The 127,155-nt window shown below is 45.0% G+C and overlaps 3 protein-coding genes and 2 long non-coding RNA genes across 10 annotated transcripts; 2 read left to right on the top strand and 3 right to left on the bottom strand.

The window, feature by feature from the left end:
* Positions 1-12,349: 12,349 nt before the first annotated feature.
* On the bottom strand, positions 12,350-30,238 carry CWC15 (CWC15 spliceosome associated protein). Of its 3 annotated transcripts, none has more exons than XM_031616131.2 (7): positions 29,947-30,238; positions 27,945-28,083; positions 25,814-25,926; positions 24,242-24,330; positions 23,296-23,406; positions 15,996-16,114; positions 12,350-15,393 (listed from the first exon to the last, which is right to left on the bottom strand). In XM_031616131.2, the coding sequence occupies exons 2-7, from the start codon at positions 28,073-28,075 to the stop codon at positions 15,264-15,266; spliced, it is 693 nt and encodes a 230-aa protein (XP_031471991.1). In that variant the 5' UTR covers positions 28,076-28,083; positions 29,947-30,238; the 3' UTR covers positions 12,350-15,263. The 3 variants fall into 3 exon arrangements, with proteins under 3 accessions (XP_031471991.1, XP_031471989.1, XP_031471992.1); XM_031616129.2 differs by lacking the exon at positions 29,947-30,238 and adding an exon at positions 29,833-29,937; XM_031616132.2 differs by lacking the exon at positions 29,947-30,238 and adding an exon at positions 29,554-29,776.
* A 13,066-nt stretch (positions 30,239-43,304) lies between these two features.
* On the top strand, positions 43,305-52,187 carry ENDOD1 (endonuclease domain containing 1). The gene is made up of 2 exons (XM_031616135.2): positions 43,305-44,098; positions 49,101-52,187. Exons 1-2 carry the CDS (start codon positions 43,778-43,780, stop codon positions 50,232-50,234), a joined length of 1,455 nt encoding a protein of 484 aa, XP_031471995.2. The 5' UTR covers positions 43,305-43,777; the 3' UTR covers positions 50,235-52,187.
* A 4,081-nt stretch (positions 52,188-56,268) lies between these two features.
* On the bottom strand, positions 56,269-100,387 carry SESN3 (sestrin 3). 4 transcript variants are annotated; one of them, XM_090134015.1, is made up of 11 exons: positions 100,147-100,387; positions 76,945-77,010; positions 73,179-73,376; positions 72,687-72,869; positions 72,053-72,289; positions 70,385-70,532; positions 68,211-68,326; positions 65,666-65,856; positions 65,097-65,241; positions 64,120-64,243; positions 56,269-63,859 (listed from the first exon to the last, which is right to left on the bottom strand). In XM_090134015.1, the coding sequence occupies exons 1-10, from the start codon at positions 100,249-100,251 to the stop codon at positions 64,157-64,159; spliced, it is 1,476 nt and encodes a 491-aa protein (XP_089990141.1). In that variant the 5' UTR covers positions 100,252-100,387; the 3' UTR covers positions 56,269-63,859; positions 64,120-64,156. The 4 variants fall into 4 exon arrangements, with proteins under 4 accessions (XP_089990141.1, XP_089990142.1, XP_031471996.2 ...); XM_090134016.1 differs by having other exon boundaries at positions 56,269-63,793; XM_031616136.2 differs by having other exon boundaries at positions 56,269-64,243.
* Positions 100,388-100,680: 293 nt separating this feature from the next.
* On the top strand, positions 100,681-106,694 carry LOC149920317 (uncharacterized). The gene is made up of 3 exons (XR_016463431.1): positions 100,681-101,848; positions 105,433-105,548; positions 106,162-106,694. It is a non-coding gene; the product is annotated as an uncharacterized LOC149920317 (long non-coding RNA).
* Positions 106,321-112,391, bottom strand: LOC149920316 (uncharacterized). The gene is made up of 3 exons (XR_016463430.1): positions 109,417-112,391; positions 106,693-107,355; positions 106,321-106,408 (listed from the first exon to the last, which is right to left on the bottom strand). It is a non-coding gene; the product is annotated as an uncharacterized LOC149920316 (long non-coding RNA).
* Positions 112,392-127,155: the final 14,764 nt, after the last annotated feature.

Here is a 127,155-nt window from a genome sequence, read left to right as displayed (position 1 = left end):
GTACTCATGGTGGCCGTTTACTACCAAGAATAGAAATCTGCGGTTGCTAAGATTTTGGCTTTTCATCTTTCTTTGAGTCAGGATTGAGCAGTAAGACTGGGGAGTTAGCTTGTTTTGTTCAGAGTTTCTTTTCTTTGTTTTCTCATTGAAGAAAAAAGAAAAACAATGGAGGCAACAGCAGAATTGGGGTAGGAAAACCTCAACACCAGCTGCACTCAGGTACGTAGCTGTCATGGTTCATCCCATTTTTGCATTGTGCCTTCACCTCTGTAACCCTGGCTGCAGGTCAAGTACATTTTGTGTATTACCCTCTGGAAAAAAAAAGTGCAACAAAGCAAACTTCCAGAGGTGATCTGTTGAGATGTTAAAGTCACTAATTGGCTGAGGCTTCCCAGAAGTAAGCGAGGGGCAGCATCCTCTTAGCACAGACAGGGAGAGAGCTCGGAAGAACTAAAGCCATCAACAAAGTCACCATTTAGAAGCATTCAAAAATCAAGAGCAATCCAGCCCCAGATGAGGAGACCTTTTCATGATCCACTTGGATTCAGCGTGCTGCACAGCTGCAACGTCTCTCCTCTTCTTGCTGGTTACTGGGATAGAGGCATTCTCCTCCCCATGCTGTAATGGAACAAATGTCCAACCACCGGTGAGCTGCATTCTTGAGGAATCAGAGGAGAAGCTCTGATTCCTCATGTTTTTAAATAGCTCTGAGCTGGACTTGACAGAGCACATCACCCACCGAGGCTTGTGCTAGCACCACCAGTGCTGTCAGCACCATGGTAGAAACACTCCAAGCATAAACATCCCTTGCTGGGAGGATGGTCATTGCCAGGTGTCCCAAATCTGGGAGCTGGATGCAGCCCAACCTGTGAAGCTGGGCTCTGAGCATCCTGCTGGGGGCTCTCAGCACCCTCTGACAGGAGTACTCTGATGGATTGCATACCCAGAAAGCACACAGCACTGCTGTGGGATAGCAGAGCCCTGTGGGGAGCTGGGACCCTTTACCCACAGACTCTGAAGCCCATCTCCTTGTAGCTCTGTTGCTCTTAGGACAGAGATCTCAGTTGGCTGGGAAGCACTCATCCTTGCCCACATCTGAAAGCTCAGCAGAAGGTGCACAGCTGTCACTGTGCTGCTGTGATTAATGGTTATCCAGTCTGTAAGCTGCGCCTTCACAGCCCTGGAACACCAACTGAGCTCGCCGGCATTCCTGAGCTATAAAAGGAGCAGGAATCCATTGACTCGAGGCATGAAGCCCCACGGGGTGTTTTCTTTCATACCAACCACTTCAGCTCCAGATGAATAAAATAGCAGAGCACATATTTTCCGGGGTAACCCTGCGTGGCCCTTCTTGGTCCTCGGCCAGCGCTGGTTTGAAGCAGGGCAGCACATCCACGCTGCTGCAGGGCAGAGGAATATCCATGCAGAACTGAAAGTCTGTGCCTTCATGCTGGGGGGTGCACAAGGAGCATCTCTGCCTTTGCTGAAGAAGTGGAGTGAAAAGTTGCAGCTGAGTCTGAGAACCTGGCAACCTGGCACGGGAATCTGCTGCTGCCCATTAAAGCAAATGAGAGTTGCCAGGAGCTGAAATATGAATAAAACTAAAAAAAAAAAAAAAAAAAAAGGCATTTTTCAGCACTGGTCCCCCTACACAGGAACAGAAAGTGTAGGGGCTGTGAATGTCAGAGGGAGAGCTCCTTCAGTGAGGAGCATGGAGAGCAGCACATCAATGCACAAACCTGCTTTGCTGCAAGCTTATTTTAATGTACTTCTTTATTTTGCACTGGCTACCCCAGCCCGCCTCAGTCCCCATCTAGGTTTGAACCTGTGACCCTGCAGGAATGCCAGACTTCCTGTGGGACAGCTGGGCACAGCGCCTGAGTGGGGTCTGTGCTTGGGATTTAACACATGAAAGCAGGCAAAATCCCTCTGGGATGAAGTGGTGGGAGAGAGAGGGGTGAGTGAAGTTGGGGGGCGCTCCCTTGGCCTGTTGATTCTGAAAGCACCTTCATCATTAGGTGCTGCACAGTGCTCCTCCATGCCATAACAGGGCTTTTTGTCACTGGGTGAGCCTCTGCTTTTGGAGGCTCCTTATTATGTTACCCAGATGTACCCAGATGTCACTGGCACTGCTACGTGGGACCCCCAGCCTAACCCACCCCCCTGGCCTCTCTAATCCACGTCCTTAATAACTACAATGGTAACTTTAGAGAAATGATAAAAATAAGGAAGAAGAGAGAAAGGGAGAGAGGAGAGGAGAGGAGAGGAGAGGAGAGGAGAGGAGAGGAGAGGAGAGGAGAGGAGAGGAGAGGAGAGGAGAGGAGAGGAGAGGAGAGGAGAGGAGAGGAGAGGAGAGGAGAGGAGAGGAGAGGAGAGGAGAGGAGAGGAGAGGAGAGGAGAGGAGAGGAGAGGAGAGGAGAGGAGAGGAGAGGAGAGGAGAGGAGAGGAGAGGAGAGGAGAGGAGAGGAGAGGAGAGGAGAGGAGAGGAGAGGAGAGGGGAAGGGAAGGGAAGGGAAGGGAAGGGAAGGGAAGGGAAGGGAAGGGAAGGGAAGGGAAGGGAAGGGAAGGGAAGGGAAGGGAAGGGAAGGGAAGGGAAGGGAAGGGAAGGGAAGGGAAGGGAAGGGAAGGGAAGGGAAGGGAAGGGAAGGGAAGGGAAGGGAAGGGAAGGGAAGGGAAGGGAAGGGAAGGGAAGGGAAGGGAAGGGAAGAAGAAGACCATAAGAGAAAGAATAAGAAACTCAGTTCATCACAAATGGAAAAGAAACATTTGAAGGTGAAGAGTTTGATTTTGGCATGGCTTGTCACCCCTGTGTGACCACGGGCTGTGGCCATGTTAGCACCACGTGGGCCTATCTAGGTAGAACATTGGGCTTGAGTTCTGCATGCAGGGGACACAACAGTGTGCTCTCAGGAATTGGCTGGTAATTTAAAGCTTTTTGTTTAACTACACAGTCTTAGAAGTCCTCTTTGCCTCCTCGTCCACTCAACTGGTTAAAATTCAAGAGAGCTCCTGAAGACCAGGTTCCCTTTGGTTTTGGAAAGGAATGTCACACACCTCCTTAAAGCAAACATTTGCTCGGAGTTGGCAGTGTTGACCCAAAGCACGTCAGCTTTCCCTTTGGACACTGCACTACAAGATTTTTTCCCATGTGAAAAATGCACTTGAAGCCCTAAGCAGAGGAGATGTTTGGGATGCACAGCTCCACCCCAGCTTGCTGGCAGGGGCCCAGGGGGCAGGGGAGGGAGCACTGTCCCATCAACAGCAGCAATTGCTTTTCTTAAAGAGCCCAAATCTGGTATTTTTTCATTATTTTTTCTTACCATCTTTTTTGAAAGCAGCTCATCAGAGGATAAGGAGCAGTGAGTTTGGTTGCACAACAAATGCAGTTACGTGGACTGTCCCTTTGGGGGAATCTCTGCATTCAAGTTTTCTCTTGGCAGTTCTTTGTGGAAAAGAGGATGAACTGAGTGGGCAATGGGGCTGTGTGTTGTGTGGTGGGCAGCATGGGGCACGGTGGTGAGCAATCACTTCTATCAGAATATCCCTATCAGATCCTCCCATCTCTTCCAAGCTGCTCCTTCCAGACCTGTGTCTGGGCCCCACACTAGCAGTGGTCATGCAGCTGTGAAAAGAACCATAACAGTGGGAAGAAGGGGGCAGTCAGCCCACGTGTCAAGTCCCTGGAGGTTTCAGGCCACAGGACTGAGCTGGTCTCAGGTTGGCAATGCACAGAGTTCCTTCCAGCTTACCAGCAGAGACTGGCTTGTGGCAGCACTGGGGCAGATTTTTGGCAGCACCTTGGTACCTAGCCCCAAGAAGAAAGGATTCAGCCTTCCCTTAAACCTCAAAGCCCCTTAAACTCTCTGATCGCTGCAGTCTGAGGGAGCTCTGAAGCTTAACAACACAGGAGAGGCAAGGAGGAGGCCAGAAGACAGGAGTGGAGGTGGAAGCTGGACTGGAACCATCTGTAGCCTTGAGCTTGGAGATGGGACCCAGACTTCAACCAATTACCTACTTAGGTACCTGTATAATTAATGTGCACCTTAATTAAAGGCAAAGCATGATTTATGGAGCTTAGATTGATGAAGATTCCTGGTGGAGGAAAGGCAAAGCCAACAGAACCATTTTGAAAGGGGTGGGTTTTATCAAGCAAAGCAGGTACTTGTCATGGCAGCCTGCAGATCAGGCAAATAGCAGGAGTCAGGTTGGGCAAGTGTGTGGGAAATGATGGCTGGGACACAGCCTCAGCTGCAGAGGTAGAGAAGATTAAGTGGACCTTATGGCTACTCAGAAACATGCACTAATGAAGGCATTAGTCTGTGTGAGAGGAACAACACCCTGCAAGCCTTGTCTAGGAGGTATCTAGGTGGTGTCAGCAGTGACAGGAAGGAAATGGGAGCACAAAAAGACGGCATGAGGGTAGTGGTGGCACTTTCCTCTTGATCATTAGATGCAAGTAAGGACAGAGAGTGCTGTGCTGTTGTCATACAGCTGATGCTACCAAGCACAGAAGCCTCTAACGAAGATGTGAATGAATCGTCATGTTGCTGGTCATCGTGAGATGCAGCAACTCCTGGACACAGCAGTCTGGTTTCTTCCCTTAAGTATCTGATGAGAGAAATGATTTTCTTGCTTGGGTTTATCATAGAATCACAGAGTCACAGAATGGTTTGGGTTGGAAGGGACCTCACAGCCCACCCAGCCCCAACCCCTGCCATGGGCTGGTTGCCCCCCAGCAGCTCAGGCTGCCCAGGGCCCATCCAACCTGGCCTTGAGCACCTCCAGGGATGGGTACCACAGCTCTCTGGGCAGCTGTGCCAGGGCCTCATCACCTTCTGAGTAAAGAATTTATTTTTAACATCTACCCTACATCTCCTCTCTTTCAGTTTAAAGTGATTCCTTGTTCTGTCTCTATCAAACTGTGTAAAAAGTTGGTCTCCCTCCTGTTTAGAGTCCCTTTATGTACTGGAAGGCTGCTATCAGGTCTCCTCACAGCCTTCTCTTCTCCAAGCTGATCAAGCCTAACCTTTCTTCATAGGAGAGGTCCACCAGCCCTCTGAACATCATGGCACTCCTCTGGACTCACTGCAGCAGCTCTATGTCTTGTGACTTGGGCACAGTACTCCAGATGGGGCCTCACGAGGGCAGAGCAGAGGGGAACAACCCTCTCCCTCTCCTTGCTGCCACTCCTGTGTTGATGCAGCCCAAATTGCTGTTGGCCCTCCAGGCTGCAAGTGCACACTGCTGGCTCATGTCCATCTTCTTGTCCATCAGGATCCCCAAGTCCTAGTCTGCAGGGCTGCTGCTCTCAATGAGCTCTTCTCCCTTTTTGTACTTGTATCTGGGATTGCCTCGACTCAAGTGCAACACCTTGTACTTGCTTTGCTAGGAGATAAAGACTTCACAGAACAATTTGTCATAGAAAATATCCTGGATCAAGTGCCCTCAAGGCTTCTCCCTTTAAATCAGAAAGAAGTTAGCTTGACGTTATCATTTCAGAGGGGGAATTTAGAGAAATCAAGGGAATTACTCAGAGAAATCAACCGAACTTACAACAATATGGATCGTATATCAGGCAAGAGAGGAAAGCTCTCAGGGGAAAGGTTAATGCCTTAATTGGATGAGGAATTACCACAAAAACAAAATTAGGAATAACCACAAGCCTGCAGTGGATGGAAAAAAGGATTAACCAGCAAAGAGAATTTTATGTTAAAGGTCAGGAAGTGTAGGGGTAACATGAGAATTGCCAAAGTCAAGCTGCGTTCGATCTTGCAAAGGAAATTAAAACAACTAGTAAAATGTTCATGAGTCACAAATGAGAAGAGAACAAAGAAATGTGGTTTCTGTGTGCCCAGGATGTGGTGAAGCTTAAAGATACTGAACACCATCCCTCAAATGAGGTGGCTGTTTTGTGTCAGCCTTTGGGAAGAAAAAGGATCCTGAATCCCAGGACACAGTGAAGATGAATGAGCGACATCAGGATATGGAAATGACCACATCTGAAGGGAATGAAAATCTGAAAGAGCTAAGTGCATACAAACTGAAAGAACTGGACCAGCTCCACCCCAGAGACAGGGAAGAGTCAGGCCATCAAGTTTTAAGTCCAACAGCAAGTATTTGAAATCAATCTATGATGTTTCAGAAGAGGTATTGGAAAACAGTAATTTAAGAAAGCAAGGAAGATGCCTTGGGCAACTACTTCTCCATTTGTCTATGCTGTCTGCCAAATGAAATTCTTGCCCAAGAACTCTGGGAGCTTTCCTGAATAACTGATTTTCTAGACAAAGGAGAGGCAGTCAGTCAACTCTCTCTGGGCTTGACCAAATTTTTGTTTCGCTGTCCCATGAGAAATTGTTAGTTAAAATGAAGAAGGAATACCTAGTGGGAGGAAACTGAGACGGGTAGCACAGGGACTAAGAGGGATATCAGTGTTCAGTTTCAGAAAGCTTTTCCCAGCCTGAAGGGAGATACCTACTGGAGATCCTCGAAGATGAATTTTGGGTTATATTTAATATTTCTGGCAATGCTGCTGGTGCAATAAATAACATGCTAATGGAATTTGTGGTAACATAAATATGTAATAGTTTAAGAAAAAAACAAAACAAAAAAGAAAAAGCAACCAAACAACCAGCAAGTGTTTCATTTTGGAGGAACTGAACAATCCCGTGAAGTGGAATAATAGAAACAGGATGAATTTAGCAGGACAAAAAACCTGAATTCATAGATACTGGCAATGTCCATTAGAAGATTGGCTAATATATATACCAGTTTCAAATGCTGAAGAGAGAAAACACCAAATTAACACATTCCTCTTCTGCAGTTTCTCCGTTCGTAAGTACCTCAGTTCCTGTCTGGGACCCCCCAGACCAAGTGCAAGATGACAGAGCTCAAACCCACAACAGGGAGCCAACGTGATGAGTAACTCCAACAGGATGGGAACAACCAAAGGGACATTTGAGTGGAATTGCTGCATGGGGACAGGTGGTGGCCACCTCCATCCTCCTCCAGGTGGACACCATTGTGGTCCTCTCTCCTGCACACCAGGTGGTTGGTGCGTGCCAGGGTAGTGGAGCAGGAGATGGTGCCACAGAGATTTGGTGCTGTTCTGTGTCCCTCTAGAAGGATCTTCAGGTGATTTGGGAAAAATGTGTTGGAAAATATAAATGCTAAGAAAGCTGTGGATTGGTGTGATGTCTTCTGACAGCCTATGTCTGCTAAGTGTCCTGGAGGGGAGAGGAAGAGCCACAAGTGAGCATGAGCATCTTCATTTAAGGATGAGTAACCTCAGCTTCACAGACTAAATTGCTTAAAGGTGAACAGTCTGAAGGTAAATGATCACAACTGAAAGCTGGTGAGGCCAAAGTCTGTCCCCTCCTCTGAGTATATTCCCTCAAAATATGATTCGTTCTGAAACAAACTATCATTTGTTAATTAGAATTTGTCAGCTCATCATTGTCAACAGTAACTTGTTTTTTCACTGCGTGCTGTCTGAGAAACAGAAGTATAGGGGCACCCCAAGCTCTCAAGAAGGCTGAAGCCAATTTTTGCTGTGCTTCTCCCCTGACTGGACAACTCTGAGCAAATGAGTTAAACTGGGAATCCAGGCACCTGGACCCAGCCTGCTTGTGAAGCACTTGTGCATCTGTGCCCATTTATCTGGCTGCAATCACAGAATCACAGAATGGCCTGAGTTGGAAGGAACCTCAAAGCCCACCCAACCCCTGCCATGGGCTGGTTGCTCCCACCAACTCAGGCTGCCCAGGGCTCATCCAACCTGGCCTTGAGCACCTCCAGGGATGGGGCTCCACAGCTCTCTGGGCAGCTGTGCCAGGGCCTCACCTCCCTCTGAGTATGGATTGATGGATGCCACAACCCAATGTAATTTTTGAAAAGGGACTAAAAGTGATCTGTAAATGTGCCCAGTGACTTGAAGCTGTGGGGCTGGAGAAGGCAGGTTATCTGCACAGAGCAGTCTTCAACGGCTCAACCAGGGTCACCCAGAAACCAAGATGTCCAAAACCGTGAATCAGCCCATCTGAAGGCATTTCTGCTGAAAACCCCCAACTTGTGCACCAAGCAGTATTGTCACTTTTGAGTCACAGCCTGAGCCCTGATGATGTGCCACTCTGGCTCTCCTGGACACACTGATGTGTATATGTTTCTTTTTTCCACGAAAAAAAGGATTCCCTATTGACACTGCAGGCTTCTTCCCACCAGCTTCCTGCCAAGAAAAGCAGTTGTTGAGGCAGTAGGAGAGAAATCAGCCCCGCCGTGATCGCTGAGCCTTTGCCCCAGGCTGCTGCTCTGCTCGCAGAGATGCCATCTGGGTGACCCTGCTTTGAGTCACACACTGCCACATCCCCAGCAAAAATAGCTGCTGCATGGCCCCGACAGCTATAAATAACAGTGCTAGTAGTAACAGCTATAATTAATAATGTCAACCATTCTCACATGGCCACCAGCAAACCCATCCGTTTGTCACAGCTCTTATTTTCAAGCAGATGTTGCTATGGGCAACAAGGCAAGGCCGTCCAGCAGAGCAGAATTGAAAAGGGAGTTGAGAATTCATCATGGTATGTCATACAGCCACAGCAGAGGCAGCCTAAGAACCGCTCAGCACTTCCCAAGGCAGAGGGACACCAAGCGCCTGCAATGAGGGCAGGGAGATGCTCAGAGCCAGACTCCTAAATCCACGCTGTCCACAGAGGTGCAGAATCAGCTCTGACTCCTGGCAGCACACCTTGGAGCAGCCAGCAATGCCTTGAGGCTGGAAGCAGGCCCACGACTCCATGGGTTTAATTGCTCTCCTGGAGGGGCTTGAAGCACTGGTGCAGCTCCTAAGCTGGCTCCCCGCTGCAGATAAAGCAAAACCATTTCTTTAATCCACAGAGCTATCAAAGTAATGCTTGGGGAGGAGGCAGAGGACCTGGAGCAGTGCTGGCTTTGAAATCCTCTTTGCTTTGTGAGCCTGCACTGCACATCAGAGGTGTGCCAGAACAGCCCCCCCTGTGATATTCCCACCTCCAAACAGGAGAGGACTGTGGTGAGCTCAGATTTGCCCACAGCACAAAATTATTTGTGTGTTTGCCCTCTCCATCAAAGGAAGTGCAGTTCTGGATTTCCTTCCATTGCTTTTGAGATGTTTTGTAAGGAAAACACACGCCAATGATGTTTAAACTGATGTTTAAACAGAATAATCCAGTGCTGCTCTTTGTTGCTACTGAGTTGTCCTGCAAGACAAACACTGTTGGTCAGAGATAAAAGTCAGAAAGGCAGCGTGCAAATGAAGCAAGGACAGGAAACAGAGAGTTTTGGTTGAGTGAGCCCACTGGGGGAGAAATGGGCCAAAGAAAGTGACAAAGCTGCACCACACCACAAAAAGCCAAAGAGGAGCCAGCCAAGCCCACAGCAGAACAAAAAGGAAAGGTGTCATCCGTACCCACTCCCATCTGCAGTCGGCAGTTGTTAATCATTTTCTGTAAGAAGGAAGAGCACAATTTAAAATACGTTCCCAGGACAGATTGCTGCTAATGGAGCAAAACTGTTTGCTTTTGACAGCGTGGGATTTGAACATAACCTTGTGCCACAGGCAGTAGCAGTTCTTGTTTGCTAGGCCCTGTCACACACCCAGGCTCTGTTGCTAAAGCTGAGCTCATGGGGCAGCTCAGCAGCAAATGGATGCCTGCAAAAGGGCAAGAAACCAAAGAGACCTGAGGTGAGGCTTCTTCATACTCGCCCTTCACAGTAGCTCTCCGCCCAGCTCACTTCTCACCTAACACCTGAGCAGTTTCAGATGGGCAATGCCACATGGGCTTTGGTCTCTCCAATGCCATTCATGGTGACTCCTCTGCTCAGCAGCATTATACGCTGCAGGCATTATGTCTGTGTGAATCAAGTAGTCCCATCCCTGCCCTGATCAACGCCTCCCATCCCCTTGCACTGAACATGGGACCCTCCCAAGCTCTGCCCTCTGCTGGGAACCAGACTTGGAAAGCAGGGGCCAGGAAGGAGAAGGCCACCCCACACCTGCAGCAGCACTTGGGGTGCCAGCAGTCCCCACGGTGAGGCCCCAGGGGTGCATCAACCCCTCACACAAGGGACTGGAGCCGAGTGCTTCCACCCTCTGCAGGGTTAGCTCAGACCTCCTGCACCCCCATGTCTCATAGGGGATGCCACTGGGGCACAATGCACAGTGCAGCAGTGTGCCATGACACCCAGCACCCCACACAGGGCAGGATTCATCTCCCTTTGTAGCTCAGCAGAGGCCCAGAAGGAGGGAAGATCCCCAGCTCCACAAATAACGCAGCTCTGCAGTGTGAGTCAGACCAGGGGAATGAAAACCAGGCCACCATCCTGGGCTGGTGGCTGAAAATAGATGGCAGGAGTCCTGATCACCATCTGCTGCTCTGACGCCTCCATCTAGCACCAGCTAGCTCTTATTTGTTATTGGAGCAAATGACAGAAAGGGTATTACATAAAGAAGGACTTTAATCTGCTTTGTTTATTTATTTATTGGTCCTTGATTCCCTAAAACTCTCCTTTCTCCCACTGCCTGCATTGAAAATAGATGTTTTTAAAAAGCTTACATTTGAAAGGCAAACATAAAGGATCTGCACATAAAAGAGCTACGTCTTCAACATGAAATACTTGCTAAAGCTCTCAGAGAACTGATCTGTTGTCATCACCATCAGCTCACATGTGTCTTTATCTGACACAAACCCAGCCCTGGAAGTCAGACCAAAAAGATGCTCTAATGCATCACCATCCTGCAGGACAAACCCCAGTGTTAATCACCTGCACTGTGCAGCCCAAAACAAGCCTTGTAGTTAAACATGTGATGGACCAGCTAGAAGGTTTTGCTGCGGAAAGTCTACTTAACAGCCTCTTGAAGAGCTGTTGCAGCACCCAAATGCTTTAACAAACCCAACTGCTCATGTGCCCCTAAGTCCAAGTGGACACTCCAGGGGATACAGATGAACCCCACACACAGTAAGCAGGCTGGCAAGCCAATCCATCCTCCTCCAGCTCTAACCTACTGTTTGTTCTTCCAGTACAGTAAAAATAAACCTTTGTCACTGCTTGAAATCCCATCCCCTGGGAATAACTTGGTGTAAAAGGAACAGCAGCTTCCTAGCAAGAGGATTTCTAAGAGAAGAGCTGGGAGGAGGAGAAGCCTTGCAGGGACAGAAGCAGCTACACTCTGAAGGTGGCAGAGCTCACACTCAGCCTCTAGACATGATTTTGGTGCCACTGAGCAGCATCCCCAGCCTGCCCTCCACCCTGACTTCTGAAGCTCCTCAGAATACAGCCTACTTCACAGCCTCTGTTTGCATACAATCTATCCTGTCTGATGTCAGCTATAAAGTTTTATGACAGCACAATTTAGAAATCATCTTTTGCTATTCAAACTACTGATTGCTACAGATTCCAACAGAGGGCAATTAGACGTCCCTGTGTTTTTCTGCTTCTTTTCTCCACCTTCTGCACACTGCCAGCTTCCCTCCGTTTTGGAAGGTTTGATGCAAAGCTGAGATTTGGGTTATGAAATTTAATCCATTTAGATTTAGCTCAGTCTCCCTTCCAGTGAAGAGTTGCATTAGACATAAGAGAATTGCAGGCAGTTTTACTTTAAATCTCCAAACCCCAATCTGAGCAGCCTGTGCCAGGGCCTCACTGCCCTCCAAGTGAAGAATTTCTCCCTAACACCTAACCTAATTCTCCCCTCTTTTAGTTTAAAACGATTCCTTGTCCTATCACTGTCATAGAATCGTATCATAGAATCATAGAATGGCCTGGGTTGAGAAGGAGCACAATGATCATCAAGTTTCAACCCCCTGTTATGTGATGTTAAGTATGGGTGATGTTAAGAACAGCAGCGAGGCCGTGTTGGCTGAAGAAAGAACAGTTTACAAACACCAGTTTGCCTAGAGAAACAGCAGCTGACCTACAACAAAGGATAGGCTTTATCTCTTAAGGAAAAGCATCTCAATTTCTTTTTCCCATATGAGCAAGACAAAACTCATCAGGAAGGTTTGCATTTGAGCAGCAGCGAGCTCAGTCTCATTCTGAAGGTCGCAGCGGTGGTATGGAGAACCTCACAAAGAACATTTCTGTGGGCATTTTCTTATCAACCTCAGAGCCTGCAGTGCAGAGCACTTAATGCTGAGCAAGAAAGAAAATGCCAGCAGCCCCTCTGACACACAACTCTGACCTTCCTCGGAGGCTTCAGGTCCAGCAGCCACAGCCACAGATAGGAACATTTGTGGTGTCAGTGTGTAGGATGCTTCTGCTTCAGTGGTGCCACTGATGAGGTGATGTTGTGACAAATGCACATCATGACGCTGCTGGGTGCAGTACAGAGCCTTTAATATTCACTCATCTGCTCAAGGAATAAAAATAGATGCTAAACATCTTAAAATTCTGTCTATACACAGCACAGCTGATCCCACTGCAGGACTATCATTACATTCTACTCCTCGTGCTAACAACCCCTTAACATCTTTCAAGACAAAGTTTCAAACACAATGAATCAAAAAATAACAACAAAATACCACATACTTAGAAGTCTTCCTGTTGTGTCTCTGCAGAAAAAGGGTTCTGTTTTTCAGTTCCAGTTCTACATTTATTGTTTATAGTTCAGTTCTGTGAAGATAACTGTACTGCTGGAGATAAGTACAACCAAGAGGGGAACAGCTGATAAAGCACGTGGCTTTGTTTTGAGCCACCAGTTAAAGTACTTTGAGGTGGTGCTTGCAAACATGCATGATTAAGCAGTCCTGACCGTTTAGAAGTGTAGAAACTTTACTCCTTCAAATGCAGAACATTAACTGTCTCCCACGGCTGTTGCTGTAACAACAAACTTCCTTTGTTGGAAGTTCTCTGTCACACCAAACACAAGTCCCTGGCAGAGCTGTAGAACCTCAAGGACTGATTTGTTTTTATTTTTAAAGATCTCACAGTCTCACAGCTGCTTGTCAACAACCTATCTGTGTGACTTCTCTCAGATGAGCATTAGAAGCACAGTAGAAAACGAAGCATCAGTAACAGCACAAATCTGGAAAGCACAGTGCTCTTCCCAGTGCTTTACAACTTCCCAGCTCTAATGGAAGAAAACTCAGTGGTCAACCATGCAAAACCCTGGAAGGGTCAAGGCTTGGGACTCCTCAGCTGCCTACTTGCGTGCTGCAAAAGCTCCGGGAGAGGAGGTGAGAGACAAAATCTGCAAATTCAAATGGTGCTGCTGAACAGCAGTGCTAACACAAAAGCTCACACAGAGGTACAGGATCTGTGGGGCTCTTTCTCCAGAGCAAAGGAGGGAGAGAGCTACTGGAAAACACAGCCAAGCACACCTCTGTGTTATGTAGAAGGAACGGGTGCTCTTCCACCTGCAGGGAACAGCTGCATACAGAGCCAGGAGCTCAGCCAGCAGGGCCCAGCCCACTTCCCAGAAGCAGTTTTCTCTACAAAAAGAGTTGCAGCATCTCAGGAAAAGAAATGACAGCTTATGCACTTACAGTTTCTATGAATGCATTGAACTGTGGTGTTTCAGCTCTGCACCCCTCCAGTGAAGCTGTATGTTTACTCACTGACTTTGGCACAGTGATTACATCTCGTAATACAGCTGCAGCAATTATTTTTTGTTGTTGCCATGACAGCAATGCTGTTAGGTCAGACCTAGAGCAGCAGCTGCTCCCCCAATGCCAGACTCGGACAAGTGCAGCTCTCAACTTTCTTCCCCCCCTCCCTCTAATCACATTGCCTGTATTACCAACATTTCAGTGGCTGTAATGGAAAGAGAGAATTATGAAGTATTATGAATGTGTTTTCTGACTCTCAAGAAGTGTTGCTGTCACGAGGCAGGTAGCACATGTAACACAAGCACATATTCCTCCAGTAGCTGCAGGAGCTCACATGACCCTAAGCATGTTGAAAATCTCTCTTCCAAGTAAACATGGGTATAAGCTGTTGGCATGAGTATGCTATGCATTGCTTCATGGGGTTGGAAATACAGCCAGAACGAGCAAAACCTTTTACAGGATACAAGTCACACCCAACAAAAAAGTATATATATATTTTTTACCTTTACTCACTTGAAAATAAAATCAGGTATATTTTCAAACTAAAAGCTTGGAAAGAATGCTATTACTATAAAAGATGGTAAGAATAAGCTATACTGAGTGCTACACCACCTTTTGTAAAGGCTGTGTTCGTATCCAGCGCATCACTTGGCCAAGATTTGAAACACAACCAAAGTGACTTGAGAGGAAAATACATAAATCCCTTAACAACTGAGATTTTTCCATCAATCATATATTATGTTGTCATCTTTAAATGTCCACTTCAATATTTCACTGAAGTGTACTATGACATCTCCATGAGATCACTCACTTAAGGTTCCAACAACGCCATCACGACTGAACCACACGCACACAGACTGAGCTTTGCGACCACTTGGCTGTGCCTGAAGGACTGGAATCAGTCAGTAAAGAGGAAAAGCCTCCGAGGCCCCCGGGAGTATTCTGCCCCAATCACTATGTTGTTTTGCCCCAGAAACACTGAGCCAAGACAGCCCAGAAACTGCAGGGTTGGGAGCTTGGAGCTATCCCACACAACTGGTTTGGTTGCTAATATAAAGAAACTAAAAGTGAAGATTAACTATGTTTGTAAGTAGGTATTAAGAGAGCTCTCTACCATTTACATATTTATTATAAGAAAAACTGTACACAGATTAAAAGACTTTCCTTATCCTCATGGGAAAAGAAGACACATTATACAATATTCAGTAGGTGGAAGGAGCCTTCCAGCAATGTGAAGAGAAAGCAAGGCCACTTTGCTACAAAAAGGGTGGGTTTCTCAGCTCACGCTGCTCATCACATTCAGCAATTCCTTGACTCTGTTAATAGCAGCACTCACACAATTACAAACCAGCACTGTTACAAATGCAGGCTGTTGTGGAAAGCACTTCACACAGCTGCAATATGTACTGCAAGACAGTTTTTCCCACTATTTACAAGAAGGACAGTAAAAGTAAATTCTCGCAAACAGAAAAATACTCATGAAACACAAACTGGTTTAATTAAAACCAAAAAGGAAAACATACTGAAGGAATAAAACTCCATACATAGCAGTTATTATTTATGAAGCTGTTAACAATTTCGATACAGCATTTTGGAATTTATGACCAAATATTCAGCCTTGAATTCAGAGGGAGAGTGGGGGAACAACCTGCCGAATCCTTCAGCACCACAGCACATAAAACTGTACTACTTGATATATTTCTCCATGAATTTTTTGTGAAATTCTGATCTCAGAGTGTCATTCACAAATCTCTTGTCCTTCTTCGTTTCGTCTATCCCCTTGGCACAATTCTTGAAGACAACATCATCATCCCATCTGAAAGAAAGACGTTTTTAACTTTGGTAAATCAATGCGATGCTATTTATAAAAAACATTTAAATACAGTTTGGCTTTCCTATTTCAATGTATTACAAGCAATTAGTCGTTGGGAGAGAATTTTAGACTTCAAAAAGAAAAGATCTGTTCTTCTAAACCAAGTCATCTTCTAAACAGCCTTGAGTTAGAAGCAATAATATCAGTGCACTGAAGGTTACAGTTTGCAGAAAATAACAGGCACCTGAACAGAGCAGAGAAAACCTTCAATGCTCCTGAATTCTAAACACAAAAGTAACTTAATGCGTAAACAAGAATTCTATTTAGGAAAAGACCATTATCTACTAATTCTAGTGATTCTAAAAACAAAAGTAATACTCTAAAATGAAAGCATGACATCAAATTGAGGAAAACTGGTCCTCCTACTTTTCATACTAATTTGAACAATGTCTGAGAAATGAGTAAGACAAACCACTATATGCAGGGCTCTCATTTTACATCACATGGTTGCAAGATTCGAGCAAGGAAATGATGACATTTAATAGACTCTCAGAGCAACAAGGGAGAACTCAGGGATGGATACTGCAGCATAGACTGCACTGTACCTCCTTTTCACTTTGAAGTTTGCTTGGGGCTGTGCTGGGCCGGTGAGGTTCAGCAGTGGGTTCCCACTCAGGATGTTCTCCATCCGAATCCTTTCTTCTTCAGCCTTTTGCTCTTGCTCCTGAGAACCAGAAATTGATATATATTACATTTCAGGGCCATTTTTTAAATTTAGTTGATAGAGAAAGATAAACATAATTTAGCTGCAAATACATTCATAGCTTTAATTCCCAGCTCAGCCTTCTCAGACCATCTGACACTTGTATATGAGCAGAATAAGGACAGAAGATACACTACACTACAGAGCTTAACATTGCTAATAAACTGTTGATCTAGCAGTACTCAATTCTGCTCTACTTATTTCGAATGTTCCATCAAGTATTCAGTCAAATCCTAGATTTACCATTTACATATTTATTATAAGAAAAACTGTACACAGATTAAAAGACTTTCCTTATCCTCATGAGAAAAGAAGATACATTATACAATATTCAGTAGGTGGAAAGAACCTTCCAGCAATGTGAAACTCCGCTGTCATCTTGAGCACTCTGCTTGGCTTTGACAAGTACCAGTTCCACAGGGACCAATTAAAAAGAGTACTAAGAAATTTAAGGTGAAAACTAAGTGGATAAATAAAAATTATTGAAGAGTTCCAACATTAAGGATCAGAAAGATCTACTGTTAGAAGTGTATCTCAGGCATAAGCCAAGCACTACTGGCAACACAAATTGGAATTCACTGCCCACACTTTCAAAATGGATCACTGCATTTGGTGACTTACATGCTCACAGACTTCAAAATGATTGTGTCACATTTTACATCAATACATTTTTCAGTGCCCTTTCAAATGCATCACAAGGGCTGCTCTTTGGATTACAAGAAGGAAAGCAGAATTTTCTCATTGGGATGACTGTGTTTCCCTTCTCTGCATCCAGTTAAAAAAAATATATCCTCAAGTCTCATTAGTGCAGCAGGAAGCTCAATGCATTGCTTTTATCTATTACAGAAATGAAAAGATGGAGATGATAAATTAAGGTGATTTTCAAAGTGCAGAAAATTCATGGCTGGATTTAAAATATATTAAAAAATAAAATAAATCAATACTGATTTACAGGAATCTCCTGAGAGGTGATCAGATTCTTTATTAAGGCCATTAGAGAAACCTACAGCAGGATGTTAACGTGCAAACACCCCCTGTGCTGTCCAGTATCATACTGGATAGTACTCATGAGAAACTAGCTGCAGCAAGAGCAAGAGTCCAGAGGAGGGCCACTAAGATGATCAGAGGGGCTGGAGCACCTCTCTTGTGGTCTTAAACTGAGACATGGGAGGTTTAGGTTAAATATTAGGAGGAAGTTTTTCACCCAGAGGGTGGTGACACTGCAACAGGTTGCCCAAGGAGGCTGTGGATGCCCCAACCCTGGAGGCACTCAAGGCCAGGCTGGATGTGGCTCTGGGCAGCCTGGTCTGGTGGTTGTTGACCCTGCACATAGCAGGGGGGTTGAAACTGGATGATCTTTGTGGTCCTTTTCACCCAGGCCATTCTATGATTCTATGATATCATTCAATATAAGAACTCAGTATTTCTCAGTTGACAAATGCTTCTACAGAAAGAACTTCTCTCAAGCTGCCACAGCAGCTGCCTTAGAGCTGAACTGTAGGGAAACTCTTCTCAAGGCAGCACACATCAGGTTTCTGAGACATGAACATTGGCAGTGACCCAGAGTTACTGACCCTGAGCACACAGCTGCACGTCTCATTTTTCCATAATCAGACTTTAAAACAGCATGCTAGGCATCATCATAACTTTTATCTGTTTTGTGTAACCCACATCATATCCTTCAATCTCCATCAATCACGTAATTTGCTTTCTGATAATGAAAAAAAGTATTGTCAGACTGAAGAGTAAAAATGTGGTGACAAAAAAAACTGAAATTGAAGAATGCCATAGCACCTGTAAGTGTTATACTGCAAGCAGTGGTCAAAAGGCAGGATGCAGCTCCAGAGGAAGACATCAACATCCAGCTATCTGCCTGCAGGCACTCAAGCTAACAGCTCAGCAGAGAGGTGTACAATACGAGGTTCTAAGGGAGCTGTGCTGCTCTCCATGAGTTTCACACACAAGGAGCTCACTGTGTTCTGGGCTCTGCCGCTGCACTGACTGCATCTCCATCACAGTGGAATGGAAGCTTGCAGAAATAATCTGTAGGTGCATCCCAATTTGGCACTTCTATAGTGATGGCAGTGACTGAAAACATCTACAGATCTTATTTTCATAGATCCATTTCCATATATCCATATCAGCGATGCTGCAGAGCCCCATGGCACCTTGTGCCACCACTGGCTGCCTTCCAGCTCTGCTCACACACAGAACCCAGCTTCCTTTTAGACCTGCAGAGACAGCACAACCAGCAGCAGTAACATACCACATTGACTTATCTTTGTGATTAAAGGCCAACAGATTGGAGTCTGGAAGCACACAGGGAACAGAGGTGTTGAGTAAGACATCGCCAGGTTCGGTCACTTAACAAAGACATCCCAGCACTGCTGGTAGCTCACTCATCACAGGGCAGTCTAGGCTGGATGACATCTCAACAGAGCTGCTGCAACAGCCTTAGACAGCAGGCTAATTCTGAAGATTAGTCTTCAGGAGTTCTCTATTATTTAGCTTCACCAAAACCTCCTGAAGAAGGTATGCAAGAATTAAGAAATGGGTTATTTATTAAAGCTTGTATCCTAGAGACATGACACAGAGGAAATACAAGTTATAACTCACAGTGGTGTAAAGTTGACATTTGCACTTAAGCTGATTTATGCACTCTGGCCAGAGCTGTAGAATTCCTCACCTCCAGCCAAAAAAGGTTTTCATTACATTTCAGAATTTTCCACATAAATCATGCACTGCCCACTCCTCTACTGAAAGCTGGGATGCTCCCAGTGGTACAGCATGGGCTGTATCAAATGGAAAAGACCAGACAGAACCTTCCAGCTGTCTGAGCTTCACACCTCTGGGGCAGATAAAGCACAGCTGCTGGTAAAACAAGCTCAGGGTGCTCCAAAACCAGCACTGTTCTTTTGTGTGGTGGAACAAAGGCATATTAAGCTAAAACACTATGGATGCAGCAAGCCTACAACAGAAGAAAAGCCTAAGGGAGCAAACAGTGCATCCCTATTCATATCATCCTTTTTTAAAATAACATCTTTGTCTGTGTTTCCATTACGTTGTGCTTTGCAACAGCAGTGTGCTGTACCAACCACGTGCAGGGATGAACCAGAAATCAGCCCTGTTATTGGGAAATAACTCCTTCTGTTGCCACTGTGCAGGTGGTAAAGGCAACAGAACAGGAACGTCACAGTGTGAGGAATCAGCAGGCAGAGGGAATCCCACAAGCCAAGGAAGCAGATGGAGATGATGCCACATGAATGGGATGTCACAGTGAGCATCCATTGTGCAGCTGAACTTCTTATGCAACATCACAGTTAGGGAGAAAGCAGACAGAACTACATTAACCTTAACTGAACAATTATTCATAGAATGATAGAACAGTTTGGGTTGGAAAAGACCTCAAGGATCATGAAGCTTCAACCTCCCTGCCACATGCAGGGCCACCAACCTCCACATTCAGTACCAGACCAGGCTGCCCAGGGCCCCATCCAACCTGGCTTTGAACACCTGCAGGGATGGGGCATCCACAGCCTTTCTGGGCAGCCTGTTCCAGCAGGCAAGAATAACAGTCCCATGGCATACTTGTTTCTGACTACAAAATAAAGAAAAACAGTATTGTTACCACAATTATTTTTTTTTAGTATAGTTCCTATCCTAAGTGCAGAGCAAAGGAAAGTGCTGAAATGATTCCAGTGTATTACAATGAGTTACCTTGCTCAGTTTTTGCAGACATAGAATTGCTGCAAAAAAAACCAAAATATCTGTACTGCACTGAAGGCTAAAACTCACACAACATTATTTCAATGCCAGTTTTTGACCAACAAACAACAACAGCACTGCCTTTAGCAACAGGGAATAAGATTTAATAATACCCAATAAAAGACTTAATCCATCCCAGTAATATAATCTATATAAATCACTAACTCTACTCAAATAATGGACTAAAATTCCACAAAATAAACATACAAGGCACTTGTAACCGTGGTGTCTCTATGCAGAGTTGATGCCATCCTTCCCACAAAAGATGGGCCATTACCACTATTTCTTGACAAGGATGAGAATTGCTAGCTCATCTCACAAACACTTAAGGAAGAAATACACCTGATCAGCTCCTTGGCCTCTTCACTGAAATCCTTCTTAATCATTACCTTACACTTTAGTTTTAATTATACGCTTATAATTTAAGTGAAAGAGTTCATGCATAGGGATTCATTTCATGTTTTAGCTGGAAGAAGTCGAGGACATGGCTAAAACACAGAACAGAGCAAAGGCCTGTTTCAGCCATCAGTAAAGTGGGACATTTACTTATAGAGTAGCACTTTGTGAAATAAAGTTGCAAGAAAACAAACCCAAAACTTTCAGTCTGTTCTCAGATCAGCATAGAAGGATTGGAAGCTAAAACAGCTCTGCTGGAACAGTGCACATCTGTTCAGCTGCTCAATGGTTTGAGGTTTGTTTCTAATTATTTCAATTTACCTTTTATGGAAATGCTTGAGAACTGAAAATTAAGACTGCTGTAATGCTGAATTTGGAATATTCCCACAAGACCCTACCATGGATGGTCAGCACAGACAGCAGTCCTCATGCTGTTTCAGACAATCCAGAACTATTCCACAAAAACAGCTTCCAGAACTGAAATGTTCTGGTCAGCTCCATCTCCATTGGGAACAACCAGAGGGTTTGAAGTGACAGGGCAGGAAGAAAGTCAGAACAAATGCCTTTTGGCTTTTTAATTTATGCTGATTACTTTGTATCTAAAGAATACAAAGGAATTTGAGAAATTAGCAGGTTTTGAGTAGTCTCTTACTTGGTTGACAAACAACTTCCTTCACACTGGTATTTCTGTTTAAACCATAAGAAAGTTAGAATCTCTTAATACTAGCCTTTACCAAAACTAGGTTTAGAGGTTTTCAAAGAAAACTGGTACTACCACAGGAGAGAATTTACCAGAGAACACAGCTAAGTAAAAGACAGCATGCTTCTGGCTTCCAGTTTTAGCTGCCTGAGCAGAAATGTGTTTTAGAATAAACAGTCCTCCTTCCACGGCACCTTAAATAGCAGACACCAAAGCAATGAGTGAAAAGAGTTCACTAAAATAAACCATTCCCCCTAAATGAAGTCTCAGAAATAACTGCACTAGCATTTTAGGGTAATTATCAGAAAAAAATAACAACATACAGCACAAATTTGGGATACAGAACTATTTTCAGCCCGTTCTATCCTGTTCAAGAACACTCACAGGCAAACTGATCTGCCCATAGAACAACACAGATTGAAGAACAAGGTGCAGAAAGTGAAGAACTCCTCACTCTGCTCTTTCCCTTTGGCCTTGCCACTGCTTTACTCAAGCTACCTGTTAAGGACTACACTGCTTCAGTAGAGAAACCATTTTTTTTCCAAGTGGATTAGGATTAACAGCAGCTACAAAAAAGAGTTTAATGAGATGTTACCCTAAAGTCAACCAGATAACAAACATAAAGTTACCTACTAAATTAGGTTTAAATCACAGTTTGCAAGACATGGTAATGTGAAATCCACATACATCATGGGAAAAAAGATTTACATAAATTGGTTGCAAAACTTTTTGTCAGTAATGCCTTATGCTAAGGATGGGGAGGTAAAAGCATTATCTAGAGATCTCACCCTTAAAGACAGCATAAATATGAGACCTTCTCTCAGGAGAGCCTTATTACTGAAGATTCCAATGCTGCACTCTGCTTTGGTCTTCACTTTTCATCACTGTTCTCTACACTCCAAAGAACAGCAGGAAAATACAACTCCAACTACACCACAGTGCCCACTATTTAACGAAGATGTCAACACTCATTAGGTAATTTTTAAGGTTAATTTGAATTAACCTTCACTCAATGAAAAAATGACCAGAGCAATAATATGCACTACTACAAATAGCTGATGGTCATTTTGCAGATGAAATAGGGGATTCATTGTGTGTATAGAGTTTGCATGCAGCACTGGGCACTGTAACAAGCCCTACCTCTGGTGTGTGGGGAGCAGCCAGGAAAGCAAAGAGCACCACCAGTTAAACCACAGCAAAACAGAACGAGTGCCATACTAAAGAATTCAGAGCTTTTAGCACCCTCTATTGACAAGCTGAGAGTTCTGTAGGTGTAACACCTGATTTTTACATGCCAACAGAGAAATGTGCTTGTTTCTGCACAGTGTGATTTACTTTCAAGAATCAACAGACTTCTACAGGAAAGCTTCTATACTGAAGCAGCACGGCATACATTTTAACCTTCTGAAGTATTTTACCACTGTAGACTTCATCAGTTCTTATAGGCTCTGTTGACTTGAAGAATTAAACTCTCTAGGTTCAAGAGTGGTCACTGGTGCCTACAGCAGTTAAAACACCATTCTTTCCTACCTGCTCCTACTGCCTGCTGTACACCATGCCCTGTTTCCTGCCAGTTGTTTCTAGTGGAGAGCATTCCTGAAAATCCACATCACCAGTTAAACTATAAGGCTGTATATTATGCTATGGAAATGAATTCATTTCATTTTTGTGGATGTATTTTCAAAATATGGTCACCTGTGCATAATCATATCAAAACAGTTCCAGTTTTATAGTTTCAATTGGCATTCCTTGCCAAGGCAACACAGTACTAATGTAAAAGATCAAAAGCATCAAAGAATATGCTGATATTTTTAATTCTTTTATAAAAATCTCATTTCTTGCTTCAAGAAAGCTGATTAACAAAGGAAATATTCCACTGGATGATGCCATGGGTAGATCACCAGCACCATTAGAGTCTGATATGACACCTGTCTTCAGAGAAAGACTTGCACATCAAGAGCAAGATTAACTTAGCTCAAATGGCTCTACAAAGCATCTGCAAAGTAAATAAAACATTTTAGCAAAACACTCACCCATAAACACGTCTTCTAAAGAAAGAATTTCTGATATGTCATTAGACATAAGAACAAAGCCATCAGATTGACCTGAGAAGCTTGTTTTGATGTGTTGTGCCAGCTCTGAGCTTGGCATTCGCTTTGTTTACCAGTTCCCACCTGTCCTAAGAATTTAAGGCACAACAGTTTTACTAAGCATGTTTGAAAAAAACAAAACAAAACAAAAAAAAACAGATGCTCCTTAGTGGGAATGAGTGAGATTCTACCTTCCGAGCCTGTTCCTCAGCTCGCTCCTTCTTTATTTTTTCCAGTTCAGCCAGAAGGGCTGCAGTGTCATCATCATCACTGTCTTCCAGGTCATCATCCTCATCATCCTCCTAACAGCAACAGAAGTAGAAAAGAAACAGTTTATGAATTTCGTGTAATAGACACTGCTTTTCATTCTGAACATTGACTGCAGAGATGTCTCTCTTGTTTGAAAAAAAGTTATGAGAAGTCCCCCACACAGTTCAGGTGCATTTAGCTAAGGCTGACTTCTGAAGCATACCAGTGCTCGTAGGAGCAGCAAATATAATATAGATGGTTCATTTGCTCCTATACCATAAAGACAAAAATGTGTTTGCATTTTCAGATGACTGCAATTCTTATTTTTTAATAATTCAAATGCCATGTTCCTGACAGATCCCAGAGAGCTGGCACTCTTAATCATTGTAACACAAGTCATTATAATTGTATGCCTAAATACCTCATCCAGTATTGCTGGGACCAAATATAGCACTATTAGAAACAAAACAAACATCAGCACGTTGTCAGTACCTGAACAACTCCAATACATCAACACAAGGAAAGGAGCCAAGAACTCTTTATTCATGCAGACAATCAGCATATCTCAATTGCTTTACCTTTGAGGAATTCTGACTGAGTCAGTACTTAGACTGAGGCTAAAAAAACCACCAATCATTTAAGCAGTTCTTGTATGCTAGTAGTCACAGCATCCTTGCCCCCTTCTAGAAACACTACTGATTGCAGTGTAAAACTACTATGGACTTCCATCAGAATAGAGGAACTGGATGTAGAGTATCCCCAAACCAGTTCTGAGTTACAAGTCTTAGTTTATATATATATTCTTAAATATCTAGAAGTTCACATTCCAGATATTGGCAAAACCCCAAGACAGGACAATGAAAGAAAAGAAGACAGAAGAATGCATACATCAGTTAGAGGGTCATCAGCATCGAGGTTTGCTGCAGGAATCTGGTCCAGCCGAGGCTTCTTAGACACAGAAGATGATGTTGTATGTTCTATGAGATAAGATTAAAATAAATTAATTAATTTAAAACAGCACAAAGCCAATTTCACTTAACTGCATCTAAGTCAGAAATTGATAAAAAAAAACCATTAATAAGTTGTCTTGCATTAGAGTAAGAAATATGAGCTTAAGCTTAGTTTCTCCTCACTCCTCAGTCTTGACACCTATGCCTATTCCTCCCATGCAAGCATCTCCAAACAAAGCACTAATATCCCCAACCTTATCTTTTAGCCTCCAAGTGTTTCTAAAGTCATTATTTCACAAAGAACAGCAGAAGCTGTGGAGAAATATCCTTATTATATATATATTCAGTTGAGTGTTTCCATTGCAGACCACCCAACCAAGCATTACTATTATCTACTTGGGTACAATAACATCTTTAAGTTGTGAATTAGGAAGTCCCATAATACTCTCTACTTGGCTCTGGTGAGGCCCCGTCTGCAGCACTGCATCCAGGCCTGGGGCCCCCAGTACAGGAAGGACGTGGAGCTCTTACAGCAGGTCCAGAGAAGAGCCACTAAGATGATCAGAGGGCTGGAGCACCTCTCCTACGAGGAAACGTTGAGGGAACTGGGATTGTTTAGCTTGGAGAAGAGAAGGGAGACCTCATTGTGGCCTTCCAGTACTTGAAGGGAGTGTATAAACAGCAGGGGGAACGGCTGTTTACAGGGTGGATAGTGATAGAACAAGGGGGAATGGTTTTAAACTGAGACAGGGGAGGTTTAGGTTAGATATTGGGAGAAATTTTTTCACACAGAAGGTGGTGACACACTGGAACAGGTTGCCCAAGGAGGCTGTGGATGCCCCATCCCTGGAGGCACTCAAGGCCAGGCTGGATGTGGCTCTGGGCAGCCTTGGTGACCCTGCACAAGCAAGGGGGTTGAAATTAGGTGATCATTGTGGTCCTTTTCAACCCAGGCCATTCTATCATTCTACGATTCTGTACACTTCACAATTTAGGTACTAAAGTTGGTCAAGCTTCATATTAAAAAAAATGTTTGTTATTTGTTTGAGAAATATTCAACTTTGATTTTTGTTTTAATTCTCACTTCACAGTACCTGAACTTAATCAGATACTTTAAAAAGTGATTTATTACTTCACTGATGACTGTAATAGTTGAAGATGAGTCATTCCCTTTTTCCTTCCTGTTTTGTTTGTCCGAGCACCAAAAAAAAAAAAAAAAAAAAGCTCTTTGTTAACTGTACATACTTGCTGCCAATTCATTACAGCCATTCTGTATCAGCTGTCCTGCTTGATGCTTCCCTACTGGCTGGGCTAGATTTTTTTGCTAGCATGAAGCCAGCATGAAAGCCAGTGACACTTGCAGGTCCACAGCTCGGAACCATCAGGCCAATATCCCACATTGTGCTCTCCTAACACAATGTCTAACTCATGAACTTATAATGTGGAATTTTGTGTGAGAACAGTGTCATGTAAAGGTACTAAGATCTGGTTGTTAAAGGTTGGATTTTACCTCTGGTTGGTCTGTCTCTGTTCTTTTCCCTCGCAGCAACCCGCTCTCTCTCCTCTAGCTCCCTTCTGAAGTCACGGTTACGCACCTCTTCAGGAGCATCCTGAGTGGCCTGTCTGAAACAGCAACGAGGGGAAAAGGCTGAAGCTGACAGTCAGGAACTAATAGCAGTTTATCAAACGAGGCCAACAGATCCAGTGGTGAACATTTCTACTCTTTATACGTAGCTGGGTACCATGTGGACACGCTTCTTCCTCTGTCTGTGTTACACACACAAGAGCATTAAAGACACACACTCCTTCAGTGGCTCTCAAATGAATTTTAAAGATCTAGATACATTTTTTGCAAAATCATGCTGACTAGATCTGTATTTTGCAGGTAGTTCTAAATCTGTTCTCTGCAGCACAAACTCAGTGTCCAAACTGACATCTACCAACACTCTGGTTAACTCTTCACCATTTTATCATCTCACATTGCTGTTGCAAACAAATCTCCCAGGCTTGCAAGACCAAAACTAGAGCATGCTTTTCTCCAATCTTTTCTCCCCATAAAACAGAAGAGACAAAGTACCATTGCAGGGGGAAAAAAAAGAAAAAAAGAAATATGGAGGGAATGAGCACAACACTAGCTTTAGTGAAATACATTTCAACTGCATCTTTTCCCCTCTTTTATATAATACACATAGGCAAAAATCAACAGACTATTTATATTCAAGTCATGCTAAGTTCCACCTAGAACACGCTGAACTTCTCTGGAAGACTTGAGAAGAACTGATGAATAAAAACAAGCAGAAATTCCTTTCACCTTACTGTGAACTCAGGTTTGGAAATAAGAGTGCCTGGAAGAAACCCAGGCTCCAGTCATTATAAATACACAACAAGCACAGGCTGTCTTTATGCTGAAGCATTTCATTTGCTTTTATAATTAAAAACTTGAATTCAGAATCCCTGACATGGCTGAAAAAATCCCCCCCAGGCCCTGTGTCAATGAGGCATGGGAGAGTGGGACTGAAATACCAAATCTTTCCTGCAATTATGCAGTCCTGGCAAATTAGCAAAGACAATTTTGTATCACATATTTGGGAGAATGAACTTAAGACACTTAATGCCCCCTCACACACACATGCACACACTTAAAGGGATCTGTTACCACACACATTGTATATTCCTGTATGTATTTCTCCCCACACACTCCTTTCAGAACAGACTGGTGTTCCACGCTCCTGCTCTATTTAAAGAGACAAACCACCAGCCATTTTTCCCATAAGAGCACATTTTGTGCTGTTGCTTTTGGTATTCTCCAAACATTCCAGCTCCCATATCCACGTTACCTTCAAACGTTATTCAAATGGGCAGGAGGGAAGCAGTGAAAGGGTAAACATCTGCATTAAGAAAGTAAAACCCAAGCAGTAGTTTAAGCTAGAAAAAAAACAAGCTATTTTTAGGCTGACACAATTCAGTTAAATCCAAGTGGCACACTGACTACAGATTTTGTGCTATCTTAAAAGAGTATAAACAAATTATTAAGCATTCCAAACACAGGATAATATTCATATAAAATCCCGTTATCTTTCACACCAATTGAAGCAAATGACTCATCTAAAACCTCAGTGTTTAACATCAGCTCTTCCAACACCTACTAATGTCCAAGTGCTGTTTCACATTGCTCTGTCCCTTCTTAGTGCTCTTTCCCAGTGGTTCTTTGCCAATACATGTCTTAAAAGATGGAAAATCAAGTCATTTTCAACTTAATACCTCTTATCCCATCCTGTTCTGCAAGTAACAGCACCTTATAGCACAGCTGTCTCTGTATGCTCCCACCTCTTTTCTCCAACTCCACTACATGAAATGCTTTATCTCTAAATATTACCTTCTCATGATTCACTTCCACAGGCAGTTATCCATAGCACTAAAACTAAACCTCCCAAATCAGTTGCAACCCATTCAGTTTCCTAAGTCTGCTTTTGAGATGCGCAGTTGCAGCACTGCTGCACAATATCTGTGTCTGCTTAATGTCAAGCAAACAAATATCTAATGTGAAAAAAAATTCAGAGCATTGGTCACATCAAAAAGAAAGAAAACAATGAAACATCCCCAGCCTGCTTTGCTGTAAGCCAGACAATAACAATACTTACCTGTATTTGATTTTAGTATGAGAGGGAAGGTCTCTGCTGGAATACTGCTTGGATAGCTGACTTAAGTCTCCTTCACCTTTTCCTCTTCCTCCTCTTGCAGGCTCAAACGTTGGCCTTGCTGCTGTCGTCATTTTAGTTACTACAGAGTCAAGGGCAAAAAACAGTCATTACTATAACTTAAAGTGAAAGACATTCCCCAGAAGCTACATTGTTCCTGGAACAGTTGCAGCAACAGCAAATTCCACTACACAATACAAACTATCATTTGGCACATGAGCCTTAAAGCTTAAGGAGTTTTTTTTATTGGCAGCTTTTATTCAGATGTTCTAAAAACGAAGACTTTTCCAACATTTCTGAAAGATGGTAGAGACTCAAACAAGATTGTGAGGTCCTGTTTATAAAAGTGGATGAAACGCCAGGAGCCAGACTCCTATCCTTAAGTCTTGGTAGAAGTGTAAATCAACTCTTTTCCCTCTGGAAAAAACACAGCCAAATATGACAGCCTATTGGAAACGATCTCTCAATTATGCCTCAAAGCTTATCTTAGCATTATCACCACAAATGCCAGCCAAGGTGGACTGCATCATGCTGGTGCTGATAACTGAACTGTGACGATGGTCACACATTCCAAACACTCCAGTCCTCACCCTGGTCTGGTTCATTTCTCCAGTACAGGCACAGCATCAACACTGGTAATGCAGGAGAGCTCCAGCTGGCCAGCAAACCTTCTGAAGTGCTTATGTGAATTAAGTGCAATTAACAAAACACCTTGCTCAGACAAACACAGAAGTTCACCAACTCTCTTACAGAAACTACAGAAACCCATACAGCACCAACAGGATCTAATAATGAAATAACTGATGCCAAGAAGTGCAGGGATGGCAAAGGACTGAAAGGGGCTCAGCTCAGTCTCAGCTACAGAACAGCTGTCAACACACACTGTGCTCAGCACCGCAGACAGCAGCTGGAGACCCTGCAGGCCCCAAACCATAGAGCCAAAAGTTTAGGGCAGTCCACCAAGGCAAAAACAATCCACTAAAAAACCAATGAAACAAAACAATAAAACCAACCAGACAAACAAAAATCCTGGATGATCCATCAGTGCCATCTTCAGTCTGTTAAATGAAACTACACACATTTCTGCCTCACCAGCACATGGCACATCCATAAGCACAGCCTAAGAACTTAAAAGAAAGAGACACTCAGAATGTGATGAGGCCCTGGCACTGCTTCCCAGAGAGCTGTGGTGCCCCATCCTTGGAGGTGCTCAAGGCCAGGTTGGATGGGCCCTGGGCAGCCTGAGCTGGTGGAAGGCAACCAGCCCATGGCAGGGGTTGGATATGGGTGGGCTCTGAGGTCCCTTCCAACGCATTCTATGATTCCATGAAGAGAGGCAGCCAGCACAAGCCCTCACTCACTGCTCCCAACTGCAGACACTTGTAGTGACTCTGTGCAGGTGAACCAGAGTTCGGCAGGCCTTGTTGGCTTTGTGCAGAGCCACGACCAGAGAAAGACGTGACCCCAGGACTTATGTCTGTTATTTATAGGTAACGGAAGGGATCTCCGAGTTCAAGCCCCGACCCGACTGCGTACACCCATGGAGCATTACCAAATCCCACGGAAACCGCGCCTGCAGCATCTTTCTGGGCTCATCCATTCATCTGGGCCGTAAGGGACCCGAATTCCGCCTGCAGCCACTCAGGCCCGTTCGTTCCGACCAGGTTCCGGCAGCGCAGCACTGGAGCAGCCCCTGCAGTGCCGCACAAAGCCGGGCCAGCCCAGCCAGGCCGCCCCGCTGCCTCAGCCTCCCTTCCAGTCCCACCGGGTCGCCAACCACCTCCCCACGCTCAGAACCCCCGATTCAGTCCCCTCAACCCCCGCCTCTGACCTCAGATCTCCTCCCGCTGAGCAGCCAGGCCCTACACCACCGCCATCATCCCGCCCACTACCCACAAGGCGCGGCGCGGCGGCCACAGAGCAGAGCAGCGGAAGGAGAACCTACCATAGAGATGGAGACCGGAAGGACTTCTTACGTCTCTGCGGAAGCATGTCCGCCATGTTTGCTACCGAGGCGGAAGTTGGTGCCCGAGTAGCGATGGCGGCTTTCTTCCACCTCCTCTGTAGCGCGGCCTGGACTTGCGGTGCGAGCTGCTCCTTGCCCTGCTGTCCTCAAGCTTTGTCCGTCCAGGCTGTGCCTGGCCGATCCCCTCGCGCCTTCCTCACTCTCCTGTGAGCTTCAGCCACCTCCCCCGCATGGACAAGCCGCTGTCGGGGCCTCTGTCACAAATGGGTCTGAGAACAGAGGGGTAGGAACGAGTCCAGGCCACGAGCTGGAGGGAGGAGCAGGGCCCTCCAGTCCTTGTGTCAACAGCGTCACCTCCGCCTGTCTCCCAGCTAGCAGCTCTGCACAGCTGATGCCCTTAACGTGGGGTATATTCATTGCTGTCTGTAAACAAGCCATCGCGTGAGAGTGCATCGCCCAGAGTTGAAATGCAGCCTCTCTCTTGTGTTTCCAGCTTTTCAGACTTTGGTGATTCATGCGATGTCAAACATTCTTTGATACATCTCCAAAGGAAACTTTTTCCTGGGCAGCCCCTCACACAGCATGCAACTTCAAAGAGAGCCCACGAGGGGTCTCTGAAGATGCTGCTACGCAAGGAGCCCCAGCACCTAACGGCAGAGCACACCCTTAGGAGCCTTCAGAGGAAGCCCTTGGAAGAAGTGGGCACTGCTGTACAGAGAAACCATGTCACCTCCTTGGTCCATTTCCACCTCTGAGGAATTCAGCAGTGTCAGGCTGCAGACTGTGGATCACAGCAACCTGAAATCACAGAATCATAGAATGGCCAGGGTTGAAGGGACCTCAAGGATCACAAATTTCCAACCCCCCTGCCACAGGCAGGGCCACCAACCTCCCCATTTAATACTAGACCAGGCTGCCCAGGGCCCCATCCAACCTGGCCTTGAGCACCTCCAGGGATGAAGCATCCACAACCTCTCTGGGCAGCCTAATCCAGCACCTCACCACCTTCTTGGTGAAGAACTTCCCCCTGATATCCAACCTAAATCTCCCCTCCCTCAACTTAAAACCATTTCCCCTTATCCTGCTATTATCTACTCTTTCAAAGAGTTGGCTCCCCTCCTGTTTGTAGGCTCCCTTTAGGTACTGAAATGCTGCAATGAGATCACCCTGCAGCCTTCTTTACTCCAGGCTGAACAAGCCCAGCTCCCTCAGCCTGTCTTCATAGGGGAGGTGCTCCAGTCCCCTGATCATCTTTGTGGCCCTCCTCTGGACCCTCTCCAACAGCTCCCTGTCTTTCTTGTACTGGGGGCTCTGGACCTGGACACAGTACTGCAGATGGGGCCTCACAAGGGCAGAGTAGAGAATCAGCACATCCTCCTCTGATGGTGGGTGTTATTTGTAGATGTATAAATATCTACCTTAAATCAGAAGTAACTGTTACACTAATTTGATTGGTCTGATCTTTGAATAAAGGAAAGCTGTGGTGTCTTTGGCCCAAATTGTTCCCTGCAACCTTGAGGTGTTTCCTCCCAGTTTGTGAGTATAAATGTGAGGTAAAAATAGCTATGGGGACATTTTATGGACAAAATCCTTAGAAGATGAGGGTGCTGAAGAAGAGATTCTGGAGGAGTTAAGGTGCCTGAGGCTGGACTCCATAAAAATCCCACCTCAGTCTTGCTACAGTGAAACCTTCACTGGTCCAGAACTTTTGATCTTAAAGGTCTCTAAATAATTAATTTATTTCTTTATTGATAATTATTAAAGACTTCTCAGTAATTATTGGAAGAAAACTCCCTGCACACTGAACTGGGGAATATATCTTATTTCTGTTAGGCTTCATCGTGAGCAAGATGCTAAGCTTCTTAGATCTGAACTAACTCCAAACATGTTCAAAACTGGCCCATACTCTGTATGTTTACACAATCATAGAATGGCTGTGGTTGACAGGGACCTCTGGGCCCATCTGGTCCAACTCCTGCTCAAGCAGGGACCCCCAGAGCAGGTCCTGAGCAACATGGCGTGGCTTTCTTCTTTTCTTGCACTGGTGAAGGTCCTCACTTGGCAGTCCCTCTGCCTTCTCGTGGTCTCCTGGGATGAGGAGCATGGCCCTGCCTGAATTGTTGGGCAGCACAGCCCTGCCTTGGGGTTTCACTGCACAGAGAGAGGGATGGAGCCTTGGGAGGGCTCTCTCATAGCTTCTCTTGGAAAGAATGAAAGATTCATTCATGAGAGCATATATGTAGAAAGGAACATCAATAAAATTCATTGGCATAGCCACTTGTCTGTAAGTGGAAATTTCTGCATTCCAGGCCCTGTTTTCATGATTGTGAACCATCAGATAAAGTTAAAAAAAAAAAAAAAAAAAAAAGCCATGACAACATCCCAGGTCTTTTACCTTCCTATGCTTGCTGTGATCAGACCAGTTCATGACCAAAGACTGCTGTCTTCCTGAGCCTTGTACCTTTTTGGACCATTTACCCTATGGACGCACCCTTGGTTATTCCTCTGCTGAGCAATTTGGCTGTGGCAGCTCTTAGGGAGAGATTCTGAATTGCACGAGTAACATGCAAAGCAGGAAAGTTCACCACTTCCCTTAATGATTTCCTGAAGTGATTAATTATCCTTGCAGTTCAAAATGGCTGTTTGTTTACTTTTAATTTCAGGTTATTTGTCTTTCTTCCCAACCATGGGTATCTGCTGTGTATGATGTGAAAAGCCCATTTTCTCACCAGGTATTTACACTTTGTAACTACCTTTGCATGAGGTAAGCAGACTGGCCACTTCAAGTCCTTTCCTTCTTCCCACCAGTTACTTGCTCTTTCTTCCTCTCCTTCTAACTTATCAACATCAGAAGTATGAGAATTCTTTTAACATCAAGCCCAATGAGGTAAGCTGGAGATGTAAGATCCCTTTCCCCCCCAGCTTTCTATGCAGCTGTTTATATACCCAAGAATCACACTGGCTTTCTTCCCCACACCACTGCACTGGGCACTCCAATGCAGATGCAAGTCCTGCTGACTCTTAAATTCTTTCCTGTGCTTTCCTGATTTAAAAAAATCATGTAGTCTTTGATCCTAGATGAATTAACATCTTTACTTGTGTTAAATGCATCTGGCTTGAAAAAAAAATACCCTTCTGGTATCACTGCCATGGTCTCTTAGTCACCATCCCAAATTCTTGATGGTACCTGTTCATGTTTTTACTGCAATGTTGTATTTATTAGTAGATCACCAGTGCAAATGCAGAATACAGAGAGCACCATGTTACTTCCTCTGAGGTGCTGTTAGAAATCCCAGTTCAGTGACTGCTTTTGGAGGCGTCTCTGGGTCTGACACACACACAAAGGGGTGCAGCTCCTACAGCAAAGTGCCTGTTTTGCAATCATAATGACACTATCAATCAAACGTGTTATGAATTCTCCACTTGTTACATTTACAGGGCCTCTTTATGACCAAACCTAAAGTCCTGCTGAAGAACAACAGCTCCCTGGAATCCTTGGGCTTCTGTTCTCTGGAGCTTTCCCATATCCAGAGACATTTTAAATGTTCACACCAAGAGACCAGTATTCTCTAGTTATCTCAGTGCTCCAGGATGCTGGTACTTTTGCAAATATGTGTTGATCTTAAATGTTGGTCCTTCTGTGAGATTACCAAAGAACTGCAGAATGCATCACTTCCTAAAAGAAAACAAAAACATTACATAAACCTTGTGTCTGTTTGGAGATTTATTAATATTTTTCTCATCTACTTTTTGGCCTCCGACATTATGAAGATTTCTTATGTTCCTAATGGACTTCAAAAAGCCCCTCTTAGTCTTGCCAAAGCAGGGATTTATCCCCCTCTTTCCTGTGTCATATTTTTGTTTCTTAAACTTCTTATGCATACTTTTTGCCATCTCTTCCTCATTTCTTCCACTTGTAACATTACATGTAGATTTAATTGTTGCTTTCTACTGTTTTTTTCTCAGGGTGGGAACTCAGACAAGACAACTTCCTTCTCTGAATCCTTGGCTCTTGTGCTGTAGGCTCTGAGATCACCTTCTGCCCACCCTCAGGTACAGCAACACTGCATGTGATCCCACCTGTGCTTTTAAAGCCTTGTGGGACTGTGAGCAGTACACCAGCATGTCCTCAATCTGAGCAGAGATTTGTGCCCAAATGGAAATGTTTGAGCTGGAATTTTCCCCTTTCCACTCTTCCTGTAAGAACCTGACTCTTGCCATCCAGGACATGGCTTGCATGGCCACAGCACATTTCCTTCCTTGGGACATGTGTTCTTTCAAGGACTGAGCCTCCCACTGGCCTGGTGATGCTGCAGGGAACTGTCAGTAGTTGCAGCCAAGCACAGGAATGCTCAGCATCCAAACAGCAGCCTTAAAAGAAGTTGGTGGGAAGTCTCTTGTTTCCTTGATTGGGAAAAGAACAGAGGTCTGGCTGGGCTGTAGTTTAGCTGGGGAGCCAGCATGGGGCTGTTTTCCAATGAGGGCATCTCCAAGGGCTTGCTCACCATCATGCCCTCTGTGCTGCTGTGGGGCCATAAAACCCTTGTGCTGCTGTGATACCCCTGTGCTGCTGTGAAATCCTTGTGCTGCTGTGAAACACTTGTGCTTCTGCTTTTCTGCATGCTCACAGGGTCATCCCAGCTCTCAGACTCCTCCCGTCTGCCTCCCAACCCACTGATTCTTTGGCTGTTTGCCTCTGTGCTCAATCACAGCTCCTGTACTACCATCTGTCTTTGCTTCTTGAAGTAGGTGTGACATGACAATGGCTTTGCAATGAGGAAGAGACTTTATAACTATTCTCAACAGAGAAAAATCCAGGAGTCAGCAAGAATTCCCTGCAAGAAAAGGCACAGGACAAGAATGTGAACTAGGCCCTTCCTAAGCTCCCAGGGGAGGCCTGCAGAGGAGCATGCCATCCCCCTGCAGCCCACCACATCTCCATGTGCAGCCATGAAGGAGCCCACTGGACAGCAGTGGATGAGGCCTGGAGGAGGCACAGCCCATGGAGAGCCCTGCAGGAGCAGTCCCAGGCCAGAGCTGCAGCCTGTGGAGAAGAGCCCACAGCAGGGCAGGAGGGCTGGGGGAGCTGCTGCCAGTGGGGCTGTGCTGGAGCAGCTCCCCACCCACAGTGTGATGTCAGCCCAAAGGCACTCAGCAAGGGAGGGAGGAGGGTGTTGGGGGCATGGATGGCACTGAAGAGCACACAGCTCTGCTGCTCTCTGTCTTGGGCACACGCTCGTCCCTGTGGAGGAATTCTTGTTTCTGCAGAATCAAATAATTTCTTTGAGCTCGGACAAAGCAATTAATTTAGCCATGTGATATTTATATGCAGATGAGCTGCTGGGCAGTACCTCTCTCGATAGCTGCATCCAGTGTTAGGCAAAAATACCCCACTGTGTGAATTACTAGCCAAACAGCTCTGCTAAGGACTAAGCTAATTTTATCCTTTTCTCAGCACTGGCTGACAATGACTCAGTCCCTGCTTGTCTGGGAGAACTCTCAGTACCTGGATACCCAGACACCCAAATGAGCATTGTATCACCCATCCAGGAGGCAAGGGCCTGCTGTCCACACACTGCTGTGGTCTGTCTTGGGGTTTTTTCACTATTTGTGTAGATATGGAACAAAGAATACCAGTGAAACACCCCACAAGCAAACTTATCAGGCAGAATGGAGTAGGGACACATGGGGCATCAGCCACCTGTCCCAGCGTTTGACCATCCTTACGGTAAAAAAGTGTTTCTTAATGTCCAATCCGAGCCTCCCCTGACACAGTTCTGTGCCATTCCTGTCTTGCCACCAGTTCCCAGCAGCAGAGCCCAGCACCTCTGTCTGCCTCTCCTCCTCAGGGAGCTGCATGGAGCCTCCTCCAGACCAGACAAGTTCAGTTGGATGAGACTCTTCTGGATTTAAAATTTCTGTTACTGGAAGATTCAAGGTGCAGTTAAGTACTTTTCGTAGACGGGGCTGCAAGAAACAGAGCAGCCAGCATGAAAGCATGGACTCTCCTACTTTATATTGAGTCTCTGAACCAGGCATGTGAGGAAGAGTTTATAAGAAGAGCAAACAGCCATGCATCATCCTGACCCATTTAAAACCTGGCTGAGTTTCCTTTCCAGCAGCATTTCAGTAGTGCAGCCCTCAAGCTCTCTGAAAACAAGGTAAGCCATAGGATCAGTTCCCACGTCCTCCAAAGATGCCATATTAATTTATGACAGTTTCATAACTAAGAGGATTCCAGCTGCTGTCAACCAACTGCAATCCCTCTTAACCTACAACAGCCCACCTTTAGCTACTGACCCTGCACTCTGCAATGTGTTTATTCAATCTCGAGGCAATGCAGGCTCAGGAGCAGTCTCAAACACCCGCATTGTTCCTTTTGGGTGTGGGCAGAAATCAGTTCACTCAGAGTCAAGTGAAAACAAAGAACAACAGCTTGGAAAACAATGCGCTCTTGACACAGAAGTGGGAGCTGCCAGGTTGATTCTTCCTTTTTTTCTTTGTTACAATTCACATTATTTCAGGTCTGAGACCTCTGGGAGCCCTTTGCTTATGGAGGCCTGCAATAAGCAGAAGAAAAAGAAATTTCTATTTTCTCCCCAGCACAGCAACTTGCTTGGGAACCTTGCAAAAGTTAACCTCCACTCCCCAGGTCCTGCACTGTTCCTTCTTTACAAAAAGATGGAAAAAGCACCAAAGGCTTTTTCTCTGAGACCTGTAGATACAATATCCCATAAAACAGCAGGGTGTGGTTTGATTTCCTGCGTTACAAAGCCCAGACAGCTTTTATAGAATAACAGAATCACTGAATCACCAAATTCTAAAATGGTTTGGATTGAAAGGGACCGTAGTGATCATCCAGTCCCAGCCCTCCTGCCATGAGCAGGGACACCTTCCACTGGACCAGGCTGACCACAGCTCCATCCTGCCTGGCGCTGAGCACTGCCAGGGATGGCTCACCCACAGCTTCTCTGGGCAGCCTGTGCCAGCATATAACCACCCCCACTGTGAAAAATTTCTTTCTAATGTATAACCCAAATCTACCCCATTTGATTTAAAGCCATTACACATTGTTCTATCCCTGTACTCCCTGATGATGGGTCTCCCTCCCCATCTTGCCTGCAGACCCTTTAGGTACTGCCAGACCGCAGTGAGGTCTCACAGAATCACAGAATCACAGAATTGCCAGGGTTGGAAGGGACCTCAAGGATCATGAATCTCCAACCTTGGTGTCTCTTCTCCATGCTGAACAAGACCAGCTGCCTCAGCCTGTCTCCTGTACTCCAGCCCTCTGAGCATCTTCATGGCCCTCTGGACCCGATCCAACAGCTCCACATCCTTCCTGTGCTGGGGGCCCCAGGCTTGGGCATAGTACTGCAGGAGAGTGCTTACGAGGGTGCTTCCATTTGTATTTTTACCATCAGAATTGTAACTTCTATCTGAGCTAGACTTGACACTGAGCCTTGTATGGATGGTTGGCTCAGGGTTTGCAGTGGCCAGCTGCCCCAGTCATGGCTGAGCACAGTGCTGTGGGAGCTGGAGGTACCCCAGCAGGGCGTTGTGCAGGCATTCTGCACGTTTGCCTCTCCTTGGCAAGATGCTGCCTGCTTCTGTGTCACTGCTGCTGAGTAGTAGCAACTGAAACTGAACTTAGCATTCCCCTCCCTTTCCTGTTCTCCCTGGCCCACTGCCTGAAATGAGCACAGCACAAGCAGCCAATCTCACTTCTGTGCTGCAGCTCACATGCAAAAGCTCACATGAAGCACATTGATCTTACTGCTCCCACTAACTTGCACTTAGCAACTCTGTCCTGCTCAAGGATGGCTCAGTGATGTCCCATGCAGTGGTGCTGCACTGCTGGGTGCAGAGGATCAGGTGTGAGCACAGGGCTCCTGTCCATGGGGGTGCTGCATAGAGGACCTGGAGAGCATCATGTCATGGTAGACAGGCTGATGCTTAATGGGACTGCAGTGGTCCACGCTGAGCCATGAGTCTCTCCTTATTGCACATTTAATAGAGAATTTAAGTACTTTAATGATATGAACAGGAGGCTTCATGCACAGCCCAACAGCACAAGAAATTGCTCAGAGCAGCAGGACTGTGACTGGAAGCACTAAAGTGGAGCAGGACGGTTGGCCCCAACCCCTGCTTGCCTATTGAAGGAGGAAGGACTAAAACCTTGGCCTCCTGGCTGCTGATGCTGAAGTAAAGAACAGGCTTGCATCGACTGCCTGCAAGGAGGGGATTCATGGCTACACAAGGCGAGGACAAGCAAAGTTTTCACACCCTTTGCAAAGCCTGACAAGCGGTACACAGCCACAAACATGTTAAAAGACTTTCAAGCCAAAAGACTCATTAAAAGAAAGTCAAAACTGGCAGTGTAAACAATCAGTAACAGTTCTGTAGCAGATCCCAGAACAGAGGCTGCAAAATCCTTTTCTTCTTTTAAGCTAACTTAAAATCACAGTTCTGCCAGGTTTGCTCTCTGGAGACATGGAGTTTCGCACTTCTATTTTAACCTGTGATCTCAAACAGCCACTCATTTATTTAAAGCACTAATTTAAGACTAGTATTTCCTTCCGCATTGTGGTCAGTTATTGTGCCTAGAAGCATTGCTGCTTTTGTTTTTTAGAGGAAGATCCTCACTTGCACACATGCTGCCGTGCACACACTGATAGCTGAAGCTCCACCCGTGCTCAGGGCAGTGACACGATCCCAAGAATGGTGGCTCTGCTCTTCATGTCTGAATCCATCCCAAGGCAATGCTGGCCAAGAGTAGCACAGCCAGAAGTACAGTGTGGAAAATGTGATGTTAACATATGCCTACAGCAGCCTCAAGGTGTGTTGCAGCAACAAGACACGGAGAAAAAACCTCCCTGCTCCTCCTCCCACTCCTCAGTGCCCAAATATTGCTGGAGACAGTCAGCCCTGGGTGTGGCTGCTGTCTGCCTCCTGATTACAGCTGGGCCCCGCCAGCAGGTTTAGCTTTCTCAAAGATCACGGCCTTCTCATTCCATCTTCAGAGATGATGCAAGTGCAACAAGCCTGTACCTCTCATTGTGGTCCCACCCATGGGTTTTCTGCCAGTGCAGCCTGTAAGGAGCCGTCTCACGCCTTGCTTCCACACGGCACCTGGCACAACATGGTCTCAGCATGGCTGAGCCACACGGGGCTTGTGAAAAGATCAAATGCTGGCAATGAGGAAAAGTAAGTAGTAGCACCTAGAAGAATAGCATTCAAGTGATTTTCTTGTCCCAAACAAATTTAAGATGTGAAAGAACTGCTGTGGCCGTGCAAACTGACTGTAAAGCAAAGGTCACACAAAAACTGTCATCTCTTTTAATCTTGGTGCAAAGAGTTGTATTGTTGAGCTTTCGGCACGTCTTTAAATAACTCATTTCTATAGTTAAAATTCACACTATTAAAAATATTGCCATGTACTATTGAAATCTAAATCTATCCAACTTATCATAGAATCATAGAATGGCTTGGGTTGGGAAGGACCTCATGGATCATCAAACTCCAGCTCCCTTGCTGCAAGCAGGGCCACCAACCTCCTCATTTAATACCAGACCAGGCTGCCCAGAGCCCCATCCAACCTGGCCTTGAACACCTCCAGGGACGGGGCATCCACAGCCTCTCTTGGCAGCCTGATCCAGCACCTCACCACTCTCATAGTAAAGAACTTCCCCCTGATATCCAACCTATGTCTTCTCTCCTTCAACTTAAAACCATTTCCCCTAGTTTTGCTATTATCTACCCTTTCAAAGAGTTGGCTCCCCTCCTGTTTGTAGGCTCCCTTTAGGTACTGAAAGCTGTAATAAGGTCACCCTGCAGCCTTCTCTTCTCCAGGACTTGGGCTGTCAAACACTGTTTTTTTGTTGTGCTTGTCTCTAACAGCATGGAGGTTGTCACAGATCCATAGAATTATCTAGGTTGGAAAAGACCTTCAAGATCACCAAGTCCAGACACCAACGGTGATCCAGAGTCCACATCCTTCAGCACTTCATCATAGTCTTCAGACTCAAGAAATCTCTTGAAATCAATTGAAGGAACTAGAAAATAAGACAAGCAAAGAAGGTTTAGAGTGGATATTGGGAAGAATTTATTCCCACCGAGTCCCACCACAAAACCACATCATTTAGCATCACATCTACATATCTCTCAAATACCTCCAGAGATGGCGACTCCAGCACGGGCAGCCCGTTCCAATGCTTGACCACCCTATTTATGAATAAATTCTTCCCAATATCCACTCTAAACCTTCTTTGCTGCTACTTGAGGCTATTTCCTTGCATCACTGTCACCTCGTCAACTGAAAAAAGAGACCAACACCCTCCTTACTGCAGCCTCCTTCCAGGCAATTGTAAGGAGCTTGGCCTACTTTTCTCCGAACTAAACAATCTCAAATTCCTCAGCCACTCCTCTTGTCTTATTTTCTAGTTCCTTCAATTGATTTCAAGAGATTTCTTGAGTCTGAAGACTATGATGAAGTGCTGAAGGATGTGGACTCTGGATTTTATCGCTTTTATTCAGTATATGTGCAAGTCTGCATCCCTGACATCCTGACCTTGAGGTGTCTGGTAGTCTCTCATAGAATCATGGAAGCATTAGGGTTGGAAAAGACCTTTAAGATCACCTCGTCCAGCCATCAGCCCACTCCCACCATGCCCACTGCCCATGTCCCTCTGTCACATCTCCATGGTTTTTGTCTGCACCACCTCCCTGGGCAGCCCATGCCAGTGCCTCACCACTCTTTTGAGAAGAAATTTTTCCTAATATCCAACCTGAACCTCCCTTGGTGCAACTTGAGGCCATTACTCTCGCTGGTGCATCCTGTGCTGTGAGAATCATGGCAAGAGGAGAGCAACGAAGCAGCACTGTTGGTGATGCTGATCAGAGTGAGAGATGCCATGGGGAAGGTGTGAAGATGTCTGTGTGAGCACCTAACAAGGAAGCAGCAAAGAGTGGCACAAAAGACATGATTTAAGGTGGGAATCAAAATTGCAACAGTGCATTGCTAAGCTCTTCCCCAAAGAGATGATTATCTTCCTTCTACCCCTCTTCCTCCCATCCTTGAATCTCTTCCTTTTAACACAGAAACTGTTTCAGTTTTTCTTTTCTCCCTAGCTCAGCACTGGGCTCCTTTCCCAGACTGTGCTTTTGAGTTAATTTTAGCAAGAAACTCCATCCCCATGAGACAAGGAAGAGGCAGATGTGCTCTCTGACATGCAGTGGTGTGTCTGCTGGGACTGCCGTGCTCTGAGCCAAATCTTTGACAGTGGTGTCTCCACTGAATCACTTTCTTCTTCCTTTTTGTTCCCAAGAGAATGGGACTGTCACATACAGTCTGGCAGCCCACCCAATGCTCATAGCAGGAGACAAGAGATCTGCCCTGGAGAAATATTTGGAGTCAAGTATGTTTGGAAAGTCTAGGCTAGCAGGGTCAGGCATGTGAGGAGAAAGGAGTTATTTGCAGCAAACTCAGTGTCAACCATGTGAACAGAGAGACCAGGCTGGAGGCACAGTGTGGGAAAGTGGGCAGACAAGCCAGTGGCTTCTTGTTGTTACAGGGCTGAATACTGCCATGTTTTTCAGGATTATTTGGTCTTGGTGCTTGAGACCCTCAGGAAGAGGAGGTCATCCTCACTAGGTCAGTGAAGATGGATGAAAGCCTCCTTTTTCTGTCATTTCCCCATCTTCATGTTGTTCTCCTCGTTTTCTTTTCACAGCTTTCCTCAGCTCTCTCCCATCTGTTCATTTGACTCCTCCTTTCCTCCCCTCTGGGTTTCTTCACATCTATTTCTATCCATTTGCCTTCTTAAGCTTTCCTTAGTATCTCATCAACTAATTTTTGCTCAATCTTCTTCTCTTCTTCCAGGTCAACATCATTTTCTAGAGCTTCTTTTCTTGCCCTTTGTCCAAAATCTCCATAAGGAGATCCTGAGCACTCCTCATAGAGTCATAGAGTCATAGAATCATAGAATGGCCTGGGTTGGAAGGGACCTCAAGGATCATCAAACTCCAGCCCCCCTGCTGCAAGTAGGGCCGCCAACCTCCATATCTAATACTAGACCAGGCTGCCCAGGGCCCCATCCCTGGCCTTGAACACTCTTCAGACTGGCTACTTACATGCTGGTACATGCAGCAAAAACTAAGCAGGCATAGACCAGCCTCACAGTCCGAAAAGAAAGTTCCTCAAAAGCATATGAGAGGTCCTTGAGACTGAGAAGAGTGCTGATGCATCACACTGAGGCTGAGGTGCCCTTGGAGGCAGGACATCCCCATTTCCTGGCAGAAGGATCCCTCTGCTCAGCATGCTACTGGCTGTTGTGCCCATCTTGAGGCACCCCATCCTGCCTTCACACTGGGTTGGGACCATACCCAGCTTGGGATACTGCAGATCAGTCAGAGTGGGATGCTTAAAGCACTACATTGCCTTGCTTTCCCTGCAGAACATGGCTCAAAACATGGGGAAAATATTTCCTTCTGTTGCCCAGATAATTGCAAGCTTGGGATCAGATAAACAGCTCAAATTTAGCTTCAGCTCTCCATTTCCCAGTAGGCTTTTTTACATCCAGGCGAATGAAATATTGAGCCTGTCTTTTGGAGCTGCTGTGCTCTGGCTGGGCCATGCACGTGTTTCCATTCCCATCATCTTTCTGTACATGACTAATTCTTTCTGCCAGGGCTGAGTGACCAGGCCACTGCCTGGAAACCAAACAAGCTACTGGCTGCATTTCCTGCCGTTCCCCAGCCTGTCCAGCCTGCCTCTGTCTCCCCAAGCTGATAACATCACATGAAAAGGCACTGACGTATTTCTTTGCTATGCTGCTTCAAGAAGCCATCCCCGAGTGCAGAAATGAGTCTCAGAGCCCGGGCTATTTTTAGCATTTTTACAGGCTCCTTCCCTGACATCCGTCCCATGGCATTGCTCACAATACAGGCTGTGTGTCATATAGTCTCTCTTGCAGAGCAGCTGAGAATTGGTGGCACTTGGGGACTCCTGCTTGGAAGTCGCTGTAGCAATGCGACAGCTTTGTATGACAGTGTCCTTTATGGCACCTTGGCTTTTTTAAGTTGAGGGAGTGAGTTATTGGCAGTATATCTGATCGTATCCAGCTTCTAGGGTGGGTAAAGGCAGGTTTTCTTAATCTTGAGATACTCCGTAGTCTCTCCACCCCACTGCTGTGAAAACACTAACTTTCCCAGTTAGCACAGTCATTCTTTTACCCATTAACCCAGCAGTAGCTGCTATAGGCTCACAGGCAGGTAACAGCCGACCATAAACTCGAGGAGTGGTTTCATTCCTTGTATTATCTTTTTTTTTTTTTTTTTTTTTTTTCCCCAGCTCTACGTTTGGCCAAGCATGGGCACGGAGCTACACTGACACCCCACAAAGCCTGTTCCCAGCCTCGCTGACACCCCGCTGCCTCCTCCTTCTCCTCTCCCTTCCTTCCTGTCCCTCGGCCAGGCCGGTTACTGCGGACAGCAGCTCACACTTTCTTCTAGGCTCCGAACCTGACTTTGCAGCATCCCCCCCGGCAGCCCCAGGAAGAGTTCTGGCTGCGTCAGCCAAAATTCCTCCCGGGGACTGTGCTGCAATGCAGACACCACACCCCGCTGCTACATACGGCACCGCCGAGGGCTTCCCTCCTCCTCCTCCTCCTCCTCCTCCCAGATAGCCGCGACGATTTCGGCTTGCCCGGCGTTCCAGCGGGCGTGAGCGCAGAGACCTGCCCGCAGGGACCGCCGCCCGCCGGGCTTCGCCTCTCCGCGCACCGCCAGACCCGCGCCGTACCCAGCCCGGATGGACGGCCCTGGGGAGCGGACCGTGAGGATGTCAGTGCTGTGTTTGCTCTGTTTGTCGCTTTTCCCGAGCTTTTCCCTGGGCAGAGTCGTCGGCAAGGACGAAGCCGGCTTTGCCGAGTGTAACGTGTTCTTCCCCGGCCGAGTCCCACCGGAAGGATTCACCGAGCCTTTCCACGTGAAGATCTGTCAGCAGTACAACGGGGAGCCGCGCTTTGCAACTCTCTACAGCACCAAGGACAAAATCCCTCTTTATTCCGCTTTCAAGTACACGGGGGCAGCCCGAAGCGAGGCGGACGAGAGCTGGCTGCTGGAGCCGCAGGTAGGTCCGCTTGCCCGGCGGTGGTGCTGCTCCCAGCCACGGAGCCCCACGGAGGCTCGTGAACCCCCTGCAGATGCCGAGCTTAGATTTTTCTGTGCTTGAATAGATAAGAGCTCGTCGGGAGAGCTGGGTGCGAGAGCGGCGTGGGGGAGAGGAGAGCCCTCCCTGCCCCAGCCGCCCTTTTGCCTTTGCGTGCCGGGGCAGAGCCTGAAGTTTCTGTTCCCTCGCTGTGCGGGGACAGAACTGGCGCGGGGAGGTCGGCTGCTCTGACACTTGCAGCACCTGAAGCCGCCGTGCCGCCTCGGGTCTGGCTCACCCACCTGCTCCAGCAGGCTTGGAGGCTTTCCAGCAGCGGCTTCCCTTCTTTCCCACCTTGCTCCGCAGGCTTTGTGTTTCCTGCCTCAGATATTTGCTCAGCCTCAGAAGCCATCGGCTGGCTCTGCCTCGAGTTGCTGTGGCCTCCCACCTTGTGTAGCCCGTGGGATGCAGTGGCTGTGTTCCTGGGTGACGCCAGATGGTGACAGCATCAAATTGCTGAGAGCTTGGAGGACTTTTCTTCTATGGACCCAGTTGCTGTCGTTAGTGTTAAATAGGAAAAATCATACAATTGTTTGGGTTGGAAGGGACCCTTAAAGGCCACCAAATCCAACTCCTCTGCAATGAACAGGGACACCTACAGCTGGATCAGGTGTTCAGAAAAAATAATAATCCCCTGGACTCTTTTGCTTCCTTCTCTACTCCTTTGGCTGCTGTTTTCTGAGCCGTTTGTTTGCCTGTTTCCTTCTTTTTCAACTACAAAGCCTCCCAATTGACATCATGATGCACATTCAAAGGGATGCTCCTTGTACAGCCATGCTTGACTGCTTGTCAAGATGCAGGGCTTTACTGCAGTCCAGGCAAAAGAAGCCTCACAAATTTTAACTTTGAGAAGAGAAGGCTGCAGGGAGACCTCCTTGCAGCCTTTCAGTACTTGAAGGGAGTTTACAAGCAGGAAGGAGACCAACTTTATACATGGTCTGATAGTGCCAGGACAAGGGGAAATGGCCTTAAGCTATAAGAAGGGAAATTTAACTTAGATGTTAAAAAGAATTTTTAACTCAGAGGGTGGTGAGACCCTGGCACAGCTGCCTGGAGAGCTGTGATGCCCCATCCCTGAAGGTGCTCAAGGCCAGGTTGGATGGGCCCTGGGCAGCCTGAGCTGGTGGGGGCAACCAGCCCATGGCAGAAGGTTGGAATGAGGTGAGCTTTGAGTGTCCTCCCATTTTATGATTGTATGAAAGTGAAAGGCTTCCTAAACAAGACGTGCTCTTGTACCACGGTGAAGGAGTCAGCTAAGGAAAGGTCCCAGTATGGCCACCTTGGAGGAAACTGTGCCACAGCAGGTGGCATTATGGGGGGAAGGAGGACAGAGATTGTCTCCCTCCTGCTTACCATAATCCCTCACTCAAGGTTTTGATGAGCAGGATGTAGTGGATGTAATGCCCATTGCTCACTCAATGCTGAAGCCTTTATGGGGCTGCAGAGGCAGGTGGGATGAAGGCTAGAGCAAGACTATTAGTGGTGGGACAGGGCACTTGTTCTCTTTCTGGCTTAGAAGGATCATGCCTTCGGTGGGCAACAAGGCTGCAGTCTAGGCTGATGCAAGAGGAGAAAGTGGAGAAGAGATTTCCCATCTATCACTCACGTTCCTTGTGCTGGGGCTTCACAACACCTGCTCTGCAATAAGGCTCTAAGGATTACATTGGCTGACACTGAGATAGCCAGGTACCAACAGGCTGAACTGCACAGTGCTATGTGCTTTCTTATGTGTGAATGCACGCTCACATGGAGATAGAGGAAGCAGGAGGAAATTGCTATAAAAATTCTCTCTGCACTCTGATGGGTGACTCAAGGTTGTCACATGGTTTGGTTTTTTTTTTGTAATAGATCAGGATATAAGTTGTGAGGGCTCTGTCTCACGCCCTGTATGCCTACGTCCTCAGGAATGTGTGTACCAGAAACAAATGCCAAATGTAATAATGAGGCAGTCATCAGATGAGAAGTAAGAGGAATGTCAGGACAAACCAGAGCTGATTGGCAGCTGGAAACAGTGAATTAATCTAGCAACCAGGACTGTTAAAAAATGAGAGGGCAGGAGGATTATCAGGATAGTGATGGGATGCCTTGAGATTTGTGTCCCCAAACCTTCTCTGTTGCTGACTTCTTTTAGGACAGGAGGTAATAGCTGTGCCAGAGGAGGTTCAGGTTGGATATCAGGAAAAATTTCTTCTCAGAAAGAGTGGTGAGGCAGTGGCACAGGCTGCCCAGGGAGGTGATGCAGTCAGCATCCCTGGAGGTGTTCAGAAGCTGTGGAGATGTGGCACTGAGGGACGTGGTGAGTGGGCAAAGTGGGGGTGGGCTGACAGTTGAGTTTAGGTGAGGTCAGAGATCCTTTCCAACTTAATGATTCTGTGATTCTTAGGTTTAAGAGCAAGCCACTTCGGTCTGAAAGCCTTTAGTTTGTTCTGAATCTTGGCTTGGGAGAAATGAAGAACACTGGAGGTGCTTCATCTCTTCTAGTCCAGGATAGGCTGGGTAAATGCCCTGGTGTTTTCATCTGGTTGGTGACTTCCATGAGCCAGAGAACCAAGGCAGGATTTGTATCACAGCTACATCTGACCTGCTGTTCTTGTCAGCTGTGGTCATTAGGAGAAACGTGCTTCTGGAGCCACTTGTGAGCTTCCTGCAACAGAGACCATGAGACAGCATGAGGTTCACTCCCTTCTTTAGAATGACAACCCCTACTTTATGAAGCACGTATTGTATTGATAGTGCTTGGGCTCTCATCCAAACAGGTGTTTGGATGCATAATTTATTTTTAAATCCTTGTTTACCTGTCTGCTTGGGCCTTGCCCCAAGCTATTGCAGGGTATTTTGGCAGGTGGATTCAGACTTGGCCCATGGATGCAGATGTGCTCTTGCTGCAACACAAACCATAGGCTGTGGGAATCAGAAGGCAGCTTGTGTGCAGGTTAGATACAGTGCTAGAGACAGCTTGCCTTTGGAGCTGGATTACAGGAGGCACGAAAAGCTCAGTAATAAAGGAGTTATTACAGACCATGATATGAGTTATTATAAGCACTCACTGATGTCAGAGTCTTACGCACGCACAGCACACAGCCACATTTTTCATGTTCTTTCTTAATTGCATCCAAACAATCCCAATGGTATGTGCAAAACCCTGGAGCTGAACAGCAAAGCAAGCACATATTTGCTGGATAGGCACCTCCAGGTATGCATGCATCAGCTCATAACCAGAGAAATTCAAGACTATGCCCATGCAGCTGGGGAATCTCTGCAAGGAAATAGCTGCACAGTCTCAGGTCTCTCTGTCTTTGAAGTACAGCACCTCAGCCTCCTGTCACCATTTTTCTTATTCTGTCAAGAAGGCTGTAGGTGCCTGAGTTAAAAAACAAAACAAAACAAAACAAAAAAACAGATTTGTGCACGTAGGAATTCTTCCAGTCCTGGAGCAAAAAGCCTTCAAGACGAAGCAAGATCCCTCCTAGCAGGCAGCCGGGGGTAGTGCAGCCCTGGGAAATGGTTCATGTTGGCACTGTGTCCGGCCCTGCTGCAGAGACAGCCCTGAGGCCAGGCTGCAGGGGCTTGGCTGCTGCAAGAAGCAACCTGACCTCGATTCGTGCAGTGAGGATGATGGATAGCTGCATACACCGAGCACAGAGCATTGAGGAGGGGATGCAGGGAGCTGCAGCTCTGAGAGGGCGCCAGCTCCGTGTAAGGTTTCAAGGACATAGATGGTAGCCATGTGTCCAAGCACACTCCAGGAGATCGCAGGCACCAGGGAGGGTGTCTGGGGGGTGATTCAAAGCAGAATACGAGCTGTCTGCTGTGTACATCTCCAAAACGTGTGTTATACAGTGCAGTAAACAGCCTAGAGGCCAGGAGCAAAGAGAGCAGATGTAATGGGGTCAGTGCAGTGCTGGGATGAGAAACAGAGATTTCAGGAGGCAGCGACTGCCAGAGGCTGCCTGTAGCCACAGTGTTCCTACCAACATGCTTGCCCTCTAATCTGGGGAAGAAAATAGCAATCTGGCACACCCCCCTGGAGAGGCTGCAGTGTCAAGAGGAGTGTCGAAGGAGCAGAGAGAGCTGCAGTCACCTGAGAAGGCCCTGAACACCATGGTGCCCCAGTGCTCCAGCTCCTGCTGTGTGTGAGCTCCTTGCATAGCTCTGTGCAAGGTGCTGGGAGGGGTTGTTACCGCCTCTGCCTCCACACGGTGGCAACGGCAGACACAAGCTCATAGCACAGATTCCATTGAAGACCTTGAGGACCTGTGGTGACAATGTCTCCTCACCCACAGGATGCTGGGAGGTCATTAAAGATCAGGTTCAGGCTGCTAATGACAAGCCCTTAGCTAATGACTGTGTTAAAGGCAGTGAAATTCGGGTCATCTGCCATGGTGTCCAACTTACTCAATTAGTGGAGACAGGTAAATGCCTTCCTTAGGCATCCTACACATCATGCCTTTCATTCTTCATTGCCTGGATTTGACTAAAGATGAGACAGCAGATGCTTAAAAGAATTGGAAGTGCCTTCACCATAGGAGGTGAGAACATAGACTTGAATCAGTCCTTCTATTAAAAATCCCTTCTAGGTTTTCCCTTCGGAATACCAAAAATCCCTTCTAGAAAATAAACACCAGTTTGAGGCTTAGTGGAGGATGGCTGGTGAGCAGCTGGAGGCTGTGCTGTGCTGCAGGCCAGACTGCAGAGTTGCAGTCAGCACTGGCAGTCCAAAGTGACACGTTTAGCAGGACAGCAAAGGCAGTGCACACCCCTTTGCCCCCATTGCCACAAGGACAGTAAGGAAGGAGTGCAGGATGTGATCCATGGCACAGCATGTAGTAGCAATCCTCATGGAAAATGTACTTCAAAGCCTATTTTACAATTGCTTTGTAGGAAGGTGAATTGCACACACTAACTCTTCTCTCTGCTATTTCAGATAGATGATCCAGAGAATGACCAGCATGAGATGGTGATTGAAGCTGATGTTGTTGGCTCTTTGGCCAACCTTGGTGCAAATCAAGCTCTGACCTCAGACTATGTGGGCTCTGGTTATGAACGAGGGCTGCTGAACCCTAGCTTGCTCAATGAGGAAGACTTCCAAACGGCCACCTATACATTGACAAATGCTGTCCCTCTGCGCCCCTCTCTGAGCAAAACCTGGCACAGCGACATCGGGAGAGTGGTGGAGCAAGCTCTGATCCCTCATTGTTCCAAGAAGGACCAGCTGTATCTCCTTGCAGGAGCAATTCCTTCCAGTGTCCGAGTTAAAGGCAAGGTGTCTGTGCCAGAGACCCTCTGGCTGGCAGCGTGCTGTGATGCTCCAGAGGGATGGTCTCTAGGACTGGTGAAAAAAGTCAGTGATGAAAGCAGTTTGGCAGACCTCACAGTGGGAGAGCTGGAGAAGCAACTCCTAGCAGGGCTTGACTTGTTCAAGGGCAACTGTGGAGAAGACAATGACAGCAATGAGAAAATGGAAGCAATACTGCAAGCTGTTAGTCAGATCCGATCTGGAGAGCGGGTAGGAACAAATGACAAGGAGGAGGCCAAAGACAGTGGCTTGGTGAGGAAAGTGGTTGGCATAATTGCTACTCCTTTCATCAAACTTCTGGAACTCCTCATCTACCTGCTTGTGGAGCTGGTGAAATTTATGTTTTATTTTCTGTGGCTTGTTATCAAGCGAGTTGGCAGTACTCTTCTGGATGGAGTCTACAGCCTGTGGAACGGGACGGTGTCCTACCTGAAAGCCATCAGCATGGTGCTCATCAGCATCCCCTATGATGTGGGGAGGGTCATCACCAACATCTTCTTGGGCTTTCTGGGAATTATTCAAGATGTGGCAGTCATCACCTATAGGATTCTACGCATCCCCATGGGGTTTGTCCTTCACCTCGCTTCTTTCCCTTACTACTCCATCTGTGCCATTCCCTCTGTTGTCAAAGACATGGCCACTGGGATCGGTGGCACCTTCTCGTTGGCCATTGATGCCACAGCCTCCATCCTGCATGGCTTTTATTACGTGGCTAGTCACATAGCCAAGCGGTTTGTCCCTAAGGGCTCCTCTGGTGACTGATCAGGGTGGAAATCAAGGCTGCAAAGACAAAAAGTGAAAGAGGAGTGGGGAAATGCTTTAAGATACGTGGCCAAATGCTGTTGATTTTGTTCTGGTATTTATTGTAAGTGACATTAATAATATGGGGAGTAACAGGGAGGGCCAAGGTAACTTCGCGAGGGGACATCACCATTGCAACTCAAGCTCTATCCGTTTCAAAGTGTTCGGATTTTATCAGTGCAGGTCACAAACTTCCTGTGATTTGTAGACATCAAGCTGCTTCCTCTGGGAGATGCTTTCTAAATGTGGTACAAGGTTGTTTCTTTCCTACTGAGACAACACTGAGACCTGTGCACTAGCAGTGACCTCTGCAGAAGCACATCCCTCGTGGTGCGGAGGTGGTGGTCTGGGGAAGGACTTCAGTTTCTGAAAGAGAAAAGGTGGGCAGAGTGCAAGAGTTAGGGGCAAGATGGGGAGCAGGGAGGGAATAGGTCCAAGTCGTGCTGCTGGTTGCACTGCTGACTGCATTGGAGTCCCGCCAGCACAGCCTGGGAAGGAATTTGGCTGGGTGTGTTTCATAGCTCTCCGGACCAGCTGCCAACTCCTTCCCTTCACCATACCAAGCTCACTTTCCCCACACTATTCCCTGGTGACCAGTCAAGATCTCAATCCCAACTTCCTTGCCCTGGGTGGTGGGTTCCAAAGCCCAGTAGAGCCATGTGGGTGATGCTTTTGGCCTTGAATCAGCCTGTGTGTCAGTGACCAGCCTGCCCTGCTTCTGTTCAGAGCTGGCGGTTCATCCAATACACAGCTGATCCTTTGTGCCAGAGATCTCTGCTGGATTGTGCCCGGGCTGGGGATTGGTACTGTCCTGGTTATCCTTCTTAGGCCTATTGTGAAGGTGCAGCTCAAGTGGCAGGGGGGTTGAAATTAGATGATCTTTGAGGTCCTTTTCAACCCAGGCCGTTCTGTGATTCTGTGATTCTAAAATGATCCTCGTGTGTTTTCCTGTAGGGTTGATGGCAGCACTGATGTACTTACAAGGGGAACAGGGGGAACACATGACAGGGGAAGAGCAAGGGAGCACTGTGGATAATTTTGCTTCTTTCACAGATTTTATGTCTTAATAGACCTTGCCTGGAGAACAGGTGGAGGTGAGGGAGGCCTGGGGCACACTATGCATTCTGCTACGTTAATCTGTCCAGTGACTCATTTATGAGCTCATGTCAGCAGGGCACTTGTCCCCTCTTCTGCACTCCCTGTCCTCACTGCTCCTGTTTCTTCAGCCCTTATTCCCATGGATGTGACTTTGTGGGGACAAGAGAAAAGGGAAGGTGTAATCATGCAAAATCAGCAACATTTTGACCAATCCCTCCTTTGTGTTGAAGCTGTCAGTGCAGCGGTGGGCACCAGTGTGGGTGCCCCAGGGTCCCCTCAGGAGGCACATGTGGTGGCACTGATGTCCAAAGGCAGCTCCAGCCGCCCCCCGCATGCCTCTTTTGTGCCTTAAGCATGGCCTTATCTCTGACCTGCTCTCATATCCCAGTGCACTGTGGGGTTGGTGTCACACATCTCCATCACCACTGTCACCCAGCGAGGTTGAGGCCAGCCCACGGGCACGTCTCCATGCTGCAGCCCTGGTTGCAGAGCAGCCAGTTCTTTCCATCCAGGAGACTGGAGCACCGTAGGATTTGGGCAGATGTGGAGCCATACTATTAAAGTTGTCTGAACACGCTCGGATTCCAACATGAAGAACCCTGACCAGCACGGGTCATTTTTCTTCTCTGCTGCATGTTTCAGCAGGCAGTGGGAAATCTGCCTGAAACACCCAGTAATTGTTACAGAACAAGCAACATCCTGCTGCAGAGTATTGTTTCAGATTATTCTTATCTGGGCATGATTTATGGCTTGAGAGCTTTACTCTGTCCTTGGAAATGTATGGCTTTAACAAAATAAAAGTTACTTTTGCAAAGAGGGATGGCTATCAGATTTCTATCTCAACTGCAAATAAGATAAAACAGCCCAGAGAGCTCTGGCTAATCGAGAGAGTAACAGCAGCATAGTTGTTCTTTTTTTATGGCTTGACATCTGATATTAATGGCTCTTTTGTGCTTTTAAAACACCTTTTCATTATCAAAGCACATTAAAAAGAGTTAATTCATTAAGCTATAGAATATGTAAGTTAGAGCTGGGGGTTGCAGGCAACGTGTTTAGTTCTGCATGTGCCCAGAGAGTTCCCTGCCAAGACAGGCTGCTCTGTGGTGGGAAAGGAATGAAGCAGGAGGGGAAGGGAAGTTTCCATGTGAGCGAATAGGGGCTCAGGACCTCCTGCTCTGCTGGGAATGGGATCCCTCTGCCCAGGGTGGACGGTCTTAGGACAGGAGAAAAGGCTGGGACCAGTCCTGCCTCTGGCAGGTTGCTCTGTGCTGATACCTCTCCTTGAGCACATCCCCCAGAGAGGTCTTGTGTGCTTGAGAGCTGCCCTGAGCCACAGATGGAAAAAGGGGGAAGGGCTGGTCTTCCTTATCTTTATCACGATAACTGCAGGCTAAGAGTCACTCACAGGACAGGGAAGGATACGTGAATTGAACTTGCCTCGACCAGATCACCCAGCCTATCACTGCAGGAGTTTCTGTGCACTTCAAGGTGACCTTTACCTCTGTTATCTTCACTCTGGGTCGAGCCCAGAGAAACAAGCCATGCATCTAGAACAACAGCAACTCCAGCAGCACAGCCCATGGAGCCCAGCCCTGTGTCAGGTCCTCTGATCCCACCTCCGCTGCCATTGTGTACTTTGGAGCTCCATCCTCTGCTAGGTACCTCTCAAGGTAGGCAGCTGCTGCAGCCTGGAGGGGATTCAAGCCCTATTTGTCCACAGGTTCTCTCTTCCACTTAGGCAGTGCTAGCAAAAGAAAAAGGCACTGGAAAATAATTATCAAGTGCAACTTGTTTGGCCAGAAAGAATTGCCTGGGAGCACAAAGTGCAAGGCGTGTCTGCGGTGTGCATCTTAGCGAGATTGCAACACCACACACTCAGCATGGAGCAATTCCTCTTCGCTGTGCAGTTCTGGGCTTGCTTCGATTTGTGAATGTGCTTAACACAGGGTAACATCTGCCATTGATTTCAGCAGAACCGGTGTTTTCAGCCAAGCAGAAAGGCCTGCAGACTTCCCAGCAGTGGTAGTGTTACAGCTGGTTGGAAAACCTCCAAGGAAATTTACTGTCAGAAAGGATTGATTTATCAAACAGACTCTTTCTTTCTTTCATTTGTTGTTGTTGTTGCTTTCATAGTAATTTGCCATTTTTAGTGGAAAAGTCTTTTTAGGCCTAGGCTGGAAGAAGGGCCAGAAACATCCAAGAAGAGCCCATGCTCTGGATTCGAGGTGTGGATGTAAACATTCACATGTTCCTGCCTCAAGCCAAGCCTGGCACATGAATGTGGCTGTCTCCATCTCAGAGAGGCACACGCTTTGCCTGATACCTCATTTCCTTTTATTTTCAGGACGCCGTTTTCTTTTCAAATGTGTTGAAACTGTGAAATTAAATCATTTTCCTGAGAGGCAGAAGCCTTATTGCCCCGTTCTTGTGAATAAAGCCCAGCCCAGCGTTTCCATGGAGCCAGATGGGCAGGAAGATGCCAGTGGGCATGGAAGGAGCAGTGGGAGCTCTTCTCTGGTGGAGGAAAGATGGCAGATGGATGGGATGCTTCAAAACAAGTGGCCAGAGCTCAACAATGAGAACAAATGGCAAAGAAATGGTCTCTGCTTGGTCAACAAACCATAGAGCTGAGTGGAATAGGCGTGGTGGGATGACATATGAGAAGCTAGAGAAGCCAATGCTATCTGGATTTGTGTCACCTAAAGGCATTTAAAATCTCTAATGCCTCTATTTGGGGTATCAGTGATTCATTGATCCATGGTGATGAGTTATCCAGGCTTCACCCTGGATGCCTCAGCTAGGTGCCCAAAGCTGGGGTCAATGAAGCCTAGTTTGGGGCTGACGGCTGATGGGACTTGTCCCACCCATTCAGACCCTCGAGGTGCCCATTGGCTCAGGAACCCCAGGTGAGATGATCCTTTCCACACCCTCTTGGAGAGCACTTGGGTTGCTCTTCCTTTCCATGTGGGTAGGACGGATGCAGTGACACCTCCAACCCTGGGCAGCCTTGTCTAGCATTAGGTGGGAAGGTTGGTGGCCCTGCATGTGGCAGGGGGGTTGGAGATTCATGACCCTTGAGGTCCCTTCCAACCCTGGCTATTCTGTGATTCTGTGAGTGCTGCTGGAAACCCTCAGAGCTCACAGCTCCATCTGGGTGGAGGTCTGCATTTGTGTGTGGTCCTGATGCAACAGATGGGATGAACAGATGGGACGAACCCTGCAAGTTGGCCTGACTTGTACTGAGTGCTCCATTCTGCCAAGAACCTGACCTAGAGAGTTTTGAATGCACATCTGTGGGGTGGCCAAGCACATCCTCCACCTGTAAGGAGCTGACGGGGTGGGGACCTCTGGTGTAAGCAGACACCTTTGCACTGCTGTAGATAATAGCCTACACTTGAAAAACACCCACTTCTTTCTGTGGAATTAAGATGAGTTGTTTCGTGCTGGGTTGCCTTTGGAAGAGTCCGTGAGACCACGGACCACACTGGCTGCAGAAGAACTTTGAATGGGAACAATTTTTTTCCTGGTGTCAGAGAGGTGTAGACCATCTTAGAAGCTCGTTTTCCCACCAGGATGACAATTCAGATGAGTGGCATCACCAAGACATGGGGAAGGAATACAAGGACTCCAGCAATGGAGGAGAATTCATCTCCACATCCTTTCATTCCATGGATCATCCCCCAGTCCCAGTGAAAATGGGATTTTGTGGAGTGGGATGTGCCTGAGAACCTGGTACTTGATCTGATCTTTTCAATCTCACTGTGCTGTACTGCAGGTGTGAGCAGGAGTTCATTTTTCTGTAAGATGAACACTGCAACCCAACTGTAGCCAAAATGACAGTTTTCTTGTATTTCTCATGCCCATACCATGTGGGTAGTTTAAAGTTAAGCAGCAAATACAAATCCAGTGATTTTATTTTCTATGTTGAAAAACAGTTTTTTTGGCCTTGGGGTCAGCCCAGATGAATCTCTCTGCCACCCATGTGGGGCTGCCCACCCACATCACTCCAGCCCTCATCCCTTCCTAGATCCTGCTAGGCATCACAAAGGAGTTGCCTACAGGGGATGGTGAAATCATCTCACAACTGCCCAGCATGGCACATGAGCATTCAACAAGCAGAAGTGCAGAGACCAGCACCTGGAGAGGAACAACCCCAGGCATCAGGACATGTGGGGGACACCCAGATGGCAAGCAGCTCTGATAAAATGGGCCTGGGGGTCCTGGTGGGCACCAAGTTGAGCAGAAGTCAGCAATGTGACCTTGCTGCTGAGAATGCTAATAGCATTCCTGGCTGCATCAGGCAAAGTATCACCAGCACATCAAGATTTCTGGTCATGATCATGTCTGGGCAGCTTTTGAACATCATCAAAGAGGAGACTCCACAGCCTTTGGGCAGCCTGTGCCAGTGCTCCATCACCCACACAGCACAGAAGTGCTTCCTAAAGGCCAGAAGGAACCGCCTGCATTGTGCCCAAGCAAAGTCAAAGTGTTGTATTTGAAATTATGGCTTCTCTGGCAATCAGTGTTAAAAAAACTGAGACTGAGAAGTACAAGAAAGCCCAAACCCATTCAATTTAACAAACTGCCCTGCAGCACAGCCCCTGGGCTTCTTGCTGGAAGAGAAACCTGGCATCCTCCTTTGGCATGGCACAACGTCCATCAGATTGTGATGTGCACTGCCCCAGCTGCAATCACTGACAGCTGCAGATTGAAAAGACATGACCTTCAGCAAGAGCAATAGATTTTTCAGGACCTGTGTTTGCAGTACAGACCTGGACTAAAGACCAGGACAAGTACATAGAAGGGCGTAACACTCCCAGGACTGGAGCTCTTCCCAAATGCTCTGCTGGACTGACCCAGTCCTGAGCACTCAGTAAATAATGCACCAAAGAAGAGGCAGGTTTTATCAGTTTTATTTAACCAATGAAATTCCTACTGATAACAATGAAAGTAATTTCAGCAAGTATAAATGCAATACAGTTTTAAACAAACCCCATTGTTCCGTACCTATAAATAGATTTTTCAAAACCTCATAAAAAGTGCAGATTTATGAATTGCTGTTAAAATGTTAATACATGATTCCTTTGTTTAAAAACGCATTTTTGTCTCTTAACTCACAAAAAAAGTTCCTTCTGCATCTGTTCAGATAAATTCAAGTCGGGTAACTTAAAAACTAAAAAAAAAAAAAATAAATCACACGCACAAAAAAAAAAAAAAAGAAAAAAAACCAACAACCCATCCCAATAGGTCAGTCTGTCCTCTGCAACAACAAAAAAAAAAAAGAAAAAAAAAAAAGGAAAAAAATATACCAATCAGCAAAAACAGAAAAAAAAAAATGGTAAAAGCTGCTGTGGACACCCACAGTTCATTCCTAGCAGCTGCCATGCCTTGCAGGCAAACCTCCGCTACAGCACAGACCCTGCGAGCTCTGCCCAGAGCTGAGGGCAGGCAGCAGCCCCAGGGACAACGCGGGGACGTGTCCCTGTGCCACCCATCGCCCAGCAGAGAGCAGAGCTGCAGGGGACGTGGTGGGACGGAGCAGCAGGATCAGAGCTTTGTCTTTCTTCTTCTGTCCCCAGACAGGGCAGAGCTGGCAGCAGCCATGGAACGAGGCGCTCTCCGGCCAGAGGGGAGAGCTGACGTCAGCGGGGAGCTGCCTGCCTGCTCTGGGGTGGCCCTGCACCGTGCTGCTGCCAGGAGGCTCAGAGCAAGGCCGTCTCTGGACAACCACCTGAACGGGGAGCAATGCCTGCCCTTAGCAGCCAGCCTTTGTGGCCATCAAACCAGAAGCCCATCTGCGTACTGCAGAGAGGCCTGGGAGCTACGCTCCCCATCTCGGCCTGGCGGGCTGACCGAGCGCTGGGCCGTCTGTCTGCCTGTCTGTCTGTCCTTCCTCACCAGCAAGGCTTCCTCAGCACTTGGGTTGCTCTGTGCAGAGGGGATGAAGTGACCTGCTGAGGCGAGGAGGGCCGAGCCTTGCAGCTATGGGCTGCGCAGGCATGGCCCGACACGGCTGGGCATTGCCAGCTCAGCACTGCCAGAGCTCCTCCTGCATCGACAGTGGTATTCCATCTACAGCAGGGTCTGTTTAGCACGAGCAGTTTAAAGTGGCTATGTTTTATCAAGTTTGCTACCTTATGAATTTAAAAAAAACAAAACAAAACAACAAAACAACCCCCCCCTCCCCAACAACTATAAATACAAAGACTCTCACTCACCAGACGCTCGCAGCCGGTGTGAATCATAAACTGCATCAATATTCTGTTAAAAAGCTTATTCTACTTAAAACTATACATAGTACAAGAGATTGAAAAGTGGCAGTGGTGTACGGCCGCACTGCCCGCCCAGTGGCCCACAGTCAGGTGCTTCATAGAAATCAAGGAGTTACAGTAACAAAGCACGGGACTGCAGAGCCCATCACAGCTTCTGATTACACTGCATACAAAGTACCAAGGGAAACACAAAAAAGAACTGGTGTTAATACTGATGAATTAAAGAGTAACTATAAAGATCAAAACAGACGTTCACAGCATGCTACATATATTGCTCACAAACTTTTTTTTTTTTCCTTAAAAAAAAAAAAAAAAAAAAAAAAAGAGGCTAATACAAAACAAGAAGTTGGCAGTCTGATTTTCAGTTACATCAGATAGAAAGATAAAGCATATACATTCATTATATAGCTCTCCAGCAAAAGGAGAAAGGGTAAAACTGAGAGATTTCAAGTTTACAGAATTCCTATTTTTTTAAGCTACCATTTCTATCCAGTTCCGATCAATAGCTGTGGAATATTGGTGCCTGTGCCTCCTCACGGAGTCCAAGGGATGCAGCCTAATCATTTTGGTTTCCCTGTGGGAACATCTTTTTGCCCTGGATGCTGGAGTGTCTCATAGGAAAACAGAATCATAGAATGGCTTAGGTTGGAGGGGACCTTAAAGCCCACCCGGTTCCAATCCCTCTGCCATGGGCAGGATTGCCATCCACCAGATCAAGCTGCCCAGGATTCCATCCAACGTGGCCTTGAATGCCTCCAGGGCTGGGGCACCCACAACTTCTCTGGGCCTCCAGCCCTCCGCAGCCCCACTGGCCTGCCAATGGCTGGGGAGGGAAGCAGAAAGGCTGGTTTGCATCTGGTGGCACGGCATGAGCATGGAGTGGTGAATGAGGAACATGCTTTATGCAGCCACATGAGAAAGGTCCCCTTCCCCTCTCCATCCATGGAGTAAGAAAAGGGAAAAACTTTCCATAGCAGCTCGGGGTTTCATCCTTGAGGAAATCTAGGAAGAAGGTATTTCCTACTGCCTCCTCTACGCATGGACATGCATCTGAACCTTTTAGACACATCAGTGAAGCTTCTCCAACTGACCGAAGCGTCAACATCCTCCTATATCAGGTGTATCCCCTCCAGAAAGCCTGTTTTCAATTCCTACAGCAAGAGCTTCTGCCCACATTTAGTATATTCATTGGCAACTTAAATATTGGCTCTACCTACTGTAACAAGGGCAGAATTTGGACTCCTATCTTCCAGGAGCTCTGATCAACACCATGCATGCATCTCAAATAACTACCCTAAGTTTGCAATCGAAGTCACCCCTCGAATAAATGAAAAACCCAAATCCATTTGTTCTGAAGGCCATCTGTGTCTTCCAATTACGGGGAACACAGCTTGGGAGGGCCCTGTTGGTGCCTGCCCTATTCCCATCCACGCTGCACAGGAGCAACTCAAAATTCCCAGGACAACACCCTGTAAGGAGCCTGCCCAGCTCAAAGGCTCAAACGGGTGTGTTTTGCCAAAGAAAGCATTTTGTCAGTGGATCCACTGGATTATTCCTCTAATTCCACAGATGGAACATGATGCAATACTAGCAAAAACTACTTCAATGTTTTAAGCAAGTACTAAGTGCCATACTTTACACTAGATTCAGATTTCCTGCCCAGAAATAACCTGATCCTGGAATTAAGTGTTTCTGAACAGGAGAAAGGTCCTCTGAACTCAGCAATGAATGGTAATGTAAGAACTGCATGTTGTTTTACACTGTTTTACAAGGATATGGCTGTAAGGCTGTCTCTGCAAGATTGCTGCGGGCTGTGAGTTAGGATGATAGGAAGCTTGTAAGGTGGGGTGGTGGCAGCAGGCTGAAAAACAACAGGTTTTGCCCCTGGTGAGCAGCAGAAGAATTAAGTGTCTGCAAGAGAGATCTGATGTGGACAGAATGAGCAGCTGCATGATGGCATGGGCAAGAAAACTTGCTCTAAGAAATAAATGAACACTGTTCAAGATGCACCTCAAGTTTCCTCATGTTACTGTGCTATTTCCATCTCCCACCACTATGATCCATGCAGTAGGTATGAAATGTCAAATTAATTTTCAATTGCAGATAAAAAGCTACATTTAAAATTTCCAAAGGTGAAAAAACAGGTGGGTGCATCTCTTTAGACCACCATACCATGCTGGCTACATTAGGAAGAATAAAGCTAAAGCTCAGGTGGGGAAAACTGACATTTTTGTCCAGCTCTTGGAATGACAGTTAATGGCAAACCAATTCTAACAGATATATTCAGATCAGTACTGGGAAAGTTCCTTTACTATGAATCCAACCCCACCTCCATTTTGTGCAACAACATCCCTTATTTAAGGGAGAAGGATCTGAACACCTAAGAAAAGCATCTGAAAGAAAATCAGTTGAATTTAAGAAGATCTGGAATACCTTCACCTGGCCAAAAACTCTTAAATCCTGGCACAAGCTATCCATTTGCTAATGGCAGCTGATCTTTTCTGCAAGCAGAGGTGAAATAATCCAGCTCTTCAAAAAGGGAGTCCAAACTCTGGAATATGAACTTGAAATGCATGTCGATGTCCATGGAAAACACACATGCATGAGAAACAAAAACCTGTTTTGCAAGAGCAGCAGCTTACAGTTTAACTTCTTTTGGAAAGATTTCTCTATTTTAAGCCTCCCCAAAAGCCCATTTTGTTAACAATTGCTACAAATCACACGGATCTGCTTCATATTATTCCCTCCTTCTCTATGGAAACTGCTTGTATTCTATTGATCGTAGGTGATTAAGTATCTTTAAAAATCTGACTCAAAAATGCAAGTGGGCACCCTGTAGAATTTTGCTGAGTGCTGAGTTGCTTAAATTCCCACTGAAATTCTGGCAACATGCTGCTCTTCCCCAATCTCATGAAAGCATCTCTCAGCATTGCTACAAACAAAACTACTACTGAAGAATCTGGTGTTGTGACCTTCTGCACTCAAGTGAGAGAGAAGCAAAATGTGTTCTTCTGTGTTCTGCTCTAATCTGTTCTAAATTTGTACTGAGCCTTACATTTATAGTTGTTCATAACATGGATTTTCCTGTGCTTTAAGGACTTTTTTAATACATGGGAAAAGCTGATGTGGCAATCTGCTAGTTCTTAAAGCTGAAAGTACATCCTCTTCATTTTAATGAAGGCTTTAGGATTTTTGAACCACTAAAAATAAATCCATCTACAGCTTACCAAAGTTTTCATAGGCTACCTCAACACTACTTTCAATAGCTATCTCCCAAATTCTACCTCTGTTTAAAATGGTCTCTGCTCCAGCATGATGACACTCTCGTGATGTTCAGCTGCAGGCAGAATATTCTGGGAAATGCAAATGTTTCTTCCAATTAGTATCTTTTCCACTTCTCTTCATTACCAAGAAAAAAAGGAACAATTTCAGTGATAATGTACTCTATCAATCAGAACACACATTTTACAGTGATTCTGCAATGATAAGAAGCTGTCCCAGCTCAAAAGCTCTATTCCCTACTTACATTCCCTATGCTAGCTAGTTAATTTGTACCTAACGAGCTTTCTCTTCACAGACAAGAGACTGCACACTTTGTTTTACGTTGGTCACAGCTGGGATTTTGTGCACTAACATTAATGCTGGTAAATATCAATTCCAATAAAGGAACGCAGATGGAGAGTATCTACACTTCCAACAATTACTGTACTCTTCAGAATAATATTAATGATCAAAGCGTGAAGATTCACATTCATGAGTGCTTTCAAAATACAAAAAAATCCAAGAACACTTGCATGTGAAAATTTGGCACAGTGTGAGCCCAAAGCATGCATGAAGCATATGGTAGAACTGTATGACTTTAAAGACCTATTCTGAACAAACGTCTATTAAAAATCATAAATCTGAGTATAAAAACTAAGCTATAAACTGTTATGCTGTAAATGCCATACTCTGGAAAAAAATGCCACATGGAAAACATTTTCAGAAGTTTCAAGTTTGCTTTTAATATTAAAAAAAAAAAAAAAAAGGAATAGCATACTACTTGACATTTCCTACAGTGGAATGTCTCGCAGGCCATATGTGACTCGATATGGCACTTAAAGAAAAAGATTACTGATTTACTACAAATTTTATGGTTTCTATATTTCAAATCTGCTCATGTACTTTGCTCAGAAGGCATCTGAGTTGGCAAGTATATTTCATAAGGAAAGAAGTAAAGGCACTCATGTTTCCAAACACAAAACCCAACCTACTCAAAGAGCCTTCGCATTTCTGAAGGGAAACTAAGAGGTCGTATTCCTTACCCAAATGTAGTTTCACCTCCTTTCCAGAGCTCAGCTGTGCTTCTTGAGAAATACTTGGCTTTTCAAAGCAAAGGAATTTAAAGTAGTACTGTACAGTTCTCATCACTTGAAAAAAAAAAAAAAAAAAAGCAGAAGTATTGCATGAAAAGGCCTCTCAGAAGACCTGCTGTATGCACAAAAGCCATTCGGTGTGGCCACTACACTTACAATAGGTAGGAATAAGAAAGTTAATCTAAGTTCATATATCTTCATGTCCTAACACTTCTGAGGAATCTCTGCAGTCAGCTATAAAAATAAACACATCTGACATTTTATCCAGTGATCTCTCTAGAAGAGACTCTGATGCTGTCTATCAGATAGTTGTCGAAATAGCCAACATGACAGAATTTCAGAAAAGAAAGAAAAATTACTGATTTCTTCCTCAAAAGCTTTCCACATGCAGGGCCTGCAGTTGGAAAGTGCAGCCAAGTGTACAATCATTCAGCCTTCCCAGCTGGAGCAGATGGACAGAGAAGGTAAACTGACATGCGAAGTCACGGCACAGCCTCGGGAAAAGGGAAGCAAACCAAGTTCAGATGCATACTGGTCCACGATTTTCTCAATGAAAAGTATGACTGCACTGGTAATATTATCATTTTTCAGCAACTATTCTCTAATCAACAGATAGAAATCCTGTATTATCTCCTAAAATACCACGGAATATTAAAAGTAAACCTATCCAGTTAGCTCTGTGTGTATGCAATGGAAAGAAAGGTCACTCTCCTCTAAGCACTATGGAAAGTCCAAACTGAGAGACAAAAGTTTATGCAGTGACAACTTACATCCTACTGGGTAAGCTTAAGCATCTCTTTAGGCACTTCACTGGTTCATTAAATGCAATACAAAATAAAGCTATAAATATCAGCATTTTGTGCTCTTAAAACTAGTCAAAAGCAACAGAAAACAGCACAAAAGTGTGACATTTTTGGCAGCTTATTTCTTCCCTTCCCCAATATTACCAGTTGTCTAAGAATGCTTTGTTTTGGGGATGCTTTGGCATCTCAGTATCAGGTTGTCTTAAGCCACAAAAGCCAGAACAAAACTGCTAGGCCTTAGACAATAAAGAAATTTGGTTTTACAATTTCTTTATGGCTATAGAAGAAGGACACTTTAGCAGTGACATGATAGGGAAAAAAGCTTGCTTTTTTTAATATTGCACTTTTCTTTTGTTCACCCACACTAATGCATAGAAACTTTTTAAGCTTTGAACATTAAAACTTCATGCTATGAAGAAGTTATGGGAAATAAATTCCTATACATCCAATACGACAGAACAGATATGCTAACCTTCCTTTACTTTCCTTACTTAAAACATTGAGAAAGAAGAGAGTGCAAGAACCCCACAACCCTATTTTTGGTCAGCCTGTGTATCAGCTTTATAGGTGCCAACTCAACAAACTGCAACGTGTGATGAGCATGGACATTGTAAAGACAACTGAGGGTGGCTGTCAGTGAAACAAGATTAGGCATGATTCAAACACAGTAAGTGTAGCTGAAATGGCAAATTGTGAGGGCTCTCCTCTTGGGAAGAGACACAATAAAGCAGATGACTTTTGCACTTCAGTAGCATGCTGTAGAATTTGTCATGATTAATTTCACATTAAAGCGTGGTCAAGGTTTGCATCCACATTTCACATCACCTTCAATTGCTGTAGTAAGACAGTGACTGGCAGGCAGTCTCCAGGAGACACAGAAGAATCCAGTGGGCAATTCAATGCAACACAGCACGTGCATCTCTGTCAGAGTTATGAGCTGGTGGCACGCTCTCAGAACAGGCAGAACCAATCTTCTGCTGGACTCCACTAATCTGAAAAATGATTGCTTGGAAAAGAAGTCTCTAAGCACTTCACTCCCTTGCTTAAAGAACAAAGCGCTAGAATTGAATATAATAAAAAGAGTTTTAGGATTCTGACCACCGTGCAGAAATCCAACCGGAAACAATGCAGAGTAGTGCTCCTCAGTGTTACTTTTGTTATCATTAGTAATGTTAAGCATCAAGAAAATAAAACACGTCATTGCACATTACAGCCGTCAAGAAACACGGCTTAACTTTGACACTATAGAATCGAATAACCTGATGCTACATCACAAACAGCTTCTGGTGTGTATCTATTTCAAAAGGTCTTTACATACTCAGTAAAAATTCCTTTACTCCCTCCCAGTGAATGCTTCAGGTTAAGTGACGAGTTATGGCACGAAGGGCGTACAGAAGTTCTGCTTGCATACGAGCTTCCATTAGAAGTAGATTGACGTGAACCTGTTAGGAATTAAATCAGACGTTTAGTTCACCCCTGAGTGCCATATCATTTCTTTATGCCACCGTCTGGAACCTTTAGTAAAGTATCACACCAAGAAATGAGGTCCTTTCTCCCTGTATCTGCTGTAAGACTCCAGTTCCTTTTGGGACGATGTCCTAGGAACTAACTTCACCTGCTTTAAGGGACCTTCAATCTGAAAAGTCCCAACAAAACCACTTCTGTACCCTAATGGCATACCTTTTCACTAATAATGCTTTCTTTGGTTTCCTACCACTTATGAATGCCATATAGGAACACAGAATAAGGAACAGTTTATACATCAGACAGGCAGGCACGCAAGCACTGAACCTGTCAGGAAGTATTTAACTTAGATATCTGAAGACATGTTGACAATTTTATTGATGAAAAGCACTGTGAAGATTATATTTATATGGAATAAGCTCTTTTTTGATCCACAAATCCAAAGCATTGACACGGTTGACTGAATCTGCATTCCCACGTTTATCCACATTTCTATTACAGATGTCAGTTCAATTTTATGCAGAAGTCACTCAAAGTAAGAAAAAACACAAAAAACCAATCGATACTTCCAGCACACTACCAAGTATTTTGGTAAGATTGATATTTAACATTCGATGAATTAACCTCATTTGTTTTTCTCTAGTTACAAACAGTTAGTTTGGGAAATACAGCCATTTTTAGGAGTCACAGAATGACAGAACGGTTTGGGCTGGAAGTGAACTTTAAGATCATCTAGTTCCGACCCCCTGCTATAGGCAGGGAGTCACCATAGTTTCATTTATGAACATGATGTGGTCCTCTGTGCAGCCAGTCTGGCTGTGCAATACGTACCTTCTCCGAGTGCTTGAACTGACGCCAGTAACTATCGTACATGCGCTTGGTAGTTCTCTCTGGGTAGCAGGTCACTGTCTTTATGTAAACCTTCAGGCTGCGTTCAAGTAGCTGATTAACTTCTCCATAATCATAGTCATCATACCTACGTAACAAAGGCAGGAATTCTCTTGGACATACATTCTTAAAAGCACGGTCATTTGCAGCATTAACTTCTGATCTTTTGCAGGATTAAGTTTTTATGCTTAGAAATTCAAGCACTTGTTATATATGCTAGAATACATTCTGCTAACAGAGGAAAGGCTCGCTACTGGGATGCTGTCTTTTCTGAGCAGAGAATACAGGCTGGTTTCAACCTGATTCATAATCATTTATATGACTCATAATTATAAAACATTGAAAAAAAAAGCTTTACTGACACAGCAGAGAAACCACTCAACTTCCAGACTGAGGTACTACCTCCACCTCTACACCCAGAGTCTAAGATGATGCTTCTCACAAAGTTCAATTTTCATTTGGTGCTGACAGAGTTCTGAATGTACTCCTTAGCCAGGGGTTTTCTTCCATACCTGATTCCATACATACAGTGGACATAGTTAAATAAAGCTCTTCTTAACGTAGTCGTATCAACATCTTCATGTGTTGCCATAGTGTTATACGTGAGGTTATACACCATCCGGAACTTTTCATCGAGGAGATGCCCAATATCAGAATAAAGCCTGTTTACGAGGGAAAAGCCATGATTTTCCCAAGTATAGTCCTGCAGGAGAAAAAGGAAAGCAATAAATATACAAAGGAAGTGAAGTCCCTGTGTGACTCTTTCAACAACTCAACACTTTTTGTTGTCTGTGAGTAGCTTTGTTCTCCTCCAAATAATTGCACTTTGAATCTTTCATTGATATCACCTGCTCCATTCTGCCAGGTCTCCTTGTCCATGAGTATCACATCACAACAGCCCAACAGCTATCACCATCCTATGTGAGAAAAAAGCCCCAAGCTTGTTCTGAAGTGCAAAGGCAATTTTTCACTGCCTGCTCTGCTGCTGTGATCAGTGCCATTCTGAACAAGATAGACTTGCAGAACTTAGAAATTTATTCCTCTTGGAGGCTTTAGTGCTTAACTCCAAGCAGAAGTGGAGTATGCACTTCCATCCAGGATGTACAATCATTGGGCAAAGTGCTGAAAAATCCTGGAACAAAGTAATAAAATGCAGGTCTTAGCCAAGCAGCTAGATTGCAAGAGCAAAAGTATGCCTGGGAAACCTTTGCATGGTGATTGCATGGCATCAGCAGCAGAGGAGAATGACCCTGTATGCATTAGAGCAGTGTACAACCACTCTCTGTGTTGTGGTTATACAGAACATGTTAGTTTGCCCACATCCTTGGCAAGCGTTCCATTACTCCATCACAGATTCTCTATAACTGAGGGCATCATCTCCACATCCTTCTCTGTGCCTGGCTGTTTTCCAGAAGTACTGAGGGGTAAGGGCTCCATTCACTTGCTTTAGAGCTCATCTACCAGATTGAACCCCTGGTTAGGAATAAGGGAAGTATCAAGAAGGATAACATTCAGCTGCTTAAAACTGGAATTCAGTTTCATCTGAAATGCTCCAGGTCCCATTTGACCTCCAGTTGCCTCCAAACGACCACAAAGTTTGGGAGCTATGCCTTATCTACCTGGCCCTGCAGAGATGTCAAGTACAGCCAAGGGACGTTATAAATGCTTCAAAAACAGAAACCCCAAGATGGGGCAAAGCAGTGCTTACTGACAATAGCTGATTTATAGCAATCCTGCTAATGTTTTAAGACATTCTGCTGTGTGTGAAGTACCTATTTCTATCATGGAATTTAAATGCACAGACACAAATGATAGTCTTGTTTCAACAGAATAAGGTTTGGATTTATTGCAGAGTTTTGTGATGCTGCTTCAATTTAAGCAGCATTCATAGCAGAGTATTTGGATGGCTGTGGGTACATACATCGAACTGCTTTAGAGTAGGCCATACTAATAAAGTCAAATTACTAAGGTGACTCCTTTGAATATAGGCCAGAAGCTGTCCTGTTTATTTAAGAGCAGAGACATTTTAGATCCAATTTCAACTTTGGTTGAGTTTTTTTCCATGGGAGCCTGCTGTTCCTAAAGTATTTAAGCAGTATGTTTGATTTACAGGCTCTGACTCTGCCTTATTCTTTTTGGCAATATCTACTTACTTCAGACTCATATGAAGACCACAGAGTAAATTATCCAGACCAGCAATGGCTGCTATATAGCTAAACACATTTCCTGAAAGTGATCACAGATTTTTTATTTTAAAGTCTTGGATACATCTTCTGACCATGGAGTTATCCTGCACCTACTGTGCTTTACTTGAAGTTCTCTGTTTCGGTTTAAGATTTCTTCCATTCCTTACAATTTATCACTAGACTGCTTATGAATCTACTCTATAACCTGGAACAGAACCATCTAGAAAGTCTCTGCTGTATCATATATTACAAAGAGGCTTATGAGTCTGGTCATGGACAAAGATACCATATGTAAGACACGGTACAGACAAAAGACAGTTCTTTCAACAGCACTGAATATTTATATATTCATAAAGAGTCAGAAACCTCAGTGTTACAGTAATCATATTTAAGAACTCTTTTTCTTTTCAGACATTCAAATTTCAGTGCTGTGGTGCATCTCCAGGAAGGATTTCACCAAATCACTCTCACAGACACAGACAGATCTATTCACTGATAACTCAAGGCAGAGAGCACTTGATACAAATGGCAGAAATAAAGTATATTTCCAGTATGGTCTTTTTCACATTTGAAGGGACAAAAAAGGATTCTTTCTTCTTACCTTTTGCTTTTATTCTAGACCTAGTGATACGCTTTACAGTTTTCAAGTATTAATTTTGCTAATACTTGGAATATGACTGAGAATGAAATCTCCTCTTGTTTGAAATTTACAAATTGTAAAAGACTGATTGCTGGTAAATGAGATTTCAAGTTATTTAATGGACCATAACAAGAAAAAGCACATGTAACAAACATGTCCCACTACTTCACCTTGTCCTGCAATGACACCTGCTTATATTCTTTGAATGAATGTACTTTAAAGAGATGCTACCTGAGCTCTGAATGTTGGCAGATGGTCTTCTCCTCGCCGTGCAAAGTCTTTGTACCCAAAGCCAGGATCTTCAACGTAGCGGGAGACATCTGTAGAAACTATTTCATCATCAAATGCTGTGAGAAAAAAATACCAAAATACTTTGCTTCAGGCAAGCACAGGAGTCAGCTCTGACTTCAAGTTACCACTCTGCTGCAGCACTAGAAGGCAATTAAAAAATGTGCAAAGGAAAAGAGTGGTATGAAGGAAGGAAAAAAGTCCATCTTCATCTGCTTGTATGGAGTCCGTGCTTCTCCTGGAGTCTACGTATCAGCCTACACTGGACATCAAGATTACTTCTCCAAGATGGGAAGAGATAAACTAAACTTCTGGAGAGGTCCTCCTCTTTCAGTTCACTTCTGAGACAGGCTAGGTATCTTAGACAAGATGAATCCTGTTAGTAAAGTTATTATTAGAATAAGAGACAGAAAAATAATCCTGTTGACAACCAGACTGTTATGCTGAGCAGGTCCAGAATTACACCAGCTCTGATCTGTAACAACCCAGAATAAGAGCAACAAGGAAGCAATGCAGTACTGCACTTGTAAATATCAACAGAAGATTACATGAAAGCGAAGAGCTCTATAGCACAGGCTGAAATTCTGCCAAAGCCCCAGTAACCAGGCATCTTCAAAGAGCTCCAAAATGTGTCACTAAGCAAGTGTAGGTTCTCTATCAGGAATCAATCTTTCCCTCCTGAATAAACAGGTGGCCTGGTTGTGTAACTACCTTTGCAGAAGTTGACTACTGCATAGCTGACTGCATTTGACCCTGATGTTAAAATCCTGGCCTGCTTCCACGTGCATCGACAGAACAGTTGCCATATGTCCACTAAAAAGTCGGTTGGCCTAAGAATTGCAGAAGTGCTTTATCTCCTCTCTGCCTCATTAAACAATCAAAACATAACTGCGTAGGAAGAAGATTGAGCAGCATCTGCTAAAGCAAATCCTCAGCGAAGAATTTAACACCTGCATACATACACCCCTCTCCCCAGCAATGCTGGATTCCCTGGAAGGGTACAAGGCATGGTGCATGCAGACTCCTCACCTCAAACCCAGCACAGGAAAGATTAGCAGCAACACCAGCAAAAAAAAAATCCCTCCTAGCCCAAACAACACCTCATGCTTAAAAGCTTGAGTGGCAGAGACTTCCTGAAGTCCCAATTTGAAAACGAAACCGCAGTGGGTCTCAGTTCATTGACACAGTTGAGACTGTCTAAGCAAGAATGGGCAATGTCCACTTCTAAACATCCAACTATGTGTTGGTGGAAATCTGCTTCAGAGCTTTTGGATATTCTTAGAAAGCCACAAAACAATCACTGCCAACTCACAGAACTCTCCCTCCCTTTTGGGCTTGGTTCACAAAACCTGAAGTACCTCAGATGCGTTTGTTCTGGCTTGTATTCTGAACAAGAAGAAGCAACTCACCACCAGTGCATATTTGATTTTCTTACCAGATTCTCTTTGAAGCGACTGATATCATTAAACTCACATTGTCCATACAGTTTGTGGCATTTTATGAATTGTTCCTCAAAGAGATAAAGCTATGATATTCAGGCAACCTTTAACATAAGGAGATGGCTGGAGATTCTGACTGTCTTAACAATCTTCTTAAAATGCTTTCTTGGGAAAAAAAACCTTGGTGTCTGTACAGATCACTTCATCGCATCATTTGTTAGAAATGAAAACTGAAATAGTCAGAAATAAACTGAATGCTAAGCAATCTCTGACATCATACTGGTAACAGAAAAGTACAGAAGGATGATCCCTAAAAACAGCAAGTTGGAGAGGAGACATGAATGAATAAATCTGAAAAAAACAGAGCATATAAAGAAAGTGGAGTTTACACTCAAACTCTTACAGAAGCCTATGGTTGTTTTTTTTTTATTTTTTGTTTTGTTTTTCTAAACACACAAAAGCTAAATTTCAAGAAGCAAAATAGATGTTGGTATTTGTCAATAAGGAAGCGTTAAAGAGATGAACCAGGTGATCCTTGTCACACTTTTACTAAGCCAAGATCCAGCATAAAGAAATGCACAAAAAGAGCTGTAGACATTGAACTGTACTCTTTGTTTAGTTTATGCAAAGCCCCCAAAAAATCCAACTTAAACTGAAAAAGCATAAACACATAAATACCTCCACTAATTACTAGCAGACTCTCGTTCTTCTCCTTCTCAAAGCGAGTGTCCATTTCTTCCTGAGAGGCTTCTTCATCCTCTTTATCTTCTTGCAGCCTCTTCATCCTCTCCATCAAGGCCTCCAGCTCACTTAAGGAATCTGCAATCTGCAAAAACATCAAGACAATCTTTAAAATCAGAAGACAGACAGCGTGTGTCATCTTCACAGTTCATGCTCAACAATAGACGTTCTCAAAAAAAAAAAGAAAAAAAGAGAGCAGCAAATATGAAAGCTTAAGCCAGAATTCCTTGTGTAATACAGAATGTAGAAAAACTGCTTTTAGAAAATCAGGAGAAGGAAAGAGGTAAGTGTTGCTCTCATCTATCACAGAACAGTACTGCAGCATGATTAACAGTGGAAAGGCAGTGTTTGAACATGGAAAACACAGTTGCTTAAAATGCATTTTCCCCCATAAGGATTGCTCAGGAAAAGACACCTATATGCCCTACATGCATACGAAAACAACCTTTATGGTACTTTTACTCAATCTACTAGTAATACAAAATACCTTACTGGGGAGACACAGTGCAATACAGGAACACAACCTGAGACAGAAGAACAGTATTTTCCTTTTTTTTTCCTTTTCATTTCTATTCATTCTGTGTGCTCAAAATAACTATCACATGCACCTTTTCTTCTTGTTCTTGTGTGGAAAACTGTTCTCTTCAACAGAAATACATCAAAGTTTGGAGCTTGGTGATCTGCATTCACCATTTTCCACAAGGTGAACTGCTTGGTCTTTCTCTTCCACCTTTTCTTCTTGATTCCAGTTTTCTGCCCCTAACTATGAATGTCTCAGTGCAGCACTCCCTGCTTACGAAGCTACCCACAGCCAGCAGCAGCCCTTTGGCCACTACCAACAAATCCTGGTGATTTAAGCTGCCATGTCTTACAGCCCAGAAACTTTGCTTCGGATGCACTAATGGAACTGATGGATTATAAACTCACATTGCAAGCTGACTGCTAGTTTGGAAAAATGCATCTACTGACTCTGCTCACAATCCTTATATTCCATAAAGGAGATGAGGCTAATTCACCAATTTATATTAATTTAAGGACTTTTCTTCAAAGGCAATTTTAGGAAAAAAAACCACATTTATGTTAAGTCCTCTCTTGGTTCACTCAAGACCAGAACACCTGCATGAAGAACCATGCCATTTATTTCAGACATTTCCTCTCAACCACATGGAAGTGTTTTTCAGAATTGACCTGCACAGACCTTGAAGTCAAAATGAATAATGCAACCTCTGCTGCTTTCTTCCCATTTCTTTTTTCATTCCACGTGGTCGGAACATGGATAACACCATGTTCTTATCAGTGATATGTCATCTGCAGACACTGGCACTTTAAGTTTCCAACTGCAAGCATAGTTTTAGTCTTGCTCAATGGGTTGTGAGATTAGCTATTAAAATCACATTACTTTAACTATCATCCTCTGTTTCAGTGTGGTTTTGAAAAGGATTACACAGCAACTGCTAAAGCTAATGTAAGAGTAACCAGACCCAAGCATTTCAGAAAATAGACAAAAACTTTCAAAGTACCCTGAAATTTAAACAGGAAAGAATGGAAGAAAGCTTTCTAATGCAAAACAGAGGCAAGCAAAAAGAATCTTCTTGCAACACTAACCCCAAAGTTGCTACTTGTGAGGGATGCATTTTCTATGTTGTTGTCATTGGCAAGATCACAGACACAGAAGTTGTTGACTGCTATAAGTCTGACTCCATTAGATGTATCCGGATCTCTCTCTGGATTAATGCCACTACCAAATACAAAACTTGCCAAAGCATGATAATGTGCCAACAGGACAACAGCATGCACCAGTTCAGGAAGAGACCAATTATTTTCCCCAGTCTTGACAAGTTTCTGAAATGAGAATAAAAAAAGTGTAAATATAAAATTTCTTTTGGCCCCCAGCTTTTGTATAAGATGCTATGCATGAGTTTTAAAAAGGGATCAATTCCTTTCTTCCAATAAACACCATACTCCTCTCACACACAAACACTCACTAGATTAAAAGAGAGAGACCTGATATATTACCTTGATTCTCCCGGGGTTATTTTAGTCATTGCTGCTTCTAAAAAACAAATCTGGTTGCCTTTGTCACACAGCAGAATTTATTGGCTTATTCGATGCTCAAGAACTTCCCTGAATTTTTTTAACTCAAAGTAAAAAAAAAAACTCTAACCAGACATAGCTTAGTTCTTAGCAGTTCTTATTACTGGACATTTACTGCTATTACAAGGCACAATTCGACAGGTACCTGAATGTGCTCTTTTGTGATCAGCCAGGGCCGGTGTGCAAGGAGTTTGTTTATTTCGTTCAGATTTTTCAGCCTCTGGGGAATGTATTCTAAACCGTTCAACCATTCTGCAATCCCACCAGTCTTCAAAAACTCATCAACGTGCATATTTATTAGGTAGGAACACTGATGTCTGGCAGCGGCCTAAGATAATTAAACACAGAGGGAAAAGATCAGCACATTAGCAAGTAATGTGATTTTGTTGAAACAAGATATTAACACAAAACAAAAACACAATTTGATTGCAAAGGGGCATGTTTTAGATTGCAAAGCATTTCCACACAGTAGGGAGGGTTCTCTAGTAAATGTGATTACTTTGCAACACAAGCTCTAATTGAGGTTGCAGAGAATCTCTAGATCATACTAGCCTCTTCTTTCTAAAGGCTTCCTTTTTCTTTTTTTAATAAGAAAGTCAAGGTCATGGGAGAAAATGGATAGCCCATTAGTACATACCATTATAGCAATGTAGTGCCTATATGGCAAAGGAAGGGGCCCATCCATGCGCAGCATGTAGAACTGGCTGCGGAGGAAAGACTCCAGGTACTGTGTGTGGATACTCATGACCTGTGTGATGTTGTCCAGGCGGCCAGATGTAGAGTATTCTTCCACAAGAAGATTAGTACGTTCATCCAAACCATTTGCTTGCATCACCTTCAAAATAAGATGGAGAAACTTGAGATACTGGAGAGATACATACTGTAGTATGAAATGTTTGCTTGTGTAAAAAACTTCCAGGCAATTCTGAAGATCTAGATGTATACATGTGCCTGTTAATAAGTGAATATGCACACAGATGTTACTTGGATACTGAGCACTGAAGAACACCATACGACTGCTGTTTTAGCAACTGTCTATAAAAACCCAGAACATTTTCTGCAGAGCTTTCCAAAATGGCTAAACTCTCAGATGCTTAATGAAAATTTGTGTGCAGATTTGGAAGTGAGCAAAAACAGAAAGTAAAGTCTTTATGGATGTCAACCTGTACAGACACACACTACCCAAACGCTCAGCCCTAAAACCAATTTTGAAACTAATGGAGAAGAGTAGGGTTACGTAACCAAATTATAGAAACAGTCTGGCAATCTACCACTGCTGGGTTTGTATAATTGAAGGGGAGATCAAATGCTAATTTGTCTGTAACATTCAAGTATTATTTAGAATAGGAATTTAATGCTTTCTTTAAACAAAAGCTGTTCTTTAATTATTCCAGCTGATCCAAACCTTGGGCACAAGATGAAATGAAGCAGTACAAGTAAGCAGCTCTTGAACTGCAAGCCCTGACACAGTATTAGTACTATTACTCAGTGTTTATCACCAAGAACTGCCATTTTAAACATGCTCACCATTGAAGCTACAAGCAAAAGGCTAAAATACCCAGTATTTATCCTGAAATAGCACAGTTTTAGACCAGCCAGCTTACTGCCGCAAGCACTATGAAATGGGAAACCATTTTAGCAGGTTTACTGTACAGAGACAGAAAATGTGCCTAAAACCAAGAAGACACAACTCTTGCTGAGTTAACTCTATTTAAAGTATGCTTTCCTTCTTGGCGACGGGCTGATGAATGAACTGTGTGTCAAATCTTTTTCCACCAAGCTGGGCTGGGGCAATCCCAGGTATTTATACAAACTGTGGGAAGATCTCCTTGAGAGCAGCCCTGTGAAGAAGGACTTGAAGGTCCTGGTGGACGAGAAGCTGGGGGGCCAACTGCGTTCTGGGCTGCATTAAAAAAGGGGTGGCCAGCAGGGAGAGGGAGGTGATTGTCCTCCTCTACTCAGCTCTTATGAGGCCCCATCTGCAGCACTGCATCCAGGCCTGGGGCCCCCAGTGCAGGAAGGATGTGGAGCTCATAGTGGGTCCAGAGGAGGGCACTAAGATGATCAAAGGGCTGGAGAACCTCTGCTGTGAGGAAAGGTTGAGGGAACTGGGCTTGTTTAGCTTGGAGAAGAGAAGGCTCTGAGGAGACCTCATTGTGGCCTTCCAGTACTTGAAGGGAGCGTATAAACAGGAGGGGGAACGGCTGTTTACAGGGTAGATAGTGATAGGACAAGGGGGAATGGTTTTAAACTGAAACAGGGGAGGTTTAGGTTAGATACTAAGAGAAAGTTTTTCACACAGAGGGTGGTGACACACTGGAACAGGTTGCCCAAGGAGGCTGTGGATGCCCCATCCCTGGAGGCACTCAAGGCCAGGCTGGATGTGGCTCTGGGCAGCCTGTTCTGGTGGTTGGTGACCCTGCACATAGCAGGGGGGTTGAAACTGGATGATCTTTGAGATCCTTTTCAACTCAGGCCATTCTATGATTCTATGAACACACTACCTTTCTCACTGTTGTATTCCCAGTTTGAATTTACGGGCCAATAAAGTGGAGAAGCAGTTAGGCAACCCCGTTATTACTATGTGTGTCACTCCTTACTATTACAGCTTTCATTGTTTTGCACCAGAAATCATGTCAATTTGGTTTTCCTCTGGAATGTTTTTGCCATCAGTGGTCTATTCATGACTTAGAAATCAGTCTATCTCACTTAGTATTTTATGCCCCTCACTCCATTTAAGGAATCCCCCAGTTTCTTCAGCAACTTTATTTTCCTGGTGTGTAAGAGACTTTTGTCTCATACAGTAGTTTCTTGAGGAAATTTTACTTTTCAGTCATACTGTGTTGCTGGTGTGCTGTTGTCCAGCTTGGCAGGAATTTTCCATCTATCTTAGCAGAAGTTAAGGAGAAAAAATTCTGCTGACAAAACTGAAATACACTCCTGTAGGACTGCACTGTTGCTATACAAGGCGCAGCAGTATGCAGCATTATTGCTTCTGAGATTTATTCCCACATAGATTGCAATTCTCTTCATACTGCACATGTACTTCCTCCTCATTACCACCCTGCCCATATACATCATGAAAATAAACCGAACTTTGATAAGACCAGTGTTCTTATCAAGCTTTGTGAGACACTGAACATATGATCAGACTCTAACCACATCTTTCCTAGCTACTACATTACTTAATGCCACAGAATGGGGGAAAAAAACAGTTGTTTGCTTAAGAAACAATATTTAAAATTGGTTTATGATTCTGAATAACTTGTCATTCCTACAAGTAAAGGGAGGTTCCAGCTCTGAGTTACTGCTGCTCCTTTCTGTAGACTGCTCAGTGCTTTCCTCCTGTACCCTTAGCTAGTACCTGCTACCAAGCGTATCAGTTGTAAAATAAATTCATTAAGAACCCACTCAAAATGTTGTATGCTAATATTTTAATTACAATCACATTTCTCCTGTTCATGCAATTTTTCTCTTAACAAGAAAAACCACATCATTATGAAGTTCAGTATCTCAAGTGCGTGTTCTATAAATAAAGGAAGTCCTCACAAATTGGGCTGGCTGAAACTTATTCTGCTTCCTCTTTCTCCAGTCTGCAAGGCTCATTTTGATATCTGTTTTTTTTTTTACTTCATTATATTTCTTGTTGCCAGGTTTTACACTTCGTTTTTAGATTCACATCTTCACCATAAACAGAGACTCAGAGAACAGCAGATATCTTGTCTTTCAAAAGTTTCTTTTTGGCTCTTACAGCACGTGATTGATCTGCCTTTCCTATGTATTTAAAAGCAAAAGAACAAAAAAAAGGCCCTAGTTTTACAGTCTGCCATCCCAAACAATTTGTCAATCAATAAATAATACCCTGTGAAAATTAACTTCAGGGCAAGGGAACTACTGCACAGGAAAGCTTCTATTTACTGTGGCAAGGTGCAAATCAAGGCTTAAGCTGAACACTAAATCACATACAGAAAACTTCAGGCTGAAATCAAGCTGTTCCTTTCAACCATAAATTCTCTTAAGAACCACAGTTACAGTCTCAGAAGTTAGCCATATTTGTAGGTTCACCTAAACTGAAGGTCAGCTATATAATGCTCTGCTGCAGTACGGGACAGGTCTCCCCTTAGGCCTGACATCAGCAGTAAGAACAGATCATCCCCTGTGGAAAGAGCAGAGCAGCACTCAGGGCTGGCATGGGGAGCGTGGGCAACTGAGAGCAACTCCACTGTCAGCACATGTAGGAAAGGGCAGCTTGGCTCTTATCCACTGGAGCTTGCTCCTCTTAAACCACTGTTGCTCCCAAAGGGACTCATTCAGGCACCCCTGGTCAGGCAGGATGGTAAAACTTTTTTCAGCATTTCCATGTTGAGTCACCTCACACCCAGCCCAGCTAACTGCAAACTTACCTCATTCTCAGGTATAAAGGCACTTGGTCCTCTTGTTAATGGTGGAGAGACTTGGACTCTTTTTTCCTGCAGAAGAGTCATATAATTCAATCAGTTTGAGGAATGACACATTAGCCCACTTTATCTTGCAAGACAGATCTAAAGGCCTTGGCTTGGTTCTCTTCCCAAGGCCACCTGCATGCTTTACAGTCCAGTATAGAAGTGAAGCCACCTCCCCGCATTGAATTTGCATCCCCTGTGCTTTGCTCAAACAAACAGCACGGATTTCAGCAAGAGGCAAGGCCAAAAGGAAAATTACTGGTCCAATTAGAGATATGTGGACAACAACAATAAAAAATGTGGCACAGTGCTAAAATTGGCAATTTGCTGGATCGAACAGGAGTTCTGAAAGGGGAAAAAAAGCTGTCCTTACCATTATGTGCACAAAGGCCACACCTGAGAAATTATAATCAAGAAGCCATTTTTCTTCAATGTAAGAACCTAATCATATTCTAAGTGTTTAGCAGAGTACATGCACTTGTTTTGCCAGTGGCTTGAAAAGCCCAGTCACCCTCCACATACACCAGCAAGGCTCAGGTAAAGACTCCTTCCAGGAAGAAAGACAAAAAGAATATGTTGTTCAGCTGCCGAGTTCAGAAAAGAACAAAGCATGCCATACACCTCTTGCTGTGCTACAGCTAGAAGAAGAGCCGGAGCCTAACAATTATTACATGATCTTTGATGATAGGCAGAGATTAACAAGAGCAAGAGGACTTCTTGTTTAGTAATGGATAAGAAAAGGAGCTGTGGAGATTTTCAATCTGTTGCCACTGACAAAGAGAAGCTGGGAACGGACCTGCCTCTCTTCTTTGCTTCTTTACAGCTGTATCCCATGTAACTGGAAACTATGGTTGTGCATTTCTTCAGGTCGCTAATGATACTGCAGCTGAAGGCACTTTTAATAAGTTACCCATCAATAGCAGTATCAGATCAGCATGGCAAATATTTCATGTCCCAAGCATAAAAGTCTGAGGTTTTCCATAACAAATGACCCTTAAATATCTCAGTGACTCTACTGGGCAGGCTTATGTACAGTGATCACATACACAAAGATCAGTGTGGGTCTGAGAGTGCCACAGATGTACACACAGGAAAATGAAGACACTAGAAATGTATAACTGTGCTCTGTGTCTTAAAAACAAAGGGAAACCTTTTATATTAGATTATGGAAAAAAAAAAAAACAACAAAAAAAAACAAACCATGCAAAAATCAGCAGTGATTATTCAGGAAAGATATTCCAAAACAAACTCTCTCCTGACAATTAAATTTGTTACTTTGGAGTAATTAGCTGTTAAATGATGAAGAATGCAGTCATGCATGCTTTCACTCGTTTTCTGAACTGAGCAGAATCCACTGCGTGAAAACAAGTAGTCAGGAGACAACTCACTGTGACCACTGCCTGCTGTCACAGCCCCACAGTATTGTAAAATTCTCCTTATGAGTCACACGTACACATCTAAAGTAGTGAAAAAAAGCATAGACTGGATATCTGCCCACACAACCTCTTCTCCATAAAGCTATTCAAGGCTCAGAAGGTATCTTTTCGTTTTAAACGAAGCTTTTGCCAGCAGTCAATCATCTTGGTCAACCTTCAAAAAAGAAACGTTTTCCAAGATTACTATTAATGATGTACATCACTGGTTTTAGGAAGTGTTTTTGGACATCAAGTCTTTGATAGCCTTCATTTTGCATCAAATACCTGGAGGAAACAGTTTGTGTGAGGGAGATGACTTAACAGCCCTTGGCTAAAGTGCAGGTTGAAAGCAGAGCTGAATCACTGCATCAGTGTGCTCTCTGAGCTATAGCCCACTTTGCCAGACTGCCCAGTGGGTCATCTAGGTCAGACTGGGGCAAAAAAGAGCACTATTATCCTACTTTTAGGAGGCTATGACCTCCATTACCTACTTTCCCCATTCAACATGGCTGCCTTGAACTTCTAGAAAAGCTGCTTCTAGTGGTGTAGGCTATTCCCTTCCAACAACAGAAAATATTTTGTTGCCTCTACACCAAAGCTTCTGTTTTACTGAAACCAGTTAACACAAGCTCATGATCATCAGAAGAGCAAATATGATCAAGCTGCACAAGTTCTCAGGACACTATTAATAAAAACATGGGAAGTTTGCAATTAAGTAAGATAACACTGGCTTTGTTGAACTGTAGATGAAAACCACTGCGCCTGGACAAGTATATAAGTAGGGATTTAAGACCTACCCAATATGGGAATTAGCAAGCAATGCTTCAGATACATGGTCCTTCAAGATGAGACACTCTTGCAAAGTTTTTTGTTTCCCAAGAAAAGCTGATTCAATTTCCTGCTCAACTCATCGTTGCAGGTTACACTGGCTGTTGCATAGTAAGTCAAGTGCGGTCCCAAATATCTTATTTGAAATTGGATTCTTATGCTAAATGAACCAAGGAACAGGTTGCTCAGCAACCAAGATACCATATGCACATCCATGAGCCATTTTCTGCTTCATGTTCTTCTATCAACACATTGTTGGAGTATGAATAAGTGATCTTAAAGGCTTGTAACCAACATCATTTACATTAAAATTAAAAGAATCTTTTTGGAAGTGCTGATTAGGAGAGAGAAAGATAATGAAGAGCTTCAAAGATGAGAAAAGAGAACCAGGCCAGGGAAGGTTGCTGGGAGAAGGCTGCTGCTTCTTGGAGAAGAGAAGACTCTGGGGAGAACCTACTGTGGCCTTCCAGGACTTGAAGGGAGCTCATAAGCAGGAGGCGGACCGAGGTTTTGCATTGATAGTGATAGGACAAAGAGGAATGGCTTTAAACTAAAAGAGAGGAAATGTAGGTTTAGATGTCAGGAAAAAAAAATCTTTATTCAGAGAGTGGTGAGGCCCTGGCACTGCTGCCTAGATAGCTGTAATGCCCCATCCCTGGAGGTGCTCAAGGCCAGGCTGAATGGGCCCTAGGAAGCCTGAGCTGGTGGAGGGGGGCCACCAGCCTATGGCAGGGGTTGGAAGTCAGTAATCTTTAAGGTCCCTTCCACCCTGAGCTATTCTGTGATTCTATGAGATGGGGCCCAATTCATGCTGAGGTGCAAGCTTCACAGTGGCCTGCTGTGATGTGATGGACATACTAACCCATGTGCATGCAGAAAAGCTGCAGGAAACAAAAAGATAGCCCTGAGTGGGCCTTATCCATGACTAGCTTTCTGTCTTTAAGCTGTACTTCATCATGAGCTAAACACTGAGAATTGGATGTGATGTGCCAAAGCACACCATTACCAAAGGCTGTACCTTGTGTCTGGAATACAGGAGGTTCTCTCTGACCACCAGAAGTACTGCTGAGCTGCCTTGGTGAGGGTAGGGCCAGAGCCCCTTGGCTGAGAGCATGGTCCAGAGCCACACCTGGGAGCTGAGAGGGCAGCTGGCTTACAGCAGCCCTCCTGTCTGAGCCTGAATTTTAAAGAAATTCAGCTTCTTCCTCTTTGCTATCACATGAGTCACTGTGTCCTGGGGCTGCAAAGAAATGACTATTTTTAGCAAGCTGTAAAAGGAGGTTAATTTTACTTGAAACAGAAGAAAATGGAGCCGCTATCTGGCAGGGCTGATCAAACAGCTGGTTTAGAAAGCCCATTTTTTTTTTAAATATCCATGAATGCGGAAAGCACAGGCTGGTGCAGTGTTCGGGGTGTATGGAAGCTCTGCAAAGAAGTTGTGCATACAAGGTAACTCATCCTGCACATCAAGATGGTCATGCTGTGGGTGGGTGGGGGGGGGAACCAAATCATTGGAAAGAAACATTTTGTACCTCATTAGGGAATTTTGCAACCTCTCAGCTGCCGGAACAGCATGAGTGGCTCAGGACAGCTGGTGAAAGGCTGAGAGCCATCACTTGCACAAAAATCACCACCACATGAAAGACACTGTGGCAATAAATAGCACTGGATCTCATACACATACATCCCAAGGGCATCCCAAAATCACTTTCTCCTGAGGCATAAACTTTTTTTCTCCTTGGATAAGCAGATATAGTAGTAATGGAAGGCTAAGAAAATGTACTTCCTACTCACTGTATTTACTGACTTTCTCTAATACTTCTCCCTCACTGTGGAAACCAAGATGGGTTTCATTTCTGACTTTAAGCTGTGCTTGTGCTGAGGTTATACTTCTTCAGCTATCTCTTAGACTTCCACTGGCATTCAGCTAATCATTACCTATTTAAAAAAACGTGAACAATGCGCCCTCCCACCTCCTGTTTAATACCCAGGTTGTCTAATGTTCTGCTTCATATCTGCTCTCCCATGCTTCCAAAAGAGTAAATACCATCCACCCTCTGCCCTATTACTCTGCTCTTCCACAGCTTTATGACACTTCCTTCTCAGATGTTTCCCTCTGCCAAGGCCATTCTCTGACCATGCACAGAATGTACCTTTGGAACAGGAAAGTCTCTATAGTTTTCCTATTCCACAGAAGTACAAAGAGTCAATGAAATCTCTAGAAGTTCAGTAGACTTCATCTGCTCCCTTTAAGAATTTATCTTTCTGGATTTTCCTCCTACATTATTTTTCCCCTTTCTTTTTTGCATTCTCCAGGTACTTCGTATAAATCATTTTTTATACTTCAAAGTTCCCAGCATAGGATATTATAAATACTTCTAGCTTTGGATTATTTACCCATTCATGTTTTACTGTCTCCCCATCATAGAATCATAAAAAGCATATACATTTTCAATTGAATTTACTACGCTATTAAGCTACTCTGTATTCCATACTGAGCATACTGAGAATTTGTTCATCAGATATCCAGCATGTGCCCTTCAAGAATTTCTCACAGCTCCTCTATCTTGTGAACGTTATGTTCATTTATAACAGAAACCCATACTGTCACTGCTGCCCATTTGTGCTTCTACATCCATGTTGTACATGTGCCTCAGGCTTGCTACTTAGAAGGAATAATACACTAAAAAATTCAAGTATATTTGACAACCAGGGAAGTTCTGTGACATGCTGGAATTTTAACTGCAGAATAAAGCTTTGCTGTGTTTTTTCTTTGGCAGTTTGACATTGTCCAGTCAAGAGCATTTCTCATTTTCTCTCTGAGATCTTGAAGGAGGGAGTAATACATTTTCTCATTATTCCATCTCAATAGCTACTATTCAGAAAGCTGCTCTTTGAAAGAAAAATAATTTAGTTGGTTATCTCCCAGTAATACTCCAGCTGCATCTTCCAAGAACCAGGACTTGCTGCTCTGAAACGTAATTATTTATGGCATTAACAAAATGTTTCAGCTCTTGGTCAGCACTTGAAGAAGTTCAGCCAATTCAATATGAGTTTTCTAATAGCTTCCTGGACTCAATTTTTTTTATTAATAGTCAGTCAGTCTTGGATGTACTGCAACAACATAATCCAGCCATAAGCTTCATCTTTCCCTCCTTTTTCATAGATTTCTAATATTCTCTTGTATTATAATCTTCCAGTAATTTTGCTGCCATCTAGCATTTCTCAGGAACTTTGTTACTTAAATTCTGTGATCTCTTTCCTTATAACACACACAAGCACCTGAGGAAATAACCTGAAGCTGAGTCCTTCATTAGGACACCTATACTGAGATGGCTCCATTTCAGCAAGGAGCCTCAACTCTTTTCCCAGCAGACAGCAAGAGCAAATGTGGCAGCATTAAAAAGCAGAGTTGAGGGCCATTCAAGTGTCCTTGGGGTCTCCTGCCTGGCACACAACCACCACACCAGAATGGGCTTCCCACAGGTCCGTACTGTATCTATTAATCCCTGTGGATACTCTCAGATATCTTAAATGGTACCCAATGCCTACCCTTAACATCATGGTACTAGTTATGGGTCACAGAGTGCAGTTCATCACCAGTGTGCCAAGTAAGCTGCTGAGCCTGGCTGGATACACTGGGTGATTGAATAGCGAGGGTACAAGTGGGAAACTGAATTTAAGACTCTTTGTTTGGGGCTGAATCATCCCAAAGACATCAATTTTGGCACAGCCTCTCATTTATCTTATGGTTCTTCAAAACGGAAATATACTCATCCAATCTCAGACCTGATGCTATAGAACCCTATTTTCTGGATTCAGCTTTGTGTACACAAACATTTTAGTTCACATGGCACAGGCAGCATTAGTTGCTGTTTCTGGTTAAGACTTTACCTTCACACTGGATCCTACTGTCTGTTACTGCTTACTGAATACACTGAATACATTTCCAATTTTGGCTCTTGGATGCTAAGAGCAGGGTGAGCAGGGTACATTTACATGTGCTAAAATGCTCTAGATTTCAGCAATACTTAACAATTATATGGTTATACTGGACTACCAGTTTATTCCATCCTCATAGAAGACAGAGGAAAGAAAAAGAATGAAAATTTTAAAAGTTCCTGAAACTGATTCTTAGCTTCTACTGTTTTTCAAAGCCTTCCTTGTTTACTTCTACATATGCCAAGCTTTGTTTTACTTTATCCATCTAACTAGGTAAAAGAAAGAACAGTTCAGAAATGTGGCAGAAGTTAATGACACTCCTGATTCATCTGAGGTAGAAACATGAATACTTCTCATGCACTTACAGAGAATTAATAACACTGAAAACTACATACAGCCTCACTGACTAAAAGGAAAAACAGACACAATTTACTTGTCTTTGCATTTCAGGACTCTTGGGAGATTCCAACTGACAAAGACAAAAAACTTACACATTAAAGCTGTGTCACTTTGAAATTTATTGACATTCATTTCTTTAAAAAATGATGCACCACTGAAATCTGTTCATGGCATTTAATAAGTTAAAATCAGGGGTTTTACAGCTTCAGAAGATATCTGCAAGTCGTGTCAAATTAACTTTTGTTGCAACTTCAAAAATGTGGATGCACATCAGAAGCATAAACTTGCTGTTCTCTTTCTCAAAGCAATTTCTGTAAAGAGGAAGAAAAACAGAAAACAAGCCAAAAGACAAAAGAAAAAATATGAAGAGGAATAATTTGAACACAAACAATGCACAACACCGTTTGCTGACAGTATGGAACTCCTCTTTAAGACTGACCCATTCCTAAAATGGGTTAAATTTAGGACCATGTCCAGAATTAATAAAAGAGATATTCAGTGGAGACAATGTCACAATGTTAGAGTTCACAAAGTAGAAGTCTTGGCCTACACTCATTTGTTAATGGTATTTCAAGTGGTTCTGCGACGCTTTCTTCCTCTTAACAGAACGTACAATTCCAAAAAGCAAGCTAAGCAATAAAGATGAAAATTCGCAGAGGGAGTCAAACTGTAGGAAATGTTTTTTTTTTCTCCCCATGGAACAGCATTTCAAAATACTTAAAGGCCACCCTTAATGTTAAGAATTCACCGTCTTTGCGCCTAACAGCTGATGGAGCGGTGCAAGGAGCTGGGAAGGGAGCCAGTGCAGCACAATTGATGTGGAGCTTTTGCTTTGGTAACAGGTTGCAGCCCTTTTGGATTTCGTACAATAAAAGGAAGCCTATCCCAAGTTCCCATCCCTCTACCAGCTATTAAGAACACAATCCACACTAATTAGAAACCAAAGGGCAGCAATTTCTACCCAATCCAAGATGGATGGCCACGCACCAGAAATTCAAGAGCAGTTCCTCAATCTCTGAAAGATATCCAGTACGCTCAACCGACAGGAGAAAAACTCAGAAGTGAACATGCAGAAAAGTCTACATCCTTTTTCATAAAGAAAGACTACCTACACCTACTTCCTCTCTTAGTCCCACTTGTGCTGTAACACCTTCTCTATCCTGGAGTTAGTTTCCAAGTTATTGACAGCTATTAACCAAAATGAACGTTCAGCTGCAACCGGAATCTAACAGGCAGTGACTTCAAGTCAAACATCTGAGAAATGAGTTTGTTGCAAGCCAGTTCTTTATTTAAGAAACCAAACTGAATATATGACATAAAAGACATATCTATTACTTAGTCATGATAAGTGTAGAGCACACATTTACCTGAGAAAGTAGGGCTCCTGACCCAAAAAACGGAAAACCATCTATGAGAAAGTTTCTTCAAGAGACCAATAACCAAGCCTAAACATTATTAACAGATGAAAAGGAGAGACAGATTGTCCAGTTTGTTTGCTGCTAGATATTCACTTCCATCTAATTTAAGACAAACCTCAAAATAAAAGTAGTTATTCATGCCAAAGTCATTATCAGATACCAAAACTAACCAAACACTGGCACCCAAATCAATTTGCCAGCTGGATGCTGCTTACAGCCCAAAAAGAAAGCTGATGTCCAACTCAGGATGAACTGAACTTTGTCACAGCACGACCTGCTTTTCCTTTGTAAATCAACAGAAATCCTCTGCTAAGTGGCAAGACTTGCACTGCTACCAAAGTGGTCTTCTGCTCTAATTCAGCCACCAAAGAAAAAAGGAAAAAATAAAGAAATAAAACTCCCCTCTTATCTCCTGCTCCCTGAAGGAGCAGACAAGGCAACCGTGCCTCCTTCCCTCCCTGCACTGGAGGTTTTTATGCTCCCCAGAAATGCCCTCAGGACAGAAGATCATCTTGTGATGGTCAGGATGACTCAAAATCCTACCAGCACGGCAGAAGAGCATTTTCTATATCAGCAGAATCAGGCATCGAGGGCAAAAGTTACAGTGGAAAACATCAGTGGTTTAGCTGGGATAGCCAACAGGTAGAGCAAATGTTTGACAGAACATGAAGATAAGCGGCAGCTGCTTCAGCAGGCCTGAATTAATGCCTAAATTAACCATCAATAGATATCACATTATCTTTAGCATGCAATAATGGAGCAGTTAAACACTACAATTCATAAATGCACGCACGGTTATTGGGTGTGCCGCCAATCAGAGAGGCATTAACTGGTGGGCATTAAAAAAGAGAGAGAAAGACGCCCAGGGTTATGTAAATCTGCTGTGTAACCCTGGCAGAGCTGCTTCCTAAGAATGCTCTGCTCTTAATAGAAGTATTGTCTGGAAATACATGCCCTGTAAGCAAGTAAAATTGAATGGTATTCATCCATATCGTAAATCAATAACAGCATCCTTCTACTGTGAAGTAAGCGGCTGACTTGTTTTAAACTGGATTTCAAATGTGCTAAAATGTTTGAAAGGTGATTAATGTAAGGGCAGCAAACATCAAAATGCTCCGGTGATGTATTTTAAAGAAAACCTTTCACAGGCTTTGCAATCCGTGCCAGAATATCTTCAAACACTGCAGCACTCCAGCAGAGCTCATCACCACCGAGGACTTTGAGGAAGATGCACCTCACTGGGAGCTGCCATAAGAACAGACTGGGAGAACTGTTTCGTACAGAGCAGAGGTTGGCCTCGAGGCTGCATTCTGTCACCTCTTCTCTTTTGGCAGTGCCGTCATTTCATTACAGCAAAGGACAAAGAGACAAAAATTAAGCAACGAAGCTGGACAGCTTCAACACAAGAGTATCATACTCGCTGTGAACAGATCTCTACGTCCTATCTTTGCACTTTAATGGAAAAAATAACAACAATATCCTCCTCTGATTAGCATCTCAACCTCCCTGCAGTTGCAGGGGAACAAGCTGGGCTCTGACCTCTGCACCACCTCGTTGAAATTGCTTCCTCCCCAGCTTCAACTGCTGGATTGACTGACTATCTGAAGTAACAAGGCTGTGCTGGCTGATGCTCTTGTAAAGCAGTGTTCATTACCTGCAATGTATCACAGATAGCTGCATCTCAACGAGGTGGTAAAACAGCAGAATCCAGCAATAAGCTCCTCATGTGTCCCTGCCAAAACTGCCCCCTGGTAACTCCGTGTCCTTGCAGTGTTTGCAGGGGATAAAAAGTATTCCAGAGAAAATAAATGGTGTCCCAGAATATGCTGCTGCAGAAAAATGCTTTCAAGCACCTTTCACTTACCAGACACTATATAAAACTCAATCTATTCTGAGACAGAGGAAAGTCACACAGATGGCAGAAACATGGTTTTTCAAACTCCTTTTTTCCACAAATTTTACGTACAAAATGATCATATGAGTTATTTTAAATCTATGTGCAAGAACTATCTTAAGACTCACGGAAGTAACATGCTAAAATTCAGAAAAACAAATCCTCTCATCCAGACCATTACGAAGAGGGAGATGTGCTTAGCTGGGTTACCTTCCTGCCATATTTTCCATGTAGGATTTCAGTAGCTTGGGTCTCGGAAAGAAACTGAAATGATGTGCTTGCACGTCAAGATATTTCACTTGATGGCCTCCTGGCTGCCACAGTCCACAGAGAGCTGGGATTCAAATCAAGTCACAGATGAGAAGGCCAAATAACAGTACTGAAACTCTTCAACAGTAACAGCTAAGGCATGGAAATCCCTGCTGTAAGAGTCTGTGGAGCCCTAGAGTTTGTATGTATCAGAAGCAAATCACTGGAGCTAACAGAAAAGAAAGAATGAAGGGGTATTAAATATTGGGAAACTGTCTCTAGCTCAGGAAGTTTTCAAGTTGCAAACACTTAGAGATTGGGAGATAGCTCCAAGGGAGCACCACTGTGAACGTGCTCTGCTCTCTGTTCTCTCTCCTTGGTTCCTCCCACTGGCTGCTGCTGATGGGACACTGGGCTTCAAACTGGTCCACTACAGCTATTCCAACATTGTTAGATGAGCTGCAGGACTAAGACAGATTTTGCTCCCAAATACTATTTATTCTATACAAGCTATTAAGAAAAAAAAAAACCAAAAAACAACTATTATGTAATGTAGGTATGAATTGGCATTACCTAAACAATTTTAGCTATACTCGACTGTTGCAGAAACAATCATCATGCTACTCTAATCTAAAACATCAGATAACTGCTTAGGAGCCTGGCTGAGCACATTACTGGGATATTTATTCAACAACTATTGCATCATTTACCTCATAATTTTGCATAACTTGCACTTTGTTTATTAATACTGGTTTTAGGAAAAAATGTTTTTCCCTTTTCTGAATGTGCCGTATCAGAACTGACATCCATTTAGATTTCAAAAAAAGTGAAGAAAAAACTGAAGAGTTAAAGCAGAAAGAAAATACATATGTACACTCTGTACTCACTGATAGGAAGGTTTGCTTAGATTGATATTTACCTGGAAGAATACAGACAGACTTTGGCTATGCTATCTCACCATGAAGGCCTCCAGTTAAGCTGTTCCATTAGAATGCAAGCCAGCATAAAAATATTAACATACAAGGCTGGCATAAGTTTTCTAGTTTACAGGAAACAGAACTCGTGGCTACGGTTCCTTAAAATTCCACTGAGTGAAACGTTAACATGACCCACAGAATTTCATAAGATAATCCACTGGAAAGCTTCTGTAACAATAAGAAGCCCTCTCAGCACCAGTTTCTCAGTCCAATGCTCATTTACAATTCATGACTGTTGAGCATCTTTGTTACAATTCAAATAATGTAAGAAACACTGATGCTGCTCTCCCAGATCTGTCTGGAAAAGGACAGTCCCTGTGGATGCCCAACAGGAACAATGTCCTCCTGCTTTCAGAGAAGCACGGGTTCTGCCATTTAAATTTGGTCCATGACTCAAACAGAAAGAACATGCCAGATGAAAAATAGAAGCTCCCTGACTAACACACTTTTACCTCTAGCCTAAGGGCGCAGATTCCAAGAGCAAGCACCTTGCTGTCTAAGACAGGGGCTTAAGGCTTTTTTGATTAGTTGACTCCTACGCATTTTTCAGAAGGAGCTCTTACCTATACCATGCATATGACTACACTGGACTAAGTTTTCTTACACAGCTTTCCTTAAAAGAAGTCCCCAAAACCCTTATGAGTGCTGGGGCCACAGATGGGAGAATGACAAGGGAGCCCTCAAGGTTCTTCACCTGACAGGAAATCCTAACACAGCCATCACTTAGGACAAATTATTTCTCCAAGTGGTCTTATCTGCAAAGACTGCAGCTTGTTTTGCAACGAGCAAGGAGCTGACCCATCAACCATTTCATGCTCCATTAGTCTGGGAGAGGTTTGCACAGGAGGCTGACAGAGAAAAGGCTTCATCTCAGTAGCACAACTGAAAGCAACCAACTTGCTGGAATGACCGTAACTACTTGCAGTCAAGCAGTTTCCATTTTCTTCCTCTTTTCTTTTCCTTTTTTCATCTTAACTTAGGTCTTACCAGAGTGAGTCACTGCTGAGACACCATCTCCACAGCACGCTGGCTTAACGCAGCTGAGCGGAGCTGGTGGCAGTAATGACGTAAGGCACACAGCTTCTGCTTTCCTGCCAAAGCTTGAAAGAGATGCTGATTTTCAAAAATGAAGATTCATAACTGCTATAGAAAATGCACTGTACCTCAACATAAGCATATGTCCCAGTACAGAAGAGTTTTCCTGTTCTCTGTAGCCATCCAGGCTGGCAGGCTGGCAGAACCTCCAACCTCAGAACTGACAGGCTCCACTGTCTCCTCAGATTACTGCCTATACTTCTACTAAGAGGACTTTTGGCTGCATTTTAGTGACTTAATAACTGTAAAAAAAAACACCAGGAAGTCCTGCAGAAATGATAAAGCCACTTATTCTGTGTCCTCTCCTGAAGCGATGGAAGACTGGTTAACACACATTGTCTACAGAGATCTTCTCAGAGATCACGTTCCAGTCCACGTGCCCTGTATGAAGTAACCAAATCCACACCAAGACCCTGGCACTGGAGTAGGCCCAGCTCCTAAGAGGTTGACAGCCTTTACTTGCATCCAACTTACCTCTGGATAAGAAATCAGACCATGCAATGGGTATTCCAAGTTTTCTAAGAAATATGAATTGAAGTCAAAGACCTAGCTTCTAAACCAAGAAGAATTACTCATGTTGGATGGCTGGATGCTGCTTAAGTATTCATGAGGCACAGCTTAACCCAAAGGAGTGTCCCATATAAAAGAGCAACAGCACTGCATAGTCAAACTTCTTCTGCTTGTACTGCAAGTTTCTGTTGGATAAATAGGTCAAGGAACTACAGCTTTATCTAAAATATCTTTTGCATAAGTCACCCAAAGAACAGGGGCATGGAGGGAAACACTCCTTCTGCCTCCATTCTCATTTTGCTTTTCAAAGCTGTGGGTAAGAAACTGCTCCAGCATGGCTGAAGATTGCTCTCTTTCCACCTGTCCTCTGCTCACGTCTAACACGTACAAGGCTCCATCTCCTCTGAAGAACAACAAGGCAGCCTGCAGCTTCCTTCACTCTTTAATAATGCTGCAGTTGACCTTTTCAACCAACACACCCTTTCTTCCAACTACTTGCGAAGCACCCACACTGAAGTCAGAAAACAAGTTTTAAATTGCTGGAATAAGAGTCACTTATCTTAAAACAGGTTCTACTTAAATGATCCCTCATGTTACTGTCTCCCCCAGTAACATCATGTGTGCAAAATTTAAGCTACTGATGCAATCGAACAGTTTGTTTGGGTTTTCTGGAAAGAGCATAAGATGAAAAAAAAATAATAATCTCAAGTTTTAATATACATTGAAACAGCATAAATCAGTTGGAGTTCTTTTGGTTCAACACCCTCCCATTGTATTTGCTCATAAATAGAGACTGCAAAAAGTAAAACAATTGAAGATCACAGTGGTTGAGATAACTGACAAGAAAACTAGAAGGAAGAATACAAAAGATATGTTACAGCTTATCTTCTGCAAGCTAACCAGTTACAACGAGCTGCTGGCTAGTGGACATCATGCATTTCAAAGGTTGTTTTCATGTGTTTCCCACCAGAAAAACCTGGAATTTTCCAGTGCAAGATACTAATGAAGAGTCCTGATTCAGATTTTTCTCACAGCAGTGCTCTTCAACAAAAACTGCATCCAACTGAGTTAAGAGGGCTTAAAAGACAGGCTCTACAACAACTGTCAGGGCACCTGCAGGTTGTTTTGATCAACTTTTGGAGGAAACAGAACAAGCCTTCTCATCATGGGGAGAGCTGGGTTCGTTCTGCAACTTTAATCTTCATTTAGTGTGCTCTTATCAGCTTATTGCTTCCCATGAACAATAACAGCTTGTGAATTTTAGCAGCATACTTTGACAACATCTGTATGCTATACAATGCCTACCATGCATGTGCACAGCAATTCTGAAGTCTATTCAGTAATAAGGGTGTTTCCATTGAAGCAGTTGCCTTCTATGATTCGAAGATTTCCTAGTTCTACCCTCATCATTGCAGTAAGGCAACGAGCGCTCAGCAGAACAATCAAGTCCTGATGCTGATTTCCAAGGAGGGCCAAGGTTCATCCTGCTAGTTGAACACCCAGTGGGTATTTGCATGAAGGCAGTTGATTTCAAGACACAAAACATACTGTTGTAAAGCAATATTTCAAGGGTTCTTTCAACGTGGATGAGATCCAACTGGTGTCAGGTAGAATATTTAGACAGTGTGTGGGCGCTCCATTTCATTAGAGGTCTAATCAAATTTCTAAACGCTGGAACAAATTGCTATTTCCACACCTCTAATCAGCAGTGAGGGTGCTTTACTGAGAACAATGTCAATCAACTCGGAAAGAGGGCTTTTTTGTTTTTTGTTTTTTTTTTTTAGTTAATAGAGATAATTACATTAAAACAGATTTAATACCATATGGCCAAAACACCTCCAGATATATTCAGTCAATAATATAACTATATTCCCGTTGCCACATGCTAAAGCAGGAGATATTAAACATATTTACTTGCACATGCTATTGAATTAGCTTCACTGCTGTTAAGATAGTGTTTTACTTAATAATTTTAACTGCACAATTCATATAGAAGAGATAACATATGCTGGCTTTCAGTTCTTGTATCAGTATCAGCAAAAGCAAATCCAATGCAGAGACAGATAAAAGGTGATTTTGAGTAAGCAAGCATAATGTTTACATCAAGACAGCGAGCCCTTCATACCATCAATGTAACTCTGACTTTGGTTAGTGTAAGTAGCTCAGCAGTGTAAACTCTTTAATTCCCAAGCTCCCTATCCCCAAGTCACACTTAATGTTCATCTGCATGTGAAAATGTTAAGCAAGACATCTTTGTGATCATTACTCCCTTTTAAGAAAGAATCTTTTAAAAGTATCACTTAATTCTGTAAGAATGCAGAGTCCTCTCTGGTTCCACGTCCAAATCAAGTTCAAATTTAATAGTCTGTGAAACAGATGCACAACTATGTATTTTGATTGTGAAGTGCACTAACTGAGATACATTAAATGCATTTACGAGTTTTTTACTTGATCCAAATAGATGAAAATTTGTGTTCAAAGTAATCTTCCAAATGTCTTCTGTGCTTTAAGAGGTTATAGAAACCTATGGTTCCACATAATACTCAAGAATGTGGTTTCTCCTGGCTTTCATATGTGTTAACCTAACACTTGTTATGTTGGAAGATTTAAAATACAGCTCTAAGGGTGGTCCATGCATTAACCACACAATATGGAGCAAGTCCATGGGGAACTCACTTGTGTGATACAGGCTTATCCCCTCCGCTTCCAGCCTACTTACAAGACACAAAGCCAAGAATACTTCATATTTCTCTAAAATTATTAGTTTTTTTCTACACAGTGCCCCAAGGAAAGGGACTGCATGCAGCCTCAAGTCACTGCTTTGCTGGTCTATGGTGCTTACCTTGAGAGAAATACAAGAGTCATTAACAAGAAAGAAAGCAGATGTTTAATCAGGAGGTTGTATCTACTTATCTTTCTCTAATTCAGGTAACCAGGGACATTAAGTAAAGATGTAAGATGCCTTTCCAGAATGAGTACACCAATTTCCATCTCTGACCCTGACTGTCATCATTTACACTGTGCTTAGCCCTCCCCTAACTTGCATTTGGTTAAGCCCACAGCTGTCACAAACACTACACCCTAGCAGAAAAAAGCCTACACTTCAAAACATCTAACTCTCAACTTAAATACGATGCAAAAATGAGGATGTTTAAATGAGTCAATGATTGATAACAGTCTATACCAAGAGCAAAGCAATGTGTTTCTCAGCATCCTAAAGATGCAATATTAACTCTCATCTACACTGGTATTTTGTCCCAACCAATAGTTACCCAATGTCTGATATGCAAGAAGTATCCTATAATAAAAACCAGAAACCAGTAGTTAAGAGAGACATTTGAAATTAATAGTCCCTGATCACGGTCTCCCTTATTATCAGTAACACCAGTTTGCCCAACGTGTCAGACAGAGAATCCCATACAATTTGTTGAAACACCACTAATGCATTCAATGCACAGATTGATAAACAGGAAAAAAAAAAAAGAGAACTGTTTGCAGAGAATATCCCCACCTCAAAAATACTTTTATATTTTATATAATATACGTATTATATAAAATATTTACAATATATTTGAGTCATCTACATCACACTCCCTACAGCTACTACTTAAAAGGCACAGACTACCAGGCTGAGCTGCTGAGAAAACAATGGGAAGGACCTCTGCATACAAACTGGAACACCTGCAAAGAACAGAGAAATTAAATAGCGTGAATTATTTCCATACAGATTTTTCCAAAGCTGATGATGTGCCATTTCTCATTAATAAAGGTCTCCCTCCTGATAATTTCAATCTCTTTTCTACTGAAAACGCCACTCTTCCCCCCAGTCTATCCTGACCCACTTAGACAAAAGCCAATATTCAGTCTGGCCAAGCAAACTGCAATCCATTCTTACTCTCCAGCCCTGGAAATGGAAATCTGATAATAAGATCTCCAGACAAACTCTCGTAGCTAAGCAAAACCAGAGGAGAATTATACCACTATCTTCTCTCTCAAATCTCTCTAGCCAGAAAAAAAATAGTTCAAATAAAGAACCAAACGAGTATCAACATCTCCCTTGCCAATGTGAGAGAGGAAAAACCAAGGATGCTTAACAAGCCATCTCTTTTTGTTTAGATTTCAAAACATCTTCATTTAAAGAAACATGAAATTTGAAGCACTAATTAAGTAATATGCATAAATTTAAAGCAAATGCTCACAGAATCCACATCTCCAAACCACAGCCTGCGATTTGGCTAACATAAGGCACCACTCCTACCAGCAACAGTAACTCTTAGTAGAGGACAACGTCCACACTTGGCCAACTTGCTCTCAACGCTAAGCCTCAAGGTTTCTTTTGAAGAAAATCCTCCTCCCTATTCCCTTTCCCCTCCTGCCTCCATTAGTTCCCTGCAATTCACAGAATACATTTCCTTTCTTTTTTAGTTTTTAAAATAAAAGTGACTATTCTACATGAGCGCAGTGCATACAAAGCTCGTCACTGCAAAACTCCGTCCTCCACTGGAGGTTCACTTCACCCATGTCACTCTTACTACAGGTCAGCTGAAAAACTGAATTCTCATTTTCAGCACACGAGACTAGAAAGGTGCCAAAAAAAGTTTTACACTGACACTTAAGATACAAAGCAGAAGAAAACAGGAACACTCAATACGAGCAGACATACTAAAGCAGTACTGCTCTCCAATTCCAGACACCAAAGCCAGACATTAACAAAGACAGTCAAAAGAACAATTATTTAAAAGGATCAGATTCTAACAAGATAGAAATTACTATAAGATTTGTGAGAATGGAGGACACAAATCAATCGTCACTGGACTTTCAGATGCATATTGAAGGGAAGGATCTTGGTAAGTAAGGCATTTGTTTGTTTATTTGTTTATTTATAGAGCCAATCCTTCCAGGAAAATAGGACCAAATGATGAGGGTGAGGGTCTTGTTGATTGCCTTGAGCCTGGTTTTTACACTTTGGACCCTCACAGACCACATTCCCCATCTCTGCCCCAGCCGTGCAGGTGGGCTCAGCACTGCAGTGACCTGAGCTGGTTTCTTCCCAGCTCCATTCCAAGGGAATGGAGAACAAGCACACATCATGCTGCAGACAACAGTGACTACAACCAGATTTGATAAAGAGTTAGCTCTTCATGCCAAAGACTGCAAATTGTTGGCAGCTCTTCATGCCAAATTGTTGTGAGAACTTCTTCAGAAAGAAGTCACCAAAGACCTAAAGTTGCCTACATGGCAACCATGAGTTAAGATAACTACAGAGTGACCAAGAGCAGCCTAAAACTACACTGGACATTGTTCAGATTGACAACGTAAGATGCTATGCAAGCATCATGGCCAGTTATCCAACACCAACCACAGTACGGGTGCCACAGAACAGTAACGTGAAGATGCTGCATCACGAAAAACCAGAGGTGTTTTTCAAGCAAAGGCAAAGCAGCTCGAGTTTGCATATGTTCAGAAGCCACTGAACCAGGCTGGCTTTCCTTATGATAGTTGAGATGTCCTTGAGAGGCCTACTCATATCTACGGAACAGGTGACAGCACCTCCATGCACCTCCATGACTCATGGTGACATGCACTTTTGCTTACACGAGCTTCTGAGACCTGACATCAGACTATTTTTGGTTCACTTTTGGGCTATTTCTGTATTCACCCACATGAAACAATAAAGTGAATGAAAGTCTCCCTCCTCTTTCTCTCTTTTTTTTTTTTTTTTGACATGACCTCAACTCACTGAGTCTAGGCCAGTGCTATTGTTAGCACTACATCATTTAATGACGTTCACAACACTTTCTATCTTAAAAGCAGGTGTATTTTTGACAATCTAGACCTAGAACAAACTCTTCCAGAACCTCACAGCTCTGGACACTTAATTTTCCATCCTAAATGTATTTATGACCATTTTATATCCATCTGCTCCTCAGCTTATTTCTCTTTGCTGGTTCTTACTGTCTGATGTATTTATGGACATCCATCATAACCCCATATTTCTGCTGGATTAAAAAAATCAAAGGTCTTTTACTCTTCTTTTGCAAAGTAAGTCATCTATTTCTCTGAGCATCCACCCAGCTCACTTCTGCACTTTTTGAACTGGGATCCATTGTGGCTTCCCTCTTCCCAGCTGCAAAACCCCATGGGACTCTCCTGGTCCTCCAGTACACTGAAATCCCTCTCCTTGGCCCCTCCATGGAGCTTTACCACACTTACGGGTAATGAGAGGTTACAGGTGACTCTTGCATGCCATGGCACTGCACCTCACCCCAACTCTAAGTACTCTGCTGCTCAAGGTCTCCCAGCTTGCTGTGAAACACTCTGCTCTTCCACCAGATGGCCATTATTTACCACTTCTGGCTCCTGTGTGTATCTGAGAAATGGTCACATTTCCATCATGATTCAGGAAAGTGTTAAACCAGATTAGTTTTGAAAGCGATCTACTGAAAAGCCAATGCCAGCCTCCTGTCACTGCGGCCCACCACCATCTCCAGCCCCATCACCCCTCTGCTCACTACAGGAACAGAAAAAGAGACAAAACGGGTCAGACCACAGGTCTGCAGTGCCCACAGTGCTGGCACAGCTGACGTACAGCAACCAGCACAGCTTACAGCAGCACCTGCCCACAGAGCTACCACATCCTACTGACACATCTCCTTCCATTTTTCAGTCACAAATTCACCCCAGTGCTTTCCAAACCTATTTAAACTTTCTGCTATTGAGAACAACATTTACTTCCAGCTGACTTGCTGGTGAAGCCATAAATTCGGCCTGTGATGTTACTTCAGATGTTTAATGAATGAGATCTAGTTTCAGTCAATCTGCAGCTCTCAGAAGAGGACACTACAGCAGATCTCATCAGCAGAAGGCTACGATTTAAGTCTAGTGTGACCTACTTTGGTGGTATCACATGCATTTTTCATTTATCTGTATGCTTTTCCTTCTACATCAGCTCTAGTAACTTGCCTACTGCTGAAACTCGTGTTGAAGGAGACTGGCATGAGGGATGCAGAGCATGGAAAATTCCACCCCTCACATTCAGTGCTTTTTTCCTCCCAGAGGATCACCCACATTTGGCAGGGCTGTGAAAAAATGGGAACAGATCTGTGATTTGAGAGCTCTCCCAGGACACCAGGAGGGAGATGGGCTCAGGCTCCCCTCGACTGCCCAGCGCTGCCCTCCATCTCCCTCACTGACACCTGGCACAAAACAAGTATTTAATTCTGGGACCACTCGTTTTCTTTTCTATCTCATCTGTACTTGCACAAAAAAAAGATTCTTTTACTATCTATGCATTGCCATTTGCAACTGAGCTGCACCAGTTGGTGAATTCTCCCTGTTCTTACACTTCCTGACGTGCTGGGTTTTTTTCCATCCCCTGAAGACTCTCTGCTTACTGCACAAAGCCTTCCTGAGGCAGTTATTTGTCCAAAGGATTACCAAGCCCCTCCTGTGTGCACCCTTCTGGCCTGCTCAGGATGCAGATTTCTTTTGCGTACAGAAGCTGGGGTTTGGGACAAACTGCAGCCCCTGCCCTCTGCTTTACCTGCACCCAGCTGAGGACTTTCCACCTCCAGGTCTGACAACCACATGGGTCACAGCGACAGCAATAGCTCTCAGCCACCTCTATGGAACGCCTGGCTCCAGCACTCCCACACCACTTTATGTGCTTATGTGCCCCCCCATACACAAAAACACCACGTTTTAGTTAAAAAGCCTGCTCACCACATCCACAAACTAGAACTACTGATCTAGTTTTGCTCATTCTTCCATTTATTTTAAGCTGAATCAAGCAGCATTAGCCTTGACTGCCTTTCCAACAAGCTCTCTTGCAGTCTAGCACAGCCTCACCAATCACTGGGTGTCATCCTTTGATTAGGAAAAGCAACACAGCTCTCCTGGCCACAACCATCTCAGCCCCTCTGATCAGTAGGAATTGTTCTGCAATTGTACCTGGTTACTTGAAGTGTCCCGTAACAATAAAACCAACCAAAAATGATTCTTTTTATTATGAAAAATCTTCCTCGTCGGCTAATTGAACTAGGAGACCCTCAGCAAGTTGCTGGCACTACCTTACCACAGAACTTTGTTACGTTAAATCACTGTGATTAATCAGAAATGGTCTGAAACCTGAAGTACTGCATCTGGCTGCTCCTGTTGAAAGAGAAGCTCACCTTCACCCATCAGCATCCAAAATCTTCCAGCCTATTTGCAGCCTCACCCTGTGGCACCAGGCAGGAGGCTGCTTTGGCCTTGTGTCTTACTGACACTGCACTGCCCAGCTGCAGGCATTGAGTGCCTCCAGATAAAGGCTTGAGACTGAGGAGGGCAGAAGAGATTCAGCACATTTTAAGGCCAATCATCCTTCCAGCATATTATCACATGAGCTTAAAAAAAAAAAAAAAAATACCATCAAAAGAACAGATGAGGCAGCACTTATCTGAAGATTATTACTCTGAGTCTCAGGTCAAATCTGCATCTCACTTCCACTAAGCCTGGTTGTTTTCTCCCTGTTTTCTACTTGTATGCTTGCCAACGAAGTGCAAAAGGTTAAAATTTACAGTGATTTTATTATACCAACTTCTAAATGATTACAGATGGAGTCAGCAGCTTTCTGCTTCTATGTTTATTGCCCTGCCTAAAAAAACCAGATGCAACGATGTCCTGGTGCAACCAATGCAAGCACAACGCACATCTCAAGGAACAGGCTGGGTTTTGTGGGCTACAAGCTTTCTCTTTTCTTTCCCCAGTTTTGCAGCAGTTTATGCAACTGTGGACAAACCAGGGCAGGTTCCTAAGCTTCGCCATAGAAACATTACCATATAGAATGGCCGAGGCTGGAGGGGACCTTAAAAACCATTCAATCCCAACCCCTGCCATGGTCTGGTTGCCCCCCACAAGCTCAGGCTGCCCAGGGCCCATCCAGCCTGGCCTTGAACATCTCAGAGATGGGGCACCACAGCTCTTCAGGCAGCTGTGCCAGGGCCTCACCGCCCTCTGACAGAAGGATTTTTCCCCAACATCCAATCTAAATCTCCCTTCTTTTAGTTTAAAACCACCCCCTCTCGTCCTATTACTGTTATCCTTCCTAATTACTGAAAAACACCTAATTTGGGAAAGTTTCCTGTTACCTGGACCGTAAATCCTACTCCTACCCCCCAGTATCAAAGCAGCACACAAAACCAGCCCTACCCAGCTCGGCGTGAGCGCAGCTTCCAAAAACCAACAGCAACTTAATCATTTCGATTTAATTTCAGACACGCCAGCGCTGCCAAGCACCACTTTATTTGTCAACAAAACGTTTTGATGATCTGGCAGAAGGCAGCACGCTCCCTCCCCGCTTTCTCCACATATTTTGGCACCGCTTATGGCAGGTCTGAAGCTGTTTGGGGCTTAAACCCCACAGGACTCCTCTCTTCGTGTCACCGCTGCCCCAAAGGCAGCACTGCAGCCCGGGGGGTTCAGCCCTGCTAGGAAACGGTTAAGCCGCCGATGTGCAGCACTGATCCATCGCATTTCTCGCAGGCTGAGCTCAGAGCCCAGCACCGAGTATCAGCCGTAACATGATCCAAGAGTTTATGGAAAAAATAACCGCGCATACCAAGCACGCACATTTAATAAGATTTTCTTTCCATTCAAACAGCCTAGAAACATGATTTTTGAGACCTGCTTCGCCCTCAGACCGGGCTCTAACATCTCTCCTCCCCCTCCCCTAACACACACCTCCTGTCCAAAAACCAAACCCTTAAAAAAAAAAAAAAAAAAAAAAAAAGAGCCCTCGTACCGCAGGGAAGAGAGGCTGGAAAAACAACTTTGATTGGCACTTGGCCTGACCCACAGAGGAAGAAAAACAGATTTTGGACAAAGAGCGCAAATATTTGAGCTCGCTGACTTCGAGACTTTCTCAGCCTTTCGGAAGACGAACCCGGAGCGGATTGAATCGGAGTCGCTCCCGGGCTCGGGGCGGCCGCGTCTGCACAGCTCAGCGCTTTTAATTCATTGGCGCAGCGCAACCGGAGCGCAACTCGACGGGGCGGCGGAGCGGGGCGGCACATCGGGGGGCGGCGGAGCTGCTCGGAACGGGGCTGCGCTCAGCGCACGGAGCGCGGCTGCCGAAGGCCTTTTTGGAGTGATTTCGTGTATTTTATTACATCTTTGATTCCCGGAGCTCCTCACCCCCGAAAAGGTGCTGGGGACGAACCTCCCAGGTTCGTAAGCAGCCCCACAGGGACCCCGGGGCGGCACCGCCGGTCCCCCGACACTCCCACCCCGCCGCCTTCACCCCCAGCTCCCGGCCCCGAGCCCTCACCCTGCGCCCATTTCGCCCTACCTCCCCCCCACGGTTCTCTGCACCCCGCAGCCCCACTCCGACCCCCCGAGCCTTCAGCATCGAACGTCCCCCGCTGCCCCTCCGCACTCGCGGCCGTGCCCCCCGCTACCTGTCTCGGAACCTTCCGGCAATTGCCGCACACCCTGTACTGGCCGGCGGCGGATGCAGCGCTGCCGCCGCCGCCGCCGATGGAGCCGGCGCTGAGCCTGTTCATGCTGCCGGGGCCGGGCCGGGGTGCGGCGGGGACTGAGGCTCGGCTGTGCTGGGCTCCGTGCCGCTCAGCAGCCCGCGCCGCCGGCCGCCCCCATCCTCCAGCCGCGGCCCCAGCTCCCCGCTCCGGGCCGCTGCCCCCCGAGCACACACCCCTGCGCGCTCCGCCAATCCGCGCCTCCCGCCCCGCCCATCGCCACGCCGACCAGCCAATCACGAGAGCCACACGCCGGCGACCAATGGGGAGAGCTTTCGCCGGCTCCCATCTCCGGGCAAGCTGAGAAAAGGGGCGGGGAAAAGGGCGGGAGCAGCGCGGTGGCGGGGCGGGGCCGGCCGCGTCTCTGGGCAGCGTTGGGCAGAGAGGCGGGGTCAACGCGTCGGCGCGTGTCCTCTGCTGGCCAATCGGGTGCCTATGCAAATGAGGCGCGGGAAGCCCCGCCCCCGGGGCTGTGAGGGAGCGGCGGTGGCGGCCGAGCCGGGGGGGCGGTTCGGGCTGCGTCCGTCCGGCATCGCTGCGGTACCGAGCCGGCACCGGACCGGCCCCGCACCGCCACCCGCAGCGAGCAGCCCGAAAGACACAGGGCGCGAGGGCCGGGAGCTGGATGGCGCTGTGGAGGCCTGAGGCGAGGGCTAAGCCTGCCCCTCCCTTGGCCGCCTTCGGCGCGCTTCGGCTCGGCTCTCCGCGTTGGGAGAAGTGATGAGTCAGGTTTTCTCGGCTCCGCGCTAATGCACGGAGATGGAGGCTGTCATTAGCGGGCAGGCAGGGCCGCGATCTGCAGCGCGGGGCAGCCGGGCCACGCGCCTCCTCTGCGCGTCGGAGCAGCGCTGAAGCTCTCCTCGTCCGCGTGCCCTGCCAGCTCCAGCGGTGTGCGCGCAGGGTTTGGTGTCTGTGTGTGAAACACCGCGTGGTGTAATTCTGATGCTGAAAGATTACGGTAAGAAGGATTTGATTTGGTCATGGAAACTGAATATTACGGCTCCCCACATCTCTAAGAAGACTTAGGGTGTTGCATACAGCGTTCTCAAGATTTCTCCTGTCCAAGTAATTGTAAATGGCCCGCCTGAGAGCTGTGATCTGCTCTGTGTGCCTTTGTCCATTAGAATACCTCCTGTTTTTGCAAAACCACGCTTTGTGTCATTTAGACGACTGGCTGGGCTAACAAGGGCACAATGAAATTAGTAATTTACATCTCTTAGGAGATTAATTGAACTCAGCTCTGGTTGTCTTCGAGAACTACTGAAAAGTTTTTCAGCAAACTTCTCCACCAAAGTAAAACCACAGCTGCTGCCACCTTGCCCCTTCCAGCAGCTTCTGAAGGAATCTTTACCTCGAACAAAGCTGTCTGCAGCAGTGAGGACTGCCTCTCCTCACTCATTTCAATGCGGAAAGCACTCAGACACAGCAACAGGCAACAGAACGCAGCACTCACAGAGAAACAAATAAAAGAGGTTTTTATTCCCCAAGCAGAACGGTAAAAATGGGATCCTAATGTGAGAAAGCACTGCTTGCTGGAGTGCAGGTAGTTGCTGTGCCATGTTTACATCCCACATGCTGCAGCATGGTGCTATTAACACTGAAGAGACAGCGGGAAGCCAGACAGGTTAGTTTCCATCAGCTAATCTGAATGTAATGCTAAAATGTAAGTAAACAACATGAATGATGTAAACGGCTTTTTATTTATTGCCGAGGCCTATGATATTATCTGAAATGAGAAGCTTTAGAACAAGCAGTAGAGGATCAGGGTTGTTACAGCCACGAGCAGCAGCTGATTCTTCAGCACAGGTAAGATCCATTGGAGTCATTTGCTGTCAAAGGGCCTGCTTCAGAACTCAAACCTGTTGGTAAGGACAGGAGCAGCAAGTTTGAAACACAAGTAAGATAATGGTTTTAATTTGGGCTGATATTTAACACCGAGTACTGGCAAATACTCAGATTTCTTTAATAACATTCATTTATTTTACTCTGACAGTGGCAAGTACCCATGACTGGACATCCTCAGAAACATGGTTGTGTCCTTTATGTCCTGTTCCTCTCCACTGCAATTATTTCCACTTAAGATGACCACTTCAGACCTTTAGCAAAGCCCATTACAAACGGGAACATTTTCCATTAGCCAAGTGAGTGTGAAAGTAAAGCTGACACGTAAGGCAACTTACAATTGGAGAAATTTGATATCTAGTCTCTGTTCTGCCACAAACTTCTTGTGAGAGGAGGTGGGAAGTACTGGCCCAGATGCCTGAAGTACTCTGTGAACTACCTCCCTTAAAATACAAGCACTTAAATACCTCTGTGGCTCCCAGGCTTGCCATTTAGTTCTTCAGTGTCTGAGAACTCTCAAGAGAAACATACACTTTGTGTTTCATTGTTTCTGGAAACAATACAGCAAGTAGAAGTCGGCTAACACTCTTTCCTGCACCCCCCCCCCCCCCCCCCCCAACAAATTCTCTTGCATATCTTTCCTGAAATTCTTTTTTTTTTTCTTCTCTTTTCTTTTGATAATCAGTTTTGATATCTAATGAAAGTGAAAAAAGTTCCTAATTGGGCCAGATGCAGTGCATATCCAGTATCAGTATTGAATAATTTATTGACTAGAGACAATTTAAAAATAAAAAAGTCAAGATACCGGAGATCTTTGTCTAGATGCAGTATTTTGAAATGAGTTGTTGGGATCCCCATGGCACTGATCATGTAAAATGCTGTATATGTGCTTAACTTACGTCATCTGCAAGGCCCTGGTGCCTGACAAGACACGTGCATCGTGTGACTGAATTTAAGTCGCTGGCTTGTTCCATTTCAAGTTAAACAAATGTGTAAAAGTCTTTGCACAAGCTGTCTTCTTTGTGAACACAGCCACATTCCTGAAAGTTCTCGTAAATGTATTTCTCAAAAGAAATATTACAAAAAGTATCTGGTGCTCCCTTCACAATTACCTGTCAACTTCTATGATCCTACTGTACCTTAGTTGTTGTTTACTGCTGTGTTTACTGCTGTGTTTCCTTCAGTTTCTGTCCAGTTACTGAATGGTAAAGGAAAGCAGAATCCTGAAATTATGAGGTAATTTAGTTACCAGCAGCCTGGCACTTTGACCTGCCCAGAAATGTTAAGAAGGTGGTGAATTCTATAAACACAACCAGTCTTCTCTGCTGAGGTCACACAAAGAGGCTGCCAGCTATTGCCATGTATGGGAAAGGGGGAGAATTTTTTTCAATGGCATGCATCATACTGGCTTGAGACCATCACATCCTTCCAGACAGATCACTGACCTGCCAAGACAAATTTGCTTAAGTGGTTACCGGTTTAAGCAGAATTTTATCATCAATGATTGAAACTTTTGTGAAGTTTTACTTATATCTGAAGAGTAATACTAATTAATAAGAGAGGAACATGCTTCCAAAGGAAAGTAGGGTCTTCTCTGCCTTCTCAAGCATTCGGGTGCATTCTTGAGAGACACATTACAGCCAGGCATGGGTTTCTGTGCTCACCATAGGAGTAACTGGATGAGATGTGAGAGCCAGAGTTCACTTAATGCTTTATTCAGCCTTCGAGCTGGTTCAAACCAATCAGCTAAGAGATGTAGCCCATCAAAACACCACACTGTCTTCACCCCCAGTAATGAGTGCCTACACCATGGTGGGGTACCAGCTTTTGAACTCACTTTGTGGCTGTGATATTTCTGCCTGGACTTTCCTAATAAGCAAGTTGAGAGCAAGAACGGTGCATCTTTATTGCCTTCCAGAAAGCATTGCACCCAACAGTCATCAGCTGAAAGCCAATCTGTCCACGCAAGCTAAGACAGAAGATGCTGTGTAGATGTACTGTGTCCTGGAAAAGTCCACCTGGCCGTGGTGTGCATGCAGATGCTACTGGAGTGTTCAGTAGGTCCTTATCTGTTCTTCCTATGATGCAAACCTGCTGTAGAAGGGCACAGCTCCTTCACTGTCCATACATAAATGCAAAAGCTTGATGCTTCCTGAAAAGGTCGGATTGAGAAGATCAGTGCTATAAAACTGAACTAGTTATGCAATGGATGTGTTTGCAATTCAAAGACCTCTGGCAGCTCAGAGAGAAAGGAAAAGAGGAGGCAACTGCCATGCAGTAACTCAGACTGGACTGCTACAAGACTAGATATTTCATAAGAAATTAAAAGATCCTCAAATTTTGTTCATAAAAAAAACCTTCAGAAGCAGAAAAACAGATATGAGAGCACCTAACTGGAGACTTACCCACTCTCCCCATCTGACTGCCTCTAAAAAGCCCTGTGCAAGTGTCAGATGGGTTACTGACATGCTACATGCCTTTCATTTCTTGAGTCCATGAATCATTCAGCAGAGCCATATGAAACACGGATAGATAGGAAAATTGATATGGTTTCTCAAAGGTCGGAAAAGCCAGCACGTTACCAGCATGTCAAACAAGTGACAGTCCTGCATTCATTATCACCAAGCTTGGTGCACCATTTTAGCATTGTTTGCATAGGACTTTTGTTGTGTTCTTAGAGGAAGGAATGGCAGCAGATAAAGTTTGTACCCTGACACTACAAAATGACTTCCCATCCTCAGAATTACACAAGCAAATTTGCAAAATGAGTGTTCAGATAATTACATGAGAAGGCGAGATGTCAGAGTTTGTGGAATTCTTCCTCGAGGGTGGGGGCACACACCTTTTCATTAGCAGCATTTAAACCCTGACTAGATAAAGCACTCTAAATTATGTTTATCGTATGAAACAATTACAGCCTGTCCAGGAGAGCTGAGCTTGCCAACCTAATAGGTTTTTTTTAATATCTAATTTCTTGGACAAATACGTAATTCTAAAAAACATTACATCACTACTCAACCAAGAAATCCTTTCTCTCTCTGTTTTTCTGAGGTTTGCATGATAATTCACTAAATACATTTCAGCATGTTGTTTACTTCAGCTCAGCCTTCTGAGACCACACAGGCCAATGCTGAGACAGTAAATAGGGATCATCTAGAAAAAAACAGGTTATGCTTCAAGTTGACCTGGGAAATATTCAAGTTCACTTTGGAAGTATTTTGGGCCATACAGTTTTGGGGGGTGATACATTGGAGAAATGCATTAATTGAAAGAAAATCCAAAAAGCAGGATGCAGGTAGCTTTGTTAGTGGTCTTCCTCCTGATTCAGGAGAATTATAAATGATCTCTTGTCATGTATTCTTGTAGATGTGAATCCCATGAGCAAATGAACCCAGGATTTGAGGTGTGCACAACAACTGCTAACTCATCAGGATTTTGTCACTTCCCTGAAGATGTTGCTGGCTGTTGGCTTCAGATCTCAGGTATCCCTCATTAAGAACTCTCTATTTTGCCTCAATCCCTCCTGTGGCAGCCAGGCTGCTGAGGAGCCAAGAGTTCAAAAGCCAAAGAGCCAAAAATAGGGCAAGCAAGAGGGAGTTTTGGCTCAGTTGTGTGCCTGGCCAGCCTTTTTTTCTTTTTTTTTTTTTTCTTTTTTTTTGTGCCAATGTCTTTGTCTTGTTGGAAAAAGAAATTCTCAAGCAGCAGAAATTGTCTGTTAATACTTTGCAAATGAAACACATGGTATAGCATGATGCCACATTAAAGATGGAGCTGATCAGTGAAATTAGCTCCCATTACTCACTGGCAATGGTATGGCTTTCATTATTTTCACAACAAATACAAAACTCAGCAGCTTTTGGGATATGGCACATAATTTAGGTCCATTTCCCACTGAAGCCCCCCAAGATATGAATCTAAGTACGTTGGAAGATGAGGTTGAATTATAACACAGTTTTATTCTTTGTTTCTGGACAGAGAAGGGCTGAAGTGATGAAACATTTGCATCTGTTTTAAACTTGGCTTATTTTTATTGATTTTTTTTTTTTTTTAATCCCACTACATTATTTTTCTGACGGTTACACCCTGAAAAAACAGGTTGTCAGTGCAAGCAAGGTTTTCTCAGAAGGTACCCACAAGAAGCAATTAGACGTGTGAGCAAAGGCAGTCAGCACATGGGATCCTCCCCAGCAAAACAGGCTCAGCGCTGAAGGCTTGTCTGCATGGCATGTTTCTTCTTTCATCGAACACCAGCAAAATGCCAGGAACATTCCTGGACAGGAGAAATCTTGAATTCTGCAATTCAGCCTTAAAGAAACACTCCTCTGGGTAACTGCCCGGCTGCCTGATGGAAAAGAGTGACTCCTGTAAGCAGATCTGCCTTCGAAGACTCTGACCTATTTCAGCCCAGCTTTGCAGAACATACAAGCTCTATTTATGATGCTGCAGGAAGGGGAAGGCAGGATGCAAGCAGTGCACCTTGCTCTGCTGGGAAAGAGCCGGCAGCACCAGCTCCAGTAGTGGAGCCCCGCATCAGGAGATGGTGGGACCTGGCTCCTGTTTGGGCAATTAAATGAGTAACATCATCACATCTGACTGAACCTCAGGCATGTAGACCTGGCTACTTACTCTTGCTGCAGAAGCATTTATATTGACACAGATTCAGGAAGATGCTGGGCAGCAGAATCGGGGAAACAATTGTTTTATAAGCAGAGTGATGCCTTTGTACAGCACAACAGTGTGATCTGCAAAGGAAAACATAACAGGACTGTATTCCACAGCAAGGTCACATCTTGAGAATTTTATTCGTCCTCATTTCTATTAAAGTGTCTTTTTACAGGGAGAAATAACTTCATTTAGTTATGCTGTACTGCTCTTGAAGCTTAACCTTCCTCTTGCTGGGCTCTATAAATCACGGATTTTCTTATAAACAGACTACAGATCCACTCACATCTTTGTATTATTTGGCTTCTTCATTTCAGAAACAGTATGGGCCAAATTCTTCCCTGGCATAGCTCCATTCCCAGTATTCTTATTTTGAGGATGCTGGGCCAGATTCCTGATCTCTCTGTTTTGTCGATGGGCGCTCAGAGCCATGCTGCTGCCATATATCAGTAACACCATTCTGCTGCTGGGCAGAACGTAGCCCTCTGCTTAAACAGCACTTTGATCAAGTGAAACAAGGAAAATATTGCTGAATGTAGCCTTCAGCATATTACTTGTTCCGCTGAAAGATCATCCGCTCTTGGCTTAGCTTATTTCAAGCATGATAGTCCAGGAAAAAGAGTGTACCTGTGAGTGAAATAAGACTCAGTGGGAATCAGTAAGACCCAAAGTATTGCAGTATTAATAAATGTATATTTGTGCTGAAGCATGCTAAACCTCAAAGGCTGGATATAAATATCAATGTCTATTGAATTTCAGGAAGAGATGGCTGGTGGAAAGCATGCCCAGTGCCGTTCTGCAATGTGCAACCCTGTTTACACTGGGGCTATTCATAGGCACGTTCCTGCTGCTGGGCAAGGAATTTGCCTCTTCACAGCCAGCTCAGGCAAAGCAAATTTTCCCCTATAGTTCTAAGGCAGGAGATTTATCTTCCCTTTAAGTAAAGCAGCAGTGCTGTGCTGCCATGCAAGTGATGGGCCAGCTGAAGGTGAGGGACAAGGAGCTGCCCAAAACCTGCCAAAAGGACAAAAGCAGCTTCATAAAGGCAGAGGTCGAAATGGCACTGATGTCTCCTTGATCAAACACAGGCTGCACTTCTTTAATCAGAAAATGTGCCACAGTAGAAATCCGGCAAAATGAATTCTAAGCACGTCCCTTCTGCAGCCAGTTCTCCTTCTGCCCACTGGGACAATGGAGAGATGACACTGTTCAGAAATAAATCCACAGCACGGATTTGTGATTCTGTCAGATTGGGTTCTCCTTTCCCACTCCTGGAATTGCTCTGGAGGTCTTTAGGCTTTATGAAGCTGTAATGGACAAGGAGAGCACTGGGGAATTAAAGCCCACCTGCCTCTTGCTATCCCCTTTCAGGGCTTTTTGGACTGGTGCTTCCTGGAGCAAATGAGATCCATTCAAGAAAGGTGCTGAATGGCAAAAACAAAAGTCCAGAAAGAGTAGTTATCTTAGAAGTTATCAAGAACAGTGCCTACTACTTGATAAGCTGCAGAGAAAGTAAAGCCAGAAAATGCCTAAATTGAGAACAAAGCTGATGTGACAACTGAGTGCCAGAGAATGGCACCAATGGGAAGAGCTCAGCATAGCATATCTGGAGTTATCTGAGTGACTGAGGGAGATAAATTATGTTCTGCTCACCCAGAAAGGCAGTGTGATAGTTCTGCAGTGATCTCATTCTTCTACTATCAACATTTTCCTGCTGTTCATGCTGGTGTGATTAGTCAAGGCAGGATCTCTTAGGAGAGGTAAAAGGCCTGGTGGGATGTTGGCTATCTAATTAGCTGCCACTCTCATTAGCTCAGGGAAAAAGCTGTGTGGGGCTTCCCCTCCCCCCGCCCTCCCAAGCACCTGGGTTACATCCATCCGTGAAAACTATCAAAAGAGGAGAATGCTTCTTGCTGTGGGTAACCGAGGTATGGGCACGATCTGTGCTGAAACCTGGTGCCTATGTTTGCTTGGACAGATGCAAAGCACAGGACAGCTGGAGCTTGTCACTGATCACTGCAAAACTGCCAGGGGCACTGCACCTGGGGACAGGCATCTGGGTGCAAAGCTCATGCTCAGACCTGAGCACAACCACAGTGCAGCAAGAGGCTGGATGTAGTGCAGCTGCACTGTGACAAAACAGATTCATTGAATGGCTTTTGTCCAAACATGCTTGCTCCATGCAGGTATTATGCACATGTGGCAGGCTTGCAATTTTCCCACTCAAATTGTTGCAGAAGTGCTAACACTTGGCTCTTCACTTTTCAGGAGGATGACAGGAGCACGTGCTGTGGCTTCCTTGCACTGCTGAAGGCTCAGGCAAATAAGCAGTTTGCTAAGAGCTATTCACAGCTGCTGGCTGAAGCTAGCTGGATGTTCATGGTGAACTGAGAAGCAAAGGTGACATCAGTGTAGCAGAGTATCCTGAGAAGCAGTGAGACATGCGTGAGCTATTGCATAATTATACACAGAGAAGAAAAATCTATGAATAGTTGTTGTCATTCTTTGCACTTCTATTAATGTCTCTTGCCAATGAAGAACCTGGAGACTTGCAACCTAGAGTGGCTAGAGGCTCTTCCCTTGGAGTATTAAGGAAAAAAGGAGAAAACCAGGAGACCCTGCAGAGGTGAGATCAGATAACACCACAGCCAAAACTGCTTCACAGTGAGGGGGATCACAGCAACGTACCTGAATGAGAGGCTCCAGCTGGAATACTCCATCCAGGTCCAGGGCCCCCAGCATGGGAAAGACATGGAACTTTTGGAGAGGGCCCAGAGGAGGGCCATGAAGATGATCAAAAGGCTGGAGAAACTGGCCTTGTTCAGTCTGGGAAATAGAAGGCTGTGGGAAGTCCTTATTACAGCCTTCCAATACTTAAAGGGAGATTATAAACAGGAAGGAAACCAATTTTTTACACATGTAAATAGTGATAGGGAAGATATAGGTTGGATATCAGGAGGAAATTCTTTACCAAGACAGTGGTGAGGTGCTAGAACAGGCTGTCCAGAGAGGCTGTGGATGCCCCATCCTTGGAGTTGGTCAAGTCCGGGTTGGATGGGGCTCTGGGCAGCCTGGTCTAGTATTAGATACGGAGGTTGGTGGCCCTGCGTGTGGCAGGGAGGTTGAAGCTTCATGATCCTTGAGCTCCCTTCCAACCCAAGCCTTTCTATGATTCCGTGATTCTATAATTTATTTAGATGTCAGGGGGAGGTTTATCACCAAGAGAGTGGTGAGGTACTGGAACAGGCTGCCCAGAGGTGGTGGATGCCCCATCATCCCTGAAGGTGTTCATGGCCAGGTTGGATGGGGCCCTGGGCAATCTGATTTAGTACTTGATCTAGTAGTTGGCAACCCTGCCTGTGGCAGGGAGGTTGGAACTTGATGATCTTTGGTGTCTCTTCCAACCCAATTCATTCTGTGATTCTATGAAAGAGCCAGGCATTTTGAACCAATGGCGTGGCAGTGTGTTCCCAGCTCTAGTCAGCCCACAGCCAGTGGCTGGGCAACAGGAGGCCTGCTGATGGTGGCTGGGGCCAGGCAAGTGCAGGGGTTTTGGCTTCTGGCTGGCAGGAGTGGGACTGCAGAGGTAAAGCAGTGATACTGAAACGCCACCCGGGCCAGGAGGTGCTGGGAAAGTAACACCAGCAGCCAGGGCAGTGAAATGGAGCAGAGTCAGAGAGATGCATCAGCTTTGGGCACCAAGAAACAAAAGACCATTTCATGAGGATGATGCCCTGGGAACTCTGCTGCTGGGGGAGGAGGGCAGAAATCAAAGAGAGGGCAAAACCTGTGGTGGCTGTGTATCAGCGGACAGGGTAACTCTGAGAGCTGCCAGTCCTCTCAGCCTGGATGAATGGCTTCTATTTATGTGGATCCCTATGCAGAAAAACATTGTGATCGTGATCTAAGCGGCCTTGCAGACGTTTAGGCGCCTAGGCTGGCTCCTTCCTCCCACTCCAACAAGCATGGCAAAGCTGGCCAGCCCTGCACTGCGCACCCTGCACCATGCCCCAGCTCAGTGTTTCCCAACGCCATCCCAGTACTCACAGGGAGGATGAACAGGCAACATCCCCACTGCCCTGCCCACATTTTGTTCTGCTTTCAGCAAAGCCAGCACGGCCTCAGCAGCAGCCCTAAGCCCAGCATGTGCCACAGCGTGCAGCCAGCTGAGTCATCAGTTAATCCAGCAGTTCCCATTCAAAGGCTGCTGCCTCTGCCCCAGCTGAAAATGCATTTGTTATTTTGGTTCTCACTCCTCCGTGTGAAGGTTCAGGTGGCAACCTGATGATCATTGCATGTCATAGGTTGTGCGTGGCACGCCAACAAAGCGAGATGCTGACACTGGCTGCTGGCACAGGGTGGCCACACCATACAGGCCCCAGCACTAGGTGAGCTGGTGAGCCTGTGAGCTCCTGAGCGAGCTGGATCTGGGCACAAAGTGAGCAACCTGATTCGCTGGATTAGGAATACATTCCCGAGGTGGCAATCAGTGAGTGGGATGGATGGAGAGTCTTGTTCATTCACCCCACAGAGTGGCTGAACAGAACGTGCCCTGTCATTGCCCATGTTGGTGTGGCCACAGGATAAATCCTCGTAAGCATCATACCCAGTTGTGCAGGGAGCACAACGGGAGCGCCCCGCAGAGGCGGGGCAGACCTGACACCGGCTTCTCCCTCTCTGCCGTGCGCAGCTCAGCTTCCTCGGGCTGCACGTACCGGCCCCGCGCCCTTCGCCCCCTGTCCCATTCATTCTACACTCGGCGCATTCGCGCGCCCGCGCCGCGTCACCGCTTTTCCACCCAGCAACACGGTGACGTCACAGCTGGGGGCCAATGGGGAGGCGCGGGGCGGGGCCGGGCGCGGGCGCGCGCCGCTCGTGCTGTGCCGGCTGGGCGATGCGGTTTTAACGCTGCTGCGCGTGGGCAGCGAGGGTTTGGCTGCCCGTGTTTCGTTGCGGAGCGCTTTGCTTCGCCGTTTCGTGTGCATCGTTCGTGCTCTGTTTGTGCATAGCCAAAATAGCTCCGCTTTGCGTATTTGTTTTTTCCATTCCAAAGCATGAACTTCAGTGACTGCCTTTTCAAGCTTCCTTCTTTCTTCTTCTTCCCTTTTTTTTTGTTTGTTTGTTTTTTTTTTCCCCTGCAAGTGCAGCTTTGGTCAGGTCTTGGTGTAGGACACAAATTCATCTTCCCAGCTCGTGAGTCATAGAATCAGAGAATCAGAGAATGACTTGGGTTGGAAGGGACTTCAAAGATCATGAGTCTCCAACCCCCCAGTCACAGGCAGGGCTGCCAACCTCCCCATTTAATACCAGACCAGGCTGCCCAGAGCCCCGTCCAATCTGGCCTTGAACACCTCCAGGGACGGGGCATCCACAACCTTTCTGGGCAGCCTGTTCCAGCACCTCACCACTGTCTTGGTAAATCTTCCTGATATCCAACCCAAATCTTCCCTCCTTCAACTTCAAACCATTTCCCCTCGTCCTGCTATTATCTTGCCTTGTAAAGATTTGACTCCTCCTGTTTTAGGCTTCCTTTATGTGCTGGAAGGCTGCAGTGATGTCAGCCTGCAGTCTTCTTTTCTCCAGACTGAACAAACCCAGCTCCCTCAGCCTGTCTTCATAGAGGAGGTGCTCCAGCCCTCTGATCATCTTCGTGGCCCTCCTCTAGATGCTCTCTAACAGCTCCCTGTCTTTCTTGTACTGGGGGCTCCAGATCTGGATGCAGTACTGCAGATGGGGCCTCACAAGGGCAGAGTAAAGAGGAACAATCACCCCTCTGTCCCTGCAGGCCACTCCTTTTCTGATGGAGCCCAGGATCCCATTTGCTTTCCAAGTTGCCTTTCCCCTTATCTCTTTAACAGTGACATGGGAACAGGAGGTAACCAAGTGGGTGTAATTGGCATGGCTCAGAGCTGAGCTTCCTGAGTGCTGTGCTCTAGAACCATTGGGTTCAATGTGCTGTTGGATGGTGCTCCGAGCGCTGCCCTGCCAACACGAGTCACTCACGGCAGAGGTGCTCCTTAGCTAAGGGCATTGCACAGGATGTCCTGTTGACACTGCATGACCATAATTTAAAAGTTATTTACAGAATCTTTGACTGTTGGTACTTTTATAACAGCCACTGTAACAGGAAACCATTTTTTATTTATATTTTTGCTGCGGTGTCACAAGGGAAACAGGTCCTTGAGCTTATTTGAAATGTCTGCAAAAGAGTCAGATGTTCTGATGCTGCTTGTATCAAACATGAACAGCAGGCAGTGCTTTGCTGTGGTCTCCTCTGGTAAGCACCGAGCCACTTCTGCTGCAACTCCAGAGGTGTAGAGGATGGTGAGGGATGCAGACGGGCTCACAAAGTATTCAGAAGGAGCTGCAGTTCCAGTACTTATTGCCTACGTGTTCACCAGAGAAGAATGAGATAGGAAAAGAAAGAAAAGCAACTTCAAAGCTGAATTTTAAAAGCTCAGGTTTTCTTTCTAAACCAAACTGCCTCTTTTCCATGCTCACTTTTTGCCCTCTGTTTCAAAACACAGCTGCACTGGGACCCCCAGTTGGGCATTTCAAGTCAATCTCCTTTCCCCTGTCCCGTTAGTACTCCTTGAGCTCAGCTCCTTGGTGATTCTGGCTTCAGCATGCACTAGGGAGCGATCAGGGAATAAATCTTTTCTTCTCTGTGGTTTGGAGTGTATTTCTGTTGTGCCATGAGTGTCTCTTTGGCAGCATTAGGAACCCTCTGCGAGGCGCAGAGCAGAGGTGTGCTGGGAGCACAGGTGGCCCCAGCTGCCTTTGGAGTGAGCTGGAGGGACTGACCTGTCCAAAGGGTAAATCTGCCCGTGGGACAGCTGAAGGACCTCTAGGAACTTTCATAATCATCCACTGACCATCCTGAGAATGAAGGATCACAGTCTAGGTACCTGGGTTATATGGGATGAGTAGAAGCCCTAGGGTATGTTGGCATTTTAGGATTTACTTGGCCTGATCTTTGAGTTCTCCCACTAGGTTAGGCATCAGTATCTGTGCTAGTACTGTGGATTTAACCTGTTCACACAGCCATGCTCTTCCTAGTGCTGCAGTCAGCATGGAATGGAGACATCCCATGGCTCCAGCCATGTCCTGATGCCCAGTATAGAAGAAATTGCTGATTCTCCGCCGTGCTCTGGGCAGATCAGTCTCTAGTGCTCAATAAACAGGTACTTAGAATCACAGAGTTGTAGAATCATAAAGGTTGGAGAAGCCTGCTAAAATCATTTAGTCCAAGTGTTTACTCTTCACCACTGTGCCTACTAAACCATGTCCCTGAGTGCCACATTCTTGAAAACATAGAAGGACAGTGACTCCAGCACTGGGAAGCCTGTTCCAATAGTTGAGGCCACCATGGGTAGTTTCTTTCCAGCTGTAGGGTCAAGACAGGATGATAACTCAAATCTTGGTTGGTGTCCAGGTTCTGATGGTGATGAAGGTCTCATCATATAGACATGAGAACACAGGGGCCATACTGCAGTGGAGACTATTTTGGTAGCCACTTAATGCTCTGAGCCTCGATGGCCCTGCTTCAGTGAGAAGGTTTTGCAGCTTGGTAAAGTGGAGATGACTGGTCTGGGTTTCACTAGAAACAGTGCAGTGCTGTAGGATGAGCAGCAATGTGTCCCAAACCTCTGTGTGTCAAAGGGAGGCTTCCTGGCAGGACTCCAATGAGTGGAAGGCCATCAGCCAGCCCTCAGTGCATGGCCCAGGCCTGCAGGAGGTGAGGAGGAGGCTTGAAAGGGAGGCTTCTGGCTGTCCCAAGGAGAGTCTCGAATCCATATCCCATTTCCAGCTCTGAGCATCGGTTCCTATCAGTTTTGTGATCCTGTTGTCAACTACAGTATTTACTTATACAAAAGAATGAAATTAGGCAGGAGCTTGATATCCTTTAAATTGCATCTGGTGAAGTCTGCCTTCAAGGGGCACGTTGTCAAGAAAGCTGTGGAGAGCCTTTGGTTCCCAGTGCAGGGCTCTTCCATCATAGCCAAACCATGAACCATAGCTTGGGGCCGTGTAACTAACCTCATACAGGAAAGCCCCTGCCCTCCAGCCCTCATGAACCCCATCTGCAGTTTGCCCTATGGCCTCCATGCAACTGGTGCTCTGGCTATTGCAGCTGCAGAGACTGATGGGCTGGGGTCAGTGTAAGGCCCAGAATTTGCTTCAAATATATAGCAGTAGACCATAAAAAAATGTGGAAAAAAAAAACAAAAAAACAGATTGAATAGAAAAGAAGCAAGAGCAATGCAGAAAAATAAGGGTATTATTTTAGTTTGAAACATCATTAGAAACAGTACTTTGGCCTGAAGATGACCAGGTTGTGCTCTTGCAGCGCATAAGATCCCATTGAACTATTCACATACTATTAATGCCATAGGACCACAAATGCAAATGGAGACACATTCTTTTACATGCCTTTCAAAGCTTTCTCTGCCTGTCTCCTTGCTGTGTTTCCAGGATGGCATGCTGTAACCTGAGGTGCCCCTGCTGCTGCCTTCCTTTGCTGCCAGGATGGGCACATGGATGCACCGGTGTTGACCTGACCCAACAGGAGACAGAGCCCTAGGCAGAAGAGCATCACTTACCATGTCTATCTCAGCTAATTTGAGTGAAATTCATGTATATTGTTATACCTAATCCCTTAGTTTTGCTCCAACCTGCAAAAATTCCTATGAAGCTTGAGGTGCAGCTGAAACCTGACTTTCCAAAGTGACAAGTGCCAGCAAGTTCTGCTGCTGCTTGCTGGATTTGGGAGTGCTGGATGTTTAGGAAATGATGCACGTGGATGCTATATACAGGCAGAGAAGTAGGAACTGTGTCACCAAGCTTTGGTCATTTAAAAGCTAGGTGCTACAATCCAGCTGCCTGTTTCTCCAGCCCTCTCCAAAACCAGGAGCCCTCAGCAGACAGTTTGTCCCATCTGTGTCAGACATTGAGTGGAGCGAGGCACCATTTCTCTGTGTCGGCATGAGAGGGCTCATGGCAGGTCCTGCAGTGCTCCTCCCTGTCACCACTCATGGAAGGATATAATGGGGCTCTTGGGACTTGGCTTTCAGCAATGCCCCAAAAGAGAAAGGAGAGCAATGCTGTGTGGCTGGGATTTTGTCAGGCCAGATTGCAGACCTGGGAAACTGAGCTGACTTTGTGCTGATGTGGAAACAAAATCTGCTCTGTTTTTCTTATCTGCGGCACTGCGAGTGATCGCACAGGCTGTTCTCTGCCTGCCCTCGTGGAGCAGATGCAAAGTCTCCATTTTCTGCTCACCTTACAGGAGGGCTAAAGATAAACATCTGCAGTTTCCTGGGCTGAGAGTGCTAAGAGCGAATGCCACCCCTGCTCAGCTTTTCAGATGGTTGACTAAGCACTTTAAAGGTCCAAGTTATATTTGGAAATGAAAAGATCTTTGTCCCAAACAGAAAATGGCTTGTGTGCTGTTGAGACCCACAGTCACTAAAAGCGAGCACATCTGCTGATGCAACCTAATTGCTGTTTTGATTGCCCAGCCATGACGGGGCACAAAAATATTGTCTGCCTACAAAAAAAGAATGAAACCTCACTTGGCCATTTTGTGCCCAAATACCTTGGCATTCAGCCCCGCAGGGCTGGAGTTGGGCAAGCTGAATTCAGAAATTCCCCAGTGGAACCAGCCCTTAACAATACAAAGCTGTGCCTGTTTGCCTGGGCGGACTATTTTCATGACTCTGAATAAAAGCCACGTCTGGAGCACTGCATGTTTCTGTGGGGGCTATGCAGGCAGGTGGGCACACTGCCTTGTGCCTGGGAGTTTTCCAGTGGAGAGAGGCATAAACAAGGACATAAGCTACTAGAAAACATCCAAAGGAGGGCTACAAAGATGGGGATGGGTCTGTAGGACAAGGCATATGAGGGGTGGCTGAGGTCTGTGGTGTGCTCAGCCCAGAGCAGAGCAGGCTGAGGGGAGGCCTCATGGAGCTGCAGCTCCTCACAGGGAGCGGAGGGCAGCTGAGCTCTGCTCTATGCGACAGCGACAGGGCTCTGAAGCAATATGATGGGGTTGAAGCTGTTCTCAAATTAGCAGAGACTTCATCTGCTTACCGAGGAGATTTTGAATCCATCTCATGAAGCTCCAGCATTGCTAACTATGGGAAAAGGGAGAATGATCTTTTTGAGCAGAGATATCGATCAGAAGGACTTCTCTTTCCCTTGACTCTGACCAAAACCAGGTGTTGTACCTCTTATTCATCAGTATGAGTTTTTACCATGTTCTACCAGTATGACAACACCTAACGTTCCTGGTGTCTTCCTCTCTCTGTCTCTGGGTCCAGAGGAGGGCCACGAAGATGCTCAGAGGGCTGGAGTAACCCTCCTATGAAGGCAGGCTGAGGGAACTGGGCTTGTTCAGTCTGGAGAAGAGAAAGCTGCAGGGAGATCTCATTGCAGCCTTCTACTGCTTGAAGAGAGCTTATAAATAGGAGAGGAAGTGACTTTTTGTGGTCTGATAGTGATAGGGTAAGAGGGAAGGGCTTTAAACTAGGGGGCAGATGTAGGTTAGATGTTAGGGGAAAATTCACTACTCAGAGAGTGGTGAGGCACTGGCACAGCTGTGTATGCCACATCCCTGGAGGCATTTGAGGCCAGGTTGGATGGGGCCCTGGGCAGCCTGAGCTGATGGGGGCCAACCAGCCCATGGCAGGGGGTTGAGACTGGGTGATCTTTAAGGTCCCTCCACCCTAAGCCATTCTATGACTACAATTCTGTCCCTACCCCATGCCACCTGGCTGTTCCACAGCCCTGGGTCCCATGCAGGAGGAGTAGGATCCCACCATAGGCAACACAGCCCAGCAGGATGCTGCTCCAGGGCTAGCCTTCTGGGCTAAATTCTGCCTCCTTCCTTCCAGCTGTCTACAATTTGCCTATCTGTGGAAATTAAGAACAGAAAGCAGGGATGGGAGTAAGCCATTCAGGGAAAAAGATTGATCTTTCCCTCCATTAAAAGGGTTATTGATTGAGCTGTTTTTTTAATTGCAGCTTTTCTGCACCTTTCAGCTGTCTCCTTGTACCACTGCTTTTGCATTATTCTTCCCTCATGATGGAGCTTTTCCAGTCTTTCTTTACAGAGAGAACAAAGTGCATTCAGACAGCTGCCCACCCAGCTCTGTACTGGTGGACGGCTCTGGGATGCTCTCTGGCCGTGCTCAGAACTGCAGCTTGCCAAATTGAATCTACCCTTCCCTTGACACAAAAACCCCACACTGGCTTAAAAACACCAGACTTTTGCTGTTGTTGAGGTTTCTTAAGTTCCCCCTGAAGACCAGCAGGTTTCACATAGTCACTGAAGATGTGTGCCAGAGCCAGCTCTTGTGTGTCTCTGACTGCAGTATCCCACTGGAAGCACTGAGGCATTGCAGCCACCTGAGCACCAGATGAGAAGAACATGGGAAATACGGACTGTTCCTTCTCACAGCCTGCTGGGCAGACCCAGGCACTGTAAAACCAGAGTCTAAAATCAATTCTGAATTACAGATTTTTCCTGAACTATGGGAATGTGTAATCCTGTACTCAAAATTGCTGATGAAGCTTCCATGATGTCTCCAGGCTGCCATAATCACCCTTGTCTCATCTGTGTGAGTTCCCTTTGGCTTCTTCTCATCAGTGCCCCGGTCCCACACAGAGGCTGGCTGAGGCTGACCTGTGCCCAGAGGAAGCAGAGCCTTTGACCATCATTTGCCCAGTAAGAGAGAACTGCACTTTGTTGAGTAGGCTTTCCTTGCAGCCGCAGAATTAACACCTTGTGGTAGCACACCACTGAGAGCCTCTTGCGAGGATCTGTGGGGAAGGGGCCATTTGTGGACATCTCCCAGGGATAAAGAGCAGATCTGCTGCAAAGATAATCATAGGATATCCTGAGTTGGAAAGGACCTCTGAGAATTGAGTCCGGCTGCTAATGCCACACGGGTCAATGTGAGAGTTCAATGATAAATCTAAGAATATTGTTGAAATGCTTCTTGAACTTTAGGAGCTTGAGGCCATTACCACTGGCGTGGGCAGCCTGTTCCATACTCACTGCTTTCTGGTGCAGAGCCTTTCTCCAGCCCCATTTGCCCCTCCCCTGACTCAGCTCCATGCTGAAAGCTCTGGGAATTTGCTGTACCAGTGAGCGTTGTGCCTGGGATACAGCAGGGCAGGCTGCCAGAGTAATGCACATGAGCCGACAAGAAACAAGGAGGGTTTGAAGACCCACCTGGCAAGTAGGCTGTATTGGAAACTTGCCTAGTTTCTGTCAGAGTATTGTCAAAATCATCCCATTCCCAGTGTTTTCTTTGTGTCGAATCAGCATTTTCGGGGAAAAGAAAAAAAAAAAGAAGAAAGCTTATTTGGAAAGTTTGCAGAAATCAGCCTAACGGCAGTGTGTCCCTGGCTTTTGCAAGTCTCTGGAAGAAGGTCCAGGCGAACTCTGCATGTTAGACAGGGCTTTAGTGAGGCTGAGTAATGTGAAGCAGAGTGAAGGCATTTTGTTCTACAACCTTATCCCAAAATAAAATGCTGTAGATTAGAATGACCAGGATTACAACTTTTTGAGAAAAAAAAAAGAAACAACAACTGACTTACTGACTCCTTCAGAGCAATCACTCTATGTCCCTCAAAAGCAGTGCTGATCATCTCTAAGTCCCAGACCTGGTACTTCAACAGCCATCAACTACCACACAGGACAAAGATGCAAAATACTGTTTGATGAAGTTCTTCTAAAGTCTACCATATTTCATAAGCCCCTTGCATCCCACACTCCTCTAAACAAAATGAGGATGGTGTTACCTTATGAATTTGTTCTGCTACCAGATCAGTCTTATCCATAAAAAAACAGTTCCTTTCTCCTTTTAGGCTCCTGGCTTTTCTGTGAGATCAAGAACATCCAGACTTACCAGACTTACCTAAAACCAGAAGAAAGCTCTGCACAGAATTACGGATAGGGGAAAGGACACAGCCTTAGCTGTGAATAGCATGAATGGAAATCAGGTAGTTTGTAGAGGGATGTGCATCAGCTCCTAAATAGTTGATAGAGGTAGTAGTTGATGCATGATGTAAGATTTAGTTTCCTGTACTACACCCCTGACCCCAAAAATAAGAGATCTGAACTTTCAGCTGCTGGTAATAGCCAAGATGTAGCTGCTTTGATGGTCAGAAAGTTTTCAGCTGCCTCCTCAGTTCCATCGTCTCCAGGCGGGCTGCAAGTGCCAGGAATGAACATGTCCAGCATCGTTGCACTGGAGAATTCAATTGTGTTGTAAATCTGTGATCTGATAGAATCACAGAATCATAGATTCACCAAGGTTGGAAAAGACCTCCAAGATTATCCAGTCCAACCTTCCACCTATCACCAATATTTCCCACTAAACCATGTCCCACATCTCAATGTTTCTTGAACATATACAACATCTAAATGTTTATTGAACATCTCCAGGGGAGGTGACTCCACCACCTCCCTGGGCAGCACTTTCCAGTGCCTGACCACACTTTCAGGGGAGAAATTTTTCCTAACATCCAACTTGATGATTCACCTGGGCAAAAAGCACACAAAACCCAGTGGCACTGCCCTTTTAAGAAGACATTTTCTCTCATCCTCAACAAGAATCTTCTGTCTGTGATCACTACAGCCTCTTGTTCTCCCTAATGGCCTTTAAGTCATGCTGTGTTCAATATTGTTCTCATGCATAGGTAGCCAACTAAATTAATTTCTTGGATTGCAAGTGGCCAATTTCCCTGCCAACAGAACTTTTCTTGTATTTAACCGGGGTACTTGGGTGGCATTCATCTCATCCAACTTCAATGCATACACATTAATAATTTGTACCTGAGCTGATCACTCTGGGCTCTTTACAAAGTTGCTGGGAGAAACAGTCCTTTCAGAATGCAATGCACCTTATTTAGACCTCTTATTTATAACATGTATTGAAAAACTCGAAGTGATATAGTCTTTCTCTTGTGTCCTAACAATTTGAAGTCCTGAGAAGATGAGCTGAAAAGGGCCAAAATTACACTCTTGTCCAGGATCTGTTATGATCTCTCCAATGTGCCATTATGCAATTTCAAGATGTCACAGGGACTGAGGACACCAGACTCCAATCCTGGTGTTCATGTTTTTGCCCCAGTGATGGCAGCCACTGACAAGATGTGGCTAGCAAGCAGAGAAGTGAGTAACAAGAATGGTAGGGCCATACCAAAAAAGCGTTTGTATATCTCATCCAGCTCCTGCTCTTTGTCTCTCACTGCAGTGTTTTTCAGATATGATTGTACAAGCCTCTTATGTCCTTCTTGAACCTGTTTGTTACTATGGCCAAGTGAAGAGAAACATGAACACAGTCACTTCCCAAGCCAGTCACTGGCTGACTCCTAAGTCCCATTTCCAGTTTCAGCAGTGGGGAGAAACTCACAGAATCACAGAATCACAGAATGGCCAGGGTTGGAAGGGACCTCAAGGATCATGAATCTCCAACCCCCTGCCACATGCAGGGCCACCAACCTCCCCGTATAATACCAGACCAGGCTGCCCAGGGCCCCATGCAATCTGGCCTTGAACACCTCCAGGGATGGGGCATCCACAACCTCTCTGGGCAGCTGTTCCAGTACCTCACCACTCTCTCTGTAAGGAACTTCCCCCTGACGTCCAACCTAAATCTCCCCTCCCTCAACTTAAAACCATTTCCCCTCGTCCTGCAGTTATCTTCCCTTTCAAAGAGTTGATTCCCCTCCTGTTTGTAGGCTCCCTTTATGTACTGAAATGCTGCAATGAGGTCACCCCGCAGCCTTCTTTTCTCCAGGCTGAACAAGCCCAGCTCCCTCCGCCTGTCTTCATAGGGGAGATGCTCCAGTCCCCTGATCATCTTTGTGGTCCTCCTCTGGACCCTCTCCAACAGCTCCCTGTCTTTTTTGTACTGGAGGCTCCACACTTGGACGCAGTATTCCAGATGGGGCCTCACAAGAGCAGAGTAGAGGAGAACAATCACCTCCCTGTCCCTGCAGGCCAACCCTCTTCTGATGGAGCCCAGGATCCCATTTGCCTTCCGAGCCGCAAGAGCACACTGCTGGCTCATATTAAGTTTTTCAAACTCAATACTCTTTATTCTCTCATTGTCAGGAGTTTCACCCATTCACAATGTGAAGCCCTTCATCTATCCACTTCTTGTCATAAGACCACCGTTAAAGAAAGAGCAGACTCCTTGTGTAACTGGAAGTCTCCCTAGGGTCTACCAGTACGGGTTGCTCCCATTGCTGATGTTCCCATTCTCTCCCAGAAGCCAGACTAGATGGATCACAGCAGGATGTTCAACCTTTAATGAAGTCTTATTCTTCCTGTTATTTTTTTTATACAGCAGGACTGTCACAATCTATCCCACAACTAAATCTCTTAACATAAGCAATATGTGATGAATGGGAGAAAGGAAGTTTGGCAGCCAGGGAGATATGAAGGGAAGGCCTGTGAGTGCTCACTGACAGAGAAACACCCTCAGCAGTAGGTGGGGAGCAGACAACAGCAAGAGCAGGTCCTGAGTTGGTTGCTCAGTCTCCATCATCTGGGAACAGTGTGTCTTGCAGGCCACGTCCCTGTACTGGTAATCTTCTCTGTTAGCAATAGGGAGGGTCTGCTGTGCAAGATGAAATAAATTTTAAAATCCAACCTGGTATGGATGCAGATGATCATCAGGGCATTTTTTTCATTACATCTGCCACCTATTTGGTTTCCTGCAGAATTCTTATAAAACATCTGAGCTGAATCATTCCCATCGCGCATGGCCAAACTAACTTTTTGTAGGGATGCTTTGGGGAGGGGAGTGGGAGTAGGGAGATAATCATACTTCATAATTTCTCATCTTCCAAAATAATCTGTTTTCTAAATGCATTGCTAAATCCTTGCGCTAGCAATCTACCATCTGCTCCTTCTTTCAACACACCCACTATGTCGTCTGCTGTCTTGTTTTACTGCCAAAACTCCAAATACTGCGGGTAGAAGAGAGTCTGTGCTTCTAGCTACTTTTCTTGGGTCACAGGGAGAAAAAGCCTTTGTGATTAGCACCAAATAGAACTGAATGCATTGCTATGCTGCTTGCCCTTATCCTGCAAGCTGTGATGCAATCACAGCAGCAAACCAGCAGCTAAATTTTATCCCTCTAATTCCAGGCAGGGGCTCTGGTAACACCCTCCAGCATCGACTCGAGCTGGAATGTTTTGGGTAATCTCTGGAATGCCTCAGTAGAATAATAAATCCATAAATCAAAGCAGTCATTATGTATTTGAATAATATGTGGATCAAAGTCTCAGATTGAGGGCCCCTTTGTTCCCATGCTCTTTTTATATCTTACTCAGAGAGCATCTATTCAATGAGGAACAATTACAGTGAATTTAGAGCAAAAACATACAGTGCTAATGGAGCTCTGAAGATCTCATCTCGCAAATTATTTAAGCATATGCTTAATTTTAAGCACGAGTGGTAAGGGTGAAATTACACACAATAGAGAAGCATTTGGTTCAGCAATATACTGAATCAGTATCTAAATTTAAGCTGATCTCTCAAGATTGAGCCTTTTTGTAAATAAGTCATCTTTAGTCTCCCACCCAAATACTTTCCTAGCAGTCTTTCATCCCTGAGGCTGTGCAAATGCTGCATGAAATCCTGCTCATAGTCCTCTGGAGTGGAGTCTGCCTTCAGTAGGAGCTATTAAAGAAGAACAGGACGAGGGCTGCTATCTAATTAATCAATGCAATTATCCTGGGAAATATGGCCTTTTATTTTTTGTCAAAGGGAAGCTCAGGCATAATAACTGAGTGAGTTGCAGCATGAAGAGGATCAGTCCATGCTGCAGCATACATGGGATGGCACTGCTGGGTCGCCAGTTGCCATCATCAGAGACATCAGCCAAAAGCTCCTGCCTCCAGCCTGAAGTAATCCCACCAAACTCAGCTTGCTCCTTTTTCATCTGGGAAAACATTTGAAGGGTTAAAAGGTAGGGTTTATATCATTGTGCTGGGAAGCCTCTGAAAAGTGGTACAGAATGGCCTAAAACTTGAATGTAGGAAGTTCCATACAAACATGAGGAAGAACTGCTTTATGGTAAGGGTGATGCACTGGAACAGGTTACCCAGAGAAGCCGTGGAGTCTTCTTCTCTGAGGATATTCAAGATCCATCTGGATGCCTACCTGTGCAGCCAATTGAAGGGAGCCTGCTTTAGCAGGGGGTTGAACTTGATCATCTCTTGAGGTCCTTCCAACTCCTGTGATGCTGTGATTCTGTGTGAGATGAACACAGGTGATGATTGCATATCTGAGAAAGAACAGAGGAACACTGATGGATCTGGAAAGTTGTTCATACCACTGTGCTACTACCTGTTAGGTAGTAACGAGACCAATGGGAGAAGGATTAGAGACGCATTTTGTTTACCACCAGGAAGCAGGATTGTCCTCTGGCCTTAAACTACCTGTGCCAAACTCCCAACAAAACAAACCAGTCTGGGTTGGCTCCCTTTGATGCCCTTCAGCATGAGAGTGCAGCAGCATCTCAAGCTGACTTGTTGACAGGATGGGAAAGATGTGGACCCCCAGATCCAGTGCTGGAAATGCTGCCCAAGGGCCACCCTTGTGTTTCCTCAAGGCTCCTGTGGATGGCCAAAGCTGGTACCCAGCAGGAAACCTTCCATGTGTGACTTGCCCTTTTGCATCAGGGAAAACAGGAATTGTGAAACAAGGCAATCAGGCATCGAGGCAATCAGGAGCACAAAGGAGGATTGCTTAGAAGGTGAAAATAAAAAGCTATTTTAAAAGGTAGATGTTGCAAGAGACTGCCAGACTGTATAAACAGCAGTGAGAGAGGCTCGTGCTGCTGAGCAAATGAACCACATTTCTGCACCACAGTCTGCTGGATAAAGTGGAAAAGGCTCATTGGAACTGAAACCCTTCCAAAGGGAGAGAGGAGGAGATGGAGCATCTTCTTCACCATGTTCATGCTTCAGTGCACGCGCACTCTTAGCTTTTAGCACATTCTTAACCCTTACTGACTTTCAAAGCTGCCAAATCCTAGATTCTTTGATTCCATTTAAAATAAAATAAAAGCCAAACCCATTGCTTACACATCAACTCCAAAGTCTCTTACCACACTTCTCATAGGAAGGCCAAACCCAGTATGAGCCCCAGATTGGCCAGCAAAGAAGAAATGCTTTCTAGGCTTGTGGTTGATGAACATCCTGCAGACTGCCACGTTTTGTCTTACAGGAGCTTCTGTGTGCAGATGCTCCTGTGCACCTCTCCTGGTGGACATGATTAAACTGATGAAAATAATGGCAAAGACTTATTCAGGTTGGCTACTGTAATTTGAAAAAACGTTGTTTACGTCCAAGCTCTTTTTCCCTTGTACATATTTCTCCCCCTCTCTAAGTGCTCTTCAGTTTGGCCCCAACTGAGTCACAGATCAAAGCATTTCAGCTTTTGAGTCCAAATTGCAATTTATAATGTCTGTGGTTTTAGCTAATCTGTCTCTGTGTCATCTCATTTTAAATCAACAGAAAGCAGCACAAAATAACTCATTTCAGTGTGCCCTGCTGAACTAAGGATTTTAGCTCAGGCATCCCATTGCCAGTTCTCCCTGCAGGTAAATGGGATTTTCTTGCTTTATCGGAAGGCATTTTGTTCCAGTGGTAAACATCAGTTTTGTAAACAACTGGTGCTCCACAGAGGTGAAAAATTGCGTCTCTAAGCCTGAATTAAGATTCTGGTTTGTTTCCCTTCTTACAGTTTTAACTGTATCAAAAGGTAGCTTAATGCTCTAAAGAGCCTTTCATTTTTAATTAAGCAAAGAAAGTCCTAATTTTGAAGCCACTTGAGCGGCTCGGGTTTAAAAGTTCACTTCATGCTGTAGCCTTCCTTATTCTTCACAGCAAAGACCGTGGAAAACAGAGGCTGATTCAAATGGAAACTCAGCTCCTTGGCTCCTGAAATCTCTGCTGTGTGATCTCTTGTTCTGTGCTTATGCTGCTGCCCTGACAACAAAGGGGATCCACCAAAGTAGCATGAGGATGGATTAGTCTGAGCTGCATCTCCCATCGACGCTTCAGCACATCTCCATCAGCTCCCTGTGCTCCCTGCTGGACCATCTCCTGCCACTCCACGTCCCTGCAAGTCCTATGTGTACGGACTAGTGAGTCTAGCTTCCTCTGAAATTCCACTCCTCCACTTCACCTTCTTCTCCTTTTTCTTGCAATCTGGCACAAGCTTAAGGCCATGCATGGGTTAGATGGCACGCTGTACCCGCATCCTGCTCTGAGCCCATGAGAGACATGATGTGGCACACGCTTGATGGCTGCGAGCAGCTCCTGTGTTGTCATACCCTGGGAAAGACAGAGACGGAGACAGAGACATGGGCTCTTGGAGTGGAAGCTACCAATTAGTGCTGTTGGAGCAGATCTCCTTGAGGAATGAGTAACACATGAAACTCCTACTAATGCCAACCTGGCTTCTGTTTGAGATTGCCTAACTGATGAATAATGCAGGAGTCCATCCTTCTTCTTTATTTGACCGCATTACTCTTCAAAACAAAACCTACCAAAACCCAGGCAAACAAATAGCCCTTCAGAGCAAGCAAATAAAGTCTGACCTTAAAGCGTGGCTCTGCTGTATTATATACTGTGGAGCAAAGAGGCATTACATTCGTGGACGCAGCAGCTCTCAGTAGATCTGCCTTCTGTGAACTTGTCTAAACTTTTGGCCTCCACAACATCTCCTGCCACAGAGTCGCACAACTTGATGATGTGCTGAGTGAAAAAGTACACCCACTGCTTTGTTTTAAACCTGCAGTATGTTTCTTCTGAAGGTCTGTCTGGGTCTTTAACTGTCACAGGTCAAATATAGCAAAAACTAAAAAAAAAAAAAAAAAATTGAATTTCCAGAGCTATTATTTATTATTATTATTATTATTATTTATTATTTGTATTGTATTTTCCTCAAAATATTTCTTTTCGCTTCAGTTGATTAAGTTAATAGTTAGTAGTGAGGCCGTGTGACCCAAAATTACTTGTTTATTTTTAACTGTCCAGAGACTGAGTCCTGTGCAGGGCCTTGTAAGTGTTGGTGCTGCAGTTCTGTCCTCAGGGACTTTGGGTGCAGAGGACAAGGGGAGAGCAAAGCAGGGTTCTCTCCATCCCTGTCAAGAGAAGTGGATGTTGCAGAGCAACTCTTCTTTGCTCCTTGAGTTTGAGTCAGCTGGTTCCTACATCAGCGGAGACCAGCCACCTTCTCCCAGTCAAAGGCACCAAACACGCTGAGGGCATAGAGCCTGCATGCTGCAACCCCTCCATCCCCTTGTCATCTCAGTCATCAGTACGTCTTTCCATCTTTCCATCTTCCTCTTGCACTGGTTGATGCCCTGGACTCCCTGGCCCTATTATCTG

The sequence above is a fragment of the Phasianus colchicus genome, chromosome 1 (genome assembly GCF_987193195.1).
Source record: "Phasianus colchicus chromosome 1, bPhaCol1.hap1.1, whole genome shotgun sequence".
NCBI lineage: Eukaryota > Metazoa > Chordata > Aves > Galliformes > Phasianidae > Phasianus > Phasianus colchicus.
This window is presented reverse-complemented; position numbering and strand designations above follow the sequence as displayed.

Bases quoted from the DNA above. Each gene is read 5' to 3' on its own strand.
- CWC15 (XM_031616131.2), bottom strand. From the start codon at position 28,075: ATGACGACAGCAGCAAGGCCAACGTTTGAGCCTGCAAGAGGAGGAAGA. The intron at 25,927-27,944 runs GTAAGTATTGTT...TTGCTGTTTCAG, and splicing joins CATACTAAAATCAAATACAG to ACAGGCCACTCAGGATGCTC. The intron at 16,115-23,295 runs GTAGAATCTCAC...TCTGGTTCTCAG, and splicing joins CTGAGGAACAGGCTCGGAAG to GAGCAAGAGCAAAAGGCTGA.
- ENDOD1 (XM_031616135.2), top strand. From the start codon at position 43,778: ATGGACGGCCCTGGGGAGCGGACCGTGAGGATGTCAGTGCTGTGTTTG. The intron at 44,099-49,100 runs GTAGGTCCGCTT...CTGCTATTTCAG, and splicing joins GCTGGCTGCTGGAGCCGCAG to ATAGATGATCCAGAGAATGA.
- SESN3 (XM_031616136.2), bottom strand. From the start codon at position 100,251: ATGAACAGGCTCAGCGCCGGCTCCATCGGCGGCGGCGGCGGCAGCGCT. The intron at 72,870-73,178 runs GTATGTACTAAT...TAATTATCTTAG, and splicing joins GGCACTACATTGCTATAATG to GCCGCTGCCAGACATCAGTG. The intron at 70,533-72,052 runs GTTAGTGTTGCA...ATGTTTTTGCAG, and splicing joins TCACAAGTAGCAACTTTGGG to ATTGCAGATTCCTTAAGTGA.